This window comes from Hydractinia symbiolongicarpus, chromosome 9 (assembly GCF_029227915.1).
Source record: "Hydractinia symbiolongicarpus strain clone_291-10 chromosome 9, HSymV2.1, whole genome shotgun sequence".
NCBI lineage: Eukaryota > Metazoa > Cnidaria > Hydrozoa > Anthoathecata > Hydractiniidae > Hydractinia > Hydractinia symbiolongicarpus.
Window position 1 is genome coordinate 6358976 of NC_079883.1, and position 144179 is coordinate 6503154.

At 32.5% G+C, this 144179-nt stretch overlaps 8 protein-coding genes and 1 long non-coding RNA gene across 10 annotated transcripts; 8 read left to right on the forward strand and 1 right to left on the reverse strand.

Annotated features, from left to right (window-relative positions):
* Positions 1-18093: 18093 nt before the first annotated feature.
* LOC130656142 (uncharacterized) lies at positions 18094-19779 on the reverse strand. The gene is made up of 2 exons (XR_008984855.1): positions 19140-19779; positions 18094-18381 (listed from the first exon to the last, which is right to left on the reverse strand). It is a non-coding gene; the product is annotated as an uncharacterized LOC130656142 (long non-coding RNA).
* Positions 19780-41332: 21553 nt separating this feature from the next.
* Positions 41333-43550, forward strand: LOC130656242 (uncharacterized). The gene is made up of 3 exons (XM_057459078.1): positions 41333-41568; positions 41935-42326; positions 42498-43550. The coding sequence occupies exons 1-3, from the start codon at positions 41380-41382 to the stop codon at positions 42745-42747; spliced, it is 831 nt and encodes a 276-aa protein (XP_057315061.1). The 5' UTR covers positions 41333-41379; the 3' UTR covers positions 42748-43550.
* A 1883-nt stretch (positions 43551-45433) lies between these two features.
* On the forward strand, positions 45434-47033 carry LOC130656244 (protein jagunal homolog 1-A-like). The gene has a single exon (XM_057459079.1). It carries the CDS (start codon positions 45471-45473, stop codon positions 46005-46007), a length of 537 nt encoding a protein of 178 aa, XP_057315062.1. The 5' UTR covers positions 45434-45470; the 3' UTR covers positions 46008-47033.
* A 202-nt stretch (positions 47034-47235) lies between these two features.
* On the forward strand, positions 47236-60256 carry LOC130656241 (kinesin-like protein KIF27). The gene is made up of 21 exons (XM_057459077.1): positions 47236-47581; positions 48032-48173; positions 48742-48879; positions 48969-49055; positions 49136-49243; positions 49622-49751; positions 50158-50304; positions 50486-50524; positions 51077-51390; positions 51683-51763; positions 52142-52230; positions 52439-52673; positions 53125-53317; positions 54572-55043; positions 55608-56150; positions 56629-56833; positions 57144-57760; positions 58198-58486; positions 58566-58633; positions 58833-58861; positions 59668-60256. Exons 2-21 carry the CDS (start codon positions 48138-48140, stop codon positions 59679-59681), a joined length of 3834 nt encoding a protein of 1277 aa, XP_057315060.1. The 5' UTR covers positions 47236-47581; positions 48032-48137; the 3' UTR covers positions 59682-60256.
* Positions 60257-67117: 6861 nt separating this feature from the next.
* LOC130658015 (beclin-1-like) lies at positions 67118-69181 on the forward strand. The gene has a single exon (XM_057461037.1). The coding sequence runs from the start codon at positions 67154-67156 to the stop codon at positions 68504-68506; it is 1353 nt and encodes a 450-aa protein (XP_057317020.1). The 5' UTR covers positions 67118-67153; the 3' UTR covers positions 68507-69181.
* A 483-nt stretch (positions 69182-69664) lies between these two features.
* LOC130658017 (RING finger and CHY zinc finger domain-containing protein 1-like) lies at positions 69665-70562 on the forward strand. Its single transcript, XM_057461039.1, has one exon. The coding sequence runs from the start codon at positions 69853-69855 to the stop codon at positions 70426-70428; it is 576 nt and encodes a 191-aa protein (XP_057317022.1). The 5' UTR covers positions 69665-69852; the 3' UTR covers positions 70429-70562.
* Positions 70563-70696: 134 nt separating this feature from the next.
* On the forward strand, positions 70697-73042 carry LOC130658016 (leucine carboxyl methyltransferase 1-like). Its single transcript, XM_057461038.1, has one exon. The coding sequence runs from the start codon at positions 71971-71973 to the stop codon at positions 72892-72894; it is 924 nt and encodes a 307-aa protein (XP_057317021.1). The 5' UTR covers positions 70697-71970; the 3' UTR covers positions 72895-73042.
* Positions 73043-73833: 791 nt separating this feature from the next.
* On the forward strand, positions 73834-89151 carry LOC130658014 (apoptosis-resistant E3 ubiquitin protein ligase 1-like). 2 transcript variants are annotated; one of them, XM_057461035.1, is made up of 19 exons: positions 73834-74044; positions 74588-74983; positions 75790-76181; positions 76447-76672; positions 77487-77650; positions 78368-78542; positions 78862-79037; positions 79949-80026; positions 80161-80305; positions 82187-82308; positions 82892-82967; positions 83099-83211; positions 83675-83857; positions 84481-84606; positions 84811-84940; positions 86660-86718; positions 86801-86887; positions 87090-87265; positions 87968-89151. In XM_057461035.1, the coding sequence occupies exons 1-19, from the start codon at positions 73879-73881 to the stop codon at positions 88068-88070; spliced, it is 3093 nt and encodes a 1030-aa protein (XP_057317018.1). In that variant the 5' UTR covers positions 73834-73878; the 3' UTR covers positions 88071-89151. The 2 variants fall into 2 exon arrangements, with proteins under 2 accessions (XP_057317018.1, XP_057317019.1); XM_057461036.1 differs by having other exon boundaries at positions 75889-76181.
* A 34897-nt stretch (positions 89152-124048) lies between these two features.
* On the forward strand, positions 124049-140393 carry LOC130656845 (homeobox protein Meis1-like). The gene is made up of 10 exons (XM_057459787.1): positions 124049-124206; positions 125786-125970; positions 126772-126919; positions 127113-127163; positions 127958-128008; positions 129421-129588; positions 137191-137332; positions 138251-138420; positions 138926-139002; positions 139133-140393. Exons 1-10 carry the CDS (start codon positions 124195-124197, stop codon positions 139680-139682), a joined length of 1554 nt encoding a protein of 517 aa, XP_057315770.1. The 5' UTR covers positions 124049-124194; the 3' UTR covers positions 139683-140393.
* Positions 140394-144179: the final 3786 nt, after the last annotated feature.

Genomic DNA, 144179 nt, shown 5'->3' on the forward strand with positions numbered 1-144179 from the left:
AGCGCTCCGTCTTACCGTGTCGCACAGCTTGCAGTTCTTATTAAGCGCCCCAAGAGGGTTCAACGCCGGATCACACCTTTACTTGTGGCTTGCCCCGGCGTTTCGACGCCGGGTCTATCGGCTAGTATTCTTATATTCTTCTTAATGTACACTCGTGTTTCAAAAATTTGTCTACATTTGTAGACATGTTTTACTGCGCAGTGTACTAAATATTTAATTGTTTCTTGATACTTACTGCGCAGTAAACAGTATTTTACTGCGCAGTAGAGCATTGACTACTGCGCAGTAAAAACTCGTCTACTGCGCAGTTGTCACAGCTGTACTGCGCAATAGAAATCTAATTCTACTGCTCATCTATTCTACTGACATTAAATAGCAGATATGGGCTTCCGTATAGAGGGATAAATGTTCTACCAAAATAGCAACAAATCGATCGTGTTGGTAAAGCAACACCCTGGCTTTAAGAGGGTCTTGGGTTTGAGTCCTATGCCATTCTTCTACTTTGCATATTTAGCTTACTACACGATTATTATTATTATTGTTACTTTTTATATTAGTCATTATTTACGTTAAAGTTAGTTCAATAACCCCCTGATGGAACATAAAGGAAGTATGGAAAAGACGATCAGTGACGTGTCAAAGTGCGGTCTAAGATTACGTGACACCAAATCCATGCAGATAACCAATTATTTTTTGTTATTTTATTGATTAGTACTACATTCTAGCTGGAACTAACGTCCTTGTGCTGAACTAGCAAATTTGATGATACAAAAGAGATACTTCGTATCTTCTTTTCTTAACAATTATCCTTATTACATTTACATGCAGCATGTTTTTATTGTAAAATGTTTAAAAAAGGTTTTTTTTCGAACAGACTGACGCGAATTCTGACTGAGAGTAGGTTTTTTTTAAACCATAACGCATAATGCTTAAAAGTAGGTTAAAGCGCAAAAGTTTACATTTGTTTATACGCTGAAACAAGATGCAATCTTGATTTAAAACCGGTCAGGAACTGTTTTATCACCTGACTGCATCTTATTTGAAAAATAACTTTTGTGTAAACAAATAATTTAAATTCATTTCTTATGTTTTTTTTTCCAAATCACGAAAAAAAACTTGCAATTCAAGATTTTACCAATTTTTAAGCGTCGATTTCGACGTGGTGAACTTTTATTTTTTGGATTATTTAGGTTATCAAGTATGCATATTTTACATATTAGAATAAGGGGCTGTTCATATGGTCAATATTTACTCGGGAACCTGGTAAATGCTTCAGCATGATATCAAGTCGAGATCTCGGGTTGTTAGCAAAAATTTAGTTAGGTTCATATGAGAAAAAATATTTACCCGCCTAGCGAGATCTCAGGTGCGTATGATCGAGACCTCGGTAAGCGAGTAATGCATTTTCCCATATGTACAGAAGTTTCCTCTAGGCCAGATAAATTTATGTCGATTCGGCATGATTTTCAAAAATAAACAATAGATTCTTATCACAATAAACAATAGAAACTTATCACATGGTATTTTCTCACCCGAGGAAAAGTTTCCTCCCCCATGCCATATGAACAGAAATTAAAAATTACATCATGCTGATATATTTCCCCGCTAACCGAGGAAATATTTCCCATATGAACAGCCCCTGAGTATAAATGTTTCAAGCGGTCTCACACAAACCTCTCTCGCAAATTCGGCTAAGGCATCGTACACTTTTATACAGTAGTCTTTCTAATTAGCTGACACGATTGGTGCAAAAAAATGTCTGCTAATTAGTTTCTGCCTTTTGGAAAATTAAGATTTTTTGGTTGATTTCCGCTAAATCGGGTATATTTATATGTCTTTTTCCAGATTTTTTGAGTTACAAAATTGTTCCAGACGAGGAGAAATAGCAATAGTATGAGAAAACAAGTGGAGCGTTGACTTGAAATTCTAGTTCAGTGTCATGTTTAGGATTGTTGGTAAAAAACTAGAAAATCCAGAAAAAAAAACAACAGAAAAAGATAAAATGTTACTTTTTCTAAATGTTTAAAATAGCAACAAAAATAAAAATCCTATTCGAAAACGTTGTTTTTTTTCGTTTGATATTTCTCAACGAAAAACATCTCAAGGAGCAGTTGCATCATATTCTAGAATATGATACAACTGTTCTTAAAACCAGTTCGTGTTTAAAATACGTTGTACTGTTCTTGATTGTTTGTCCGCTTTTTGGAGAGTCTACTATGGGGGCTTTGACTAGAATTCTGCCACTGCTATGAAATCTTCTCTGTTAATCAGAGGTGTCCGTCTTTTGAAGCGTCCGTTAATTAGAAAGGCTGCTTATTGCCCTTGATCCACAATTGATGTAACTTTCTACTTTGTTTATGCTTTTCTATTTGACGTCATGACTACGATATAACTGTCAAAAAGTGAATTAAAAGATGTCGATCACGGGTTTAAATGAGAAGGTTATCGTGTATCTTCACCTCCTCTCCCCCAAAAAACGCTTGTTAACTTTTTGATAAATTATATCTAAGAAGAGTACTTTTACAATCTATGTTATAACATTCGTGGCACGTCTGCCTGTCCTTGGCCAAAATGGTAGCAGCGAGTAATGGTCGTATTTCCGGGAACTTTTGTACAGGCTACTTACTTGTCCATCAACCATAGCTTGCTTCGTCGGATTTTGCCGCCATAACAGCAGTGCCTACTTCTTCTTTGAATCTTTTACAATATCCACACAATTTCACATTAGATTGCTCTTTTGTGGACCATTATCTCAGTTTATTGAAGTATTTGAGTCAGATGGGTATTACTTTTAAAAATACCACGTACACCATTACACTATAGACATTAGTGCGACCACCTTAGCAAAGTAGATGCACAAAAACGAATCCGCTATCATGCGGAATCTGTTTTTAATTTCCGCAAGAAATATTCTCTAGCTATGATTGTGCAAAAACGGTACAAACGCTGCAATGCGATATTTTGTACAAACCTGTGGTGATCAACGCAAAGGCTGTTGGCAAACGACAAGAGGAACGAAGAATTTGATATTAAAGGAACTTTTCTGGAGCTAATCAGCCTTGGTTGTTTTTGAAAAATAAAGCATATTTTCCCGCTTTTTCGCCCAAAGATACTGTGCGCAATTTTTATTATTATATGTTGCCCGCTAATACAGTGCTTTTAAAATTAGTTGAAAAATAAGATAAAAGAAACATATTATATTTAATTTTAAAATCGTAGGACAGTATTCATTCGTTACAACTTAAAAGAATTGAAAATACAACATTATCTAAAAAATTAAAAGAAACCAGAAGAAAGTTTTATCTAAAAATCCAACGGGTATGACTGCACAAAAAAGATGTTAGAAAACTCATGTAACAACTAAATTATATAGAAAAATATGATAAGCTTCAACATAATTTTGTCAATTATAGTATATCGCATAGCCTGGAAGGCTAAGGGGTCCAGTTTGTTTTATTTTAGTGGCCAAGGAATTCAAAGTTTCGCACCCACTAAGAAAAATTCAGAGTGAGTAAGGTTGAGTTTCATTTTAGAATTTTAAATAATAGTCACAAAGTTACTGAGTTGTTGCTTCTGGCACTTTGTCCAAAATCCACACTAATTGTGGAAATCTCTGTTGGAACTCCAAATCTTCCACCAAAGCTTGATAAAGCAGCTTGATACTTCCTACCAAATTCCTCTGAAAACTGAGAAACAACTTGGGATATCTTTGCTCTAAGTAAAAAGCTTCACACCAAGAGCCTTTGACAAAATATCTAAGATTGGTGTATTGAGGGTCCAATTCTTCTTTCATATCATTGTTAAATTTACACGTCTTGGCAATTAGCTAAATTAGCAAGTACATTAAAAATTATTTTGCTGAAGCATAATGGTTGACCTGGGTAGGGTTAAGAAATAAACATTTATGGATGGAAAGTAACGAAATTAAGATTTTATGCTATGCTTCCTGGCTATAGCACTTGGGTTTTAGCAGTTGTCTTATTTAGACGGGAGCATTGGCCGTTACTCGAAACTACCCCTTAAATTTCTATGAAATCGTTATAATTGAGACAAAAGAATTTTCCTCACCACATAAACTCACAACACAAATTTTTTTCTATCAAGGTATTTCCAAATTACGTCGGATTTTATACAAAAATTGGGACAAATCGTATTTTTGGCAAATTATTGTTACTTTTCATGCGGATTGTGGGAGTTAAAACAGGAACATATTTTTCATTTTGCCATCAGAAACATTAAAGAAGAGGAAAACTTCAATGCGGCATGGATGCTGAATAAAAGTTTTTGATTAGTGTTGATTTAAAAGACCAGACTGACTGACTTGGGTGCTGCTCCATGAAATATTCCCCTTATAAATCAATTTCGTTTAATTCAATTTTGGAAAGCCTATCAAAAGAGAGTGCTGTTCATAATATGTTCGAAAAACAACGGACCGAATGAGGTTAAAAAAAGTGAAAAATTGTTGGCATAATCTTTACTTGAGCTCATACAATTGTTTTTTTTATCTCGACATTGTGTGATAAATTACTCAAAAAGGAATGGATACCAAAATCATACATACCGCACGTAGCCTGAGCACGAGATATCTATATCTTTTCAGAATTCTCCTCAATTCATTTCTTTTCTTTATCGCAGCTGCACTTGGAGGCTGTAGATAAACAGAAAAATTATCACGATTTTGTGGGATAATATAGTGAGCATAAGGCAACTTGCAAGCTGATGAATCATGTGCTACAAAGGAAGTAAACCGATAGTATCGGGTCGATCGCAATCGGTAGAGCAACCGCCCTGCAAGTGAGGGGTCGTGGGTTCAAGTCACATGCCAACCCTCTTCTTGGGATACTTTGCTGATTTCATTATTTTATTATCACTATTAGTATCCGTTGTTAAGTTTTTATTATTCTATTAACTAGTCGAAAAATCCACTTAGGCAGGGGAACAATGAAAAAGAGAACCATCACTTGAATTTTGATGACATCTGCAAGGACCTGTCAATACACAAAAAATATTTTTTCGGAAGTTTATTTACCTGTTGCCTCTATTGTGTAGAGCTTGAAACTCTGATCAAAATAATGTATAGAATCATGTGCTTTTGATGAACACAGTTAAGGAGATATAAAGGTTTAAAAATTTTGCTGACGTCAGCAAGGACTGACCAAAATACGAAAATTAATTTTTTAGAAATTTGTATACCCGTTGCCTTTAACGTAATAGATTTTCAAACGCTGATCAAGAAAATGTATAGAATCATGCATCTTTGACAAACGATTGCAGAGATATTGGAGTTTATAGGGTTTTGGATGATGCCATCAACCATTCCGAAACGGATTCGGAAACTCAGGTTATGTAACGTACCCAAATTGGTCTCGGGTGTTTTTCGGCTATATCAAAGGGAAATAAACACATCCACTTTGCCTGTCACAGACAGACGGATACACTCTCTGTATTGTTGCGCCCCGCCGAAGGGGTGCACATTTAGTTGATATATATTGTGTGTGTTGTGTATGGCAGAAAATATTTTTCCGCTCTCTACTTCGCGGGGGACTTCTGCTCGATCTTCCAACCCGGCTCTGATATAACACAACCTATGTGTTTGGTACCACCAAGACAAAAAAACACTCATTGAGCAAATCTTTTTTGTCTCGGTGTCCTTGTTGTCTCTAAAGATTTGAATGCGATAAAAAATGTTAATCAAGATTCTTTTGGTATGGTAGTATGGAGCTTTGTAATACGAGGCTTCGTTTGCCTCGTTTAATGTGCTTAAATGTCGGTGCAGCCCACGTGAATTTATCTTCAAGAATAGATTTGTTTTTGTATGAACCACGTTGTTGGTAAACCTATTAACGGTAAATAACTGGAAGGATTACTTATGTTTTATATGAAATTAAACTTAGGACGATTCCTGGCGTTGATCCAAAGGCCGAAATTTTGGGATGCATCGAAATTTATAACTGGGACGTTTACTTGTGCCGATGATACATTTTTTGAACTTTTTATTAATGCTGTATGTCAATACTTGCCTTCTTGTGAAGAAGGATGTTACATGTTAAGGTTGTTATCTGATATTAAGGTACATTACTATGTCAATTATCTCTAAACATTTCGTGTATATACGGCCATGACTAAAACTGCTTACATTTTGTTGGTCTTGCCTTCCTGATCTGGCTTGTCGTAGTAGCTTTACTGATGTAGATAGGGAGCTAAATACTATTTTTAAGACATTCTGTACCACGTGATGTCCTCATCCTAGTTGATCATTCTACTTTTCATTCCCATCTACTTTATTGTTCTAAAATCTGGGGTCAACCTAGTGCTTCTGCACAACGGATGTTTACACTTTAAATTAGGCTATTCTTTTGTCAATAGATACACATCTGCTATTATTCTCTATGCACATCTTAATATACTTAAATTTTCTGATACTGTACATATGAATAATGCTCGTCTTCTACTCAAGTTGTATCAAAAAATACTTCCTGAACCTATTTGCTCTACATATGTTATTGACTTCACTCACCCCCGCACCACACGAGCACAACCTAATGGTCTTATAAAAAATACCTTCTCACGCACTAATCTATTTGGTACTAACTCAATTCGTCATCAAGCTATTATATCATGGAACTCCCTTCATCTTGTATACTCAAAAGGTTTGAATTTTATTTTCTACAAAGTTTGAGTTAAAAGCAAAGTGAGTACTTATATTGAATAAATTATGGATATTCAATATATGTATTAAATTTTTCCGTCATTTTCAGTTTTATTTAGATGTCTAACATGTTGTAAGTTGTTGTTTTTGTGCTCAGTAATCATAAACGTTTCCACTGCCATTTCCTCTTCTTCGTGTAAGTCACTAAAGTTGAAAACCAACAGCCGTTTGCTGGCCCTTTTAAAGATTATATGGCATGGCGACCAAAGATTTTTAATTTAAGGATTTGTACAGTAGACTCTTTATAACTCCAAACTCACGGGGGGGGGGGGGGGGGGAGGGGGGTTCGTTTGAGTGTTAGATTAATACAGCTCTTGTGTTTTTGCATATGTATGGCTATTTAGCAAGGTTCTTTAATGGCTTCTCACTGCTTTTGGCTTTCCAGCATCAGCTGTCTGAAACAATTGTTTTAAAATGCCTCCGCCACATAGCGTAATGTCAAACCAAAGATAGACAGTATTTACAAAAAATTCACAAACCAGTTGTGCTGTTCAATTGGCATTAGAATCTTTTTAAATTCAAAAAACATGTCTTAATGTTCGAGTTAACAAGAGAAAATACTCTCAAAAATAATTGTTAGAGTTAATGAACCGTGCCGAAAATCTTAAAAGTAGAGGTTCGAGTAATAGAAGTTTGAGTTATAACTAGTCTACTCCATTATAACAGAAATAACGACCTCGTGCAGAAATAGCAAATTTTTATTTTTGTAAACATTCAATACCTGATATCCTGTTTTATCTGTCATCTCATGACCAAGAAATTTCAAGAATTCGTTTAGGAGTAGAGAGTAATCTGCAAGCATCTTTTGAAGCTAAGGCGAAACAAGAAAAGTTCATGAATAAGCACTTGTTTCGACACAAAATCAAACATAAAATGTTTCTTCAATTTGAAATTAAGATTAGTCAAGAAATATTCAGCCTGACTTACTTTCCCCATTCGGTTAAATTTAATGATGTTTTTAACTGTAAACTTGCATACATTTAAAAGGTATCTGGCACTCTTCGGTATCTCTGGTAGTTGTTTCTTAAAATATATAAATGTATGTGTGAGTAGCTGAATACTAGTCGTTACAATATAAGGAAATTCATAATAATTAACCCAACAGTGCTTACAAGTACCCTCTTTGTTTCATAGATACACAACAGGTAGTATAATATCGACTAAAATCGATCCGCAGAAAAATCCAGCGATTTGCTTCAGCGTAAATTAATGAATTTCGGTCTAAGATAAATCCGCGTTTAGCTATTTTGAACACGCAGACATAATGCGATTATTGCCTTAAAGATCCCTAATATGCGAGGTAAAGTCGGTCAGAGACAGAGATCCGATAAGCTATATTACTAGTTAATTCACGTTATTAAGAACGACTGACGCAAATACATTATAATCGCGATAACTTAAACTGTAAACGACAAATGTAAAATGTAATCCGAGATCCATTTTAGAGTAGTAAACATTAAACCTTCTTAGATTGCCGGCGTCAGCAAAAGTTCGGTTAAAATATATACGAACTTGCTTCCTCCAAGAACTGCAAAGCAAAGTTAGAATGTCACGGTGCAACACACACAAATACTATAATTTTGTATATGACTGTCTCGAAATATAAGTAAAATTATTATTCATTTTTTGACAACATCCGAGTTATCAAATGCTTCGGTAACTCAAGCATTCGATGACTCGAATTATAACCATACAGCGTCTACAGCTCCAAGTTGTCGGAAGTATATTTTATTTAGGTCAAAACATAATTACCACCATCTTTCGAAAACTGTCGGCCTTAGCTTCAAAGTTCTCTTTCTTCATTTCTGCTACAGTGATTTTTATTTTCTCTTGAACTTGGGCTGTCATTTTGATATCACAGTAGCCATTTTTCTCTCCATCTAAATGTAATGAGAAAAAAAAATTAGCAAAGTATTTGCTTATTTTCTTATTTATTAAAGTATAATACTTTTCTTCAAATGTCAGAACAGCTTTAAAAATAGATATTTTCTTATACACCCAAAACTAAGTCATGTACCTTTTGTGATATTTTATGTTCGGAGGGTTCACCTAAAAATCAAACTATTTCGCATGGGCCATTTTTTTAAACCTTATTTCTTCCTCTCATCGCTAAATAAAAAACTGAATAGTATTTCCGGATTCATTATTGGTGTTTACGTTTTTGAAAGTCCACCACTTTGAACTAAGAAAAACAAATCGTTCTAAGGTTAATTATTCTTCAACAGTAGCTGATACGAAAATTCTAGGGCAAACATGACGTCAATGCAGAAAAACTAAAATTTTATCGGCAGAATATGTCGACTTCAAAACTGCAATATAAAAATCAGTTCCACCTACATTATACGAGGCGCGTCTACCACAAGAAACTGAAAAAATTTGGCACTCTGCTTTGAGGTTTCTTTCATTGCGTAGTTTCGAGAGTTAAGCAGAAACATTGATTATAATGCAGGAAAAAACCTTAAGAATGACCACAATAGTGGCAATAGTTGTGTTGCTGTTTTCTGTAGTTAACTGAGAAAAATTCCGCAAAAAAAGAATCTTACTTTATCATAAATATCACTTGATACGTCTTTAGATGAATTTAGTGAATGAAAAAACAAGTCATAGACAGTTATAAAAATTGGCTGTATTTTTAAATAAAACCCCTAAATTTAAAGTCAAATTGTCTTCTAATACAAAATGTAAATAGGGCTGTGGTCTGCATAGCACATAAAATGATACCTGTTCCGTTTGTCAAAATAATAATAAAAAGAAAGGTTGGCCCTAGCTCTGAGGTGTTTTTATATTTTTGGTACTTTTACTTAACTAAAATTAACCACATCTTTCGTAATTTTTGCCTTATTTCTCCATATTGTGTTGTTGCGAGTTTTACAGCGAATAATTTTGTGTTCTTTCAGGAAACAGAGATCAGTAAAACTTTGATGCTGTTCTCATTCTTTTCTTATAAAGCCACACCTTCTTAATGTTCCTACAAATATGTTTGTATAAAAAAGGTCTTCAAAATGTCAATACTTACTACAAAATTGTGCCAAAGAAAGAAAACCAAACAAAATTAAAACTTTGTGTGCTTTAAATTCCATCTTTAATTGTTGCACCAATTGGTTATGATCGTAGTATTTAATGTGAGTACATGAATCAAAAAGCATTCTTCCCTTTTGCTAAGGATCAGTTAATTCGTAAACAAACTGTTAACAAGAAGCCCTGGGGGCTCTAAGAATTTCCGCGCGCTACCAAAATATTTGATGAAAACCTGCTAATTCGTTGTGTTATTGTGCCAAACATTCGAAGGGGTTTGGTGCATGAACCTCTGAAGATAAAGCACACCAGTGACATTATATCTTACAACAAACGCAAACAAAACGATTCATGGTTGAAAGTCTTGCGATTGAAACGTTTATGGTCTTAAACGGCATTAGTTGACAAAAAATCAAAATTTTGATGTGACCATCATTTTCAGCATACTTTTTTTATTAACTGTGTCAATTTTTGTCGAAAATAAAGCAGTTTTAATTTTTGGATAAATTTTGGCCTGAAATGACATTTAGGTGACAAAAAATCAAACTTTTGTACCATAATCATTTTCAGCATACTTAATTTGTTAACTGTGCCAGATTTAGCCGAAAATGAAGTGGTTTTAATTTTTGGACCAATTTTGGCCTATAATGGCATTTAGGTGACAAAAATCAAAATTTTGATGTCACCATTATGTTCAGCATACTTTTTTTGTTAACTTTGCCAATTTTTGTTGAAAATGAAGTAGTTTTAATTTTTGGACCAATTTTGGCCTAAAATGACATTTAAGGTGGCAAAAAACCAAAATTTTGATGTCACCATCATGTTCAGCATACTTTATTTGTTAACTGTGCCAAATTTTGTTCAAAATAAAGTAGTTCTAATTTTTGGACCAATTTTGGCCTAAAATGACATTTAGGTGACAAAAAATCAAAATTATTATGTCACCATTATGTTCAGCATACCTTTTTTGTTAACTGTGCCAAATTTGGCGAAAACAAATACCAATTTTAGCCTGAAACGTCAATACGAGACTTCCAGTAGTTAAGGAGCTTGGGTACGAAGTTTACATCTGTAACGGAGCAACGTGAAATCCCAGGGTCGATTTTTTCTCAAAAAATGCTCCGAAAGAAAAAAACGACGGTTTTAAAGAATTTCCTATGCCTTCGGGCGCGGGAATTCAATAACAATTTGCAGAGTATGAGGTAAAAGTGCCTCTAGAAGGAAGTTAACCTTGTGTTTATTCTGTACAATGCGTTAAAAATGATGGCAATCTGGGACAGTGTTGAATCGAATTACTAGGGTGGCAACTTTGTTGTATATTGAGATGGATATTCTTCTCCTATGGTTGAAATTTCTTTGTGAAGTAAACACCAATTATTTTTAGCATAAAATTTTCGACCAAGTTTTCCTTTTTTTTAGTTAATAACTTAACATTTTGTAGCCCCCTGAAAAATTGTTTTTATTATTTTAACCACTCATAAAGTTTTCTAAAAGAACACGTGATTAATTACACGCTTGAGTTAAACACACACAGTGCGCGATAGTATTACGTTGCGTTTAACTTCATGCTACAGTAATTTGATTATAAGCAGCCTGCATCAGCTACTTCCACGCAAGCGCAATAAAGCAGAACGGAAGTGGATTGGTCAATGCCATAGAGCAAGAAATTTCATAAAAAATTTGTACCTTTACATTTTCAAACATAAATTTGTTCAAAAAAAAAAAAAGTTCAACAACTTAAGTTGAGCTGTTAACAAAATTAAATTTGATCAGGTACTGTAAACAAAACACTGAGAGTTGTTACTATCAAACGCATAGTTCCTCAAAATGAATTAAAGTAAAGTGGCTTAACAAAACATATAAGTTAAACCATTCCCGTCCTCAGAGTTCTTTGAGATTAAAACCTTGAAAGTAGCTCTGGACCTGTCTGGTCACGTGATAACAAGTACCTGATGTTGTGCTTGCAAACTAACCGTCTTTAATTATTACAAGCTCGTGAGCTTGTATTAAAACACAAATGTGTCCCACAAGAATGGAAATTTTTGCCTCTCTGAGCAGCGAAACGGGAGTTGTCGTGTGTTCGAATCTCACCTTGGTAATTATATTTACTTTTTTTGTTGCTGTTATATAAGTGTTCAAAAGCATCATTTAACTAACCGGTAAAGTGAAGGTGTTTCCACCAAAGTTGAATGTAGGCAGAATTAAGGTCTCCCAAATATGCCTGGAAAGTAGTCTGCAAAAATTTGCAGACCACTAAAGAAGATCTTACAAATCAATTTTGAAAAATAACTGCATAGTGCGTAACAAATATTATTGCCTATCTGAATAGCAAAATATGTCGTGTCTAACTTCCTAACACATCCCAATCTGACAGACAGCTTTTTGTAAACTTTATTAGCGAGGTTGTTTACGTATATCATACGTCTTGTTGGACTTATTGTGAGAACCTAGTTAGATTCGCAACTTGAGAAATCGCATTTGACAAAATGAAAAGATCTTGAAAATTTTAAAAAACTTTTTAATGTTTAAGCTACATGAAACTTACTTACGTAGCCAGTCTTTGTTGTGTAGTTTAGGGCTAGGTATAGATATAGCTAGCTATAAGTGAAAATCTCACTATACGTAAAAATTTAGCACACTAGCTAGCTAAATATTTATCCATTATATTGCCGTTTTTGTTTTCCATCATGAGCTTATATTTTTATTCATGTGCTTGACCAGCGTGGCTGCTACTACTTTAAAATGTACTTCAGGAAAAATATCCCTAAAAAGTTGTTATCTTTCTGTCTCTGTCTATAGACGTAGTTAGATATTTCTGCGAAAACTGTTTTGTTGAATCAGCGTAGAGCCTGATTATATAAAGTGGCTCACAACATGCTCAATGTAATCAAAATAATCAGCTTGCGTGATAGTATTAAAAATTTCTTTGACAATATATGAAGCAAGTCAACTCTTCAAGGCTAGTTAGCTTATTTCTCAACTCAGGATGAGTTGATTCAGTGGGTTACTTTTATCTTTGTTTTACGCTTTACGACAATTTTTCGTTTATTTTGCTGGTTTATTTACACCTTTGATCTGTTATTTCTCCAAGACAGAGAACAGTATATATAAATCATACTGAGCCAAGCTGCCTTGTACAATCAGGCCCTTAGTATAAATACAAAAGGTCAAAGAAATGCTAGAATTTGCGTTTTGAATTATTTTTTTTTGTAGCCTGAATTTGACATGTCACAAAAACTGTTTATGAACTTATTTCTTGGAATAAAAGGCATGAACACAAATTTTTGTGAAATACTTTTGTAATCCTGATCACAAAACTTTTTGTGAGACACTTAATTATGTTTGTAAAAAAAAATAAAAAAATAATAATGTTTGCGATCAAAAGGCATTTTTATAAAAAAAATACAGTTTTATTTTTTCAAAAGAAATACGATGACAGTAAAACGTTTTCTTTTTATTTATATACTTTTTACACTTATGGAATGTTTATATTTATTACCCGGGTAAAAGGGCGCCATCGATATTTTCGAAGATCGCGCAATGTGATTGGTTAGAACTTACGTCATAGCGGGCAATATTCCACGGTATTGACCGCTACCATAGCAACCGTGTTTAAAGTTTAAATATGGTAGTATTAAGTGCAAATAAACACGGAGAAAAGTAAACAAAACGCGAAACAGAAGTGAAAAAGAAGTGAAACTTACTTTTATTTTTTAAAGAATTGTATGATGTAGCTACATTGTTTTATAGTCTTCTAAGAGGGATTGTTACCATCAATCTTTTTATAGGTATATTACCATGGAAATTAATCTCATTTTGTGAAATAATTATTTGTGCTTTTTATTTTGAAAAAAAATATAATAAATACTTTATATTTCGCTGAACAGTTTCTACTAATTTTATTTTTAAACAAGTTCTTTTACTGCCACAATTTGCGGTTCTAACAATTTTTTTTAATGCAAATGAAATGATGTAAATTGATTCGCAGGAAAAAACTCTTACGAGATTGCTGCAGAATTTTCAAAATAATTAGGACACAAGGTACTTGAAACTTGCAAAAGTTTACTTTAATGGAATAAATTTTCGCGGGGGTTAAATGTCGCGAATTTGTCCCTTCAAAATGTGGAAACAGGCCATCCGTGAGAATTTGGAAAAATTGTTCGACATGCGAAATTTTAAATTTGTGTTTTCCTTTGTTTGAGGCTTTCTACTTGTAGGCCTAATTTTTCAACCGACTACTGAAGATGAAAAGATAAGACAAAAATGACAATAAAGTTGATTTAAGTAGCTCGTTTTAGCAGGTGTTATATTTTCTAATGATGTTATAAATAAAGCAAGTTTAAAAACTACTAATGAAGTACAATAGATATAATTTCTGCTGGTATCGCTTTTTTTTCGACTGTCTTCGCGCGTAGGTCCGGTTCTTGCAGCACCGTTAAAAAACATCGTTCTGATGTCACCATCTCGTTGCGGTTTTTTGGATGGAACAGCAGACGAATCTTTACTCATTTTCTTTTTTGTCGCATTTGGCTGGGAACCCGCATCGCAAGATTTAATCAGAAATGACCCAAGAATCTTTGAGTTTCAACAAAACTCACTACATTAACGCATATAAAGTTTGCAAAAGGATCAAAGAAGTTCTCAAGCCGTGCATAGAAAAAGTTATTAAAGAACAAAAAAAAAAAATTCAATTTACCACTTGATCAAAAAGCTTTAGTCAATATGGATGTCTTTACTGGCCAAATGACAAAAGAAGTTTCGGATCTGTATTAGAAAGAAAATATCGAAACGTGGCATCATCTCAAGGGCATCTTGTATCTTTTCTGACCCCGGGACGGCGATACAAACATGGCCCTGGAGGAGGCCTCGTCACGTGACCCTTCAATACACAGTTTTTCTGTGTGTAATATTTAATGAGATTTGTCTCAGTTAACCAAAGTTTTATATATAACTTTGCAGAGCTAAGCAAGCTCGGCGTTTTACGTCACAGATACGTGCGGCGAGTTTGTTTTGTTTTCCTCATACACACAAACTGCACGAATATTGCCCTTGATTGTTTTCTAAATATATAAATATACAATCATGTTATTTGGGCCGCTGTTTACTTGAAGAAATTCAAGCACTTTAGTTATGTGTAATTTGCTGAATTGGTTGGCTAGAAAGCACTGGGTTGCAAAACTTGTAGCTAGGAGTAACTTGGAAATTGGTAAATGATTTACCCACCTGACCATACCACTTCGTTGGTTCTCTAAGGTGCAAATACGGCTACATATTTTTCAACTGGTCGTGTCATTCTAGGTGCCTGACTTAAAGTAGGTAGCCAGAAATTTAACTTCATATTAACATTTACATTTTTTATTCATTTTGGCGTAAAATTAGAATTCCCATTTACTGTAAGTTCATGACTGTGTCTACATTACTGCTTTTGAGGACCAAGATTTTGCTGTACGAATCCCAAAGTTGATTTTTTATTATTTTTTGCACAAAGTTTATTTAAACAATATTTAACTGAAACTGAATTCGTAAATGGTGGACCCAGTGCTTGCAGTTATATTGTGCGAAAAAGGCTTCAAAAAGTATTTCCTTTAGAAGTCTTTTTTGCCTTTACATTTTGTGGCCTTAACATTTCCAAAAAGCCACCAATTACTTATAAATTCTGCTTTTTCTTTCCCTGATGTCATGTTTATAAAACGCCTTATATATAACGCCTTATAAAACGCTTTTTTATTTTTTATTCAAAAAGCTCACATTTTATTGCACATGACAGATATACAAAAACAAGGTTTTTTTTGTTTAAAACGTAAATAATCCAAAACGTTTATCAGAAGCATTATGCTGGTTTGAAAATTGAAATCGACAAGTCCACATGTGATCTGTTTTGTTGATTCCATGTATCACTGCCTTAATTGTTTAGAAATTGATTGCTGTCAAAAACGGCTTATCGGCGTCTCTAAAAAGGGCTACATTCTGAAACTCAGAAAGTATGATGATAATAGAGCTGTTTTTTAACTCAATTTCATCAAACCAATTTAAAACCATATCATACTAAATCTCAAGTCAATATTTTAATTTTTACTGAAGTTATGGGACGCTATATAAACTAGACACTCGGTTTAGACTTTTTTTTGTTATTATTGTATGTTTACTGCTTTGTAATTAGCATTAAAACTCTTGAGATAATATATCACAGTGTTGAGCTGTTTAATATCTACCACTATCTTCAGTACAACCTGGATTTAGCCACATACTAGATTGAGCGCTTAATCAAAGCGTGACTTAAAATTTAATTGAGTTCGGTTTTCTGAAATTTCTTCATAGCGTGTTAAAAAAGGCCTAGCAAGAATCAGTCTAAGAAAATCTTCCTACCTCTTCTTTTCCAAAAAATGGCTGTGTAATTTTTTATGCCTTATTATTTGCCGTAAAATTACCTTTTATCGGATTGGCCTAAAAGTACTCCATCACAAGTTACAAGTCAATAACTTTACTTTTTTACCGAAGTTATTGCACTTTAAATTTTCTTGAATTAAGCCGGGAAATGTGCAGAATGATAAAATGGCTCCTATGGTTAACTTACTGGCTTTTTAAATCTTTTATTGTAACCAAAGCATATAAAATAATAAAACATGTCTACTAATAACAACCTGATATAACAAGAAGCCCTGGGGGCTCTAAGAATTTCCGCGCGCTACCAAAATATTTGATGAAAACCTGCTAATTTGTTGTGTTATTGTTCCAATCATTCGAAGAATTTTGGTGCATGAACCTCTGAAGATAAAGCACACCAGTGAAATTATATCTTACAACAAACGCAAACAAAACGAAGCGTGTCATTAAACTCACATTTTAAAAGAAATTGCTAACAAAAAATACAGCCGTTTATGGTCTTAAACGGCATTAGTTGACAAAAAATCAAAATTTTGATGTCACCATCATTTTCAGCATACTTTTTTTTATTAACTGTGTCAATTTTTGTCGAAAATAAAGCAGTTTTAATGTTTGGATAAATTTTGGCCTGAAATGACATTTAGGTGACAAAAAATCAAACTTTTGTTCTATCATCATTTTCAGCATACTTTATTTGTTAACTGTGCCAGATTTAGCCGAAAATGAAGTGGTTTTAATTTTTGGACCAATTTTGGCCTAACATGGCATTTAGGTGACAAAAATCAAAATTTTGATGTCACCAATATGTTCAGCATACTTTTTTTGTTAATTGTGCCAAAATTTGTCAAAAATAAAGTAGTTTAAATTTTTGGACCAATTTTGGCCTAAAATGACATTTAGGTAACAAGAAATCAAAATTTTGATGTCACCATTATGTTCAGCATACTTTATTTGTTAACTGTGCCAATATTTGTTGAAAATAAAGTAGTTCTAATTTTTGGACCAATTTTGGCCTAAAATGACATTTAGGTGACAAAAATCAAAATTATTATGTCACCATTATGTTCAGCAGACTTTTTTTGTTAACTGTGCCAATTTTTGTCGAAAAAAAATACCAATTTTGGCCTGAAACGTCAATACGAGACTTCCCAGTAGTTAAGGAGCTTGGGTACGAAGTTTACATCTGTAGCAACGTGAAATCCCAGGGTCGATTTTTTCTCAAAAAATGCTCCGAAAGAAAAAAACGACGGTTTTAAAGAATTTCCTACGCCTTCGGGCGCGGAAATTCAATGATGCATAATTTTGTAAAAAAAAACATTTTCGATATTTTGTGCAAAATTATTTTGTCTATAAAGGGCATGGGCGGCACTAGATCTCCATTATAGGTAACGTCATTCTTTGCATAAAGCTTCAAATTAAACCTGGCCACTTGGAAACATGTTCTTTCTTTCTTTTTTTTATCTTGATTTTGCTATAGCTAGGTATACTGTGGTAGCTAGCTACTTTTCTAGTTTTATTAAACTTTCCTAGCTATTGAAATATTGTCATGTAAGCAGTATTACTTTATGATGTCTTATTTTATACTCTCGTTGCTTAGAAATGCTTTTTATTAAACTTTTCACTTTGAAAACACCTCCGCCATTTTAATACGCACAGCTTCCTCCTGTTCGTCACAGACTCGCCACCTCGCCAAAATGTTTTTGTATGGCGCAATAATTATGTGACATATCCGCGTCAATCAGGTTTCATATCGGACCGGCCTCTTCCAGGACGTATCGCCGTCCTAGGGTCAGAAAAGATACAAGACGCCCTGGGGACGAGGTTGTCTATAAAATATTTTATTTTTAGGCCGAAATTAGGGTTAAGAAAATGCCTACGCCGGCCTAACCCTAGCTCCGCTCCTGCTTGTAGTTCCTAGAGTTGAAATGCCCCTCTATTTCACAGGACTTAACGAGACTTTGACCAACGTTCAATGTAAAACCACATTGTAAATTCACAATTATTATTATTTATCAGTTACAATATTTTAATTCGTCTTCACACTTTTTATTTAACTGTTGCAAACAAGTTTCACTTTATCATCACACATATCCCAACAATTATTTCCACTGTCATCACAAAACTCTTTGCATTCTTCAACAGTCACATGCTTACAACTTGGATCAAAATTTGCTCTTGCTGTTCCATCTGATATACCTGTTAACCCTATAGGAACACTTTCAACCAACACCAGAAGTAACAATACAATACAGATCTGTACCTTCATGTTGGTTCTAAAAATAAATTTTGCAAACAAAGTTTTAAAGAGTTTTCCATTCCTCATTCTTCATTCCTTTTACACTTATTTAAGATAGACTACTTCTTCTTTTTTATTCAAACATCTCCCTAAATGTTAGAATTCTTGTCAACACTCCACTTTATGAGGAGTTTTCTACTTTCAAATGGTTGGGAGTACACCGGTAAGAACTTTAATTAATCTCATAATTTTGAGTCCATATTGTAGCATTTAAAAGGTTACAATGCTGACGTTTACGGATCAATTACAAGAAAACGTCCAACTTAACCTAAATTTCGATGTTTGTGAGTAAGAAATGGTAGCTACGAATTGCAGGAGAAATTCCATGAATTTTACCCGACCTTACAACTAGTTGGTTATACTTTTTACTAAAAGTTTAATTTGTTTTTCAAGTTTGCCCTACTTAAGGAAAAAGCTGGAAAAAAATTATTTGTCTTTTAAAGTTAATTTTTTGTTCCATGTAAATGTTGTTCACCGCTATTAAACTTTTTATATTAGTCAGAAACCATCATAAAATTATGTTGGTTTCGCCTCGTGTAAAGCCAACACATATCTAAAGCCACAATTTTTCCTTCCTTTCTTTTCAGAAAAATAGATCCAATATATACACATGGCTAATCATTCTCTTATACTGTAACCACAGAGCCAATATAAGCAAATTTTAACAATTATCTTTCAAACTTTTTTGAAAAAAAATCTGCTTTACGAAATAAGCAACAAAGGAAAGAAACATACCTTACACAACTTTAGGAAATCCCTCTTTCTGCACAGCTTTATAGCAATATTGTTCGGACTTAACAACGAAAATATTTCGCAAGACATTTTTCTTCAATGTTTTTGTTGTGAAGTATGTCGCCATAGCTAAACTTCTTTATGTTATCTGTAAAAACGGAATCACATCCTAATATTAAACCATAATCAAATCATAAATGGTTTTATCGAAAGGATGCTTGCCGTACGAAAAATAACGAATACGAAATACGAAACTGAAGGTCAAAAGCATTTGACGTTTGTGCACCTTTACCGAGGACTTAAATAATAAAAAGCGATCACTGACCTGTTTTTTTTCTGTGTCTAATTTGGATTATATTACATCCATTAACTGATAGATATTTTCAGGGGGACAGGATTTGAAATCTTGTAACCTCAAGTGTTTGACAAAGCCGTTTCTATATAAGTAAAACGCATTTCAAACATATTAAAGTCCACTGATCAACATTCACAGCGATCTTAGGACTTCGAATTTTAGATTATTTGGTTTGATCCAAAACATTAAAGGGCGCTAGTTTTTGCTGACGCCACCTCATCAAATTTTTACCTCCTTTTCAGAGCTTTCCTCGCCGTGGAGCGGATTGTTCTATAATGCGGACATTGTGGAAAGTGCAGCTAGCGCATTTTCGATATTGGTTACTAGGTCTACACTCCTTTTAAGGTATAACGTTTTCAGCCTAAGTACTGGCCAAGTGTTGCCGTTTGGTCATTTTGAAAAAAAGCAGCCTTTTGCAAAAATACATTGTTCGGATTTGTAGTCACGAAAATAAAAGAAGAAATTGCACATTGTAAAATATTAAAAAAATACATAAAAACAATTTTTGTTTTATCTTTACATAGGATAATTTTGCATTCTTTTAGCTCAATCAAAGTGATTGTGAAGTCGAAAATTTCCAAAAAAAATTTTCCTGCAAAGAAAAAATTAATAAAGAAAATTGAAGGCTATATTCCTGAAATCAACTTTTCTGTTCCTTTGCAAGGAAATAAATGTGTTTTGTGTAGCCGATATCCGTAAAGCCAATTGTTAAAACCTACAACGTAACTATGACAAAATATAAAATACCTCGTCCTAAAGTTTCACAAAAATGATTAACTTTCATTCTAATTACGTAATTAACATGATATAAAATTATCTATAAAAGTACAATGAACAAAAGAAGATTCGTTTTTTGCAAATCTCTTTCAGATACTAAAACGTCTCAACATACTGGAGCGAAATACGTAAAAATCGATAGAAGTAAATAAAAGCTTAAAAGTACATTTCTTCTTCTTTGCAGGTAAACATAAGACATTGCAGTCGCCATTATTACAGAATTCTTCACAAACTTCTCCCATATAGTACGAACACCTAACTCTTACTGTGTCTCTCACAAGAAACGATCTGGTCCTCGATTTCTTGAGTTTTGCTTGATGGGCACATGTTAACAGTAGTATCATGCACAACAGCACACAAACAGTCTTCATGATGAGTTTCCTTGTTTGTACTATCCTATGTTTAAAAATCTTTTTTAAGAAAAAGACTTCAGTAACGCAGCAGTTAAAAGGCGGGCTAATTTTGCCGCTTTTTAGTTGCTCTTGAAATTCACAGCAAACAAGCAATTGAGACTATTTTACTTTTCAACCCGATCGCGTCATCTCAATGCAGACATTATAGGGATAGCCCATATTTGCTATAACATGCATACGTATACGAATTTTTAATGCCGAATTAATCACATTCTCAGCCCATTGGTTTCTACACTATACGGAACTAAGGCTTATGCGGAATTTCTTGCAAGTCATTGCTAGAAATAGAGTTTCGTGGGCATTCTACATGGCACCATTCGAAGATCATGCGTCAACATGGCATCTTAGTATTTGACGCCTGTCTTAACGGATGTAAATTTCACGGATTACTTAAAGTTGTAGATTAACAAGCAGAGCATTTAGTGCAATAATAATGTAGCAATTTTATTCAAGGTATAAACATATCTTTACAACTTTATTATTTCTATGCAAACTCTACATAGATGGAGATACGAAGCTGGCATGCTATAAGAGGACGACACAAAGGATGTTGAAGACAAATAAAACATTTTACAACTAATCACATTAGTGTGGAATAAGCAGTCAATCTACTGATCATCAGAAATACAGTTCTTAATCAATAACATGAAAACACTTAATCATTTTTGTTTTCACAAAATCTTTAGAGCGATTTATTTATCACCACGTCTTGACAGACAACTGTTATAATAAAGCAACATTCTTCTTTACCGCCTTCCACGTGCTTAGTTCATAAAAAAGGGTAATTCCAACAGCACTATTATACCAACGCGTTGTATTTCAAATCTCATTTTAATACACACCTAAACATGCATGGATTTACAGCCAGTCACCTTCGTCTACATATAATTTAGCTTTTGTACGCATGCTTTTACTTTCGTTAGACACAACTAATTGCGTTATAATTGCTTCCTTAATCATTTCGAAAACTATTTTTAAAAGTTCATTTGGATCCAATAATACAAGACAATTAAATTTCGCTAGATGCTCGCACAAAATATAGTGACCTTCTTGGATTTGGCAGAAAATTACACTTCCTTTAACTTCTTTCTTGCTGTTGAATACACAATAAAAAACACATGATGAGTAAAAACATACAATGTATTCGGTGCAGAATGTATTAGTGTACTCAGTGCAGATGCAGATGCAACAAGAGAGTACTCGCTACTATATGTAATTTTACACATTAACATATTTTCTTTCCACAATAAACAAGTCAGATGATGTATGGCTATGGTGATTTTCAATTGAAACCATTTTTGAATAATCATTTCCCTGTGGTCTAAAAACTCTCAGTCTCCATTGCGAAATTGGAGTGTTTTAATAAGCTTTTTTCTCAAGAGAATATCGTAAATGAGATAATGATGCAAAAAAAAACAACTTTTTCCAATAAATGACTTCATTTATCTGGTGAACTTTTTCTCGTTCTTAAAATAGAGAGAAGGAAGTAACATTAGTAAGTTAGTAACAGGAAGTTCCCCCTCCGATTGTAAGATTGAAACAACAAGATAAGATTGAAACAGCTGTTGTCCTGCCATGTATGTTCTCTTCTGAGCCTGCGCAGAAAACCTGTCCCGGCATGGAACCGACAATTTTCCTCTAGAACTAAAAAAGAAAACTACAATTTTAACTATTCTGTGATCGTCGACGCTGTTTCAGGGCAGTTGGTACGGGCATGAAATAATTATTACAATATTTTTTACATTTTAATAATTCTATAGATTTTTTATCAACAAATCTTAGAATCTGAACAAGATTGTACATTCAGAATTATGCTTAAAATTGCTCGTTCCGATCCCTTGAAAGAATGCAACAACTGCAAAACAGAAAACACTAAAAAGAGAATGATTACATTCTTCCCGTACTCTATATATTAACGGTCACGGTTCATTAATCCACGGCTTAGGAATTAACGACGGCTGTATGTTCTATATCCCAAATATCTAAGCTTTACCATGTCTTGATGTGGATTGCTCAGAAGAAAAAAAAGAAACAGAAGTTTTTTAAAAGCAAAGTGAAACTATAAACTGGAATATCCGGGGTTAATGTTACGTCCTTAAAAGTAACATATTTTTTCGGTTTCTACATAGCTAATCCACATAAAGAATGCCAAAAATTACCCGAAAATTCTGTCCACAATTTATGGAATGATGCTGCTTGATAAAGTAAAATTGTGTTGTGAGCTTCAAGTTATAATTATAATCTTAAGAGAATTCTTATATCGTCCCGATTATAAGTATTTTATGGAAATTCAAGGAATAGTTTCGAGTAATAGCCAATATCTAACAACCTGGAAGGTATGGGACCAAAACATTTGGCATGCAGGTGTGTTATAGATGAATATAGAAACTCAGTAAGAGTAAGTTCATATGCAGCGAGCCAGGCCGGCTAACCGAGCCAACCCGCTTCCATATGAACAGCCCCTAAGTATCACAACCTTGCGCCATAAAAAAAAAAACTTATTAAAGAAAATTCGGCAAAAAGAAAATATTGGCAAGAGCGACAAGTGACTTATTTGATCCCTCTTATTTTTAAAATGGATTTTAATTTTAGGAAGATACCGGAGAAGAATTTATTTTACATTTGGCTAATTACGATTTAGGGAATAACTTTCTTTTTTCAAGCCTTAGGAAATATCTTAGATCATAAAATCTTTTGTGTATTCCGTCACAAAAAAGACTAGTACAACCTAATTGGAGTCTGCAGAGATCCTTTCTACTAGAGACAACTTTTACTTTTTCGTTTTATGATAACGCTGCCATTTTAAAAATTACAGGTTTCATTTTCAGGAGAGCTGTTCATCAACATAAATTTAGAAAGATTTTAGAATAATCCATTTACCTTTTCACTAAACAACGCTGCTACCTTTGCTGTTTCGCGTTCTTTGATGTGATGTTTACCATTCGAAAAACATAGCTTAGCTCGCTTCGGTTTCTGGTTTCTTTACACAATGCGCAGCTAATGCTACCATTTTGTAAAAAACATGGTCTTACAGCAGTATTTTCAACGAATTCACCCGTTCTTTATTTACGGCATTTTGGGTATCTCGCTACTACAGTTACCATTTTGCGTGACAGATAGACGTATACGGGTATTATAATATAGACTAATCGTTAACCCGTGAAAATATCCACGGGGCTGCCCATCCTATATACTTTGCATTTCGTGTTTCCGTAGCAGGACGCGGCTTTTGCGAACACACAGACAGACGGAATACGGCTATTATTAAAGAGGTTTTCCGTCAACCTCGTCCCCAGGGCATCTTGTATCTTTTCTGATTCGGGGACGGCGATACGAACATGGCCCTGGAGGAGGCTGGTCCGATATGAAACCTGATTGGCGCGGATATGTCAAATAATTATTGCGTCATACAAAACATTTTGGCGAGGCGGCGAGTCTGTGACCAACAGGAGGAAGCTGTTGGTATTAAAAATGACGGAGGAGGTGTATCAGCAGTGTCAAGTTTTTTTCAAAGTGAAAAATTTAATAACAAGAATTACTAAGCAATGAGAGTATAAAATAGGACATCATAAAGTCATATTGCTTACATGACAATATTTCAATAGCTGGAAATGTTTAATAAAGCTAGAAAAGTAGCTATCTAACACACTATACCTAGCTAACTATCAAGATAAGAACAAAAGAAAGAAACTCAACTTGTTTCCAAGTTGCCAAGTTTAATTTGCAGCTTTTTGCAAAGAATGACGTTGCATAAAATTGCCACCAATGTCCTTTATAGACAAAATAATTTTGCACAAAATATCAAAAATGTTTTTTTTACAAAATATATATACATTACGTTTTAAATTATATCAGGTTGTTATTAGTGGGCATGTTTTATTACCTTATATGCTTTGGTTACTATAAAAGATATAAAAAGCCAGTAGGTTAACCGTCAGAGCCATTTTATCATTGAATGCACATTTACCCGGCCTAATTCAAGAAAATTCAAAGTGCAATAGCTTCAGTAAAAAAATAAAGTTATTGACTTGAAACTTGTTAAGGAGTACTTTTAAACCAATCTGATAAAATATAATTTTACACGAGGCATAAAAAGTTTACAAAGGCATTTTGAGGAAGAGAAAAAGGTAGGAAGATTTTCTTAAACTGATTCTTGCTAGGCCTTTTTTAACACGCTATGAAGAAATTTTAGAAAATCGAACTCAATCAAATTTGATTGAGCGCTCAATCAGGCATATTGTTAAATCCAGGATGTACTGAAGATGGTGGTAGATATTTAACAGCTCACCACTGTGATATATTATCTCAAGAGTTTTAATACAAATTACAAAGCAGTGAACATAAAAAATAACAAAAAAAGTCTAAACCGAGTGTCTAGTTTATATAGCGTCCCATAACTTCAGCAAATATTAAAATATTAACTTGAGATTTGGTATGATATGGTTTTAGATTGGTTTGATGAAATTGAGCGAAAAAATAGTTCTATTATCATCATAATTTCTGAGTTTCAGAATTTAGCCATTTTCAGAGACGCTGATAAGCCGTTTTGACAGCATATCAATTTTGACCAAGATACAGATTCAGAAAATTTTAAAAGCTATTCTAACCTTATAAATAGGTCAGATAAGATTTAACCTAAAATTATGCTAGTAAACAAAAAATTTAGTTGCGAGGAATATCTCTTTGCTGATATCTTTTTCTGAATTAATCTTCACGGTTAGCTAGTTTGGCATTTTAAATATTTTCTAAGCAGAATGATAACAATAAATAGATGTATATATCAATAAAAAATCGATTTTTGAACAGCAGCAGAGTTTTGATGAGCTCTAAAAAGTGCGAATTTATGAAACTAATTTTGGTCCAAAATCACCAAAATAATTTCCTCAAAAAATATTCCCGAAACATTTTTTTCTCAAGGTAGCAATACTTTGCTGTTGGTAAAGTTGTATACCAATTCTTTCTAAAGTATTAAGGAAGTGATACATTAAATCGAGAAAACAGATCACACGTAGAGTTGTCAATTTCAATTTTCAAACCAGCATAATGCTTTTGATAAAATTTTTGGATTATTTATGTTTTAAACAGAAAAAAACTTGTATTTGTATATCTGTGTGTGCAGATTAAATGTGAGCTTGTTGAGTAAAAAATAAAAAAGCTGCAAGGCGTTTTAAAAACATGTCATTAAGAAAAGAAAAAGCAGAATTTATCAGTAATGGGTGGCTTTTTGGAAATGTAAAAGAATAAAATACTTCTGAAGTAAATACTTTTCTGAAGCTTTTTTCACCCAATATAACTGTAAGCAGTGAGTCCACCATATATGAATTCAGTTTCAATCAAGTATTGTTTAAATACAGCAAAATCTTTGTTATCATATAAAAGCAGTAATGCAGACACAGATATGAACTCACGGTAAATGAGAATTCTAAAGTTCAGCCAAAATGAATATAAAATGTAAATGTTAATATGAGGTTAAATTTCTGCCTAGCTACTTTCAGTCAGGCACCTAGAATGATACAAACATTTGAAAATTATGTAGCCATATTTGCACCTTAGAGAACCAACGAAGTGCTATGTTCAGATGGGCAAATCATTTACTAATTTCCAAGTTTCCCCTAGCTACAAGTTTTACTACTCAGTGCTTGCTAGTCAACCAATTCAGTGAAATACACATGACTAAATTGCTTGAATTTCTTCAAGTAAACAGCAGCCTAAATAACATTATTGTATATTTATACGTTTACACAAAACAATCAAGGGCAATATGCGAGAAGTTTGTGTGTTGCGATGACAGGAATCAAAACAAACTCGCCCCACGTATCTGTGACGTAAAACGCCGAACTCGCTTAGCTCTGCAGGGTTATATATAAAACTTTGGTACATTGAGACAAATCTCATTAAATATTACACACAGAAATACTGTGTATTGGAGGGTCACGTGACGAAGCCTCCTCCAGGGCCATGTTCGTATCGCCGTCCCGGGGTCAGAAAAGATACAAGATGCCCTGGGGACGAAGTTGGTTTTCCGTACACAACAGCATTATTTTACACATTCTACACGTCAAAATATATTTTAGTTGTTATAAACACAAGGTTTTACTTTCGTATAATACTTCATCGAAATGATTTTCTGACATCATAATAATAAATAGGCCTCAAATAAAGTATGAGCGTAAAAAACTGATCCTAGCGAAATGCATATTCTGGACCTCGTCAAAAGTTTTAGGTTAAAATTAGGGTTAAGTGAGGCAGAATGAGGAGGAATGAGGAGGAATGAGGAGGAAAAATCAGATAATCATGAAAGAAAAGAGGATATAAGGAGTTTTATTTGTTACATTTTATTTCTTCCTCTGAAAGTTGCTCAATTTTTCCTTAAAATATGTTTTTTGTTGTTGTTTTTGTTGATTTTTGCATTTTTTTTATCCACTACAAAATCAATTAATTTAGTAGAGCTTTCTTAAATGAAAAATAAAATAAAACAATCCCACAAGAAAGTAAATAGAACTAGCTATAGTGACGAGTGATGTATTAATTAAAAGGACAGTTTCTTTACTTCCCTTGCCTTTATTTCAGTTTACCATCACTGAAGCAGAGTTTGGAAGGAAATAGTAAAGTGATCCATATAAACACAGTTTAAGAAGGCATGTCTTTCCGTTGAACAATGATCAGAAGGGGCAAGTGTTTCTTGTTTATATTGTTCTCAACGTGTCAAAAAACAGCGTGAAGGAGAGCATCCAAATACATATTGTTTGTTTAACATAAAACAAGTTAAAATCCCAATCAAATAAACATACAAAACGTCTTACATTAAAGCTCATTAAAAAGATTGTTATATCGAAACAAAAAGTCACTGACACTGCACTAAAAGCTTTTAATTTCGCTTCAGACTTTTTAAGTCGTCACTCATAGCTTAAAAATTCTGATGTGAAAATAAAAGACAACATCAAAGCAAAGAGGTTTGTCAATACTACACACGATGAAGAAGACTTGCGTTTTGTTGTTATTGTTGTTGTTATTTACATTAGTTGACAGAGGATATACATGGACAAGAAATACAACAAGAAGACGATGTAAATATCATATGAAAGAAGTTTGTGAAGAATTTTGTGATTGGAGAGGAAATTGTAACGATTTTTGCTATCCTGTCAGAAAGAAAAAATGCTCCTCCTGATGATGAGTTTCGACACAATTTGTCAAGGATTCTTTTTTTGTTTTTCAACATTTCTATTCGTAGTGGTTTTATCATTTGTGGGGAACTTTAATGACATGGGTTTTTGGTATTTAACGGACTCTCGTTTCTTCGAATTTTTTTTCGTAGCCGACACAAGTTAAAGGTGGAAAATGATTTTTGCCGCAAAACAAAGTTCGATAAAAACATATCAGCATAATCATCGCTGCACGCTGTTGATGGTGTTGGGTTATCGAGACATCACCATTTCTATGTCGAAAGAAAATATGGAAGAAGGTGTTATTTTTATCATTTTGAAGATGTGTTAATGTTTTTTAATGAAAATTAATGAAGATGTGTTAGTAATATTACATCCACACGATCTTTTTTCCAGCAAAGATTTTACTTTGCCTTTTAAAATTTGTGAAAATTCTTGGTTTATGTTGGAGATTGTTTTCAAAACCGACGTTGCAAGAAATAAAAAATATAAAAATGAAACATATACATATATAAAGAACAAAAAATGAAAGCCGTAAACTTTTTGCTTGCTTTTGTATTACTTAACCTGTTTCTTTTGTCAATAAGGACCGTTAACGCAATGACCCTAAACCGTTTTGTAGCTGAATCCTTTTTACTTTAGAATAAATATAAGGACCAATACAACAGAAAAAATTTTAAGCAGGTGGTCTGCCACGCCCGTTTTGAAAATTTTATCTTATATTTCTAGAATATTTTGAAGTTTTTGTGGTTTTCTTCATCAAGTTATGTAAGTGAGTAAGTAAGTAACGGGAAGTTTCAACATCCTTGGGGATTCCATCCTAATGAATGTATCTTCCACCCCTCCAACTGTAACTGTGTTAAATTGCATATGTTACATCAAGTTCCTTCCTTAAATTTGTAGACGCTAAATAGCTAAAACACTTTACGCCCCTTGCTACAGACACCCATTTACGCCCCAGGGCATTAATGTTTAACTAAATGCAAGCCCATTTGCGCGAAAAATCCAATTAGGCTTTTGTGAGTATCGCGCCTTGTGATATTGTCAAGTTAACAAAGTATCCTCTACGGTGAACAATATAAATGTGCATTTCATTAAATGGGCGTATCCAGTTTTTTCGCACTTTTTGTTTAATTAGCGCCTTAATAAGTTTTAATAAGCTTAAAATTTGACTCAAAGTACTAAAATAATGATTAGTTGGATTATCTTTATGTCAAACAATACAAAAACTGAAATTGTAACAAAAAATGATGATGTCAGCTAAAATTATTACTGAAACTCATCATTTAAGGCATTATTTTTAAAGGTCATGTGAAAGTATGATGACTTACAACGTAACACAAGACAAGTTATGGGGTACGACATTTGGCCCCTTCCTCCGGCACACTACACTCGACCCCTATACCTCGATATAAATTAGGTTAAACTGGTTTAAAATTTCACCCAAAATTTAGGAACGTTTTGGGACCAACATATTTTAGGGATTTTGTTACTTGACTTTTATTTTTGGAAAAAAGTCTATGTCCTGACAACCCATCGACGATTTACCGTCAATTGTTGAAAGAAAACGGATAAACCGAATAAAATAAAAGTCTTACTTTGACTACATTAATACTTCAACTACTACGAATTTCAGTCATTTTATGCGTACAAACAGAATTTTTGTGGATTATTTAAATTCTTAAAAGGAAAACAGAGGCAGCGAGAAACAGTGGTAGTTACAGAGGCAGAGACAGCGTTAAAACTGGACACACTGACCTTGTAGGAAGCAGAGGCAGCGTTGAACCTGGACACACTGCGCTTGTAGGAGGCAGAGGCAGTGTTGAACCTGGACACACTGCGCTTGTAGAAAGGCAAAGGCAGCGTTGAACCTGGACACACTGAACTTGCAGGAGGCAGAGGCAGCACCTGGAAACACTGAGCTTGGGTAACCTAAAACTATTTTAGAAGACAAAACGATGCAATAAGAACTAACCTGAATAGATTGGTAGTGAATGTAGCGGCTCGTGAGGCGCGACGTATAGCTCTAATTATGCGTGTCACGCGCTCACATTTTTACTGAAAAAAATATAAACAGATCGTTGAAATCGAATATATCGTGTCAAAAAAGTGAACTATGGTGGAGCACTGGCAGATTTGTTCATGGCATAGCTAAAATTATTAAAACGCGTAGCATTGTTGAGAAGGAAATAGATCTGGCAATGGGGTTAAGCTACACCAAAATTGTGAAATTTAGAATAGTCATACGCAAAAATGAATAACGCATCAATAGCTTCTTTCTAAATTTTCCAAAAAATGTGCTGTCGCAAAACCTAATCTAAAATAACAGCCGTGTTTTGTCTGTGCGCGGAAAAACGTCGTGCTACAGAAACACGAAATGTGATATATAAAGGACGGTCGAATCCGAGGATTTGTTCACAGACTACAGATTAGTCTATCATGATATGAAATTGATCAATACTTACATATAATTCAACATCGTAATCCACTGACAGCAAATGCCGTTGATGCCAGTAAGTGCCACAAATCCACCCTTATCTTCAGGGTCTCTTGGCCACTGACCTGTTTCAAATATATGAAAAGGGTAAAATTCCCTGGAATCCAGGTTGCCGCAAATTAAATGTCGCAACATCGATACCGAGAGCCTTTCACATCAAAATAGTATTGAGGACGAAAACCAGAAAATTTGATATAAGACTGTTTTGTTTTTTGTTCGGTTTTTTATTTCTCTATTTTGTCGTCATCTTTTGACTTATAAGTCTTTTCCTCCAGAAATAACTAAAAGGCTCCAGGAACAAATATGTGAGACACTTTCTCTGGCGTTTACGTTTTTTGTAATTATAACTTCAGACGAGGTGATCAGCGAACTATTAAACTTAGCGCACTACATAAGGAGAGGAAACTGCCAATACTGTGTATTCTCTCTAAAGCGGACACCTCTATATAACATAACGGACACTATTTCTTGGAATGGACCGATTTCAGGTCAAACTCTCACAATAAGACTCTCTCTCTATAAGTCGGACAGTTATAAGACGGACACTTTATAAAACTGACACTTTTTTTCGCACCAATGGTGAGAGATTCCACTGGAATTCAGTTTTTATGAGCAATGCATTAAAACGCAAAATTATCTAGGAAATCTACTCTGCAGCATCAGACAGATGAAACTTTAGCCATAACAATCAAAGACAATAAAAAACAACAAAATTTCACAAAGTACTAGTTGTAAAAATTTACAAAGTTGAGTACAATGCTTATAATGTAAAAACAACTACAATATTACATGAACACAACAAAAAAGGATTTAAAAACTATTTTATACCTATTCAAAGAAATCCCTTGTAAACTGGATTGTATAAATTTTGTTTCAATTTAGATTCTTACGGTTCTTACACTTGACCACACAGCGTTTAAAGAAACCTTTGAACTTTAAATACATTTGACACCTTTTTTAGCAGATTCTCTTTGTCCTGAAGCCGAAACAAAAACCTTTCTCTATTTTCTTTTCCTGGTTATTTTGTGTCGCTAATTTTATGAACTTTGCATCAGTAAGGCGTGCTGCCTCCACGAGCAACACAGCCATCGTTATTACCATGTAAATAACAATTATTCTCATGACTTCAATACGATAACCTAAAACATAAACCATATGCATACTGATAATTTTCGATAAATATTGGGTTATCTTAAAATTCTTTATCTGCTAAAAAGCACAAAATTTTGGAATAAAGGCCAAATAACAAAGAAATTTGTATCAGATGTAAACGAATAAGCTTCAAATACAAGTGTATTCATATTTTGCGACGTGGGTACGCGAGGAATTTGTGCGCGCAAGGATTTGTATGCGCGAAAGTTTGTGCGCGGGAAAAGGCCAAACTGAGAAATGAAGGACAAACAATAACAAAACAAATGAAGGACCATTTGTTTTGTTATTGTTTTAAAATCGTCACTCATCGTCTATGAGGGTTTTTGGGGTATCTTCTCATGTCCCATGTAAATTTGTTTATTGAGAGAGACAGCGCAGCTAGGCTGGATACACGAGGTTGTGATATTTAGGCGTTAGGCTAAAATATTTGCGCGGACCCTGTAATTGTTATTACCTGGAAAGCCAATGTTTTAACAGTTTTTTACATCTATATTATAACTGGAACATATATGTTTTTCCGTAAGCTGAAAATCCAGACCATATTATATTTATAATTTACAACGTCGTTGACACTGCAATTGGCCGAGGCGAATGCCCAGGTGTTAACAAAAATTCTCGATTTAAGTTGGCATGTATTCGCCGACATGGTTTATATTGCAGTTGGATGTGAATTTATATAAGTTTTGTTTTCATTTTCTTATAAATTTCTCTTTAAATGTCACTGTGATTTGTGTATGGGAGCATACAATCACAAACAAAATATAAATTGCCCACATAAAACCGAGTTTTTCAGTTTAGAGCAGGCAAAGGGTAATTCATGTTGGGAGTTTTTGCCAACAAGAAATAAATGAAATTAGAAAGGCTGATGTTTGAACACCTTCATAGACTATATATAAGAACAAAATTATGAGTGTAAAACGCTAAAAAAGCATAAAAAGTAAAAAGTTGTTATAAAAAAACCTGACCTTAGCAGGCTTAAACTTGAAAGAAAATAGGTTTTTTCGTCGTCTGTCTGGTGATATTACACTGAAATTGTGTTTCACCGATGTTGTTAAAGAAAGTATAGTCAAATATTTTCACAATTAATAATAATTTTTGTTTTAGTCCTTCTTACATGTGTTGTGAACACTGTGAATAAAATCATGTATACATACTTTACCTGTCTCGTATATACGTTTTCTGTCCTGATGGTTTTAAAATTGGATGGAGGGATAAATAAGGATAAATATGTTGTGTATGGACAATTATCCAATTGTATTATTGTTCCTCATTTTTTGAATGTTTTTTCTTTTTTAGATTAGCCCTTATCAAAACATCCACTGTCGGCATTTTCAAACTGAGCGAGAGAGTTAGAGTAACGCCTAAATACTGAAACATTCAGAAGTTCAATGTTACATAAAAGAATTTGTATAAATAAAAAAAATGTCGACAATTTTCTAGATCAATTTCAAAGACATCAATTAAAGGTTTTATTTTTTTAAAGAATACTATATGTAAAATATTTTATTTTTTTATTTATATATAGACATTATTTTTTTATAAGAACATGAATATGGTAAAAATCGCTTGCAATGTTTTTAACGTGTTTGAAATGCAGCCTATAAATATTCTTGGGATGTTCTTAATGTACCGTAAATGACAAATAAGCCCCTGGGCAGGGAGCTTATTTAATTTCACCCATTAAAAGGGGCGCTTAATTGGCAAGGCGTGTAATTATGTAGCAGTGTTTATTCAGCAGGGGGCGGTTGTTCTGTATTTTATGGTATTACCCTACTTTGATGATAATTGCTACAAAGTGTAGCACTTGGATCTTTTATATTTTTTTATATTTTTATTAAAAAAAATTGTAGTCAAGCTTCACAAAGCCTTAAAATAATCTTAACATGTTCTTAAATTTTGAGACTTATGTTCTTATATACTTTTTTTTGTCCTCAGAACAAAAGATATTTACGCTGGGCTTACTTTGTTCTTAAACTTGTTAAACGTTGGTGCAGATAACATGCATTGTGTTTTTGTTCTCTGAGGATAATCTCACACTATATGACATATTTTAATCCCATACTTATTATTTCTGCTGATGGCGGAAGTCTTCAAGCCAGCGGGCTTCTTGTTTGAATATAGTATGCAGAGCATCGTTTTATTTAACATCTATCGTAATATAAATTTGCAAACACCTTATGGAACGAGTGATCGCTCTACTACTATACCTTGTGTCGAGCTCAACAAAGGTCTCCAAAATTAAAAAAGTACTTATACAACTTTGAGGTCATACAGCACATTATTTTTAACTCAGTAATCACTGTTTTTGTTTTTTTACGGAATGCCATGGCATAAAGAACAAACACTTCGCTTTTTTCATGATATGGAACGTTTTCCAGCCTTAAAGTTCATGCTTTCTAAAAGGAAGCCACGCGACGGACAATCTAACTTGATGCTGGATCTTCTTTATCCGCGATATTTAACATTTCTTTAGTAACTTTTGTGTTTTATCAACTGTACGAATTTAGAATAGGGAGTTTAAGTCCGCGAAAAAATGACTATTGCGCAGATTTAAATATACTTGTTATATATTTCTGAGACCAAATAAAACATCTTATGAACTTATTTATCAAGGTGCTGACAAATTATATATATATAGCATTTCTCCTTTTTTACGAAGCAAAATAAGAAACAAGATTACTTACTAAAGATTTTTACAGATCCTCACAGACCAAACAACGCTCCTTATAACGTTATTTCTTTGATCTCCTACCTTTGTTGAAGATATTTATAACGATGAGGAGAATTTTCCGTTTTTTCTTGAAAATCATTAAGATCTGATACTAATTGGGGTTGATGAAGAATCATCGCGCTAGTAAATTGACAACAAAGAAACTACATTATTCGCGACGTTTCGGATGTTCACACACCCATTTTCAAGCAATCAAAAACGTACAATGTTCTCCTAAATATATACAAGTTTAACAGCAACCATAGTTACATATTAAATACTAATTGTATAAATACAATGGAGCAGATCTAATGTTGTTATTCAACTGGGGACTATCCCGCATTATGAACAAACTCTCTTTAATCTCTAGCAAATACCGGTTGTTACCCCTAGAGAGTATACTAAAATCGTCAAGAGATGATGTGGTGTGACAAGCTTTAAGATGATCTTTAATTGCCGTGCAATTAGATGAGGTTGATTTCTTACCTGTTAAGGGAGACACTCCGAGGTGCTCGCTTGCCCGAAAAAACTAGATGTTGAAGATTTTTTGTAATTTGATTGTGTTCACAGTGTTTCAATCATCCACAGGTGTGTGTAAGAAACTTTCCTGCATATGAATTTTCGTGCGTTCAGAATACCTAAAATTTAAGTCAATTGAATTTTCGCGACGTACTGCTCTCCAATAAATAGTCTAAAACGACAAATGGTAATGCGACAAAGTTTTTTTGAAAGTGTCATGTTAAGCAAAAAACCTTTTTGAAAGAAACTTTTTTTCCCCGATATTTAAGTTTTTAACATTAATTAGGGTCGACAGTTCAAAATTTATTTCTTAGACTCGCTAACTCAGTTTATGTCATTCTAATTCTTTCCAAAAACTTCTCGCAGTTGCTGTTCTGCAAGGTCGAAGGAATGTCATTGAACAAAACACAAAATAAACTTAAATCTTCTAAATCTCATTAAAAGAAGTTATTTTAGTTTTTTACCGTAAAATAACAATCTTTACTGCTGTCTACAAAGTCATTGCATTTTAGTCTAATTTAGTCTCAAAAGCTGCATCTTTTTGTAGTTTTGAACCTGCAATATTCCAAACAGACTGATCGCCAACAGAATTCTTCACACTCTTTACTTATCGAGACGTTTGGATCACAACGACTTTGAAAATTTACTTTCGACGACGTCTTTATGTCGTCACGTACAGTAAGGTGTCTTCCTTCCACAAGTAGCACAGACATCGTTAGTATCATGTAAATAACAATTATCTTCATGACTTCAATGCGATAACCTAAAACAATCATATAATTGTCAGTGGATGAAGAATAATTGTCGCGTTGTGAAAACACCCTTTCAATGCTTTAAATCAGATTTTACTACTAGAAAAAAAAGGTCAAAAGGTCAAAATGGTCCTGAAAAATCATAATGATCTCAAAGTTAAATTTTTCTGCAACATTGCGTGTGTTTCCTTTCGAGAAAAATGTTCACTTTATGAAAAGACATAAAAGTTGAAAATTAAAATTTTAGGCTGGTTGCCAATATTATAATGGTATAAGAAATTCTATCTAAAACTCAGTTGTGACTCCATGAGTAGACTGGTCTTGCCGTACCATTACCAAATTTTGGTGCTTTTCACGAAATGCTTTAATTGCCACTGTCGTCATTCGCGAAAATATATTTTCACGAATCTTTATCAATTTTTTCATTCGCGAAATTAAATTCTTGCGCAATTCAATTTTTAAAACTATGCTTTTTGAAAATTTTTGGGATAATAAGTCATTGTGTTCATTTTTGACCCTGCCCGGACTTTTTATATATCTCAAGAACAGAAATAATATTTTCCTTTACTGACATTGTGCCAGCTGTAGACGTGAAAATTCATTAGACGGTGACTTCCTAGGCCTGAGAATAACGATTCCCTTGATGAATTTAATAGGGTCATAAACTTTCTTCTTTTTCATTCAGAAACGCAAAAGAGCACAAGTACACAGTAAGTTTGTATCCAGAGCATCCAACTAATGCGCGTATGTGTTTAAGGCTATTGCACATGTTCAAGACATTACTGCGCATGCGTAAGAAGTTATAACGCATGTACGGTTTACACAGCCTCGATATAAACTATATGTAAAAACAAGATAAAATTTCATTGCAGCTTAAAACCTCATTTCGGGTAAATCTCATGTTGGGTCCATATTAAGACTGCCTTAATCTTCTTGCAGCCTTAAGGCTGAAATAAAAGAGTTCTCTGATAAATGTCTTGTTCAGTAACTTTATTTCAATCTATGTTATAATACCCGTATATGTCTGTCTGTCTGTCACGCAAAATGGTAGCTTAGCTGCGCAATAGCGAGAAGCACGCAATGCGGTATAAGAAGGACAGGCGAACCCGTGGATTTCTCACGGGCTAACGACTAGTATCTTCAAAATCTTCTCTGATTAAAACGCTTGTTAGAATTTATAAACAATACCAATACTGAGAATAGTTGCAAATTGCATACTCTGCCTGACAAAGCACATATATTAATATTATTATTTACACACAGTATTTTATATCTTTCCCAGTTTCTAACAACTTTATAGATCAAACACTTGGTCTTTAAAAGATTCGTTGAGGTTATAAAACATCTTTAATTGTATTTTTAAAAAACCACATATCTTTCAATTAATTAAGGTTCCATTTACACGATACGATTTGTTGTACTGTTTGTATTACTTCAATTTTTATACCTGCTCCCACGCGCTTTTGCTTTGCGTGTGCATCCAACCCAACAATAACTTAGCAATTGTGGAAGAATAGTAATTCATCTTCTGTGTTTAAATGTGCATGCAAAAATAACGAACATAATTAATTTTTAGGTTCTTTTTCTGGTTTCCGTGAGTTGTTTTTAAGAAACGTTGATGCTTTTTATTGAAAAATCTATCATCCGCTATTCTACTTTCTTCGTAGCTACGACCAGAACTATCAATTACCTTAAGCAGTATTTTTGGAATCAGAGAGTAGTGATAACGAGTTAAATAAACCATAGTTAATAGTTATTAACAATGATTAAACTTTGCAGGTTAGGTTAAAGTTAAACTTTAATGGTTACAGGATCAGCCCATTTATCAATGTTACCTTTTTTTACTTTCCAGCTAATTTATATTTTGTGCAGTGCTGCAAAATAGTTAAACGTGTCATGAACCAGGTAGCCAGCGTCGAGAATGCGCTGGCGCACTTTCCACAATGTCTGCCCCAAGTCCGCTGTAACAGTGAAAGGTGAACTTTTACAAGTTTGGAGTGCTTGTTACTAACATAAAAGAGCTTTCTCGATTACTTTTAGTTACAAGCCTTGGATTTTCGCCATGCAGATTTGCAATTATTTATAATCGGGATTGTAGTAATACTTGTGCGGTATTTTTTCCTGTTTATTATTAAAAAGTGACTAAAAGAAATGTTATATTGTCTTACAACCTCGTTTCCAGCGCCTGTTATCTCTTTTTTTAAATCGTTGTGCTGAGATGATGAAGATTCAACAGGTGCTGGCAATGAGGTATATTGTCTTCGTTTTTTGCCTAAAATTACTGACATTCTAATTGCTGCATAATAATTGCAATGGTGAGTTAAGTGCAGTTTGATACTGCAAAGTGTGAGGACTTAGGGCTATAGTCATCTCTCACGCTACTCGTGAAGGTAAAACGGGAGCCAGGGTTCTTCTACACCTATGATATTTTGATGCCATTAAGATGTGGGCTCATTAGTGGAAAATGTCATTTAACCCAGACTTTAATAAACAGGCTTCAGAAGTTGTTTTCTCTAAAAAAGAACTCCCAAAATCCAACCCCCACTTCTTTTCAACAATGCCCCTGTTTTAGTTGTACCTTATCAAAAGCACCTTGGTCTAACACTTGAAGGGAAATTAGCCTTTGATCATCATTTAAATGAAAAGATTGCCAAAGCTAATAGAGGTATTGGTCTTATCAAACAACTTTCCCGCAGCCTACCCAGAAGCGCTCTTGTTACCATGTACAGGTCATTTGTGCGCCCTCATCTCGATTATGCGGATGTAATTTATGACCAGCCGCATAATGATACCTTCTGTAGTAAGATCGAATCTGTTCAATATAATGCTGCTCTAGCAATAACAGGTGCTATAAGGGGGACATCAAGGGAGAAAATTTACCAAGAACTAGGTCTAGAAAGTCTCCGTGATAGGCGATGGTATCGTAGGTTATGCTTATTTTATAAAATTGCAAGTGGAGATGCTCCTCAGTATCTCATTGATATTTTGCCTGGTTATGTGTGTTCGCGTAGTGTTTTTCGTAGAAATTTATTTAATCGCACCCCACTACGGAGTAACTACTTTGCAAATTATTTTTCCCGCACTCGATAAATGAATGGAACAAACTCGATGTAGCAATCAGGGAATTAGATTCTTTGCCCTTGTTTAAAAAATCCATTCTCAAGTTTATTCGCCCTAAACCTTCTCCTATTTTTAATATAATGGACTTGGTTTGAAATTGTTAACACTTTTAAGAGTTAGTATGAGTCACCTAAAGGACCGTAAGCATCGGCATAACTTCGCCGATACTCTTGTTCCTTTATGTAATTGTGGACTTTTAGAATCAGAAACCACCTCTCACTTCCTCTTACGCTGTAGTTTTTATGGTAACCAAAAAAAAAATCCTTCTTGGTAGTATTATAGAAATAATTGGTAATATTTCGAAAACCTAGTGCGAGTACTTCTTTATGGCCAAGAAAACACTAATATGGTCGAAAAGGTATCTATACTGAATAACACAATTGTGTTTCCTAAATCGTCAGGAAGATTTGGGGAACCTCTTTTTGAGTTAACAGTCCTTTTCAAACCCTTCTATTAAACTTTTTTCTTGACGATTTCTTAAAGCGTTAAAATATATTGTATATCCCTTATATTTTATTTTTGTTTATTTTGGTAGTTAGGTTTGTCTAACACCTATTTAAATGTCGTACTTTTAGTATTTTTTCATTTTTTTTTTCTGTATCTGTCTTGTAATTTTTTCTAAATCATTATATAAAAAAAATTAAAAAAAAATGATATTTTGATGGGATATTCCGTCCACAATATCATAGCCGTAAAGAACCTTTTAGGACGACGTTAAGAAGAGCAAAAAATTGGGATATATCGTACGTTAAAGAAATATGTTGATTTACCTAAAATCTTGTTTAATGCTTGCTTCGCACAAACTTAGAAAAGCCACGGGGGTTCGCAACTTAGTCTCCATGACTTTTTATATTTAGAGCAAGGCCTTGTTCAAACCGTTCAAATATAAAAAGCCTAAGAAGTCCCAGGAACTTAGAAAAGCCACGGGGGTTCGCAACTTAGTCTCCATGACTTTTTATATTTAGAGCAAGGCCTTGTTCAAACCGTTCAAATATAAAAAGCCTAAGAAGTCCCAGGAACTTGTCAAGTTTTAGTAAAATATTTCGATCCCGTAAAATTTGTATTCTTAGATTCCCAAGATGGTACGCTTGTTGTTGTGTTTGTTGTTGTGTGTCGTGTCTTATACCTTCCTTAACCATCTCAAACATTGTTAACCGTTTTTATTTCACCCGTTTTAACAATATGCTTTATAACTGTCTCTCGCCAGTCTTTCTTTTTTTCAATATACTGAGTATCAAGCTAGCTAGTTAAAGGGATTCCTGCATTGAAAAAAATATTTTTGTATATGTTTTTGTAGGAAAAAGAGGATAAAAAGTTGTTTACTAAGTCTTTTGGAATTTTTTTAAAAAGAAAAGTAGCTAGCTAGCGTATAATCCGCCAACTCCGTGAAAAAAACACATTTAACATCCTTATATCCATAAATATATAAAGGTATAACGTGACCATAATTATAAAACTAAGATAAAAATATATCAAAAATGACCACTGTCGCGCTTTTGACTTGAAAATCACAAAAAGGTATAGCTGGCTGAAATTACCACCAAATTTTTGTCATGTGCAAGTTCCGACACCCCTAAAATGATTAAGTTGTAGTATCAAACCCCCCCCCCCCCCCAATCAAATTCATGCATTAAAAATGGTAGACTTCACTGAGTTGGTGGATCATACGCTAGCTAGAGTGGGTTCGATGTAAATATATATATGTTTTTTTCAATCAGGGTGATTACAGTAGGGGACACCTCATATAGCAGACTTTAAGGTCTCAATTTACAATGTCCCTAAAGCTAATCTCTCTGTAGTGGACATGGTCAACAATTTGTTGTAAACAGAGTTCAATACTGTGGAAAGGTTTGTTAACATCATGTTCGTGTAACGAGCGTGGTGCACACGAATCATGATAAAATCGTGGTTTTTATGTATAATAAACTTTCAAACATTCTTTCGTGGCCACCACGCTAATATTATCATATTATTTTTTACCTTTGTTTTTTGATATAATTGATGAACTAATACGGTCTTTGTTGTTTTACAATAGAAGTTATCTATCGCGGAAGCCACGGTGTAATTTTTAATTTTTGTTTGTGTAGTCTACGAAACATGATTGAGAGGTCCATGATTGTTAAAAAAAGTACACATCATGACCCACCATGGTTCGTGCATAACATGAAATTAACACGAACCACGATGTTAACAAACCTTTTCACGGTAATTGCTGTAAGAAATCCACCTTATTAAATTTCTTCAGCAAAATCTCAAAGTTTTTTGTATTTTTTTTTTACTTTTTTTTTATTTTTCTTGAATACAATTACATTTACAATATATTGTGTTTGGAATCTTTTTTCTCCCAAATAAGCCCTCAACCTCCTTGTTCCCTAAAAGGTCTCTTGGTTTCTGAGCTTAAAGTATGGTCGATTTTACTTGATTCTGACACCCATGGCAGAGGGTATAACTTTTTAAAGCAATATAAGTGAATTTAGGAGGAACGTCAATGTAGTGGACACTTCCCCTTTATAGCGGAATGTGGAATAGATAAATGAATTCCTGTCAGTCAAAGTAGATATTTTGTAGTTTCTGTCAGAGATTAACCAGGATAAACTCTTTGGGATTCAGCTGACATATAGAAAAATCATCAACAGTTAAAAAAGATTTGCCTTTGGTTATGTAAATTTACTGTTACCAGGAAAGGGTTAAGCACTTTATTTTGTTTGTGATGTTCAATTTTTTGCACAGGTAATTGATTTTATTTTTTATTTTTGACAGCACAAGTACACACACACACCAAAAAATGATGTTGAAACAAACATTATTTATCGTTTGTTTCATAACATTCACTTATGCACAGATGCCAAAGAAACCTCCTATACTTCCATTAACTGAAGACTTGCCTTACATAAAATGTGACGTATGTCAAAAAGCTGCCAAATCACTTTTTAAGGCTGTTCGACGTAAACGTGATGAAGTGAAGCCATTAAAGGTGTGTGGTTGAATTCTATACATATACTGAAATGAATACAGTTGTGCTAATAATTGATGACAAGATTAACAAAGCTTTTTTGTTTTGGGCAAAAAAATGAAAATTATGATACTTTTAAATTTATAAGAAAATAATTTTTTTCTGACAAGTACTGATTTTGTTCTATATATACTCACAAAACATGAAGAAAAACAAACATTTTCACTAAGAAAATAATGAAAATGCTTGTTTGCAGAGTTTCAAGTAATGTATTATAAGCCTTATTTTATTTTGTGCCCTTGATTTGATTTGAAAACATACAGTGTCAAGAAAACCTAATTCCACTTACTGTAATATACTTATGAGTATTATTTGTTTGATTCTTAGCTTGGGGAAGAGGAAATATTAGAAATTGTTGAAAAATCATGCAATCCTGACGAAGAGGTCTATGGTGAATGGATTAACAAACTTGACATTCTTGAGGTAAAAGATGGTCTAAAATTGCAGGAACATACAAAAGTGGGCAAATGTCGAGAAGAGTGCAAAACCATTGCGAGATCGTGTGATGAAACAATTGGTGATGTGGACACAGATCTAGGTGAATTACTGTGGAAGAATGATTTAAAATTAGCATCATTTATTAATGAAGTCTGTTACAGTTTGACTAGTGCTTGTAATAAACTTCAGAAAAAGTTTGTCAAAGGAAAAAGAAAGGATTTCAAGTTTGTTGAAATGACAGAAAAAGATATTGAAGCTATGAAGATGATGAGAAATATGAAGTAATGGCTCTGATTTTTTGTTTTTGTATTTGTCAAAAATCGAAACATGATAAATAAGGATGCATTAAAATGATTATGCTGAACATTCTACCTGGTGTTAAGTAGAGTGCCATTTTTTACATTAGCATTAAGAATTTCTTTTTACCTATTTAGTTTATACTTATATTTTAGGGGCAAACCAGGTATGCCTGGTTTAGAAATGTATACACCAGAAGACCTTGAAAATATGAGAGAGCAACTTGGTATAGATCCAGCCGCAGAGTCCAACTTACCGTCAGGCAAGCAAGAAGATGATACACCTCAAGAATTTCATCATACAGCACCAATAGGTTTTGTTGACACTATTAAAGCAGCAGGGTCAGACATCATTCAGAAAGTTAAATCATTTTTCGGTTATAGCACCTCAAAGTCTGAACTTTGAAATTTTTTATCTTTCACCAACATTGAAAACTGAATCTGTGCATACAGTATGGTATAAAGTTTTTGCCAATGTACATCAAACTACTGATGTAAATTTAAATGGAACAAACATTTTATTTACAACAAATCTTTAACTTTTGGTTTTTATTTTATATTTCATTTTTGTTTAATAATATTATAGGTAGAATAATACAACTAACTTTATAGCATGCATACCTAACACTTTTAAGACCAATTTTACTAAATTAGCCTAATTTTAAGCCTTAATGAAATATTTATTTTAGGATTATATTGAAGTTATTTATAACATAGAAATTTTACTGTGACGAACCAATGCATAATTTTTAGTTAGTCTTATATGGGTTACATTTATCATTTTTTCTTGTGTTAGTTTTATATCATCAGTATTTTACTGTAAAAAAGGACCAACAGGTTCTAAAAACGTTATCATCAAGAGTGATCTAGAAACAACTATTTTTTTTTCTATTATGCAAATTGACATATATTATATGCCAATTTGCATATAATGTAGGTGTTATATGGTAGAAAAAAATAATTACGAAGAAGAGCTTTATTAAAATACTGTATAATGATAATGATTTTTAATTTCTTTGTATCCCAACAGTTAACGATGCTTTGAAAGAGTTGTGTTATTTTACTGTGTGTCTTTTACACATTATATTATAATAATTTTAAATGTAGCTTTCTATAGCATTCATATTGGTTATCACTTTAGTTAAGGCATTTGTGAGGTTTGTTATTTTTGTTCTTTCCTAACTAAGCATGAAAATATCAGCTCGAATACGTAAATAATGATTTGTCTGTTATGTGTACAGCATGTTTTCCTATATTATACCACACTGAGGTAATACTAGCACCGACATCAATGATTTGAAACTAAGCAACCAAAACCTTAGTTGTAAAAAGATTTATGCCTATGAAAAAATATTAAAGTCATAAACTTTTTTTTAGATTAAAACAATAGTGTTTCTTATATGGCGAATTATGCTGTAGATGCAGAATTATTCTCTGAACATGCTTTAAAATTGATCAAAAACCAAAATACTGAAGAACTGATTGACATAGTAAAAGAATTGAACATATGTGGCAATGCACAACTTATTAAGCATCAGAAGTTTGCAGAATATTGTTTGAAGGATATAATTCAAATCATTCAAGACAAAACTGTTGAAAAAGATCGATGGCCCTTCACCTGTTTATTGTGGTCTGCACTTAATATTGTATCTGCCACACCAATCGTACGTAAGGTGATATGGAAAGAAAAAACAGTTTTACTCTCTTTGTCAAAATCTATAGAACATTCTTTAAAAAAAGATCTTAAAACATTTCAAAAAGTTGCAGCAAATTTTTTGTCAGTGATGCTTGTTTGTGCCCCGATGTCATTTTTTCAGCAGATGGCAGAGTTTGGGATTATTTCACAGTTGCTTGATATTTTAAAAAATAAAGTTTTTGCTGAGGAGACTTTAAAATCTGTTGTTTGTTGTTTTGGTTTGCTCTGTGATGGTACAGATTTATGTAAACAACAGTTAATTGAGTTAAAAGTTGCAGATGCAGTACTGAAAATGGGTGAAATCCATGCTTTAAATGATGACGATTTCAGTCATCTAGCAGCAATGACCTATGATGATCTTTCTATGTTAAAAGTTGATGGATCTATAGGTAGACAAAAATTCATCAAAACACAGCTGGATGAAACAATGTTTTGTTCTAATCCAACGTGTTCAACTCTTCAAAAAGATGTGAAATTTAAAAAGTGTTCTCTGTGCAAAATGACTTTTTATTGCTCAAAATCTTGTCAAGTACAACACTGGAGAAGCATGCACCATAAAAATTGTCCAGGGAAGTAAAAATATTTATCTCACAGTGTTAAAGGGTAGAACAGTTTTTTGTATATGACATTTTATATATTTATATTAATGCAATTTCTGACCAACCTTATGCTTTCACCATAAAGTGTTCATTCTTCTGAAAACAGCAATAAGAATGCTTAAAGGAAGATAACAATTCTTAACTTTAATGCTTTTTTACTACAACTACTATTTTGCTTTATGTGTATGGTCCATAATAGTTGAATGAAATGGTAGGTCTATAAAGAAACATTTTTTATGTGTTTTGAATCCCAACAGAATTTGCATTTTTGCAGTTGCTATTTCATTTTGTGCTACAAAGAAATATTTTAAATTATATTTTTTATTGTACATAGTTGTCTTAATTTTTATATTTCCTTGAAAATAAACACCATTTTTTATGCCAGAAAGTAGAAGTTTGTTAAACAGTTGCTATCAAGAAATAAAGGCATAATAAATCTTCTAGTCACAAAGCTTTGTAGATGTTAAAATTCACAGTAACATAGTCACTTTATAATTTTTTAAAGCAGAAATTTAAACCACTCAGTACAAATGCTTAAGAGTTTCCTTATAATTTCTACAACCTCGGTAGATTGCTTTTCCCTTCAGAGGACTGAATTTTGCACTTTTTATAAGACATGCACCGTTTTTAAAGTGAATTATATCTTCAGCTAAGTTGTGTTTTTTATAAATCTTTTGTACTGTGTATAGAATATATTTTTTTTATAATGTAGTTAAATTTTTTCTTAATGATTTGTGTTTTAGTTCAGTACAATAAGTATCTATTATCAAAAACAAGTTACATACATGTATTGCCTAATAATCACAACTGATTTTCTCTAGAATAAGATTAAAAATGGCTTCCAGAGCAGGACCAAGAGCAGCAGGGACAGATGGCTCGGACTTCTCTCATCGTGAGAAAATTGTCAATCACTACAAAGTGAGTGCAGACCTGAAAAAAAGTGTTCAGAAATGCTTGATTCCTCACATGCTGATTGCAGTGCTTTATGTAGCAAAACAAGTAGCTGTATTCCTGGGATCAACCTATTTTCAACATTTAGTGTACTGGGAACAGATCTGGCTGATCAGTGGATTTTGTGCATTTATTGCGTTTGGTGGAATGCCAAAAAACGACATGAAGCGACTGTGGGTGTATATCATTGGTAATTTGTTTTTTGGCTTAATACCATTGTTTCTTGGTGCGCTTGAATTAGTTAACCAAGTCCAAATTGATTTTAAAGATGTTAAGAAAGTTCCGGTAACATGGAAAAATTCGCCAATGAAAATGGCAATGATAGCTGTGTGTATTTCTTGGCAAGTTTCAGGTCTAGTTCAAGGGTTTCGACTTCTTAACACATGGAAATCAATGAGTGGCAAAAAGAAGGAGAGTTAAAAGCATATAATTCACAAACCATTATACAAATTTATATGTGAATAGGACAAATATACACTGTTTTGTTGTTGTTGTTTTCTGTTTGACTCTTGGATAAAAAAAATGTGTGATGGAATTTTTATTACATATAACAAAATATTAACGTTATTATTTATTAAAGTCTTTAAAAGTCGAACCTTACAAGATTATTGACTTTATCTTTAGGATCTAGTATTATAAATAGTGCCTTTGCCACCAATTTACTGTTAAGAGTTTGCCACACTATTGTTAAAGAAATCATTACCACAGTAATTAGGGGTTGAAGGGTGGGGGAGGGCATTAGAAATAATTTTGTTTTTGGGAGCTTCTTTAGGTAGTGCCACACAAAATGTTTTGATTTGCTATTATATTCTTTCTTTTTCTCCATGGCAAACTTTCTTCTATGTTGTTTATGTTTAAAATCCAGAGTATCTAGCAAAAAACGGGTTTTTTAACTTTTTTATATATATTTTAAACCCACTTATTCTGGACTTTAAAATTAGATATATCAAATCGGAATGAGAGTCTAAATTAGCATTAAGCTCCTGATAAAAGCGGTTTTGTTAGTTATTTTTGTGGCACTCCCTAATGACACTGGAAACATGTTACATTCATTCAAGAATAAGGTGTAAAATACTTTTCTAATTGTCACTGCAATAAAAGGCAAAGAAAGCACAATTATTTTTGCATAACATTTTGTTATTTTGCTCAACATTTTCTAAAAGTAACATACCATGCAATTTCGAAGCAGTACCAATCGAATTTAATTAAAACCTCTTTAACCAAGTGTATATGCATCATATTACAGATTTCCGAAATGTACTGTTGCTATGAAGTAAAATATAAACGTATTTATATGTTGTATATGTGGAACATTAGATAATTTTATTTGTATTATTAGGGACTAGGTTATTTTGCTGACTCAAGTTATTTGTTTTTAAGATTTCAACAATGTATTGTCCATAGTTCTGTTTTTCTAATTTGAAAAAATGCAAGTAGATCAGCTGATTTCCATATGATCAGTGTGTGTCAATATTGTTAAAAAAATATTTTGACACTTTAATGGTTAATGTGGTGATTTTTTAATTTTGTGTTTTAAAAATTGACTGTGACATTCCTTAACAATGTTAAAAAAAGAGTATGTGCGTAATTTTTCCATTCCTGATTTATTTAATTTTCAATATTCATGGATTTATTGAAGGCTTGTTGGATGTTGATTTTGGGATTAGTTGTAGTTGAAAATAAGGCAACTGACTCATGAAAATCAATTCCCAGAATACTACAACATTATTGCTGAACTACACAATTTTACACAAATACACAATTTTACACACCATGGTGTGTTTGTATGAGCTTTTACCTAATGTTTGTTTGTTTAGGTGTATCTTAGTACCAGTTAATAACTAAAATTAGTTAGGTTTATAATGTTCTGGTATAACTAAATTAGTGTGATTGTAGAAATAAAGAATAATTTATGGCACCAAGAAAAGACACTGCATCGGCTTTGTGACATTGTCATGAAAATACAAAATCACATTAGTGTTTTTGACTTTAAGGTATTTATTATACTTGATATTATTTTTGGCTTGTTTAATTTTTTATTTAATTTGAATGGAAGGGAGATTATATTATTTGAAAAGGAGAGTCTGTCCCATTTACATAAAAATAGTCAAGACTGATTTCCTGGATAAAATAGAGCAGAGGGTAGAACAAAGAATGTGCAGAATTTAGAAGTAGACTTTGTTTGTTACATACTGCTCAGGTTGTAAAAATTAATTTAGTTTGGTAATTTGAGAAGAATAGAACAAAATAAGAAAGTAAATATTTAGATTTGTAAATATTTTATGGAAGCCTAGAAAAGGCATGTGCATGCATCTTAAAGCATAGGTTAGACATTAAACTGAGCATGAATATTTATAAAGAAAACTGCTTTCTAGGAGTTGCACATTTCGTTGTATGTTTTCTGTTAATTTATTGTTATTTTTATTTTATTCTTCTATATACAGATCGACAAATACTGGATTACCTAGTCTGAACTGGAATGTAAACAATGTATTTACAGCTTATGCAACAGCCATCAATATAAGAACTGGGAAACAGAAGTATAAAATCATGTTAACAGAAGTACCGATACAGGTTGCGGTTAGGGTACGTTGTATTTCATTTAATAAAATGTGCTTTTATCTTGTGTTTGTTTATGTTATCTCAACAAAATATTTGATTACTCAACTGTATTTTTATCTTGTCATACTGCTGTGTAGGGGTGTAATCCAGCATTCTCAATAGCCGTTAGACAACTATTTTCCAATTGGAGTTTATCCTAAATTTTTCAATTCATTACGGAAGCTAATATTTACTCCAAAGTTATGGGACTTAGATTTTATGAAGGAAAAGGATTTCATTAATACCTCAAACCATTTTGCTAAAATTCCCATTTGATATTTAATGGCAATTTTTCAATTTTTGGATTTGATTACACCCTGTGTGTCCACAGTGTCATCAAAGTAGTTTTGTGTTAACCTTTATATCAGTGGGCGTCTATCAAATGTTATATTTAAAAGAATAGCTTAATGCAATTACAAGAAATTTGAAATCAACAATGATGCCAAAAATTAACCTGACTTTAAACTTTTAGGAGATTTTTTTAACAAAAGAAGGTTGTCGAAAGGTGAGGACCTACCAAAGCTAAACTAATTATTGTATATTTTACTTTTAGGTCAGGCCATTGGTTGGTGATGAGATACATTTGAATCAAGATGCTTGCCTGTATTGTGATCCTAATAAACCTCAAATCAGCATTGGAAAAGATCGTTGTTTCTCATTTGATTATGTGTTTGAACAGGCTACATCACAGGTAAAATCTTTTTGTTACAGCAGTAGTCTTTAAATAGAACTTGAAATTTTATTTTGGTTGGGATAATCTTAAGTGTGTTCTGTTTTTAGACTGCAGTTTATAGTGATTGCGTCAAAGCTCTTATTTCATCATTTTTTGATGGGTACAACTGCACTGTGTTTGCGTATGGCCAAACAGTATGTCCCAATTATTTGTATAGTTGTTCAATTAAAGTTAAACATGTTTTCATTTTTGTAACCAAACTTTTCTGTTCCAGGGCTCAGGTAAAACGTATACAATGGGAACTGGAAATTGTGTGTATTTAGATGAAGAAGAACGTGGTATTATACCTCGAGCTGTTTCCGATATATTTGAACGTATTAACGTAAGCATAGTTGATATATTTTGTAGTTTTCGAAGACTGAAGTATTCATGTTTTTTGTTTTTATTGTTTTTGACTTATTCACGGTTGAAGAAGCACTTTAGTGAAGAACTTTATACAAGTTGTTATCTACCACAAAATATTCAACTTAATATAGTAAGAAATGATAAAAGTAATTAGATCTTTAGATTTGGCTGATAGGGATTAATGTTGTAAGATACCAAAATGAAGCAATAGAAGCAAGGCTATAACTTTCACTCACAAATCTCGAAGGAGGGCTCAGTAGAAAGGGGATGGGATTAAAACAACGCACAACAGTATTATTCAAAATTTTGCAGGTGTGCTCACAAAGTAGTTTGCTATACCAGGAATTTCTTTTAGGAACTTGAAGGTCGAGTAATATGCAAACTTCGAGTGTGTTTTATTGAAGTCTATCGTGAAGAGACAACAGATTTGTTGGAAAACTCGACGAAGAATCTTCAAATAAGAGATGATGAAGCTGGAAACACAGGTTCTTAGTTTTGCTGTGACGTAATTCATCGTTGTTTCGTTTTATGTTAGCTAGTGTAGAAATCCTCAACTTGTTTCTGCATGATTATGCTGTAGAAGAAGGTTTTAACTGTTTCAACATAGGTAAAGAAAAAAGGATTGATCCAGCTTCAGATATACTACGTATAGGTTAAATGTTTGCTACCATTATTCATATCACTACGTAGCCACATCATTGAGAATAATAAAAACACAGAAATAGATAAAATTTTAAGAGAAATACAAAATGGCGTATAAGATAGTTTTATGAGTCTGGATTTGCTCTTTATCCTGTTTAAAATTGTCATTGTGTTTTTTGTTTTGGAATTATTTACTTGCCATTAATTTTTTTCATGAAACTTCATTACTGCGGATCTTTCATGTTTTAGTTGTTGTTGGTGCTTGTGAAGAATCAGCAGAAAGTATGGAAGACGTCTTGAACTTGTTGGATGCTGGGACTGCAATGCGTCATGTGGGCTCCACAAATATGAACAACGTATCAAGCCGATCACATTGTATTTTTACATTGATACTAGGTATTTAATTTAAGTTATGTTTTATTTTTAGTTTTAACAGACTTTTTAACAGTAAAGCTTGCTATCAAATGTGACCCTAGTTGTGTTAGCGAAAAACTACAACTAAAACTAAAATATTCTCTGATAAATCATTTTCATGGAGTACGCATTGCTTGGATACCATTTTTTATTTACTTTACAGACCAGTATCAAGTGGTTGAAACTGATTCTTCACACAGCGGTAAGTTTATATCAAAGTATCAATGAACTCGAGCAGTTTTAGCTTTGAAAACAGATGGCGCGTGGTCTAGTGGTTATGAAGTGCGCTTCGCAATGACAAGGTCCGTGGTTCGGCATGTTAGTGCTTTTACCCTTACGGGAAAACCCATTCCATGTGAGGGAAACTGGGTAGACAATGCCTGTTAATACCTAATGTATACATTCAGAACACAGGACTCACGTTGATAACAGTGTTTCCAACACTGGAGGTCATGAAGGAATAATGCAATGAATTATGGGTTCAGTGAATTACGTCATCGTTAATATCTCTAAGCAAAACACTGACAGATTGAACACAAAAACTAAATAACCAGTTTGCATGGTAGTAAAACGGTGGAAATATTTCTAGCCACTTCATAAACAGTTGGTCTAATCACAATCATTGAAAAACATGTTTATTATACATTGTTTTCAAATAGTTTTTATAATATATGAATTTAGTTAACTACAACTTTATACTGAGGACGTTGCATTGTGATTTCCTTGTCAATGAAACTTACTAACAATTATATAGGAAACGTGTTATCGTCTCGATTTCATTTTGTTGATCTCGCTGGTTCAGAACGTGCACACCGTACTGGCAATCAAGGCGATAGATTTAAAGAATCCGTCTCGATCAACACCGGTCTGCTTGCACTAGGTAACGTTATAAGTGCACTGTCAGACAACAAGAGAAAAAATCAGCACGTTCCTTACAGACAAAGTAAATTAACTCGACTGCTGAAAGACTCATTAGGAGGTAACAGTAGAACTGTGATGATTACCTGCCTCTCACCTGCATTGGCTGACCTGGATGAGAATATCAACTCCCTTAAATATTCTACCCGCGTAAGTTATATGTTTGTTCCAGTTGGTAGTTTAATGATCACGTGACAAGAGCGATGAGAGTTAAGTAGTACCTAGGCTCGAAAGGATTTATTTTTAAGTTTCATAGTGATGTGATAAGGACTAGGGGGAGAAAAAATGCAACTGATACCTTTGGCCAATGGTCAAATATCCAGCCAATCTATGTTGTAAATGATTTGATTTTAGCTGCATGTAAACAGTAAAAAACAGTTTGTTGAAATTCTTTGTTGTCCTTTCTCTACTTATTCTTGTTTTGTTTTTCTTTAATATCCAGGCTAATTCTATAAGAAACAAACCTGTTGTTAACTGGGATATGGAGTCATCAAAGGTTTCCCGGATGGAAAGCGAAATTCAGGTAAGACAGGGTTCTCCAATTACCCCATACAAAGTTCCGACCCCGATTATATAAAAACAGGACTATAAGTTCACCTTTGCAATGGATCAATGAAGGAACTAGGGTACCTAGAAAAGTAAAAATAAAGCATTTTATGTACAAACGATGTGTTAAAATATTTTAGAAAGTAATGATTGGGAAGGGAATGTAGTATAACAAGAAAGTATATAAATTACGAAACCGAGACAGACATTATAAAAATAGCGTTCATGTATCTTGGAGTATGGACTTTTAATAAAAGTACTTTTCATCTTAGTTTGAATAATATTTAAACTTCCGTTATTATCGGCCACACCTTTCTAATTTAAAACTTATTTGCATGTATAATTTTTATTTTAGGCTCTAAGAGGTCAGTTACAAAGACGTATTTCTGATCAATCGAAATATGGTTTGCAAAGAATAAATGATCTTGAATTGGTGAATGAGAAGTAAGTTAATACTTTTGTTATTTGTATTGCCATGGTGTTCTAGGCGTCATCAATTGTTGATTTTGTCGCCGTCGTCGTTATTGTTTTTTTGGCGTCTTTGTTATTACCCTCGTCGTCGTCATTGTTGTCGTTGTCGTCGTGTTCGTCGTCATTGTTATTTTTTGGCGCTGGTGATGTGTTTGTTAACGTTGCTTCTCTCTTTTATAAGACACGAAGTAGAAGAAAACAAATACCTTCAAAGTCTACATGAAGTTAATACACTATTTCAAATGATCGAGGCCACGTCGACTCTACCACCTCAACTGGTTGCAGATATCAAAACATGGCGATATAAATGGGAAAAACATCAATTTGATCGACCAGTTTCAGCTCCGTCGAGAGCATCAGCTCTGAGGCGACCACAGAATGATATTGTTGAGAATTTAAGAAACGAGTTACAAAAGGTTAAAGAAACCATGTTTTGGTAGATTTGAATTTGACACTGAATCTAAATTTAAATAAATATCTATTTGAGCGCTTGCTGTGCTTTAAATGCATTAGGACACCCTTCGCAGTACTCTCTTGGAAAGCAGTGCCAATAGGAACTGAAGAGGCTATCCTGGTGAATTTTGTAGTTGAATAGAACAGTTTATTTTTCACTCGATTTAATGTCACGGACGGGCAAATCCATAATTTTGTTTTCGGTAGGACAGTATATTGACGGCATTTTAACGTTGCAATGTGTAACACAAACTATTGAGTTGTCGTAGTTGTAATCGTTAGTGTTTTGCGTTTAATTCTCGCGAAAATGTGACCCGTTAAAGTGGATCGAATATTCAGGGTTCAGGAGCTTACAAGATGTCCGTAATTCGTTTTACTTTATTTTTTGCTTTTATTAACTCGAATTTCCTTTAGTGCAAAGAGCAGTTGTGTTTGATGGAGATCAACAACCAAGATGTGGAAGAGTTGCGCCAGGAAGTAATTGCGTTTGGTGAGGAGAATGCAAGGCTAAGGTTGGGTATGGATGTAGCTCAGAACAACGAAAGCGCTCTCACAGAACGGATATTTGAACAGCAGATGATCATACAACAATTAAGAAGGTCTAGAGGTAGGTTTGTCTTGTATATTGTGGGAATCGCATGCCTGTTTTTTATATTAGTGGCGTACACGAAATCCGTCGCGTTCGAAGACGAAAGTGTTATATCGGCGTAACCATACAATCGCCTCATTGAATCTTTAACTAGACTTGACAATATATTAATACATATTGCATTAATAGCGAAAAATTTCGGCATGACAAAATTTCGACCAAAATGATTGCCTAATTTTTTTTTCACCCAAAGTACTAAAATGCCCAAACCTTGTCACACCTAAATTTTTGCCAATGACTATTTTTACATCTACTTTCTTTCACCATATTGTATGAAATTGTATTTCATATAAACTTTTATATAAACTCATTTTTTTTATGCGCCAAACATATTTGTTCCTAAAATCCACGTTTTTAATCATTATCCAAATTATGATGAAGAATGTTAGGTATTTGTGATATTCTAAGAATGTGGGACAGCATACTGATTATGACTGAATAATCTGCCCTTATCTTCTCAGTTTAATTTTTGCCATCATACACGCCATCATGCACGCCATCATACACGCCATCATGCACGCCGAGCCCGAGATTTACGGGAAGTCGCGCGTTTTCGGTTGCCGGCGATTAAACTTCTTTCATTCGGCGTCTCATCAAAAATAAAAACATTTTTGAAAACTACAAGTCTCATGGGTTTTAGTGGTGAAAAACTAATTTTAAAAATCGTTCGGAAAATGAGTTTACTCCCTGGGTACTTTTTTACGCCACTTCGCGATGTTCTAGCAACTTTCGACATTTTTTTTTAGTTATCTTCTATTTAAATTAAAACAAAGGTTTAACTTAACCTAAAAAAGAGCTTCATGTTTCTTTTGTTTTCTCAAAATGGTGTTTCAGAAGCTGCTCATTCTTTTTCTGATGTCCAACATATTTTATCTAAAAGGTGTAGTGCCGAATTTGCGTGCTCTTCGCCAAGAGAGAATGTTTTAATTAATTTTTCTTTTTTAATATTTCATTATCTTTTCATCTCTAAGACGCGTTTATCTTGATGTAAAAAAAGTTCGTTATCTTTGAAAAAAGAATCTTTTTAACGAAAGCGTTATATTATTTAATATCTGTTTTATTTTTCATGTATATAATCTTTTTTTTTCATTTATGATTTTCTTTTATCTTTTTTATTTTTGATGATTTTTTTTCTTCTTCTTTTTACTATCACAGTTTTACCTAGCAAAATTTTCTAAACTAATATTCTATTTTTTTTCCTTCTCAATCTAGGCTCTTCCAGGCAAGCGTTTCTAGACGAAAAGCCTCGCGTTGAAAAATTACCACCGATGACACCTCAAGATCGAGTTCTTCAAAACTTTCGAGTGAAAAGTGAAATGCTCATGTCACAGATCGACGACATGGATGTTGTTGAACATGATGACGACATTAGTTCAGATGAAGATGGGGATGATGACGTCAAAAAAGAAATTCACGCTAAGGAATCTAAATCGCGCCAGAAGAAATTTGTATCACATATACCAATACTAGAACGCACGCGTGCAGACTCAGGGAATCACCCTTTGCGTTCCCGAAAATTCAAATCGCGTCCGAAGTTACCGATGTTGGACTTGAATGGGGTTGAGAGCGATACACTTGCGAAGCTTGAAACAAGTAGAGACACGGCGCGCCATGAAGTGAAAAACGCTGAAATGAATGTGCGAGAATTTACTAATCGGTTGAAAGAGATGGAGAATAATATACAGTAAGAAATTTCGTTGTTTCTTTGTACGTAAGATTTTGGAATGTAGAGCGAAACCTACCTAAAGCGAACAACTGCAGCTCCTTGTCATGTTAGAGATGTTTCTAGAGAAGTTTGGTATAAGATTTGAAACTTTTATCAAATCAGGCCTTAAGGAATACAAATGAGAGGTCTCTTTTGACGGTAAAAGTTCATCAGAAAAAAAATTACGGCAGGAATAAATACTATAAATGTTTTAAAAAAAGACAATAATATAGGTCATAACGTCTTCCTAAAATGTCCTATGGAGATTATTTTGGGCTAAACTGTCAAAACAAGACCTGACAGATTGTCTACTTTATTTGTCTGCTTTGGAAAAAGCTTTATGGAGGTTCCGCTTTACAAGATGCCCTCTTCTAGAAGATTCCACAGAACATTTAATTGTGTCTTTGTTGTTTGAGCCGTTTCGCTTTTTATCGACATTCATTGTTATATCAAAACCTATCGTTATATCGACGTCAATGTTGACGCGTTTATTTTATTCGACTTATCGTTTTGTGTATTGATCTTATCATTTTTTTCAATTAGACAAAAGGAAGGCTTAATCCTTGAGTTGGAAAGAAGTGAACAAGAAGCTCGAGCAACGAACTACACTTATAAAGAAAAGCTCACTAGACTGGAGAAAGAATATGAAAAATCAAAACGTGAACTCGAAGAAGCTCAAGCTAAATTAAACCAAAGCGAGAAGAGCAACAATAAAGACACAACGCAGAAGAGTAAACTCGAAAGTGACTACAAGAAGAAACTTAAAAACATGCAGAAGAGGTATGATGATTTAAAACAAAAGGAGACGATCTCAAACCGGATTTCCTCGTTTCAGCAGAATAACGAGAAGAAAGTGAAAGATCTTGAAGCGTGGATATCCCGCATGAAGAATCAACACAACGAATTAGAACGCAAATTGAGAAGTGAAGGCGACAAGAAGAGCAAGTTCGAACAAGAGTTGCGAAAAAATGAAATTCGAATCAAGGAGTTGGAACATAAGACAGATCAGCAACAGAAATTATTGAAACGCAAAAATGAAGAGGTTGTAGCGGCGCAAAGGAAATTGAGAACCAGTGCTGGGTCAGAGTAAGAACTTTCTTCATGTATCTTCATTGCTTGCAGGATTTAATAGTGTGAAAAGATTAAAATGCACTTTCGGAAAAAAAAACACTTGAAACGAATTTAAAATGTGTGTCTCTTTCCCTGTCGAAATTATATTTTATACGTATTTGTTTAACTGGTTATTGGTCGCGATTACTAATCCCAGGCTTCTAAATTTTGTGTGAACACTCTATGATTTGAAGTCTGCATATCCCACCAAATTAAGAGGGCTGGAACGAACAAATCAGTGCCATAAATGTTTATGCAATTTAATTTATGATATTTTTAATGTGACCTAATTTATGCAGAATCTAATAATTTATGCATAATCTAATAATTTATGCAGAGAATCTTGAAATGCGAATTACATAGCACAATTTTTAAAATGAGAGAGCTCTACAACATATAGTTCAACATCATCTCTTTTGCATCTTTAAGGTATTTTCTTTGTTTTGTTTTACAGCTCAAAGTCGAACGATCACTTAGAAAAGAAGAAACAGTGGATTGATGCGGAGATTGAGAAAATCTTAGCACGGCAAAAAGATATCGATATGTTAGAAGCAGAACTGCGTGAACGTGATCGAAGTTTAAAGAAGAAAGAAGAACTCAAGACAGAGAGAGATCAACTTGAAGTCAAGAAAACCAAATCTAGCATCAGCATATCAAAAGTATAAATTTTAGTATGTTTAAATTTTAGATAGGTAACCCTATTGCCTTGAATGAGCTTGGTGCTCAATAAATTTAAAGATTTCAAAAGGAAAACGGGAAGACTTATTCTTTTTTTTAAGCAATCGTTATCCGTGTTTCTTTACGTTTACTTTCAAATTTTTACATGTATGTGAAATACAGGAGGGGATGTTTTCCTCATTTGATGTTAAATCTAACGATTCTCTCTTTAATCAAATGAGGACTTCGACGGTCATTGAATAACACGCTATAAAAGTTCCGCCATTTTGATTATTTTACTTGTTTATTCAGAGCATCATGAAGCTTTCCGTACAAATGGAAAATGTCGACGAGCAAATACAGCAGCTACAACAAAAAGATAAATTCAGCACAGATTTAAAAAAACTAGAAAAAGTCAAAGAAGACTTGACCGTGCAAAAAACAGAACTTGAAAACACTATCCAAGATGGTGGACTCGCGCCGCACGAACAGAGAAGATTAATCGAGTTGGGAGAGGCCATCGAGGCAGTGGATGAAGCAATTTCATTCAAGAATGATTTAATATCTAATAAACAGTCCTGTTTGGATGAACAGGACATAGATTATCAGAAAAATATAGACCACTTGTTGAACGATATGGGCGAACTTTCAATAGACGAATATAAGCACTTATTGGGAAAGTTGTTTTTGAAAATAATCGAGTTAAAAAAGAGTCATGAGGAAGCCGATGAGCATCGCTACCATTTTGAAGTGAAAGTTTCAGAGCAAGAGAGATCTTTACATGACATGCAACACATGTTACAAGTTGTGGAAGCGAGACACGAAAAACAATTTATAGACCAAAATAGCAAGTATGAACAAGAAATCCAATTTTTGATGTCTCAATTGAGAATGATGGAGAACGAGTTCGCAGCGAGAGAAAGTAACATGTAAGTATGAAGGGTAGGAATAAGCGAAGCAATCAAGTGGAAGAAAGTACGGTCATGTTTTTTATATCTCGGCTGCCGTTAATTTACTTGCAAAGTTTTTATTTCGCTTTTATTAGGTTTCTATCGTCTCAATGTTGGATTGAATAAGCTTTTTTAAATCCAATAAAACAATACAATGTGAACAAGGCATTGGAGAAACATGACTGTCTTTCTAAGAATAAAATTTACCCAATAAATCATTTTTTAAATTCAATAAACCTAAAAAAAGTAGACAATTCAAAATCAGTAATTTTTACGTTGACTCCGGTTCAACGCTGACTATTTTACGCCATATTTTCACTATTTACGACATATTTCTACTTTTTACACCGGTTTGCAAAGAAAATGTTTCAGATAGTATACATGCACGCCTCTATCTTTTATATTTAACCTCTTAGACTCAGCGCATCGGAAAAGAAAGTCATTAATTTGGAAAAAGAACTTTACTACTACAAAATCAAATCACGCAAATACAAAGACCATTTGAGGGATTTTACAACAAACGTTTCAATGGAAACCAATGGTGATCTCGACGGTGGTGAAAGAAAGACAAGTGCGAGTCACAAACGTACGGAAGCTGGTGACGAATTGCGTTTACCACCTGTTAAAAATATATCAAAGCCAGAAAAACAGGAGAAAAGGTATTCGCTTGATCAACAGGCTTTAGATGAACATCGGAGACTGCAGGTAATTTTTTAAGTGGTTGTGCTTACATTTGTAATTTTTCAATTTTATTTTGACAATAAAGATGACTTCCTTTCCACAGGAAATATTTGAGAGCAGACCTTTATCCAGTTCTGACAGAGCGCGATCTTCAAAGAAAAACAAAGAAAGGTAATCACATTAAGGATTTATTATTACTGAGTGTAAAATCAGTAGGGTGTTCAGTGGAAGGGAGATTGTGATTATGTCACGTTGATTCTTCCCATGGGTTCCAATGAAGCGGCTGCAGTTAAATGTATTGAACTTGGAGTGAAACAGTTTAGGAAGACGAAGGTATAATGTATTCTAACTTTTATTTTTTTTCATGTAGGCGAAGACATACAGAAGAAATATACGCCGGTAAGTTATTTATGAAATAAAATAAATGAGAAATGTCTAAATATGAAATGCAGAGAGGCCTGTAAACGTTCACATGAAACAGGGGTGGTTAAGATGACACTAAAAATAAACCATGATTATTACATAAAAAGTGACCCGTGATAAACGATAAATCCGAATCAGTACATAAGAGAGAGGGCAGCGAAATTTTACAAGGAAGAAAGCCTGTGAAATTCACATTAAAGAGAGGCTCGTTAACATCACGTATAAGATAGACCTGTGAAGATATGTTTGCTCACGTTTTAAAATATGTTACAGTTTAAAAGTATATATAACCACAATCTTCAGGGTGCTCGTTCCGTCAGGAGTGTCAAAAATTGTTAGAAAGTTTAAAAATATAGGTAAATTGTCAGAAAAATATGGTCTTTTCCATGAAATGCCAGAAAAATTCGGTCATTTCAATAAATATCAGGGAAAGGTCAGAAATTTTAGGTTTAGATGATCAATCAGAACTTTCTTCATTTACCGAAATATTGACAAAGATTTGGATTTTGGAAATGTTCCAAAAGATTTACCAATCCCTTCTATCAATATTTTTGTTATCAAATTTACATTATTTAAGGTATTCCATTGTCTTTGCTAAACAAATTTTAAGAAACAGCCAATGACGAGCAAGGGGACGCTTTTTAATTTGAAATATTACTGTTTGTTGAATGAAATTGATATTCGTAAAATAACAATGTTTGGTAATGATATGTGCATATATTCTGTGGTGTTTCAATTTGATCGAAATATGTCTATTGATATTCGAATGTATTGATTTCTAGATTCGATCGAATGACGAAACGAACGATGCACGATGAAAAAACTGTTGATAATTTATTTATTTATAAATTTGTGCAAATTATGTCTGCTACTACACTCTCGTACCCAAATCTCAAATCTGTCTTTTATATCATGTTAGAGATTCATGTCTGTGATATGGATGGATGTGACCCTTCTTATGCTCTCCGCCACAATGTTAAAACTGAAACTGCATTTTGAACGAACGTAATGGTAAAATATAGATGATTTTTGTGCTGATAAAAAAAACGAGAAATGTTTCACAATCTCAGGCGAAGGGTTACAACAAACAAACAGCAAAGAAAGATGACTTGCTCTGTGGAAATTAGTTATTTCATTAGGCGTTGTACTGACTTTTAATTTTTATTTTTCTGTTTAATTTTTAAGATGATATACATATGTTTGTTAACATTTTTTTATTACATGAATAACCTGCTTCATGTTCAGGTAGTTTCAGGACGTCAAAGACGTTGTTTTGTATAATTTGTTTGTGAAACAAGCTGTAAAATTCGTATTTTTTAAACATAATATTTATAAAAATATGTTGCCATGAAAAGTAAAGAACGCGATTGATCTGTTTGTCTATCTTCAAACCTCGCTGCCATTGTGATAACCCGAATAACCGCCCAAGCATTCGGCAACAGTGTCAAAGAAGCCACGCAAAGAAGAAAAAACTATAAAAATTCTATTTACGTCTGCGAATTATGTGACATTAAATTTTTTTATTTCTTCTAACCAGAAAAACGTAAGAAACCTATAAAAAACTGCTGGCATTTACTTCTTACAAATGACTTAACGGCCAACCTTGTATCCAGAACTTTCTGTCTTGCCCCCGGCCTTGGCGCTTATTGACATGATATACAAACAGGGCCTGGAATCGAGGTCGTTTTTAGCCTGAAATTCCTGCATGATATTCATGATATTAGAGAATATTTTTAGAAAAAGATAAGCGTACCAGAGAACCAAGGGGTTGGGGGGAGTGAGGGTTAAAAGGATGTATTGTGCCCTTAAGCTTGGTTCCCACTGTGGTTTAACTTGGGTTTAAATATAAAACCTAACAGGTTTTAAATGTGTTTTAAAAATTAAAATAAACCCTGAACATTCCCACTGTGCTTTAAAAGCAAAAACATGTAGCGTTTCTCTCTTGGTACCCTTTGTGTGATTTATCAAAAATCACTGGATATTGGCGAATAAGTACGCTAAGATTCTCTTCCTGTACCAAACTAAGTTTTTTTTCTGCCATTTTTTATTCCCTTTTCTGTGTTAACGTGAAAATGCGCAAATGTGCCCTAAAATCGTTGAAAACTCCTTCGGCATTTATCGGCGCCTTTGAACTTTAAACCACAATATCGAAATTTTTTGATCTAAGGTTTTATTTTATCTGTGGTTTAAACAGGTTTTATGGCAAAAATTTTAAAACACAAACACGTTCACATTATGGTTTAACTTTAAAATCTTATTTAAAACATACTTAAAACACACTTAAACCACAGTGGGAACCGAGCTTAAAGAACATGGTTGCGAGTGTCATAGCAACTTTATACTGGTAAATCAAGCAAAGTGTTTGGCACAGCAAGGCGCGAGAACTGAAAAATAACAATCCTGGTGGGCTATATCTCAGCACTGGACTGGAAGCGGCGACTATCACTATTGTATTTCATATTTACAAGTTATGTTTTCTCAGTATTTCTGTGTCTGAAAATTCACACAGGTTTTGGATTGTCTGTACTTAATTTTCCATTGTCAACTTGCCATTGCCAAATTGTTTATCCAACAGGAAGGGGGAGGGCTATTTTGTTGTTTAGGGAAACCCAACAGAAAGAGGGGAAAGCTTTTTGAGTACAGGGTGCTTTTCTTACTGTGTACTGCAGCTCAAAACATTGTTTCGAGGTTAAAGGGTTGAATGTGTTGACTTCATGACAGTGGCAAAGAGGACTTTATTACTAGCTACATCAAAATGCATTGAGTTGTGTAGCGTACCACCCTAAAATGGCTACTTTTTGAGTTTTATAAAAATGTTAGAACTGCATTAGTTGTTGTGGATTCATAAAGTTCTATCTTTGCAATACATTAAAATGAGTTTTCTGGCTCTTTTAAAATTTAAATACTTTTATTTGGGTTATCTTCTCATCAGTCCCTATAGCGCCTTTTAAAAATTTTTTTTGAGAATACAAATCTACTCCGCATAAAATATAACGTTCTAATTTAAATAATCAAGAGCTCTCAGTTTTAGTATGTCTTGTTTTTAAGTGTCTTCTAAAAGTTGATGCTTCTCGTGTTCCCAAAATTAGACCATCCAATCTTTTTGTTTTCCCTATGATGCATATTAAAAAAATTTAATATGCATCATAAACATGGGAAATCAAAAAGAGCTCTGCAGTGGAGTTGAATCATGAAGTAAGATGCTCTGTGCATTTGTTCTGAAATCAATATAGAAAGTGTTGCGGAGAGGTTGCCAAGGCAAAGGCATTAAGCACGGCAAGGAAAGGGCAAAGGCAGGCAAGGAAATAGGAAGAGGAATCAGGAAGGCAGGGGTAGGAAAGGCATGATGGGAGGCACAGGCAAGGACATAGTAGGCAGGCACCAGAAAAGGCATAGGAAGGGTAGGCAAAGAAAGGCACGGTCAGTGCTGGCAAGGCAATGGAACGGCAAGGCAGGGGTGCATGACTTTAATAGAAAATCTCCACCTTACAACTCAAAGATTGCGTATACTCAATATGTCTAAGTTAAGTATCATATTAGTCCAGGAGTATAGAAAATATTGAGGTGCAAATATTTCAAGTTCAATATCTCAAAAAAAAGTCTCAAATTTATCTCAGGTCAATACACAGTGAATCATAGCAGAATTATGTGCCATTACAAGTATTTAAACAATCGGTCATAACGACATATCATTTTTTGATAAATCTGAGATTAACTTGGTTCCAATGACAACAACATTAAAAAGTCAAGATATAGAAATAATCAGAGAAGTCTTACTCAAAGATTACCTATTATATGAAAACCTGGTTGTTGTAGGTGCAAGATAATTATGTTTTTCCTAGCCCTGTCCAGGATTTGAACCTGGATCTCTCATTTGCATGAGTGTCATAGCCATTAGACCAGCAGGGCATAAACATAAATATATATACAAAACTTTACAGGTGAGTATTATATACACTTAGGAATTTACGCTGGTTAAGCCACAAGCAACTGTGTTACCTGGCTAGATAGAGGATAGCCAGTTTTAATCCTATAGATATTCCTAATCAGGGCAAAATTACCCGACTGAATATAATATGTGTAGTCAAAAGATATGAGCCTGTCAAGAACAATTCTTTTTTTCCAGCTACTTTTATACTAGCCAGCTATATGTTCACTAGCTTTAGTTAGGTAGCTAGTGATGATCTTTTTACATGGCTTTGCATTAGCTAGGTAGCTAGCTAAAGGCTAAAAAGTTGTTCATTACATGTATCAAATAGTATAATTTAATAGAAAATACAGTAAACAACTTCCCTGATAAGACAACAATAGAAAAAGCAAGCTTAATTACGGATTACCAAGGCGTGCATTATAGTTATGTTTTTCCTAGCCCTGTCCAGGATTCGAACCCAGATCTCCCATTTCCATAAATGAGTGTCATAGCCATTAGACCAACAGGGCATAATACATAATATATACATGGCATACAGAATTTTAACAGTTTCACATTATACTCAGAAACTTACTAAGCTTTCTTCTGTACCTTGACTGTTAATATTGTTAGAGTTATTAACAACCAATATCGTCAAATCCATATATACATATATTTAAATATTTTCAGTATAGCTATAGGTGTTGACGATTGCATGATAACCGTTCGTCAGAATTTGCCCTGGTAATAAAAAATGCAGGTGTTGGATGTAAGCATCAGAATTTAAAACGTCTCAAACAAATAACAAATGTATATACATGTTCAAAAAGTTTCCCGATATATATATTTATATTGCAATAATTTCCGTTTCTGTAACTTGAGCCGTACTGGTGTATGCTCACTGGCAGGGTTAAAAAAATTTATTTCCTGACCTGTGTACAATATAGCTACAATCGTCCACAAAAATATGGCTTTCCATTCCCCCTCAATGTTGAAAACTACTGCCCTTTGTGGCTGACCAACGTAAACGATTACACGTGACATACCTTTACATAAACATTGATCATCAGTGGGGACCGAACGTACTATTTGCAGAATATGTGACTATAGCTAGCTATGTTTTTTTGCTGACTTTTCTAAACTTTTTGGTTCTTGGTTTTTCATATATAAAACTGTCAGAGCCAACAAATTTTGTGTTGCTGACTTTTCTAAAATAGTAATGTCGCGCCATAGATTAGTGGTTATAGCTCTCGTACTCTGTGCGGGAGACCGGGGTTCGATTCCTCTTGACGGCGATTCAACATGGGCGAGTGAATGTTACCATACCCCCGGGTTAACCCAAGCCATGTGAGGGAAATTGGGAAGATGGCACACTGTGTGGGCCGTTGGATGTTGCCGGGAGTTGTCTAGTAGAGCGCGGGCCCTAATTGGGTCTGCGTAGCTCAAAATGAGCATTAAATACTCTAGGACTCTCCATCAAGCCATGGCCCCTCCTGGAAATAATAGACAGGGTATATCCCTCGATATTTGTGAGGCTAGTCATGTAAAATATGCACATCTATCTATCTATATCTATCTATCTATCTAAACTTTTTGGTTTTTGATATATAAAATTGTCAGGGCCAACAATTTTGTGCACAATTGTAGCTAGAAACAAGCTATGTGATGGGACAAAATATAATTATTGTGTAGTACATGTATAGCTATATTGGTAGTTTTATCCCAGCTAAGTGGTTAATTTTATGCTAGTCTTTTTGCTAGCTATATAAAGGCACTTGTTGCTCTTTTTATGCTAGCTAGCTATTACTCTTTTAAAGTTAGCTAGCTATACACTATATCCTATCTAAGGCTAAGAAGGGGTTCATTACATGTAAAAAAAAAATAGTGATATACTAGCTAGCTAAACATACCCTTTCTTCGTTTCTTGAAAATGACCTTATATATATATACAATATACAAATTACGCTAGGCCATCTTTAAATAAACAAAAGCACTCCCTCGTTGTGTCAATAAAAAAACACCTTGTCTCGCTTAATTTAGCAATTATATAAGAGAATGACCGGATTAAAGTACTGGGCAACCCAGTCCAAAAAAAAAGTGGCACGAAAATTCAATGATTTTGATGTATAGTGGGGGCGGAAATCCTATACACTCTCCTCCGTCCCTTATATTTGGCTTATTTAATGAGGAAATGGGCTCCGCTACGCTCCGGGCGCTGACGCGCCCTCCGCTTCTCTCCGCAAAAACAGCTATCCATAGATGAAGGGTTGGCATGGATTACACATTTTCTTTGTGGTGGCGATATTTGGATGCTGGTTATAATAAGGCAATATACACTACATAGGGACACAGATATAGCAGCTTTGACCCAATTGGGTAAGTGTTACTTGTTCAAGTACCTAATTGGGTAAGTCAATGCACATGTTACTGCAGTTCTGATAGAATTAAAGATGTTATCCAGATAAGAAGATTGAATTGGCTGGGGCACTTTGAAAGAATGGAGGGGGATAATTGGGTAAGAAAGTGTAGAGACTTGATAGTTCCTGGGGCAAAGCCCAGAGGCAGACCGAGAAAGACTTGGCAGGAGGTTATAAGGACAAACTTGATACAGAGGAAGGTGAGTTTAGATCTAACACAGTCAAGATCAGATTGGAAGAGGGTCATTAATATACCCCGTCCAACCCATGCTAGCATTGAAAACAGACATTAAGCCAAGAATGATGATGATGATGATGATTCAACTCACTACAATATAAATGACGTCATCCAATTGAATATTCATTTTATATATGAAAACATGGGCTCATAGCATTTCCTTTTTTACATGTTGTGAAGTTTGGCATGTTTGTGAAAGGAGTTTTGTATGAAAAAAGAAAGCATAAAGATTATGACCATTATCAATTTAAAGGTTATAATTAATTTAGCTGGTGTGACGAAAAACACAAGCAAAAAGAGTGCATATACTATGCTGGTAACCCAAATCAAACCATCTATCTGGAAAAAGGTTATGGAGCGCGCAACGTGCGTGGACTCCCTTGATACGCAATGTACCGCGCTTATAATAATAAGAAACAATTAAAATAAATTGTTGCGATCTAACGAGAATCTAGTATCGTGACAAAATCAGTTTCGATGTGTTGCGATTGTAGGTGATAATGAGAATAAAGAGAAATTTTTTTAATGAGAATAGAGAGAAAGTTTTTTTTATTTCAAACACATCTCTGCATTTTATTTTAAATACGTGTATATTGTAAGAAAATTTTTAACTTTCGTATTTATTAAAGTAATTCTAGCGCATTACATATTTAAACTTTGAAAATGCGATCTCTAACGAAGCTTTTTTTGTCACCGCTTTTTGTTCTTAAACTTTTAAAATGCGATCTAAAAAAACTTTTCTATTGCCATTCTTCGTTCTAAGTTTTTAAAATGCGATCTAAAACAGCATTTCTATTGCCGCTTATTGTTCTTAAACTTTTAAAATTTGATCTAAAAAAGCATTTCTATCGCCGCATTTCGTTCTTAAACTTTTAAAATGCGATCTAAAAAAGCATTTCTATCATCGCATTTTGTTCTTAAACTTTTAATATGTGATCTTAAAAAACATTTCTATTGCTGCTTTTTGTTTATAGACTTTTAAAATGCGATCTTAAAAAACTTTTCTATCGCCGCATTTTGTTTATAAACTTTTTAACTTAGATCTAAAAAGCATTTCTATTGCCGCATTTCTTTCTTAAACTTTTAAAATGAGATCTAAAAAAACTTTTCTATCGCCGTTCTTCGTTCTTAAATTTTTAAAATGTGATCTAAAAAAGAAAGATTAACACTGGCTGTATACCCTAGATTGTTATGCATAAGTTAAAAAAATATAACACAAAGGAAGTATAATTATAGTATAATTAAACATCCGCGATCATTGTTGAATACACTTTTATTTTTAAAATAGTTCTATTATGAAAAGGTGTTAGAGGCCTTGATAGAACAATGTGGAACATCACATTTTGTACAATTTCTCACTTCTTTTGGTAAGCAAAAGTAAGTTTAAGTATGACCCCGTTTTGAGGTTTTTAACACAGTAATCTTTTCGCTCTCTATAGGGTCTGTTTTGAAGCTGAATCATTATTGCTTAAAAATAATATTTTTTTGATAACAAAGTTGATGTTATTCACTTCAATTCTTATTATTTACTCTATGCTCACATTAATACATGTATATAAAGAAAAGATTAAAAATAGAATAAAGGATTCAAGTTTTTTCAAAAGTAGTTTTGAACTGAAAAAATGTTTTTTATGAAAAACAAAGGCGTGCTAAAGAATAATTTAGGTGCTCTAACATTACATATACATTTATTTTTAGTTAAAATGTCACAATCATTTGACACAATTGATGCATTTGGAAAAGATACTACCCATGTTAGCTTTGTTTGTCAGCGATGTTATCAACCACTAAAGCTTGACAACTCATTGTACTCACTTGACAATGATACACAGCAAGAATTGGAGTCACCGTTTCTGACGGCATACTCCCAATCAAACGAAATGTCTGAGAAAAATGTAAATACTGTAACAGATTTAAAATCACTTAGTTCAGCTGATGTTGTAACTAAAATTGTTTTGCCTGCAAAATTAGCGTCTAATGAAGGAAGTGATTTTACGCTTCTAGGCGAAACTTCAAGTGGAAACAAAACAGATAATTTGAGTCACAGGTTGAAGGTTTCCACTCAGTTGTTTGACATTATGTCAGGCAATGCTGACATTGACCATCCATTATGTGAAGATTGTACAGATAATCTCTTAGACCAACTTGATGACCAGTTGTGCATTACTGAAAAAGAATTGGAGAGCTACAAGGACTTATTGCTGCAGTTAGAATCAAAGAACGTCATGGAGGATACACAGTTGGATGCAGATTTGGATAAACTTAAACTTGAAGAAAAGGCGCTGTTAGAGGAGCTTGCGATGATTGAAATTGAACATAAAAAGACTGTCGAAAAGAAAGAGGAATTAGAAAAAGAAAACGAAGACCTGGGTAAAGAGGAAGAAAAGTATTGGAGAGAATATTGTGAGCATCACAAAAGCTTGCTTGATTTTGAGGATGAGCAAACAAGTGTTTTAAATCAACTTCAGTATGCGCAAAGTCAGCTTGATAAATTGAGAAAGACTAACGTATTTAATAGCACTTTTCATATCTGGCACAAGGGTCATTTTGGAACAATAAATAACTTTCGGTTGGGGAGATTACCAAGTGTGCCTGTGGAGTGGACAGAAATCAATGCTGCATGGGGTCAAACAGTTTTACTTCTGCACTCTTTAGCTAAAAAAATTGGTCTAACTTTCCAGCGTTATCGGCTAGTTCCTTATGGAAATCATTCTTTTATTGAATGTTTAGATGATAAATCGAGAGAACTTCCTCTCTACGGAACTGGTGGTTTCCGGTTCTTTTGGGACACTAAGTTTGATCATGCAATGGTGGCGTTTTTGGATTGTTTACAGCAATTCAAAGAAGAAGTTGAAACTGGTGATTCAAAGTTTTACTTGCCTTACAGAATGGAAAAAGGGAAAATATATGATTCTGCTAGAGCTGGTGCATATTCTGTAAAAATTCAATTTAATTCCGAAGAACATTGGACGAAAGCGTTGAAGTTTATGCTCACAAATTTGAAATGGGGTTTAGCCTGGGTTTCATCACAATTTGCTGAAAAAAACTCAAAATAGCATTATGATTCTTCTGTTTATACAATTTTTGATTTACACATTTTTTAAGTTTAGGACTTGTACCAATGTTTTAAAAAATCTACATTAATAGAATAGATATATCACAACATAATTCTCATATTCCTGGTTACTGATATGTACGTTTTTAAAACTTTTTATTTAATTTTTTTGTGGAAAATTTGCAATGAAACAAATGTGAAATGAAACTTTTAATCTTTTAAAATATTGTGTTATGGCATTAGAATTTCAGAGATTGAAGTGTTGTTATTTTTAGTTTTTCAAGCTTTGCATTCACTTTGTGTTCAACTTTTCTCTGATAAATATTATTATGGATTATTTGGATTATTTTTATGGTGATTTGATTTTTGGAAAATGTATTCAAAGACAAAAGGGAATTTTATAATAAAGTTTGTATTTTTTTCTTTAAGCTTTAAAGTTTTAAAATCTTATAACCTATAGTAACCAGTTCTTTAAAAACCGTATATTTGTGGAAATTCATTTCAAAATAAGAATGATAAACTGCAAATTTTATTGACAATAAAGTATAAATACACACACACAATGTGGTTTTATTTTTATCACAAACGAACCCACAGGGAAATCATTACTTTGAAAAGATACTTTAATGCAACACATTGTGTACAAACTTTTAAGTAAGTGACACATTCAAGGTAATTGGAATTGTAAAAATGAAGTGAAAGAAACCTTTTTTGGCTCTTGTTTAAAAAAAAAACGAATAAGATTTTGGTGAACAAACACAGGTTCAGATTGACTGATTTAAGATAGACAGTGACTTTGTAGTGTTTTTTTGTTTTTTTGAAAAGTGTATGATGTGTATGCATCAAGATGCACATAAAAGTGGCAGTCATTAGTAAATGTAATGGATCCAAATGTTTAAATCGAGTTTACAATTGTTGTCTTGCACAGGAAAATGAAATGATTCGCACATGAAAAAATTAATAAAGTAAATCTTATTTTAACTTTTATGCAACAAAAAAATATTTAGTCATCTATTTGCGAATCACAATTTCTTCATCAAAGTCTCATCTTAAACAGACTTGTATGTTTTTGTCCTCTTTAAAATGATTTTTCGGCATACCAGGCTATTATAAAAAAGTTTTGAGATATGTAGTAAAAGTACCAAGTTTTTTACATTGGTCGAAATTTGTTTTCTTTTTTGTACTTTCTATTTTTAAGTGTCCTATTAACAGCATGCCTAAATCAATTTGCTTGTGTATGGGTGTATGCTGATGCTGATGGCCTGTTTTTTCTAAAAAAATATAGCATTTTTAAATTCTAAAATATATATATTTTGCTTTTTTTTAGATTTAGATAATTGTATAAACATGTCAGTTTGCAGTCATTACATTCGAAGATGTGCTTTGGTTACACCTTGTTGTGAAAAAACATACCCTTGCAGGTTTTGTCATGATAGGGAAGAAAATCATGAGTTAGATCGCAGTTCTGTGGAGTTCATCAAATGTACCCAGTGTTCTACAATACAAGAAGTAAGTCTACACTGCACTGAGTGTGGGATACGCTTTGGTATGTATGCATGTTTGGAGTGTAGATTATTTGATGATCAAGACAAAGAACAATTTCATTGCGACAAATGTGGAGTATGTCGTGTCGGTGGATCGGAAAACTTCTTTCATTGTGATAACTGTGAAATTTGCTTGAAAATATCTTTGATTGATTCACACAAATGTCGTAGTGAAAGTGGTAAAGATCGATGTCCAGTTTGTTTTGAGTATGTACACACCGCTTCAGAGCCATCTTTTGTACCCAGCTGTGGACATTTAATACACTTCAAATGTTATAACTTGATTCAAAGGTTTGGTCATTCCTCATGTCCAATTTGTATGCAAAGTTACAATCCGCCAGCCACAAGAACCGTTGGCAATGTCAATGGAAATACGTAACAGTTTTTTTCTAATTGGCATAAGCACTCAAGTACAACTGTGAAGAATGTAATATTGGTGAATTAACTTTAACCAAAATAACAAAAGTACTTGTACGCTATGTTCAAATTAATAAAAATAAAATATTTAGCTTCCTTGTCAAGGTTATATATTTTATTTATTTAAAGGGAAACTATGCCTGTTTTTTTTTTGTTTTTTTTTTTCAAAAAATGTTAAAGCTATAATATGCGATTATATAAGAGCTAGGGGAAAAATCACTGCGTTTTTTAATGGAAATGTTTGCAAAAATTTTTGTGCTTTATGCAAAACAACAACAACAAAAACTAAAAAGCTGATTCCTCCTAAGAAAACAAAATGGTAGGCACAAGTGGGCTGACCTGAAAGGCTAGCTGCTTCCCTATATCTTCCAGTTTGTAACTACACACACTTGGGTGTCTCTCTGTTCTGCTTGTTCTTTTTGTGCATCATGTCATCATTACTGTTACCATTAGTTCACTTGACTGTAAACATTCTTTAATTTATATCATTACATTTTATCTTTAAGAAATTTATATACCAACAAGTTTTGTAGTGTGTCATTTTTGGTGGTCACTATTTTATTTTCCCACTGACACAGCTCATTGTGGAAACAATTATTTTTTTTCAGGATATTTAATTGTTGTGAGAAATTAAGTTAAAAAGACGTCCCATGTGCTCTTCAAAATTCTATTTTGGAAATAATTTTCCTTTTTATCGTTTTTGAAAAATACAATTCTTGAAAAAAGATGACAAATGCATTTAACGTTACATCGAGTTATAGCATCGTTACCACATTTTTAACTGTCAATATTATTCAAGAGAGAAATTTACAAAATGTAACATGAGTATCCATAACTTCTACAAAGTGTATTTCTTTCTGAATTAAAATACTGGTACTAAAAAGAATAATAATTTGTGTTAAATTATTCAATTTTTGTTTATTTTGTACGATATAATGTATATAAAGAAATCTTTTTTTTTAATTATTTCTACAGTCTTAATGCATTTAAGCCTAAATGGTGATAATTTTAGAATGTGGATACATGTAATGAATGCCTAAAATATTATGTATAAGTTAATAAATTTGTTGATTTTTTACTGAATTTTTAACACATATTTTATTGTATTTATTCTCTAGCTAGGTAGGATCTAACTAAATTACACAGGTAAAAGTTTTTAAAAAAATGAGGCTGAGATTATAACTATACTTTAAACTGATGATAAATTTTAAAATTTCATGTTTATTTATACTTGTCTTTTTGTTGACCAACAAACCCTGTACTAACTATAGCTAAGTCCACCAGTAAAGGAACCTATTATTGTGGTCAAAGCAAATTTTTATTTGTTTGAGATTGTGTTGTATAATAATGATATTGTGCCTCTGGATTTAATAACAGTTCTTTTCTGTAAAGATCAGAAAGTCAATCCAAACATTTTGTCGTTTTTGTTTCCATTCATTTGCTTACCTTACAGCCAATTGCAAAAGTTGTTATTTTTATTTTAACTTAAGATAGAAAAAGTATAATGGGAAATGAAGCTGTAATGTCGACAAATGATGATGCATCTAGTTGCAAAAGATATGCTTCCGAAAAAGGTTATTGGAAGGATAACTTTATTCAGCATTTTGTGAAAACTGTACCTGATCGCAAAACTCCCGAAATTAATCGTGGATATTATATTCGGCATAAAGCTGTGCGTCATTTAGTAAACGAATTTCTAAAAGTGACATCATGTGACTGTCAAATAGTTAATATCGGGGCTGGCTTCGATACATTATATTGGAATTTGCATGAAAGTGACAGCTTACCAAAACATGGAATTTATGAAATTGATATGAAATATAATGTTCAGAAAAAGTGTATGTTGATTAAAACTAAGAGACAGCTAAATTCTATCCTTTCAAATTACAGTATTAATGTAAGAGATGCAGTTATCACATCAGATCAATATCATTTGATGTCCGCTGATGTCACAAACGTACCTGAACTTGAAAAATGTCTTATGCAAGCCGGAATTAAAAAAGAAGTATCAACATTGTTTCTAGCAGAGTGTGTCTTTGTTTACCTTGACCCTACACACACTGAAAACTTGCTAAAATTTATCACAAATGAGTTTTGCAATGTTATGATTGTTGATTATGATGCAGTAAACTTTAATGATCGGTTTGGTGAAGTAATGAAACAGAATTTACGAGGCAGGCAATGTCATTTGTTGGGAGCACAACCAGATATGCAATCCAAATTAAAATGTTACCGCAATTTTTCAAATGTAGAAGCAAAACTTTTGTTTAATGTTTATAATGAAGTAGCTGAAGAGGAAAAACAAAGAATGGAAAAGTTGGAATTTCTTGATGAAATAGATTTGTTATTTGATCTGTTGAAACACTATTGTATATGCTGGGCATACAATGATTCAACAACTATTGGCTTTGACAAAATATTGATATAAGAATTCTGTACTTGGTTAAATGAGCACCCCTGGGTGTCGTAGTTTTTTTAACAATAAAGAGTGCATATTCTTTCAAATGTAGTGTATGATTTTTTTTTTCTTGTTAAATAAAGTTTTGCTAAAAGGTATTAATGCCACAGAGTTTTCCTGTAATGGCTTTTTTGTTGTGTGTTTATATATAAAGTTGCTGTTAATATCAAATTCAAATTTTATGAATTATTTTTACATTAAATGTTTGTTATACATTTTTCAAATAGAAAAGATTACCTACTACTTACTTACTAATGTTTGCGCAAAGGAGTTTGGTAGTGTACAAAGATGCATTAAAAAATGCATTAAAATATACATATTTCATGAAAAATAAGGAACATGTCAGTATTTTAAAACCCTAAATTTTACTTTTTCTAAATTTTTTTTAATGTTTTCTTTGTTGGTTGGAGGAGAATTTGTGACTTGCGCGAAATTTAAAATGAACAACAGACTTTTATACCATTATTGTTATTTTTAAAGTAGTATTGTGCAGATGTCGTGTAACATGACTTGTGTTTTAGTTTTTTAAAATTTTACAGAGATTTTAATTGCACCTGAAGGTATACAAGGTTAAAGAACTTGAAAACTATGTCACTGTTATAACAGTAATTATGAACATTGTTATACCCTTAATATTTTTATATGACCCCTTGTTAAGGGTATCGAAAATGAAGGGTAAGGGCATTTAAGGGTATCAAAAATAAAGTCTATGCAAAGTCTGTATAAAGTCTAATAAGGTCTGTATAGGACTCCTTATGCCAAGTTCTCTATTTTACCTTTTGTATTAATCTTTCAGTATAAAGACGAACTAGGGAAAGGTTTATTTTTTCTTGTTGGACAGCTGAAGGATAACATTTCAAAAATGTAATAAAATTTTTTTGATGCATTTCATGTACTTTCATTTTTTTTGGCTTTCTTCTTTCTAGTTGAAAATAAGAATGACAAAAAATCTTCATGGAAAAAATTTACCAGTTTTTGATTTCACTTGTTATTATTGTTGTTGCATCACCCCTGATCAACTGGTATATTGATCGCAATGAGGCTAAGAAGTTTGAAGAAGTCAAAATCTGGTTGGCCAAGCATAACTTTAAAAAGTATGCAGATGAATTCCAAAAGGCTGGTGAGTGTTTTTATGGTTATAGTTTGAACATGAAAATTACTGTGTTTAGGCACATGTTTTTTGTTTGAATTTATTATTTACACACTGAGTTTTTGACTAAAGTATATGAAGTCCCAGCTGTATGATTTAAATTCTTTTTGGATTTTATTTGTTAAAAACATTTGACTTTCACATAAAATATAAAAAAAGGAGTTTGTAGCCGTCTTACTATTAAACATGAACCGAGCAGAACCCAGCATAAAGTCAACAGAACGAAATGTGAACTCAGCAGTACCAACCAGTAACCCACCAGAACTAATATTGGACCAGCCAATTTGTTTGTTTATTTCTCGTTTGAAAATAATATTTTGTTCCTTTCTGACTTTTCGTTTGTGACTTTTCGTTTAGCACACACAGCTGAACCAGGCTACTTCCATCCCCTTTCTGAAAACGGTTCTAGTTGGTTCTAGTGGGTTGTTTTAGTAAATTACAATCTGTAACTCTGAATAGATATTTATTATAATCACATAAGCTTGATCTTATTAAATAAATATCACTGCGCAGGCTACACATCATTGATCAAAGTGGGGAACCTTACAAAAGATGACATTGAGAATGTAGTGTCAAGTTCGTGGTCATTCTTGCAATCACAGTCATCAAAAGTGGATGATATTTTTAAGTCTACACAGGAACTGAAGTTAAATTTGCAATTTGAATATTGGTTACATGTCAACAGGCTTAAAGATTTTAAGAATACATTTAAAAAAATGAATATTTATACTTTAAAACAAGTGTTAGAAAATACTGAACAATTAAAAAAGATAAAGAAACTATCAGATTCTGGTGTCTTTTCTACGTTGCGTCACAATGATATTGATGGATATCCATTAGGCGAGAGAGAAAGTGTATCATGGTTCTATTTACATTTCTACTGGACATGGACATGGAGTGTAACTGCAGGTATGACTTGTTTTCATTTTCGGTTATCTTATAATCTATATTTTAATAATCATCTTACCTCTTGTTGCTCTTCTAGATCATGTTTTAAAAAAGATAATTAAGAATAGTTAATAAAACAATGGAGCAAATCTTACTAAAATGCTGAAGGTGATTAATTATCTAAAAGTTTGGTCATAAAGACAAAAGTGTACTGTCATTATCATTTTTGAAATTTAGCATAAAGTAATTTTTGAAGAGCAGCCTTTCAAAAAGTGTTGCTATTCAATTGGCAACATTGATATTGTGCTTGCAGACGTTTTATGTTTTATTTATAATGCACCTTATTGTACCATTTTTCTTGTTCTTGTACTTCTCGGAACATTAGATATTGGATATTAACCGGTAGATTTGAAACTAAACTTAAATTTTTGTTATTTATGATTATGGTGAAAACTTACACCAGATCTTCATTTCAAAGATTATAATTGTGCATAATTTTGCCACATGAATCCAATTTTTTATGATTTTTATCAACTTGGGGAAAGTAAATTTTATGCCTATACTCTTTTATTTCGAAAACGGAAAGATATGTTATATTCGAAACACCTAAATAAAACTTTTTTCAGTAATTTTATTGTTTACAATTTGCTGAAAAATCATATTTAAAAATCATGCTCAAAGGGCAATTGTATCCTTAAAATAAGAAATCTGTTCCAAAAAATATATAAGTAAAGAATAATTTGAATTCAAACCAAAAAACAATGTTGAAATATTTTGACAATTTCGTATTTGTATTTCAGCATCACTGATAAAAATTTTCTTTTTAGCTAAATATATTTTACTCTTTGTGGTACTATCAATCTGTGCAACTTCTATTTTCATTGCACTGCTTTTTTACTATGTGGCAAACAACGTTACCCATGAAGCTGTTGCAGCCTTTATTCGGAGAATTTTTACACACACTGGTGGAGGACAAGGGACTCGAAGAACAGCAACAACAACAGCAGCAACAACAACCATTAATTGGTTTATGAACTTGGGAGATCTTTTCAGACGGTCACAACCTATAAACATAAGAAGAAACAGAGATGAAAGTAATGACATTGGAATGTTATCCAGTTTATTTGGAACGTATTTCGATGCCAAAAAAAGTACAATTACCTGGAATATGGCAGACGAGGTAGCAGTAGTTGGAAACGAGGTTGTAATGACAGTTCAGGTACGTTTGAGCTGGTCTGTTTTCCTCCATTGCCCATATTTTTTGTAGATATTAGTGTGAAACTTCTTTGCATTTTCCCAGTAATTAAATAGAACATACAAAATGTTGTAAATTAAGTGTTACATGTACCTAAGTGTTTGTGACTTCTGCTAATTTTAAATCATAAAAATTAGAATTCAATCATCACCTTGTTTCAGGAATAATTGGTTATTATTTTATTATTATAGATGTTCATTTGCCATGCAATAAGCTTTCTTGCTTTTAGTTCTTTAGACACAATGGGTTACAATTTCCTGCATCAGAATTAGAAAGTCTCAAATGTGAAGTGTTAAATGAAGTGACCATGATTCAGTGTCACATCAATAACAAGGAAGATAAAAATACTGTGACTATCCATTTCACCCCCATCAAAGCTGGTCAGTATAATATATCCATTTTAGCAAATGGATCGCATGCTGGTAAATCTCCATACAAGAAAGTATTTAAAGCAGGTATCTATCAATTTTTCTCAAAGTAAAAAAATAAAATGTCTGACCCTTTATTATTGCAGGACAAGAGCATTATATAAAACAAATAAACATGACATTTTAATTTTTTTTAAATTTCTGTTTTTATATTCTTAGCAGCGGGTATGCTAGCTTGCCATTATTTTAGATGACTTTCAAATTATGCTAAATTTAAAGCAAAAAAATTCATTCCGGTGTAGTCCTAAGTCTAAAACTTCTGGCATCTTCTTTTTTTCTACTAGCATTATCAATTTAACAGTGGGGTCAAAAATTGAACTATGTTCAAGTGATTAGTAAATCTCATTAATTATTGACAAAATTAATTTTGGGGCATAATGAATGTCATCTCCAAGTGTTCAGCATGTGTCGCACCCCTAAATAGAGATAAAAAAAAAGGTTAAAAGCAACTTGTTTTTAATTTTTATCCCAATAATTAAGGAAAAATAGTCCACACTAGAGTTCACACTCAAGACGTAACAAATTATAATAAAGTACGAACACCCATATGTGCATTAAGAGGGAATATAAATAATTATGTACAATTAAAAAACTGCACTGTTTGACACAGGGAAAATACATGGTCAACACATTGGGGACTTGATTTTTTTGATACATCCTATTATAAGCTACAGTTTTTTTATAAACTTTATAAAATTGCCAATGTGACAAAAAAAACTTGTCATGCCTGGTAGTCTTGAAGTTATAACCAGTATTATCCCTCAAAATAAACTAAGCTGAAGGGTGCTTGCTTGTGTCTTGTTATCATCATAAAATCAAATGAATATTTTTATCTCTCTAGCTTGTATTGATGCACAAAAAAGCAGTCTTCATTTACCCAGCTCATTGCTTGTTTTGCAGCAATGTGTACAAGAACTTATAATGTTTGATGAGCGAGACAAATATGGTAACATATGTTTATCTAAAGTGGAAGAGTTGTACAAGTATCAATTTTCCATAACTGAGGTAAGTTAGTGTGAAGAAAATTATTTACATTCTTTTGATTGTAAGTTACAGTTCAATGGTAAGTTGTTATTGGTTAAACTTTTTTGACTTAATGTTCTTGTGTTGTTTTGTGAGTGCCTATTTTGCAGTTTGATATTCATCGTCCAGCGAGACAAATGTTTCCTCACTTACTTCCTCTTGAATCTTAATAATTTACTTACTGGTGTAATATGAATCTAGAAAACAGTCAGAGATCCAGAGAGATTAATTATAAGGCATTATGGTATTTGTGTCATTTGGTATGATGACCATAGGGTGCCATTATTTTAGGATCAGTAAAGTCAAGAATATCTAAAATTTCTTTGTCGTGTCAGGGAAATTCTTTTGAGGTGTCTGTCCAGAAAATTAATGTAAACTTTTTTTATTCATTACAATATTGTAGGAAATTGAATTTCAGAGTTGTTCTGTAAAGAATTAGCAATAACATTTTTACGGTTTGATTTGTCATTAAGTTTGTATCACATTTATATTTTTTGACTTAACCAAAGTTAAAATAAGAGAACCTGTGCTGTTCCGAAATAGCAAATTCATTCTAAAAATGTCAGGAAGATCAGGAAATAAAGAGTTAATATTGAGTTGGTACTTTGAAACCATGCTTGCATTGGTTCTTTAAAGCCTTTTTGAAACTTGCTGCTTGCTTGGTCAAATTTTAAATGTCTTTTTTAACATTCTGTGTAGATGAAAGAAAATGGTCAGAAGATTTCACCAATGTTATCATTTATAAGTAATGACGCAAATGCCAACAATAGAAATAAAGCATGGCTGACAATTTCACAACCAGGAGTGTATCTGGCCAATGTGTTTTACGATAACGAGATTTTGAGTGACAACATTGTCTTACTGGTTCTAACAAGTATGTTTTGTAGCTTGTAACAAGTGTAGTCGTATCTCTTCATTTTCTTAAGAAATAAAAGAAATGCATTGTTAAACACAAGTATAACACTTTTTAGTTTCATCATCATGGTGTATATGTTTTACAAATTCCTGTTTTTAAAAATTGTTAGCATCATATAAAACAGCTACATTTATTGTCCAAAGATGTCTGCTCTGTGTGAACATATGAACATTTACACCAATAGATCTTCTGTGCAAATCCTAAGATTGTTGTTTCGTTGACTGCATTGCCTGCATTTATCTTACCTTTAAGTATTTTTCGCATGACCACATTTTAGCTTCAGAGTTCCATGAAGTTTTGAAGAATACTGACACACCGAGTTGGAGCCTTTGGTATGAAGCATACACAAAACAAGACCAAGATGGATCCAAAAACAATGGAAGACAAAATAGTGTATCAAGCCAACTGGGTGATGCAAAACGAAAGAAAGTTTATTGTTTCATTAATTCAAAGGTGTGGTCAGCTCCATCAATATATTTTCTGTGTAATAATAAAAAAATATTCTGCTAAACACTACCGATATTGTAAAGACAAATAGGGTAATCAGAAGGGTATTCAACACTTTGGGTTGGGAGAGAGGATTACAGTTTAGTTCTATATGAATAGAGCATTGACGATAGCCAATTGGATCTCCAAAATCAAATCAAACGTAGAGGCGATCGAATTTTGTTGTAAATTCAATTATTTTAAGTCGAAATTAGATTTTAAAATCAGTAGAAGAAATATGTAGAGCGATAAAGAAAAAAACTTCCATGAAAAGGGTGTAAATTGTTGGGAGGGTTGACGTTTGAAGAAATAATTTTTTATTAGGAGATTAGGGAAGCCCTATCTAACTTGAGAGAATATTTAGAAGGGTGGGTAAACACAAAAGAAAGGGATTTTCTTTCTTGTGTGTGTTTTTATGTTGTTTTTTTTTATTTTGTTTAATGCAAATGGTATATTAAGATAATATAAATATTGGATTAAATATTGGATAATTTTACGAACACCACCTAGAATTTCTCATGCGTTTTTAATGGTTTTTTTTATTTTTGATAAAAGAAAAAGTGAGAAAAAATAGAGAAAAAAATATTTCTACAGTTACCTCTCGAACTTTCATCTTCTCGAACCGTTATCTTGGGTCCCTTGAACTTTCGAAAATTCAATTTACAAGGGACTTGCATGCCTTTTACATCGCCAAGTTTGTACCTTCTCCAGGTAACTGTTTCCCTACCTCTTAAAAAATCGCTTTTCCTCGAAGTATTGCTCATTTTAGAATAAATTCGACTTAACGGGAGCTTCTTAAGTCACACTGTTTTTATTCGGTCCCTTTGAGGTTTGAGTTAGCTGGGAGTTAACTGTAACTTCTCTTTTTCCTTCTGTAGCTTTTGACGATCAAGGAATATTACTGGAAAATATTTCCTAAAAATTTATATACCTTTCGCATCAAACCGTCACTTAAGGTAAATCTTATATCCAGTCATTAGTTATGAAATTCTTTTTGTATGGTATGTGTCGTGGATATTGTCGCTTGTCCATCATTGTAAAAACAGAGTTAAATCAGTGTATAATTTTCTTTTGTTTGTCTTCGGTTTAGATTTCTTTAGCAGACGATACTTGTGATGGAACAGAGCTGAAGGGATTTCGTATTGAAACAAACTGCGAAAAAAATGTGGAATTGTTTTCTAGAAAGAGAAATGTACTGGTGGCTACTTTAGTTAAATTCTTGCTAAAAAATATAGGTAAAAGATTTGTTTGCTTGCTTGCTCGTTCGTTCGTTCGTTCGTTCGTTCGTTCGTTCGTTCGTTTGTTCGTTCGTTCGTTCGTTCGTTCGATCGTTCGATCGTTCGATCGATCGTTCGTTTGTTCGTTCGTTTGTGTTCTTCACTTCGTTTGTGTTCTTCACTTCGTTTGTGTTCATCACTTCGTTTATGTTCTTCACTTCGTTTGTGTTCTTCACTTCGTTTGTGTTCTTCACTTCGTTTGTGTTCTTCACTTCGTTTGTGTTCTTCACTTCGTTTGTGTTCTTCACTTCGTTTGTGTTCTTCACTTCGTTTGTGTTCTTCATTTCGTTTATGTTCTTCACTTCGTTTGTGTTCTTCACTTCGTTTGTGTTCTTCACTTCGTTTGTGTTCTTCACTTCGTTTATGTTCTTCACTTCGTTTGTGTTCTTCAATTCGTTTGTGTTCTTCACTTCGTTGATGTTCTTCACTTTGTTTGTGTTCTTCAATTCGTTTGTGTTCTTCAATTCGTTTGTGTTCTTCACTTCGTTTATGTTCTTCACTTCGTTTGTGTTCTTCACTTCGTTTGTGTTCTTCACTTCGTTTGTGTTCATCACTTCGTTTATGTTCTTCACTTCGTTTGTGTTCTTCACTTCGTTTGTGTTCTTCACTTTGTTTGTGTTTTCTTCACTTCGTTTGTGTTCTTCACTTCGTTTGTGTTCTTCACTTCGTTTGTGTTCTTCACTTCGTTTGTGTTCTTCACTTCGTTTATGTTCTTCACTTCGTTTGTGTTCTTCACTTCGTTTGTGTTCATCACTTCGTTTATGTTCTTCACTTCGTTTGTGTTCTTCACTTCGTTTATGTTCTTCACTTCGTTTGTGTTCTTCACTTCGTTTGTGTTCATCACTTCGTTTATGTTCTTCACTTTGTTTGTGTTTTCTTCACTTCGTTTGTGTTCTTCACTTCGTTTGTGTTCTTCACTTCGTTTGTGTTCTTCACTTCGTTTGTGTTCTTCACTTCGTTTATGTTCTTCACTTCGTTTATGTTCTTCACTTCGTTTGTGTTCTTCACTTCGTTTGTGTTCTTCACTTCGTTTGTGTTCATCACTTCGTTTGTGTTCTTTACTTCGTTTATGTTCTTCCCTTCGTTTGTGTTCTTCACTTCGTTTGTGTTCTTCACTTCGTTTATGTTCTTCACTTCGTTTGTGTTTCACTTCGTTTGTGTTCATCACTTCGTTTGTGTTCTTCACTTCGTTTATGTTCTTCACTTCGTTTGTGTTCTTCACTTCGTTTGTGTTCTTCACTTCGTATGTGTTCTTCACTTCGTTTGTGTTCTTCACTTCGTTTGTGTTCTTCACTTCGTTTGTGTTCTTCACTTCGTTTATGTTCTTCACTTCGTTTGTGTTTTTCACTTCGTTTGTGTTCTTCACTTCGTTTGTGTTCTTTACTTCGTTTGTGTTCATCAATTCGTTTATGTTCTTCACTTCGTTTGTGTTCTTCACTTCGTTTGTGTTCATCACTTCGTTTATGTTCTTCACTTCGTTTGTGTTCTTCACTTCGTTTGTGTTCTTCACTTCGTTTGTGTTCTTCATTTCGTTTGTGTTCTTTACTTCGTTTATGTTCTTCACTTCGTTTGTGTTTTTCACTTCGTTTGTGTTCTTCACTTCGTTTGTGTTCATCACTTCGTTTATGTTCTTCACTTCGTTTGTGTTCTTCACTTTGTTTGTGTTTTCTTCACTTCGTTTGTGTTCTTCACTTCGTTTGTGTTCTTCACTTCGTTTGTGTTCTTCACTTCGTTTGTGTTCTTCACTTCGTTTGTGTTCTTCACTTCGTTTGTGTTCTTCACTTCGTTTGTGTTCTTCACTTCGTTGATGTTCTTCACTTCGTTTATGTTTTTCTCCAGGCGGTTCTGAATGTTTTGAAAACAAGAAAAGTTATTTCTACAAAGAATTGCATGATCTTCATACAGTGAAATCACAGATGAGTGTTGCTATCAAAGTGAAAAGACAGAGTGTCTTGCATGATGTAAGTTATTTTCCTTATTATTTTTTATGCACTCGTTTTTTTCCAAAAAATACCATAAAAAATGCTTCATAAAGCATTGCCTTCTGTGTCAATATCTAGTACTACACAAGAATTATTTAATATTTAGCACAATAATTTTTACAGCTTTGAGATGTAAAAATGATTTCACAGAACTTACAAGCTTACTGTAAGAAAATGAGATTTTACCTTTTGGAAGCTTTTATTGTCTGCTTTTATCGATAAAAAGGCCTTTGGCCTTATCTACCATAAATTATTTTCTTAGTCACAAAATTCTGACATTTTCTTGTTTACTCAAAGAAAATAGCTAACATATAAATATACAACAAATACTATGTAAAACGTTTGTTATAGACCTCTGTTGTGGTTAATAACATATTTTATGGTGCAATGCTAATAACAACCATAAAATAAAATACAAAGTAAATAATATTTGCTACACTGGATATTTTATATTTTAACACAGTCATATCAGGGAGAATAGGCTCACTTCTCAACCCACTATTGTTTGTGTGCAGAGAATCTGTAATAGAATAAGTATAAAATGAGATTTTCTAATATGTAGACTTTTCGCGCCGTCAAATCATTCTCGCGTGGCGATTGGTGGAAAAAACTGAATATTTCATTTGTAGGCGAGCTAGGTATGTTTACTTACCAGTATTTGAATAACATCATCATCATCATCATCATTCTCGGCTTAACGTCCGTTTTCCATGCTAGCATGGGTTGGACGGTTAACACTTTCAGTATTTCTTTAATTATTCTTGGTTAGGACTGGACTATGGCGGGTTAACAAGAGAATGGATTCATGTTTTGATTGGAGAGTTATTTCATGCTGACGGTGCTTTATTTCGAAGGTTCAACAAAGATGACCAACAAGCTTTAGTAATTTATTTGTTTGATTATTAGAATGTCTTATTTTTCTAATATTATTCTTATCATATTTAATTTGTACCCGCCTATTACTATTTATAAGCCAATAGACAGACCCCTTTAAACCAAAAATAAAATTATTGTTTTTGCGAAGTTAACTTGTTGTGCAAGCCTTCAGCGTTTCACAAGGAGCTCTCCTTTCATTGTAGTATTAGGTTTTCTACTGTCACAAGCTTCAAGTAGAAGTTTTAAACTTCATCGTATACAGCCGAACAAATTTACTATCATTCAAAGCTGATTTCTGAGTTCTTTTTGTGGACTCGTATAAAATCTGTTTTTTTTTTTTTTTTTTTTTTTTTCAAGACAGTGAATAGTCCGGACAAGTGCTGAAAGGGGTTTGTGTACAGGTACAGGGTGCGTCATTTGTTTATATCAACAGACCGGTATCAATAAGTATATTTATTTATTTATTTAGATTCACCCAAATCCATTTCGCAAAGAGAAGTATCAGAAAATAAAATTTTTTGAACTAGCAGGTCAAATAGTAGGAAAATGTTTGGTGGAGTGCTCGTGTGGACAAGTCCGTCAACAGTATGTTAAAGCACGGTTCACACGATCGTTTCTTTCGCAATTACTTGGACTGGGCGTGAGTTGGAGGGTAAATATATTTTTTTAATTATTTATTTTATTATTTACTCAGGATAGCCTCTTCAGTTCCTATTGGTACTGCTATCAACAAAGGTCCTGTGAGAGGGGATGCTAATGCAGTTAAAGCTCTCATTTGAGCTACAAAAGTCGTGAACGCACAGCAATCGCTCAAATAGACAATCGCCTAAGATATCAATCCTATTCTTATGCTAGCGCTAAGCAGAAAGGATAGATTCGCAATTTTTTATTTTCTAGCATGACTCAGCCGGGCTTCATTACTTTTTTAGTTTAAGTTTTCCTTGTTATAAATTTTTGTATTTTTTGTTTTGATCCAGCTACGGGAGTTTCTGTCAAATAATTTCAACATTTTCCCTCTCTCTCTATCTCGTGCGTTATTAAGTGCCTGACTAGTTGGGCAAGTCAAACTCTCTTTTTTCGCTTTTCATATTCTCCCATTTTTTTTTTTTTTTTTTTTTTTTTTGATATTTAAGAACAAGATTTGAAAAAGAGAAGAGAAGAAGATTAAAATTTTATTTTTATAAAACATAAAAATATAGGAATAAAGAATAGCTCCGAGTTTCCTAGCTATAGCCTGGTTGAATTAGCAAAATATATTCTTTAATTTACTTCTAGCATTTTGAGACTGACGATAAGGAATACTATAGTGGAAAAATTAAATACATCATTGAGAACGATCCACAATATTTAGACCTTACGTTCACTGAAGATGTGTATGATAATGATAACAAACTTGTTAAGGTAATTATTTTTGTACTTTTGTTTATTTTTTTCATATTCGTTCATTTTCTTCTATTTTTTTATATTTTTTATTTCGTGTGACATTGCAATTAAATTTGCACCTAATTTTTTATCATTCAACTTATGTCCAATATGTTACTATGGTAACTCTTCCAATGTTCGTGTTTTGTTTATTTTCTCAATACTTCGTCTTGTTTTATTTAGACTGTCGATTTGAAACATAATGGTTCCAAGATCGAAGTGACAGAGTCAAACAAAATGGAGTACATACAGCAACTAGCTGAATACAGACTTTATGAAAGTGTTAAAGAAGAGATTACTCTCTTTTTAAAAGGTAATCATAATTCTTAATTCTTAATAATCATAATTTCCCGCCCTAGTCAAGCTTACCACCCTAACAGAACGCCCGTTTTTAGGAACTATTTTAATAAACACGCGAAGATAATTTGTAGCATTACTAGGATGTTTAATCAGTTCTAAAAAGGGTTTCGTCACTTCCTGGTTGTCATTGTAACCACTAGTCTGGCGAAACGAATTAATTTTCGATCCTACGACGCAACGAATGAGCGTGCCGATACAGCCCTGTTTCCATATGTCGAAAAACCGTTTGTAAACATATACCTCATTTAGGAGGCGTATCACTTTCGAAAGCGGCCCGGCCGGAAGCTATCCGATACGTAAATTGATTCTCAGAAAGTGTGACGTCAGCAATTTTTTTGTTTATACTCAAAAACCCTGTATAAATAGAGTTAACATTTTACTGCTATAGTACCCTCAACCTTCCAGTCAAATTTCTTATTTACCGTAGTGTTTCGTAAAACGTCCAGGCGTTTGTTAAACTATTTGTCTGGTGTTTCATAGGAGGATGGGTTTTTTGTTAAATCATCTTTTTAGACCGTGACTATATTAAAAAAGGTTTCAAATTATGTAAAAAGAAGAAAAAGTCTTACCAGTTTCCGACGTTCTGCGTTAAGTCGGGAACGAAGTTTCTTTTCGGATTCTGCACTACAATGTAACCCGACTTTTCGGATTAGGCGCATGCGCATGAGAATAGTATAAATGCACGTGTTGTATCCTCGGCCAAGCCTTGGTCTTTGGTTGCGTGGAAAGCATCGCAAACTTTTAACAGCATGTCGAATCTTGAAGAACTCAATACATGTATCCAACAGCTGGTGGGAGATACACTTCAACGTCACCAAGAGCAAACATTGGCAGCTGCTACCTCTGTTGCTGAAACAATTGCTTCACGTCTCTTAGACAGCCAACAGTCAAAGATTGATAAAGCGTTGGAATCTCAAAGAAATTGGCCAGCGTCAATCTAAAAGACAAAGGAAATCAACACCAATTTAACTTTTGCCAATACGTTATGGAGAAATTCGACAAGGCAGCGGACAGTTTTGCTACCAATATAAAAAGTTACATCAATACTGTTGTTTTTTTGTTCTAATTTATTGTTAGGAAAATGTGAAAAGAAACAAGTACAACAAATATAGTCTTTTTGTCTTATTGTTTGGTTATACCGCATTCTAAAAATGTATTTTTTAATTTTATTTTTATTTTTTTGTGGGACAAAAATAACGAAAAATCCGTCAGGTACAGTAACGAAAATATCGTCCCATCAAATTTTACTGCACAATGTGTATGTAACGTAGTAATAATATATAAAACTAGTCGGTAACCCGTGGATAAATCCACGGGTTCGCCCTTTATTTATTTACCGCATTTCTAGTATCCCGCAACTGCGATTACCATTTTGCGTGACAGATAGATATGTACGGATAATATAGACAAGTCGGTGTCCCGTGGATAAATCAACGGGTTCGCTCGTCCTTTATTTACCGCATTTCGTGCGTTTCGCTACTGCGGTTAGCACTTTGCGTGATAGACGGAATGACAGACAGACGTATACGGGTATTATAATATAGATAATAATTATAATGCGCGATGATTATATGACATTCTTCATAATCTTTTCGGGCTTTAATATTTATTTTTTTATCCCTAGTATTTGAATGACATGCTTTTGATCATTCTGCTATTAAACACGTTTCAGGTTTAAACTCGATCGTACCGGAAGGTTTGCTGTCTATATTCGATGAAAACGAACTCGAGGTACGGTCTTCTTAACACGTCTAAATAAAGCTAATGTTGTGTTGATAACTTAGTAAAAGATTAACTGATCTTTGTTTTTTAGTTATTAATTTGTGGTATGGACGGTATTAGTGTTGCCGACTTAAAAGCCAACTGCGTTCAAGCTGGTTCAAGCAGACAATTTCATATTGTATGTCTTTTTTTGTTTTTTGTTTTGTTTTCTGCAATTTCAAGTTTAAATAAAAAATATGCACGTTGTTTTGTTGTATTTTTGCAATACTACGCTATTCTGACACCAACAATATTTATCAAGTACATAAAAAGTACATATTTTCAGCAAAGTAAATTTTAATTATTTCGTATCCTTTGTCAAGCTTCCATTTATCGTTTAGGTTTGTGAATGGTTTTGGACTGTAATATCTAGTTTCAATCAAGAGGAATTAGCGCGATTACTTCAATTCACAACAGGATGTTCTCAGCTGCCTCCAAACGGATTCGCAGGTTTAGTTCCCACCTTTCAAATCACATCCGCAGGTGGAACGGACACATTGCCAACAGCTCACACGTGGTATGTAATTTGTGTATGGTGTCATTTGTGTATGGTGTCATTCGGGTATGGTGTGATGTATATATTCATCTGAGTTAAACTTTTTTGCTACCTTTTTCAATATGTTTTTGGTATAAGGGATACTAAGGCCTTTTTATTACAGAGTACAAATGTACAAGTTATTTTTACGCACTATCAGAAGAACAAGGTCCTGACAAAACCAATTAAAATTAAACAGTAGGCAAAAACTCGCTACGTTTGTCAAAACATATATACTATTACTCAAAAGGGGTCTGGCTTTCTTTATCAAAGAGAGGACTGGGGTTAATTTAAAAGAGGGGCGCTAAATCAAGAAGGTGCGTTAAATTTAGGATTCGTAAAATTTAACATAGTAATCTGGTTTTTATTTATGACCCCAACAGAAATTATACTGCAATCCGTTTGGGTCGTTTGTGAGTCCTTGGGCTGATCTATATGTCTAAAATGATTTTAACAAAAAAAATAATAACAAAACAGCCAAATGATGAAACCCACCCCTAATAATTTTGGATAATTTAAATCTGATAAAAGAATTTCGTTATAATAAGAAAAATGCTAAACGCAATTAATTTTAGGAGAGAATGACCACGAGGAATTCTCAAAATTCGTTAAATTCGTAATCCATATATGCGTTTGGTTTTTTTAGACAAAATTATATTTAATATTCTGCGTATTTTTATTTAGTTTTAACAATTTGTGTCTGCCTCATTATTCATCCATGGAAGAACTGTGGAAAAAACTCTTATTAGCAATAACAGAAGGTTCTGAAGGATTTGGTATGATGTGAATTTTAATGTGAATGTAGTTAGATATGATAATAAATTTTACGGCTAGTGTGTTTTTCTATGTAAAGAAGTTAAAAAATACAAATGGGTTAATAGAAAGAAATATTCTTCTAGAAAATTTCACTTTTTTGATCGCCTCTCAAAACAGGTTCGTTAAAAGTGCGTAAATAAAATATTTCATAAGATTGGGCTGGAACACACGTCCGCACCTTGAATATCCACCATTCTCCAAAGAAAAAACTTAATATAAATAAAATTCTGTTTAAGTATAAGATACCTGTCGCTTTTAAATATTTCCCTTCCCGTCACTTTGATTACCTGAAGGGAATTTATTTTCGTGAAAAAATGTTTTAAAATTAAAATTTAATTTTTGCGAGAACTAATTTTTGCGAAGTCAGCAAGTCGTTATATTTCACACGAATTAAATTTTGCAGAAAAAGAATTTGATGATATTTGTTTTTCAATGTACACCGTTTTTGAGGACTTAGGATAAAGTAAAGATTGTTGAAGTTGAAATTCACATACAAATTATATGTAATTCTTGGTAAATCAGGAGAAAAAAATAGTATAAATCGTTTTTACACTAATTTTGTAATTAATTTTCGCGAATTTGGCCAATAACGAGTTTTCCAATAATTTTCACGGGAACTAATTTTCGCGAAATGGACGAAAACTCGCGAAATTCTCGAAAAACCCATTCCCGCGACATTAATTCCCTTAAGGTTCAATGTTATTTTAAATCTTATTTACATGCGTCTCAGTTTGTTGTTTCTGCGATTTTTTTATTAATTTTGCGTGAACGTACTTTTGTTAAACTTAAAATAACATCTCTCTGTCCGGATTTTCTCTACAATAACGAGACAACAACTCATTTTAAAACTAGACGCGTTTTAATTTTACAGCAAAAATGCACTTCAGTGTTTTTGTAGTAAATAAGTATGCAGTATGTAACTTTTAAGTAACTTCTGTAGCATTTTTATGTATATTTTATTTATAATTTGTAGAATATATAAAAAGAAATATAGCAATCGATTTATCGAGATGGTTTTCCTAAGAATAAAATAATTGAATTACTCGATTTTATTTTTACCAATATTTTATGAAGAAAAAAGAAAAATGGGTTTGAGAAAGTGGTAATATTTACAAGTTAAGCTTTTTCAAACTAAGTACATATGTACTTGTGTAAAAAAAAAGCTTAACTGGTAAATACTACCACTTTTTCAAACTCTTTTTTCTTTTTTCTTAGTACTATGGGTGTTATTTTTACCATTATTTTATCGTTTATTAATCGCAGCGACTATACGACTCGGACGAATCTTTGAAAAGTGTGAGAGTTTTACATAAGACGATAAAGTAAAATTGGTCGATGTGTTGGTAGGATGTCAATCACATTCAAAAACGAAACTCGAAGGTGATATGTTATCGAATGGTTAGAAAAAGAAACAATTCATTCAACCAACAATGATAGGTCAAATTTTTGCGGTTTATTTTTCTGCTAAATTTAGTCAACGTTGATTTTTGAAATATTTTGCGATTTTTAACTTTCACGAAAAATAAAATGCTAAATTACTGAATCTCTGCAGAGCGTTAAGATCATGCAAGAAAACCATGTAACCAGAAATATCCCTTCTTTTTTTCAATTCTCGCTAAAAAAACGCTTTCAATTGACCAACCTCGTTCTGAAGATTTCGTTAATATGTTGCTTTTTGGGCTTGCGTCGCTTTGGTAAAAGGGAGGGTAGAGGCTTCCAGCAGTCATTTGTCAGTCAAATTATTAAATATTCTGTGTGGTTTATATCTGCGGAAATTTGTCTCCATGGTATACCTTCCTGACCAATGTTTTTTCCTTCAGCGTTACATTGATGTATTACGTCATCAAACAACTTTAATTAACCCAAATAGTGTTGGCGAAAACATAATTAACAAAAATTCCCACTGTCGGCCCACGCAGTTTTTTATGGATTACATATTTTTAAATTCTGTTTTGTCATTGGTGAACTATGCAAAGAAATTCTTGTGGTTTTCACTTCCATCGTGTTCCTAATTACCAGGAGCTCATTAACCAACATATAAGATTATCTGAAGAAAATATCTAAAAGAAAATTAGACTTTCTTGTACTTTTCTTATCCTGTGAAGGTATATAAAATACAGAAATAAATAATGTATTTTAAAACAAATACAAAAATATAGGATCCCTCATTATTTTAATTAGGTACATCAAATTATTTCAATTAGAGGTGTTAAAAATAAACTTGTATCCAAGAAAGTTTATTTAAAGCACTTTTTTAATTGAGGAAATTTATATTACAAAATATTTTCTGAACACTAATACGTCAAGTTATTTATAAATCGCCTCCCGAAACTTAGGCGATCTATGACGCGAACATATTGTTTCTTCATTCACCTAGGATTTCCTATTTTTGTGTTTAATTTTTTGGTCTGGTATTCGGTTATTATTACGAGGAAAGTTTTTCTCAGCAACCTATTACGCGTTCTTTTACTATCCTCATCCCCAGGGCTTTTTACCTTTTTGATATGAGAAAAGACAGCGCCTATTTAATGCGTCATCTCTCATATCAAAAAGGCAAAAAAACCTGGGGACAAGGTAGGGTTTTTTACATAAACAACACAAATTTTGACTGCCATGCAACTTAAGTTTTTATATCTAACAAATTCACGTGTTTTCTTACTCCGTTCAGTGGCGGATTTAAGATTTTTTCTGACTGGTGTAAAAAACCTGGAAGAGGCTTCACCTCCCACCGGGGAGGTAATTTTATAACTGGAGGTTTGTGGGCGTTGTACAATCCTAACCCGGTTAGGTTTGCTTCAATTAAAATCAAACTTCTGTTGTAATCCCGTTTGTAGCCGTATAAAGTTTCATAGTACCTGTTTGCGTTTTGACTTTCCTGCTTATCTATCTGTCTGTTACTTGCCAGTTTGTTCGTTTTTTGAAGGGTTTGAGCTTTGTGTTGCTTATAAGGTGTTGCTTACATAGAAAATAGTGTATGGCCCAAAACACGCACTTTTAAAAAACATCCTCGTCCCCAAGGACGCTTTGCCCTTATCCTGATAAGGGCCGGCCAAATGCTCTGAGTTAAAAAAATTATTCTTTTTTAAGAAAAACGTTTTTAAGCTTATCTAGAACCAGTTGACCGTAAAAAATTCTAGTTAAGCAGATATACATTAAGGAGATATACTTGCATGACATCAAGGACATGTCATACAAATTTCTTTAGTGATCAGTCATACTTTTACTTCTATGACAGAGATGCTAACCGTAATCATGTGTAGAGTCATTACATATCGATGAACAGTTATCGAGAAATCTAAGGTTAAAGATTTGGACGATATTTGAAATCCTTCAGTCCTGACACGGGTACAGTGGCTCTGTTTTAAGATAATTGACCGATCTCAATCCAATGCAGGCTCCACGCTAAAAAAGGAAAAAAAAAAATGAAGTCATTTTGTTTATCTTGATAGAAATACACGGTGCAATGCAATGGCTTTACTAATTTCAATTACGGTATCTACTTCAAATAAATATATTGGCCCTATGACGTCAATTTTGTCGAATGGCAATTGGATTTTTAAGCATTTTCAATTGATTAAGATCTTTTAAGAACTATCTAGATTACATGTATTTTCAAGAAGTTGAATATGGAAGCTAGATCTACAAGTAGTCCTTTAACACCTGCGATAAGAAGAACTCAAGTATTAAACATTTAAAAATACCAAACGGCAGTGGACTCATTACTGGATAAATATTTTGGCATTATGCTAGCAACCGCCGAAACAAGAACTTTTCACACCACTATCATTAATCACGTGGTAAAATTAATTAAGCGTACAAAAGCAGTCTTTGTAATAAGTTGTTTTATTTTTAAATATTTTCGCTATAATTTTATTTGGCTTCACTGACGTCATGGATTAGGCCATTATAATTAGCCCGTGGTTAAACACACTTAAAATATTTATTGGCGACCTTCACCTTTGAACTGTGCTATTTAAGAAAGATTAGCTGTACTTACAAGAATCTTCTTAGAATGCGTGTTTGACCCCATTAAGACATAATCTTCTCAGAAGAACATACGATATTTCTTGTTCCGTCTTCCTTTTCGTCCATAATTTTCCCAGTGACAACATACTTGACTGAGATTCAAACTTAAATCCAATGTAATCGGGAAACAAAGATCACACCCCTTGGCAAAATGGACGATGCTCGAGCCTGCATCAATTTTGCTAGTAAGCACGAATACTGTAGAATTAAAAAATAAGCAAAAATTGTTCTAGCTTCTCAGTAAAAAATAAAAATATAGCATATATTTCGTGTAGATTAGCCAATCAAAGTGCAGGAAAAACTCAGCCACATAATAAATGTATTGTATCGTATTTTGTGGATAAATGTACGTTTGAAAAATAATTTGGCACCATTTCTGTGTAAAAACCACCTCCCACTTTCAAGTTCCATTTTTGGCATGGACGTAAACAACAAAATTTTATTTAAATATTGGAGACGTGCGACCATGGAACGATCGAATTTTCTTATGAAATAACAGTAATATTCAAATACTACACGTTCTCACTGAAAATTCACGGGAATTTGACCGTCGTCATACGCCTTGTGTAGCGCTGTGTGTTTTCGACTTTTGCATTTTCATGCGCAATTTTAAATGCAGAGTACCATGTTTTATGACTTTCAATGTTTCAGAACATTTGAGAAATTAGTAACCACTTAGTCATGGGTATGTGCGTCCCATGGTCCCCTAAAAATTATTTTTTTTAAAAAGTTATTATCCTGTTTAACAATTTCTGTGTTTTTTTGCAGTTCTTATCTTATTTTATTGCACCAAATAATGCAGACAGTTTACCGACGTAAATTGAAAAAAATACAAATATTTTCTCTGGTTATACTCTTCTTTTTTTGTTTACAGTGTGATCTTAAAGCTAACACGCCAAACCATGGAATCCTGCACACGTGTAGAAAACCGCAAAGCTATGTAGAAATTGGTATTAATGTTGAGACAAACAAACATTCTGATTCGTAACGGAAGTACGAAAATCAATAAAAACATTTTTTCCTAATGAATTAAGTGTTACCGCGGAGCATCAGTGATAATTAGTTTATTTGCATTACAATTAAAACATCCCAAAACATCCCGTTTACCATTAATTCCAATTGCTCCATAATGTACAAATGATGGGAAAGTTATTGACTGGTGATTGTGAAAGACAATACATTCAAGTTGGGATTTCATCATGGTACTCTTACCGGAATCTAATCATTTCCTTGACCGTGTGAAGTACGCCGCTTGGCTCATTAACGTAGTACATGTAAACAGCGTGGTAATTGACTCCACATATTTGGTCCCTCTCTCCCTAAACCATACATTAAACTATCTCTTATAAAAAATGTGCTAAAGCTCCTGATTTTCTCCAGGATGAGAAGTTTTCACCGAAGAGGATGAGCTTTCTTATAATATTTCAAATTTGACGAGAAATCTTAAAATTCGTTGCTTTTGGACATCTTATTTTGAAAAAAGAATCAAACCGGATAAAGGTAATATAGCAATCCTAACAGGTCTATGTGACTGTTTAGTATTTCCGGTGTTAATAGCAACCATATACTTGTTTGCGTCAGAGATATTATCACCGAACTCTGAGAAAACTTTGAACATAAAGTACATTTAAATATTGCAGACAATAAAACAAACAGCCATACTTTTTTTTTTTGAAAATTTAGATGCATTAAATTTTTTTGTTACAAATTTTTGCGGCTTTAAAATTTCCCTGTTACGAATTCTTGCGGCTATTAAATTTCATTGTTGCCAGTTTTTGCAGGTATTAAATTTTCATGTTACCAATATTATAGACTATTAAATTTCCCTCTTACCAACTTTTTGCGACCATTAAATTTCCCTATTAACAATTTTTGCGGCTAATAAATTTCCCTGTTAACAATTTTTGCGGCTATTAAATTTCCCTGTTACAAATTTAGCTGTTAATAATTTTTGTGGTCATTAAAATTAAGATTTGGATGCTTTTCAGGACCTGTTTAATAATTATGTTACGATCCAGGGATGAGGACCCACATGGTTGTCATGAGTCTTTATGATCGTAAGCCAGCGGATGAGTGGGTTTAATGGGTGTGCTTAATTTAACCAATTCGTAAAAAACAAAAAGAAAGAGCAAATAGTAGCAAATAGTAGGAACTGTAAAAACGCCAATATTTTCCAATGTATATTTTCCAATATTTCCCAAGACATTTCACAAATTGTAGAAGTTCCATAGAAAAAACTAAAGTTTGATTTTTTAGCGCACAATCCTGAGTAGAGAAAAATGGGAATTTGATCTCTCAAACAATTAATTAAAGTTAAAATTTTGTGTTTATGAAAAAGCATGTTACTTACTTCGTTTAACAAATTTTTGTACTCGCAAAATCGAACGTAAAAGAATAAAAGTGAAAACTGAAATCAGAAACATTTAACATTCGTAACTTATTTTAAAGTACAGGACAGATGACATGACAGGGTGTATGTAACTCTGAAGCGACATTGGGTACTATTTCTGGCAGTTATAACTTCATTATGAGTGATTATATCTTTTCACCATATCAATTTTTAATTTACAAAATGTAAAACACTATGAAAGATCCAGTGGCAATCCTTGTCAAACGTTTGAACTCCTGTTGCCACATGTAATTAGATAGGCTACTTCTATGTTGAATTTACAAATTTTGAATTTGTAAAAGTTCACTTGTCCATGTTCAGAGCGGACGTAAAACATAGTTGATCAGTGGATTAAACCCAAACTCCTTAATGTGTTGATTACTGCTGATGTGGCAATTTTCCCGAATTTAGCAAGGATTTTTTCGTTGTGTGGGTGGGTGTGTTAGAGAATCCCACTAGTAAGTTTGACGCTGTCCACATGGCTTACGCGTTTGCTAAAGTAACAATTTTGCCGCTTGCCTGCTGCAGAGTATAAAAGTCGATTTTGCCTGATTCATCAATACATTCTTATAAGGGGGAGAGTTCAAATGCAATAGAAACCCGCCAATCCGTGTCATATTTTCAATTGAAGTTTGCGAGACAATCCTTGCTCTTTAAAACAAAATCTAACGTGTAAGGTATTCCAAATGAGAATCAAATATTTCATAGTTCGCGATTTTTCAATTAGAACGGCATATTTACTTATCCAATGCCAATTTTGATTCTAAAAATGAGTTACGTTTGGCTAGTTTGCTCTCAGTTAGAACTACATTGAATTCACAAATAATGAAATAAAATACCTGACTCAAGGTTGGTCTTACAACCTTTAGAAATTGTTGATTCTGTGACGTCAAAGAACATTTACTGTCACGCTGTCCAAAAGATTACCTATCAAATTTGTAATTAACGAGGATAGTATACAGGTTTCTGTTTTACTGTCAGTTTTGCTAATAATCGGTCCCTTTGGATAAATAACACAAACAAAAAAGTTCGTTCAGTTAGATTTTATTATTTTCTAAAAAATAAAGAGTTCGATTTTTAACCTTGACAAAAGGGTATTCAGAAAATTTTACCTATGAGAGGTTCCTTTGTCCTATTTAGTGAAAGCTAAGATGTGATGACATTTAAAACATGTCAAATTACTGTATTTTTTTGACTTGTTTTTAGTGGCTGAAGGCTTAATAAGTAAAAACAAGATAACATTTATAACAAACCTTTTAGAAACAGAACATGAGGATTGCGGTTCATTGAATCATCATTACTACAATAGAGATTTTGATGTGTTTCACCAATGAAGATCGAGCAAATCGGAAGCCAGATGTTATTTTCGTAAAATTGTTGTTACAAATGGTTGTTAAACTTATTTTTTTTATAGTTTGGTATATATCTGGTTGCTTTTCTGTCAGTTTTATCATTTATCATACTTTCGTGCTTTTATATTCGAAAAGCAAATTGAGACTCCCCTAAATTTTATTTATAAAATCCACTTTTTAATATTTTATGGTAAAACTTCTGTGTTTTGCAAATTTGTCACTCAATTTGAAAGCAGTGAGTAATTATCGGTAACAGTATTGTAACGAACAAAGCTTATGTCACTACTGTTCGAAGTTCATTTTACATTCGTAACTATTTCGTACACTATTTACTGGTCGTGCAGGCACACATTAGCTATCGCAAAAATTCATTAAACTGACGGACGAGCAATTGGATTTGTCCACAACTTAACGACTAGTCTACTATAGCAATTACGTCTGTCTGTTCTGTGACGTAAAATCGGGTTGTTCTGAAAGACGCGCAAAATGTCTAAGGACGAATAACAAATGTGATAGATATTTCTCAATTTCCGCATGGATTTTCAATGGGTCAACTATTGGTCCTTTGCCTATTTAAATTTTTAAAAAGTTATGACATTTTAGAAAAAATTTTTTAGCGCCACAACGGTACCCGGACAGGATAAAAAAATCAAGTATACATATTCTCTTTTGCCATGCAAATATCATTGTGCAAAGAATAAATTGTCGCGCTATCCTTGTGGAATTATGTTTTCGTCAAATCCTGCTAAATTTATTGTCGTTACCCTGGATTTCAAATCTCGTCGACAACCGAGGTTTAAAAACAATCAGTAAGATATAATTACAAGTTTCAACATGGAGTGCTTGACAATGAGTCATAGAAATTGGTATTGCTGTCTATGAAAGGCAGTATAGGCAGTTAGTAATGGCAAAAGTCAACATATTGACAAACTCATCTCCACTAGGAGAATAAAATGAGGATAGAAAAAGATCTATACAATCCAAGAATGATCTTTGCTTGTTTTCTGAAATAGAAGACAACAAGATTTAGCAATGGTACTTGGATGACAGGCTAATAATTAATCTCACATACTGAATGTACAGTATTGCACAATATTGCAACGTTTATTGCATGTTTTTGTTTTTAAAGCAATCAGAGTATCTTATCTTTCATGTTTTATTAACCAATCAGACATGTTGGTTAATTTTCATTTCTAAATTCAAAATAGAACGGCTACTTACAATTGTTCATATTCAATTTTAATTGGAATTTTAATGGCGTTTAATGAGTTAACTAATTAGTGAAATTAACAAAGCACATCCTGGCGGTACGGTGATTGCTGTTGAACCCATCTAAACTATCCATGGCACCCCTATATCAACCAACATTTGAATTAATGAAGAGATTATATTAATTTCCGAACACTCAACTACACTGGATGCGATTATAGACAGGTCTCCAGTTGCGGTTAACACATAGTTTATCTAACATTAAATCCAATCAGAAATGTCTCTGGTGGAATACGTAGCAACGTAATGTTTTTTTCGCTCACATAGTTCTTTTTCAAATACGTATGCCTCTGTCGTTAAAAGCGTCCTTTTTTGAATTTTTTTGATAAACGCTTTTCAAAAAGTAAATTATAATTTGTGTGGTAATTTCTCCTAATCAAAGAACTCTCTCTCCCTCTTCGTCCCACTTCCCCGGTTTATGTACCATTTCTTTCTGATATGTTTTTCCAAATTTACATTTGTGATATATAGAAAGAAAAAAAAGCTTAAGACTTGAAAGTTTATGGAAGCTCTTCTTCTGAGAAATATCAGAGAGGGTTGTATAAGTCCTGTCCTACATTTGTGTAAGCAAATGGAGTCAAGAATTATTCGCCCATTTATGAGTATTTTTCTTCAACTCCTATTGATACAGTTATCAATAAGAATCTTAAAATCAGTCAACTACACTTTTATCTTTGTTAGGAGTGTACCTTTTTCAATTGTTGATCAATTGATATTACTATAGTTTCTGTTATTTCTTTGCCGAATTTTGAACTGGATATACTTTTTATTTTATTTTATTTTATTTTATTTTATTTTATTTTATTTTATTTTATTTTATTTTATTTTATTTTATTTTATTTTATTTTATTTTATTCTATTTTATTTTATTTTATTTTATTTTATTTTATTTTATTTTATTTTATTTTATTTTATTTTATTTTATTTTATTTTATTTTATTTTATTTTATTTTATTTTATTTTATTTTATTTTATTTTATTTTATTTTATTTTATTTTATTTTATTTTATTTTATTTTATTTTATTTTATTTTATTTCACTTTCCTTCACTTTCCTTCACTTTCCTAATTTTCAATGTATTTACACCTCTCATTGATTTCACCAAAAAAATCATGCCTTGTTTTAACATTTTTATCTAACCAAAATTTTTTTAATTTACCAGGATTTTCATGACAAAATATTTAATAAATTGTTTGGTTCCCTTTACTTAGAACACGGTAAAACACACAGGAATCCTGGAAAATACGACAGCTTGGTGGAAGTTGTAATAAAACAAAAGTAGTAATTATGAAAGTTTGAGAAATCATTCTAAATTTTTAGTAACAAATGCCCATTGGTTAGACAGAAGAACTTGAAGTGAATTACTTCGGCAGAATTATTTTAAGTACCTACAATAATGATATTACATCCTCCTTTTTCACTTCCTGAAGCCTATATTTTAAAGGGAACACGTTGCACAAGAAAAAATTACGAAATTTTCAGTGGACACCAAAGACCAGTTTTACATGGCACGTGGAGAAAATTAGATGACGTATCTTAATTCTTGGTTAGTTATTGGAGTTTAAGATACGTGATTTGAAACTGTTAACGAGATTTTAGTACCAGAAAAACATAAACTGTGGACGTGATGGACAATGTTGACATGCAAATCCAAATACATGTTTTCATTAACAACGGAAACATGTTGAAATTATATGGTAAAAAATAATAAGTTAGCTACGCACTCAAAAAAACATTTATCCTATCACCAGACGGGAAAATAACGACAACAATGTTACCAACGTCAACAAAACCAAGGATACTGACTGATAACAGAAATTGAAGCAACAACAAGAATGATAGTGAAGATACAAACAATAAACAACAATAACAACAAAATCAGTTGTGGAACAAGAATAAGAGAGCAAAAAAAGAGGGTTTCTGGTTTATTCAAAATATCAAATCGAACAACCTGTATGTCCTTTCTTGGTCCCACAATAAGTTTCTTTATGTAAGTGTGAACAATGAATATCAACGGCTAAATTTTTTCCCCGTGTGGAGAAAAAGAAATCTAACTTTTAAAGTAGCTGTTTCGAAAATAAAATGTTTTGTATTTATAGCAATTATAATGTCCAGCTTTGGCCCTTAGGAAAATGTACTGTTGGTGCTTCTTAACTAATTAACTTCGGCGCCCTATATAGAGTCTGCTAACGTGGTGCTTGATTGTGTGAAACGGGTTTAGACTTTGGTTGTAAAATTTTTGTATCTAATTTAGCAATTCATTATCTTGTTTTACCTCGGGTTAAATTGATGAGTACTGAGATGCTGGCTGGACATTGTTCAACACTCACACCTTTATAACATTTAAAGAATGAGTAGCAGTGCATCAACACATCAATTATGTCAGGTGTCAAACCTTTTAAATGTTCTTAATTTGTTCTTAACTGTTGGTACTTAATAACATTTATTGAGGAAAAAAAAGATGTCACTAACGTATATTCAAAAGCTGCATCTAGTCTTTTTGTTTAATTTTTATTCCTCATATTCTAGATAATAGCTACATAAACATTAGCCTTCATTCACTGCACATAAGACATTACCACTACCACTTCACTGCACATAAGACATTACCACTACCACTTTTAACCTAGCTTTGTACTTTAGCACTGCTGTATTTATATCGTTTAGATTCAACGTAACACACTAAATTAAATAGCAACTTTTATTTCCTGATTCTGATATTAACACAAACCACATATTTATAAACACATTATTACCTTTACCCTCTCCCAATGCGTAGGCGGCATAAACACCAACCGTAGCCAACATAGATAGCTACCAAAAGTCATATTTTGCTGCTGTGGGAACGGTAAATGACGCCTAAAATTGCAATTACCCTACCTCTAAATTTATATAACCTTCAATATTAGCATTTAGCCTTAATATGCTAAAGTCCAAAGGAAAGACATTAACTGCTTGTGCGTAAGTTTCGTTAATAAAAGCACAGAGTTACAAGTCTTTATTTGCAAGAGAACAGGAAATTTGGTAGAACCACATTGTAGAACGAATAACAGAGCTTTGCCAATGTAACGTGTGATATTAAAATATAACAATGCTGCGAAACTTAATGTTCTCAAGGTCACGTGCTCGCTACCATTGTTTTTGCTAAAATGTGTTGAAAAGGTTATGATAAAATTAAAACTATTTAAGAGGCTTCCTTTATGCTTATACAAGAGCATATTTATAGCTTAATCTACCTTCAAGATTTGCGAAATTTCGAGAGAGAACGTGACTTATTGTTGGTAGAAAAGTGCATTTTAGTACTCAATCTCATGATATATTACTTTTTCTAGGTACAACTGCGGAAGTACAGGTCAGCAGAGTTGACTCATAAGCACAAGAACTTTACAACTTTTCCTGTGAGCACTTGACATGATATAATGTATGAGTTTGGACCAAATAAATTCCATGCTTTTATCTAACAGACTTCCCCTCTTTTTGTCAAAGATTTCCTCCGCTAGTCTCACGGCCCTCCTAAGAAGCGGCCCTGTAATTAGATTCACATAACAAAAAATGAAATAATTTGTTGTTAATGAAATGTACGAACGACGGTAAAACAAAACGGACACGCATAGCTGTTGTAGGATACACGTCAGCGTGAACCAGAAGTGAAGGAATGGGAAGGAGGTTGGTGATTAGACAAATAGTAGTCAAATTTAGAAACATCTCCAGACTGTCTATAAATAAAAAGAATCGCATATTATGAAATATTATAACCAATGAGGATGCAGTTTCAGAGCAATTTCGACCAATTAAAGTCATTATTAAGGAATAATTACCTTAATTATTCAGGAAATGAATGAAAGTCTGGGTTCTAACTTCGGATCATGCAGGTAGGAACGCCTACATTGTTCTTTACACTCTCAGAAAGAAATGATTTCTTTTTCTGCTTTATTTCATAACATGTTTAGCTCTTGGACTTTATGGTCAAGTTAAAATATATATATCGTATTTTGTTTACTAGAGCTGTACGAAAATCAACTCATAAACAATTTTCTACAAGTTTTTGAAAATCTACACAGTTTATAAGAAAATGAAAACCAAACCCCGAGTAAATCTAGGAAATAGAATCTAACAATGGAAGATTCAAAAGTCACTTGTCATGACTGGCGTTCAAAATCCACCTAAGGATATTCTGCAGCATTTGAAGATCTACTGATTAAAGAAAAATGAGCTACTTCGACTTTCTGTTTATTAGACACCAAACTCCCTGATTGATCTACAAACTTTATAATTTGTACAGTAGAAATTTCCTAACAATGATGCATTTTTCATTCATAATATTATATTTGATCTGCATTCCTCTTTAATTTGACTAAAATCACTCCGTAACCTTAAGGAAACAATATCACCCCCAATGACGTTACTTCAAGCATGATACATTGGACAAAATATTTAGAGGGACAATAGGCAAAACAACGCTATTCTATTTTTATCTAAATTCATTTTTTTCTTTTGTTTTTTATGTAAGAATACATTTCTTAAGCCGACATTTAACCAAACAATTCTGGACACAAATAAGCTCTCTTGCTTAAATTTGTAAGCACTTCAAAAATTATTTTTTGTCGACCTTGTTAACACATTTTTCTCAGAGCTTCTTTCTATATTTAGAAGAACCTGACCTAAGAAAAAGTTCACCTATGTATACAAATTTTGTGACCACATTTTTACTTTGCAAGGTTTGTATGTATTGTTTGAAAAATATAGACGGTAAGCGGGAAAACATTTATAAAACCTTAAGGAGGTCATAAACAAATCCTGATTGATCTGTGTGTGCTTAACAGATATGGAATTATTATAGAAATACCAGTGCAACCTGATCAAAAGTCTGATTTGGAGTTTGAGAAAATGCAGCATGATAATACTCTAATAAATATATGTTTATTTTATCTAAATGAAATCTTAACAACGTTTGAATACACAAAGCGATTAAATTCTTTCAAACCTATGAGATCCCACCCATCTTTTATCTCGAGCTAATCCGTACATATCAACTTCGGAGCAGGGTGATTATAGCTTGTATTATGTGTTAATTTACATGTTTTAATCAGTTTATTGTTTCTTCTATAAACTGTGTTAATTGCTTCTAAATAGAAAATGTAATCAAAAAGAAGAGAGCTTTTGTTCATTCGTGTTCATGAAAACCTCATATGTAATCAAACAAACTCAAATTCTGTTTGTTCGTGAAATCGCTACGGAAACCATGCAAATGATATTTGTCCAGAAAAATTCATAACGAAACACGCATGCAAGCTCAATCATTTGCAGTCTCAGATATTTTAGTTCATTTTTGCTGAAAAAGCCTCAAGGAAGCACAAATCTTGTTCTAAATAATCTTCTTTCAGTATCTCAGTATACAGAAAGCAGATTATCAACGCGTTTGACATAATTAATTTTAATTGTTAATAGACCTCAGCTTTTAACTACAGTATCTCTGACAAATCAAACCATTGATCAGTTTATTAAGCTATTTGCTAAATGAATGCATGTCAGAGGATGACAAATTTGACGTTTTGTAAATTGGGTCAATAACACTAATAGCATGCTGAGAAGAACTAAAGCTATAACACCCCAGGTATATATACATACATATACATCTATTTATTAAATCTAAATAAACTCTAGACATTACATGTTGGATCTATTATTCATCTTGCCACTTAACTTTAAGCAATCTTATTTCCGTACATGATCCTTTTTTTGTTTGTTTTAGTTTTGTTTGCTTATTTGTTTGTTTGTTTATTTGTGTACAATAGCTTGCATGCTTCATTGCGTGGGTATTTCACTCGACACCATGTGTTTTTCGGTTAATTAAAAGTAAAATTATGTCGGATACGTCAACACACATTTATGACGTTTCAAAGGTGGAACCCCTCAAAACTTCCTGAAGTCTCAATACGTGCATTAAATCTACTTAAACTTCTTATACTGCGAGAGATTTCTGTTGTTTTAAAGCTTCTCTCTTTTCGAGTGCACCACTTACCATAGTTAGATTTAATCTAAGAAAATCTTTTTCCAATAATTGCTATTTGATAGGACTATGTCTTCTTTGCTTACTAAGTAAGATCTACCAAGTCTAGCCATGTCTTCTTTATCGACTTTTTCAGAGCGCACAGGGTTTGTCTTTGTGTCAACTCGGTAAGAGAGTCCAAGACTGCATTATCTTGTCCATGTCGTTATATTAAGATTCCTGTTAAATTGAGAATCTATTACAATTTTTATGGAAAGGAGAAAGAAATCACTAAATAACAAAAAAAAAACTAAAAAAAAGAGTTAATCAATGTAAAAACACAAACGAACATCAACCAAACATCAACCAAGGATATAACGAAATCCAAGATGGCGAAATAATTCATTTATAATATTTTTTCCCAACTTCATTTACATCGCAACAATAACTTTTCATTTGTGTTACATTAGAACATCAGACCTTCACTACTCTGTCCGTCCTACATCGAATTAATTTGTGGGATTAATTAAAATTGATATTGTCATCAAGATGTTTGAAAAGAAAATTAATGACAAGGGTAATAAGAAATGTTTGTTTTTCAGGCTGCATCTTGACATATCATGCCTTTAGAAACTTTAACTGTGACGAATTCTACTTTTTGAATCCAAAAAAAGTTGACAAAATCATTACAGAATATTTATTACATTTTTGTTGATTTCTATAAAAGAAAATATGGTGATGTTGGTCACGCCTTTGATAATGAGGATGTTAGTCACAACTTTGTTGAAGACATCGTTTCACTGAAACACGCAAACTAATATTGATAGTTCTTCATATTGAGTACCATAACAATTTATGCTCATCTGAGTTTTTAGTGAAATTCTTTACGAAGAAGTCATTTATGGCTCAACTGTTGATGTGAAGATTTTCACCAAAAACTTTTGATTATCAAAAATTGTTCATAGAATTTTTAGATTTGAGATTCCTTAATTCTTCCTTGTACAGAAAAGTTTGTTAATATCAAAGCCTTAGGCCATTTTTAGCCCAAGGTTTATTATAGACTGATGTCTAATAAAAAGACGTAAAAAAAGAAAAGGAAATTTCAAAATTTTAAAAAAAACCACCACAAGCCTTCCGACGTATTGTAGTGAAACTCTCTTCGCCTAATATGAACGAAAAATAATACAAACAACCCCATAATGAAGTAAAAATGCTAAATTTTCTCTAAAAGATTAAATCGCCCAAAGAATTATAAAAAATTCATAGTACCTCGTTTACTAATGTCTTCGTAAAGCGCTCTGCTCCGTGCTCATTAAAGAAGGCCGTTTAATAATGTCGATCATGTTACCTGGACAATTTTTACGTGTAAGTTGATCCACATGGGTGGGAAATTTTTCTTGCTCGGATAATCAAACATGCCGCAACAAAACTTTTCATTAGTCATCCAATCTTCCCAATATCATTTCCTCGTTTTCGCTTCCGTTTCAGCAAAATTTTAAAAATATTCTAATTTTGAAAAATAAATGAAGCAAAAACAAAAAAAATTTAGCTGTTGTTGTTAAAAATAATTTGAAGTTAATATAACGACTATCGCATTGCGCATGTGCAGTTAGTCAACCTGATCACGTGACCCGCCTAATGTAAACACCACATGCATAAACGCGTTTGCATTCTTTCAACAGAACTGCTACAGAATGGTTAAAATGTTACTACCTCGTCTCGATAACATGGTAAGGACATATATTTATTTGTTTATTTATTTTTGTTTTGATAACTTGACTTTAAAGTTGTTTCAGTTGTAGTAGCTAGCTACCACAACATTTAACAAACTTTGTTTTCAAATTTAATAAAAGACGATTAGAATATTATATACCAGTTAAAAAATTTAGCTGGATTAGTAATCCATGACAACATATTAAATCAACTTAAATAGCAGCTGAATATGAATGAAGCTTTGTTTTCTCTGCTGTCTTTGGACAACAATAAGAATATAGAAGCTCTGAATTAAACTTTTAAAACATATGACATAGTTAAAAGGCATCAAATGTTCTTATACGACATCTTTATAAACATAAAAACCTTTAAGATCCACCATAGAAATCTTTGAGATCCACAGTAAATTTTTCTAACCAATCTCAGTACAAAACATGTAGCACAAAAGGGTTTAACACATCTCGTGGTGCTTCAAAGATTAAAACCTAATCAGCAGAAGCAGGACTTCTCTCTTAAGTGCAACACATGCTCTTTTGTCTCCTCTCAGTCCCTTAGCAATGTACAATTTAAACCTTTAACACCACTTGTTACCCTTTTTCACCTTCTAACAACTCATCTAAATTGTAAAGTCTTTAAAAATAGATGCAGAAATAAAAATAGATAGCTAATAGGCTGGGTCTACGTAGTTTGTCTGGATATGGAGACAGGCGACTTGGCTGCACTGTATACACAGCCTGTGGTTAACCCAGCTTTATACATGCAATTAAGGGATTAGTATACAGTGTTGCTTCTTCTGTTGCCTGTAATAAAATGTGGTTTTTAAGTTATAAATGCTCTGTCTCCTTACAAAACACTTAGACAGACAGGCTATGATATTAAAGTTAAACTTGATGTTACTGTTGTAATAACATCAGATTAACTGGAGACAGAGATATACAAATATAACTTTATGATGAAATAGAAAATAATTTCTAAAATAAGGTTGTGCATAACAAAGAAAAAATAATAGTTGACTGATTTAAAATATACACACCCAAGATCAAGAATAGAAACAACTACAAATACTGTGTAGCTAGGTTGACTTTACTGCGTTGAATCATAAAAAGTGTTCTGAGTCCCACCAATAGAAGAATCGAAGGTAAGATTGTTTGAAGTAGAATTTAACTTAGTATGTTGGTTTAAACAGGAAATATAGATTTTATTATTTTGATATTAACTTTTTTTATCCTCTTTGCTCTATATTCTGTTTCACTGAGAAATATAATTCAAATAAACAAATCAGCATTATTATAATCAGCTCTTTTTCTGGAAAAGTGTTTCTGAAATATTGTTTTTAGCAAAGTTGACCACGCCTTTTCAACCTATTCTAAAAACGTGAGACAACAGATTTTAATTTGGCTGTATTTTCTGTTCTAACGCAAATAACTCAAGTTTTTCGCATTATTTTTCTCTCATGAGAAATAATTACGTAATTTTTTGGATAGTCAGCAAAAAATAAGAAACAACAATATTGGTTTCAAGATGGCGGACAAAGACACTGACTACGTGCATGTATTAAAAATTATACAAGATTTGATAATTTATCAACAAATTTTGTGAAATTTAACAGTAATGAATAAAACTTTCAACCAGTTGACAATATTTATAGATCATTTGACATTTGTGCCTAGAAGTTTTTTGATGTATGGATCGTTTTCTGCCCAATGAATAACAAGAAAATTTTACAAAAGTTACAAAAATCACCTTCAAACATCTCTCTCAAAACCACTTTTTCATGTGCCCGCATAAAACCACTTTCTCATTCAAATTCTTTTTGGATACAGTTTCCTCGATCTCTCGCCTCTAACGTGAAAAACATTTATTAAGAACAATTTTACAACCATATTACTATTTGACTTCGACTTCGCGTGCAATGAAATAAACACCATTGAAATTGTTTTAAGCGTAAGTGTTTTTTTAGCATAAAAGGTATGGAAACGAGTCTTAAAATTTTGTTTTGATAGTTATGCGAATGTTTAAATACCGAAAGTACCTGAAACTGAAATTTAAAATTTGAAGGGCTAATTTTTTTTTAAAAAATGATCAGCTTGAAAAATAGGACACAGAATCCTTCTGTGAATTTTTTTTTGTAATTGAATCGAAGAGGGTCAACCAGCATTACTAAAAAGTTGGGCATTTGAAAATCGATGTAAAATAAAATATGAATAACAAAAAGAAGTGACATTCATCAATTTCCTTGCTTCAACGGATCCTTCCATTTGAACAAAAAAATGACAGTTGTTTATTAACCTGTTTTTCATGGTTCACTTATTTTCATTTAAATTGAGTTTGCGTGAAATGGGTTACTCTGTAAATAAGGAAAGAAGGAGAGGATACATCCTAATCGAAATTGACGTGATCAAAAATTTCCGACATTTTAATGCTTGACGCATTCTTTCCTCCCTAAGCCTGTTTATGTGCCCGCTAAATTTGATTTTATGTCATTTCCTGTTTGCAGATGACCCTATTAACGTACTTTTACACGCTGGTTGTATGAAAAACCCTCGTTATAAAATATGCATGCTCATGCTGACATAATGACTGCTGTCACTGCTCGATTAGTGGGCCTGGGATGAATTTTGCGATTTTTCTTAGCCCAATTATTGCTAGGTCACTACTGACGTAAGACAACTTGTCTTTAGGGTATACGGAAAAACATTTATTTCTTGATCTGTCAAAATTTGATGTTTTTGCTTAAGTAAACAACGCCATTTTACTGACCTTCGGAAAGATGAAAACAGGACCCCATTTACTCAAAATCAACACCGCGTTTTTTTGAACCCTGACCTAATACAATAAATAAAATAAAAGTCCGGGTAAAATAAAACCTTTTTTTATGTAAATGAAACTATCAAAGGGAATGCACCAACATCAAGATATTACAGTAAGTGAAAGGTTTATTATATGACCTTAAGTCTACACTTGAGAAAGGGTTTAGGCTCCTTCTTTAGCCCACCCAACTGCATTTTTACCAAGTGTGAAGCAACGCGATTGCGTGTTGCGACAGAAAGAGACTCCAGTCACACCGCCTTCCATATTAGATATTTTTAGTGTGTATTTATAAAGTAATTTTTTTTGTTTTGTACCTTTAGGGAATATGAACTTTTGTGTGAAACCCAAAGATAATAACATTTGGATTAAATTCTATTGAAGTTTAAGAAGAGAGGAGGGAGAAGGGTTGGAACACACAATCTTTATTTGTCTAACCACCACAGCATCGACTACCATTTTCCCTAATTTGCAGAAACCCAGCCCTTTTTCTTCTTATTTTACACTTGGACTTCAATCTCATGTTGTCAAATTATTTAAATCATGTGAAATATTAAAAGCTTACACTGCTTCACTCTTTTTAGGGGGGAAGGGTATTAAATTCTGGAGGTTTTAGACAGGAGGGGGAGGGGCGGCTTAATAGAAGCGGGGCTAAATAAAGTGAGAGGGCTAAATAATTAATAGAATTTTAACCAAAATATCTATGTTACAAATTAATTCATAATGTTAACTTCATCTGTTTCATCATCATCTTCATCTAACAGAATAAGGACTTGTAGTGCCTGGAACATACACAACCCGTTGTAAAAAGCAAAAAAAACATTGATATTTTGCAAACAAAACTTAGGGAGAAAAAATTAAAACTGTAGCATATGGATATCGTTGCATATGACGTTAAATCAACGAATAATATCGAATTTCTTTGACTCTTATTTTTATTTTATTTTTATTTTTTTTTGAGGTGAGGGGCTAAATAAAGGAAGAGGCTAAAAACATTTTGGGTCGCTGGAGGAGGTGGCTTATTAGAGGGGGGTGGGGGGGGGGGGGGGTGGGGGGGTTAAATAAAGGGAGAGGGCTAAAAAGAGGAGTTACGTAGTTGTTTTTTTATTGTTTTTTTTTTCTCCCATACGTTCCCTAATTTTAGAAATATTAATATAAAATGCCTTAAATTAATTGTTGTTTGATGGTAAAATTGATGGTAACACGCCTAGATTTTAAGAACAAACAAACAAACAACGAACCAGTAATATTTGAACTTACAACTTACAACAAAAAAATATATGCATCAAAAAATTACCAATTTAATTCATCACTGTTTATTTAATAACAGAAAGTTTCGCGCTTTTCGAAAGATTTTTCTCCTACTTTTTCCTCTCTCGAATAAGGACCACCATCTTTCAACTTTTGCAACACTCACCCCCGCTTCTACCCTCTTCTATTCTGAAAGTCTGAATCACTATGAAAATTACGAAAAGTGAGAAGAACACAAGATTGACTTTATGTGAGCATGTTTGTGAAAATGTTGAATGCATCAAATTTTAAGTTTCTTTTTTCTTTGCTGGCGAAAGTTCACGCAAAATGAAGAAAAAAGTTTCTTGCAAAAGTTAAGAAGTTTACACGAAATATTCTGGCCTTAAACTTTGACATGCATCTCGTGCAGCTAACTTAGGCTGCCAATTTTACTTTTTAACCTTTAAAGCCAATTTCACCACAAACTTACTTTCGTAATTATTTCAGCACATAATCATGATATCACAGTGATTCAGCAACCAAACATAAAAATTCCTGCTCAAATAAAACGGTAGTAAAACTCTATTATGTCAAAGTTGAGTTCTTGAGCCAAGATGAGAAGATTAATACATATTTTTAAATAAATAATTTCCCTTGATGCAAACGTTTTTTATTTCAAACAATTTTTTTTGATTTCTTGCTTTGTAAAGTTCCACGTCAGTTTCGAGGTAGCCCGTTCAAACAATTGTCCTTACCCAACTTTATATATACATATACATTAGAACATAGGAATCCTTGTTGATTTATAAAATATAAAATACATGCAAAAAGATTTTTGAAAATTACTTTTTTAATATCAAATTTTCAACTAAAAAGGCAAGGTGGAAATATTCAACCCTTGTATCCTCTTATTTTGAAGTCATTTTAGTTTAAAATGCTCCAAAAGTTAAAGCAAAACATAAATGGAAGAAAAAAAATTAATGAGCAAAATAAAGTCTAAAATAGCTTCTCGGTAAAAAAATCGGTAAAAAATTTTAGACCTTTATAAATATTGATCAACGAGCTAAAAAACTTGATCAATACAACATGTTGTGAGCGATTTACAGAGTTCGCTCCTTCAATCACCATATTGCAATTTTTTAACACTCACTACAAATCCTACAAACCAAGTAATTTTGAGCTCTGTGACAAAATACTTGTTACGTTTCCATGTTTTTCTTATTTTGTTCTGAACCTGCAGAAAAAGGTTATGTCAAAAATGTATTTAATTTACAACGAAAAAGAAAGTAAAATTTTATAGGACTTGTTTTGACATTCCAATTTTTCAAAATATTATTGGTGGGTCCTATATTACGTTTGCGTGTGAGGTTTACACGGAAACAGTGTGACAGATTGTCAGTGAGTTCTGTTAGGTCAAGTCAAATAACAAACTCAAAACAAAAAAAATAAATATGCGAAGTAGTAAACAACAATAAGATGTTTGTGCACGCATAATTTTCTTAATTTATTTATTTACCAGCAGTTTACTAAACCCGTTTATATAATTTCAGCTAATCCTGATTATTGTAGTTTTTCTCTTACAACCTTTTATACATGACAGAGCAAACAGCACCTCATTTGGTTGACTGTTTATTCCTTTGAGTTTGTATGAAAGTTATTTTGCTAATTTAAAGAATTTTAGTCAGAAAAGCAACTAATACAACCGGAAGGACCTTTCTCGGATAGTTATAAAACTATCTGTTTGCAAAAATAAAATAACACTTTAAGTAAATAGTGAAAACAGTTAATAACAAAACACAATTTGCAGCCATGGTTAATCAGTACCAATTGTAAGAACTATACAAGAAAAGAAATATAGGTTTGTATTCAGTGTTTTAAATGTTTTATCCAGGGAGAAAGTTTATACTTTGTACCAAATGCAACTTGTTATTGGTTCATTTAATGTACCTTATTTAAATTACACCCATTATCATTATATATGACGTCAATGGGTTGATTTTCAAACTATTTTATTGCTAAGTGATTCCAAAATTGCTGGCACAGGTCATTATTGCTAAAACAGAAGGCAATTTGCAAAACAAAAGGTTTGAATAAAATCAACAAGTGAAATCAACAAATAAATTGACTCTGAAAGTCTGTATTTCATTGACTTAGTGGTTTTGGTATGATATGAGCATATTAGCGTATGTGTTCCCTTTTTGCATTTTAATATTTCAGTAAATTTCAGTAAACAGGCTTGGGAGGTTATAATTGACATGTTATGTTTCCGGTGAAAACCACATAAAATGAATCCGAAAAAAAGTTCTAATTAATAAATATCCCGGATCAACACTGCTGTACGTTTTTTTCTTAATTATTATATTAATTATATGTAATAGTAATTATAATTTATAAATTTTATTTTATTATATTTCAAGCCCTTAACTTAAAACACACTGCGTACCAAATAATGTCTTTAGATTTAAAAAAGTTCCAAATAAACAGCATCCGAGTAAGCGGATGTAAAAACACTGCGCCAATCTGGTTGTAAAAGAGTTCTCAACATCAAACAACGAAACAACAAAACCAAAAAACAATACCGACGAACCACCTCCGACAAGCATAAGAACAAATTTGTCGTTTGAGAAACCTAACCAACTTTTAATTTGTACAATAACTTTCAAGGTTATGTTAACCAAGCTTATTTATTCTGGCACGAACAGCCACCTCAGCAAAAAAAGTTAAAGGTTTAAACGTAAAACTTAAATAAATAAAATTATGTTGTGATCAAACCTCCTCGATATTGTTTTACAAAACGACGATCTGTACGCCCCCAGTTATGAGAGTCCTTACCATTACCAAGCCTCTCCCTATGTTGAGCTGTTGTTGTTTTCGTTGTTGTGATGTTTTTGTACTTTTAATAAAATGTTTTATAATTAGTTATGAAACTTTTAGTTGTTTGTTTATCTCTATGATAAAAAAGGGAGTGTAGTTTTTTCTTTTGGTAACGGATGATGTGGTCACTTAAAATATACTAAGATAAAATCTAATGCGTTATATTTTAATAACTCAAATATTCTTTTGGTTCCTCTTTGATCAAATAATAAAAAGTCTTAACTATGTTTATGTTAGACTAAATTTTGCAACAGATAATAGAATATTTGTGATTTTTTTCTAATTTTGTTGATATGATGTTAATGGAAAATAGGTCTATAAAAATTACTTCCTCCAAGTTCTTTTCCAATAATTGGAATAACTTAAAAACATTCGAAGCTTTACTTTGGATTTGCATGTTAGAAAGTATTTACAAGTTGCAACAAAAAAATCAGTAGTTACATTGTGCTTCCCTTTATTTTGCTTTCATGTCACTAAACCTAGATCAAGTTGGATAAATGTGCAAATACTATTTCTCTTTAGAATTGGATTGATAATAAACACAAAGTTCCTTCTCAGTCATCATCAACATCACTAACGGATATGACTGTAAGTGCATTGATTCCCTACACAATTTTATATTTCTATAAATACAAAACTAATATTATAAAACATATCCTTGTTGTCTATGTTGTGTGGTCTAGTGGTTAGTAAACTGGCCTCATTAAGTTTCTTTGGGCAATGCACTAATCATGAAGGCAGTGTCTCGGTTCGGTTTTATTTGCAAATATCGTTACCACAGATTGCAGTCGACCCACTTCGTGAGAGAGGGGTTGGGTGAGCATTGCATATATCTAATCTATGCATTGATAACACAGACAACATCACATTGATAACAGTGTTCAAACGCTAAAGTGACTACCCTGTCTAAATATACGAAAAGAAATATAATGTCAAAATACCCTTCCATTTTGAAATTTTAAATAGAATGTATGAATACTTGGTAACACGTGGTACATTTGTGAGATGTGGTAAGCTCTTTCTAAGATGTTCATGTTGTTTACAAGATATACAACGCAATGGAAATCTTGTTTGTTTTCCTTGTTTCTATGGAAACAAATGTCTAAATAGTCAACAATCATTGGTGAAGCAATTACATGACCGTAGGTAGATAAATTAAAAAAAAAGAAAAAGGGAAAAAACAGGAAACTTTCGAATAGTAGTTATTTTTAACATTATAATTGTTGCTAGTTTTTTTTTTGGCTTCGAATTCGCGGGGGTTCAAAAAATATAAAAAATTTCATTATTATTTCAATTATGTTGTTATGATTATAATTAGTTAATTTGTGTGATTATCAAACAAATGCGCAATGAAATTTATTTTGTAGGAAACTAATATTCCAAAATATTTATTTATATCAAAATTGTTTTTTTCAAAGGCATTTTTATAAAGTAATTAAATAAACATGTACTTTAATTTGTAACTTGCTGAGAAACGCATGGAAACCTTCATAAACGTGAGTGTTCTTATCATAATTTTATTAAAATTTTTAAAATAGAAATTTTCTTTTGAACAATTACTTAAAAAGTATCTTGAGGAGGATAAGAAGTTCACCACAGATACACGTGTTGTTGTCCGTTCTAGCTACATTCGTGAACTGCACCATTATTATCATACTGCTTAATATTGTGTATATTTGTTAATTGGTTAACAAAGTGTTTAATTACCTTTCATGGTGTACAAAACACACACACATTTGATTGAAACTAATCAACAGCCAACTACATTAATGCGTGCGAACATTTCTGCTTGATATGAAATATACTTTAGAGATTTCGTAAGTTTTAACTTGGAAGAATAGTTTATAATATGACACAAGGATAGAGAAATAGGGAATGATACTACTTATTATTTACAAATTTTATCGAAATAGGAATATCAGAAAAATATATCAGAATATGCTGACTCACCAATAAAAGGCTGGTATTTGCACAGTCTTAAGATTTACCCTGAGCTTAAATTTTGGAGTTTTTTCCTCTGCTACTCAGTGCTTTTTGGTGCTATCAGATAAATAAGACAAAGAAATTGGAATGTAAGAAACACTTGAAGATTAATCTTTTGTTGATACGTGATTTTCTTCGTTTCATTATAAAGTACTTGGTACCCTTTGTGGTCAAAACAGCCACAGAGCTTGATTTCAAAGAACTCCGCATGCAGTTGTCAGCAGCTAATGACAAATCCCGCATGTGGAAATTAGCTAAATTGTTGAAACATTCATTATTATTACAAAATAATGAATGCAAACCATTTAAAAGTTGCAAAACATAACATGTTTCGTAAAAAGCCAGCACTAAAGTTTAGAACTATTTAGGTTCTTGTATGTGATCTTTTGGTAGTTAAAAATTTTACTTCTTGTTATGGTATCAATGTATAACATCGTCTCAAATGTTTGATAAAAACAGAATTATAGAAAATATAGCTAACTTGCATAGTCTTAGCTTGCCTTCATTTGCAGTACTGAAAACAATACAGAATTTAAATTTAAACTTTTTTAAATCTTTTTAAAATACCGTTAAAAATATATCTATATAAATTTTCTTTTTTTCCACTATATTGCATTTTATTAAAATCTATTTATTATATGGCATCTCATTCGTGATAAACAAAGTTTGCATTTGGAACGACAAATTGTTGTACATCTTTCTTTAATCTTGTTTATATGGTTTAATCGACGTTTTGGCATGAAGAGAGCTTTATAGCAGTTGCAATTAACGAGCCAGGTGTAACTTAGTGATAATGCATTTTTGCAGAAAAAACAGAAGTTGATGTTGGCATTTGTCACAATTGTTGCTTTTGGTTAGGTCATTCTACGCTACAGAAAAATCTTTTTTAGGAATCCTAAAAAATTATTTGAAAATAGCTTTTTACGAAATTGGGTTTAATTTTATAATGCTTCACAAAGAATTGGATCAAGTTAACCTACCGAACTTGAATGATATCTGCGACATTCTAATGAAGATGATAATTGCCTAAAGGGGTGAAAATAAAACAAATTAAAAAGAAGAAATTAATTTTGTTGTTTTTGTGTAAAGAATTATTGTAAGTTGCTGAGGTTCTGCAAATTTAACATATATTCCATTCACTCGGACAATATTCAAAACTTATAAAAAATAAATGGAGCAGGAGATAAAATATAGTCCGCATTAGGAATATTAAAAATGTTCAAATTAATTGAGTATTTTTCAAAAAAATTATTAGTAATGACCCATGGGTATGTAAAACCAGTGCTAGCTAATGAAATTTCGAGTTATCAGGTATATACCTACTGTATAATAAAAACACAATACATATTATTTTTCTTCACACCTCCCTAATGACGGCGGTGTCTTTAATGACACTGTACTTCTTTAATGTTTATTAATTAACAGGCATCCTGTACATAGTTTTATCACCACAAACGATCTCGTTAAATAAATTCAAATTTGTTAAACGTAACGTGTTTAATTTGAGATCTATTTTAATCCTTTCACATCGTCTAAATGGATTCGATATTTCCTGTGGAAAAAAGCTTGCCGCTTAAGAAGATGTGAAAGTATGCTCGTTGTATTTCCGGATAGACTTAGCACTTAATAACTGCACATATCTTAGTTAAAAGCTCTTGCAAAAAAGATTTTACTCTAGAGTTAGGTATTAAAGTCAATCTATTTCCTGTTGTGTGCTTTGCATCAGTTTTCTAACCTTTTTCAGCTCAAAATTTGATTTATAGTAACTTAATAGCAATTGAAAACATCAATCATTTAAATCAGTCATTCAAATCAGTCAATCAATCAAGTCACTAAACAATTTCTTCACCTACTTTAAGTTACTGAACATGGTCACAAAAGTCTAAATACTTGCCCAAAAATAATACAAAATTATGGTGAAGTTTTAAAGCTTTTGCTTGCAATGCAATTACATGAAGTACTTGCATTTTTAAAGGTATTGTTCAGTGTTCAATTACCATATGTCATTGTGGTTCACAAAAACAAATAATGTTGTTCCAACATATTATGAAAGGTTACACATAATTTATCTGTCTAATTATTTCTGTTTTTAATGGCGCAACATGCGTGTGGTAACACATTCACGCTTAGGGTTATTTGCCTGGCGCTAATGACGTCATATGGCATGAGATGGCGCCAAAAACCCATTAATTAGGCAATGAAGTAAAAACGATCGTTTTTTTACGACAAAATGGATTTGTGAAAATGACACCAAAAACTATATAAATCTACCAGGACGAAGCTTTTTTGCTTACATCTGCCACCTGAACAAATGGACAGGACCACTTCTGTTTTGGCCAAAATAAGCTTTTCAATACAAAGCTTTAATTGGCACGGAATGTGGACGGTACATTAGAGTTAATTGTCTCTCAGTCATTACTTGTTATTAGATTGGGTCTAGGTAGGAGATAAACAGTGTTAATAATTTAAGAGATACGCTTTCGTTGTTTGTAAAAATCTAAAGAAATTTAAATCATGGTAATGATGGTGAGAGAATTTTTTTTACTTACTTTTCAAAATGAATATGCTGCCTTTAGCAATAATTCTTTTTCAGTGAAAATTTATTAAAATATTTGTATAAATAATCTATGAACAAGACCTACACGCTTGTATGCATTTTAGATAAGCTTCTACTTCTTATGTTTGTGTAAGTTCTATGATGTTTATTAGCAAATCAATAAATTCTAATGCAAAAATTTTTTGTTTATAACCTTAAATTTTAAATGTGTTAGCAAATTAATTTTGTAGGAATCAAATGTGAAGAGAATATCTTTAAAGTAGTAGATAATTTAATTAAGAAATAACAATTTATTGGCTATAGAAATAATTTAGTCAAATATTTTTGGGACATGATTTGGGAGAGAACTAGTGCGGAATAGCTACTTCTCCTGTAAGTTATCCTGGTATATTTTTAGCTTTGTTTAACATTTTTAGTAGATTAGCTACATTTTTAGTCGTACGTTTAAATCTGGTTTCTGAAACGTGACAAGACGGAATAAAACATGTTTATTTAATTTTATTTAATTTGCTATAATTTCCCTCATTCCAGACAAAAAGCATTTTTCCTTCTTTTGTATTCGGCAGACGCCATGTCCATTGAATGTAATTTATTTCTTTGTTTCTTTGTTGTCACTGTTTTATGTTAGGCACTTGTTATTTCTTCGGTACATAATTTAGCGGGTTTAATTTGTTTTTGATTTTTATGCCAAGACAGCAATGCGTAACTATTTAGAATGAAATGTGCAAGAATATATTGAAATATTATCTTGAGAATAACAATGTAATGCTCTTCTCGAATCCAGTAAAAGTAAGTGATATGAAAAGTTTATAGATTAACTTGGAGAAATACATTATTTGTTTTTAACAAATTTATTTATGGACAGGAAAGTTTTCATGTGTCAATCAAATTTGAAACGTACTTTGACTTCTGCTGATTCTACCAAATCTCTTTATTTTTCAAGTCTACGATATATATCCACGATATAAAACTACACACTATTACAGCAAAACAAGAAATTTTCTAGTAGCCTTTTAAATTTTGATATTTTTATTTATTTATTTCGTTGGGATTTATGTCTTTGATAAATAAAGTATAACAATGTGAATCTGATAAAAAAAATAGTTTTTTAGATGCTCAATTCTTTCGGTAATTTTTAGACTCAATGTTTTTTGTCTAAATTTAAACAGCGTATATTTTCTTGCTTTGTTTTGCAACAGCAAAATAAATATTATTCTAGTGATAAGCTTTTGTTGTGAGATATTGGACTGGGAATGTGTGAGATTGACTGTGAAGTACGTTTGTTTACAAGTAAGGATATTGCTGAAAATTTGATATGTAAAAACGATACACCCATTTTATGAGAATAAATTATACGAATATTACGTTAGGCCTTAAAGGTTTTCTAAAAATAATAGTTGAACAAGGCTGAAAAAAGATATCCAATTTGAGTTCTAATTTTACCGTTTTAATTCTAAACATAGGTAAATGTAGATATAGGTAAAGGGTCTCTCGTAACCAAATAATGGCACCATACAGAATAAGTTATGCGAAAACAACAACAAAAATAAACTAGAGCGTGTTCGTGCGCATGTCTTAAAAAAATGCTGACGGAAATACTCCTACTTGACAATCCTTTTCATCATATTTATTTCCCTTTCATTTTTATTTTACAAACTTCTGTAGGTAAGCAAGGCTGTATTTCTTATATCATGTTGATTTAAAAGAAGTTAGAAATTTTATATAATATAAGAGAAAAGTATCCCTCGAACTATATTCCCTGTTTCCACATGTTCAAAGAAATCAGATACAAATGCAAACGTTGCAAATATGGATTAAGTAGTTTATGATATCCAATAAAATCAATTGCATTCAGTGCACTAAAATAACTAAGAAAATAACATTAGAAATTTTTTTTACAAAATCCAATTCAGATCACATACCCATTGTAAATGGTAGTGATATATCGGACATTTTGCGTTAACAGTGAAAAGAGTATAACTATATGTTAAAAATGAAACTTTAGTTTACATTACTGTATGTGTTAGGAATAGATAAATGAAATATTTTCAATGTCCAAGGTATACAAGGATGAAAAACATTTTGATAATATTTTAGCCTCGTTTACTACGTAGTGTTATCTAAATTAGCTATGCATGGCACTGTTTCTCAATCACTAGCTACACACTCTAACTAGAATATTGGATTCCTTTATTTCAGAATTCCTCTAGACGTTTTTATTCATAACAAAGCCTCCAAAGTATTTAATGTTATTGTACTGCTGAGTTTAATTTCATCATCTCACTTCTCTCAACTTTTAAATTCACAATGTCCAAATACAAACAGTTAAACACTTTACTAAAACATGTGATTGCATTTTAGTGGAAGCAATTAGTTTTTTAACGGTTAAATAATAAATACAAAGCACATTATATGAGGAAAACAATTGGGAAATTTGAATACAGTTTAGAATGCTGTGTTTTTTTTTTGATTTAGCAACTACTATATTTGTCGGGTGTTAACATCTATATAAAATAATTTTTTAAAACATAGTAGCTAATTACAATTAGTGTTATTTTTTTTAACATTGTTTGTTCCTTGTATACAAAACTTGTCATGCATTGAAAGTCATGGTTTGCACAAATATCAAATGAATAATTTTTAAATATAAACAAAGTTTCAAAAAGATTAGGAAAAGTGGTCTTGCTTCCAATCTAGTGGTATTTTGAGAAAGAAACAACAATGTACTTTTCCTGATCAAAATTTATACACTTTTGCTTTGGTGAAAATAATTCTTAGCTATGTCAAATTTGATAAAAAAATGGCACATAGTGTTAATGAAATGTTTTCGGTAGTAAAGATATTTCTCGGTTTCTTTCTGTTTGTTTTTGTTCATCTTTTACAGATGAAAATGTATAATGCTTATGTATAAGAAAACAAACATTTCTTAAACCGAAGATAAATTTATAACTAGAGCAGCGTGTATTCTATTTCCATACTGTCAAAAAATGTGATTAATTATTACAAACCAACTATTAGAAATTTCTACAATTTTAGAAAGATAATCCTTTAAGTGATTAAAAATCAATTTACAGATTGTACGAAAGCAGCTACCACTATTTACACGACCATTAAACTTAGATTGATGAGATCAACCATTACAGCTAAATTATGGTATCAAACGTGTGCTGGCTTTTATGTATGTTCAATGCTCGTGCAATGTGCGAATGAATGTTAACTTTGTAATGGTATGACAACTTATTCTCAATCTGATTGATGTATTTACCTTTCGTTTGTGAGAGGCGGACGAAAATGCGATGGAAATCCTTCTCATCATCTACCATTTGCATGTGCATTCATTTTTAATCTATTTTACTGTTATCATAAGCGAAACTAGTAGAAGGTTAAAGCAAAATAAGCTATTTGAAGCTATTTATGACTCCTCTAATATATTGTTTATGAGTAGTAGAGTAGATTCGAATTCCAATAATGGAATTTGGACTAGTTTTTGAGTACACAACCCCCTCCCTCCCTCCCTTCCTCCTCTTTAATTAACCTTACAATATAACCTTACAAAAAGATTGGAAGAATTTAGGAAGCGTAATATAAACAAATTACATACGCACGTCAGAGGTCTGGGATGACTTGGAAGGTCAGAGACCTTTCTGACTTTCCTAGTCATTTTTTTAATTTAGAAAAGGTTAGCAAACTTTATAACTCAGGAAAAACATGAAGATTTGATGTAACCTTTGTTCACCTTTCTTCCAAAAACATTCATGTGTTTTCCATGTATCGAACCTGATTTTTATTAGCATTGTGCAATCGAAAATATAGTTACACAAGTCTAACAATTTGAACAATCAAAGGAACCAAAAATCAATATCGATCTTTTATTTGAAATGTATTTAATTTGAGATGTAGTTGGTTATAGCATTTGCTCGTAAAACAAGCAGACTGTTTTTTTCAGATGGATATCGTGATGCATGTATATATGTATTTTTTATTTCTAAATTCCTTACATTTTCATTCGTTATAAAACTTTCAGAATGTTTGATATATCATGATTACTAGCTACTACTGGCTAGTTAATTAATAACATTCTTATAAATTCTTTTCTTTTTTTTCTTTTTTTTTAAGTTCTCCTTCTGAAATTTTCAAAATCTTCTCTTATCTAGCAACTTTAAGCAGATCTTTAACTTTTTTGTTTCTGTTACACTGCACATGCCGCATTCGAAATGTAACCTTCAAATTATTAAACTGTTAGCATACTGCGATTTTGAAGTTTTTTTCGACAAATTTGTGATCTCTTCACACTTGGTTTCACTCATTCTAATTAGCTTGTTTGACGCATAAACTCTTTTTATGAATGCTTTCCTCTGCTTTCACTCATTTTTGACATGTTTGAAACGAATTAATTATTCGCATCGTGTGATTGTGTTCGAATGTTAGTGCTCGAATGTACTTACGTTCTTCAATTAATTGTATTAAATTAAAGAATATTTTCTACAAAACTTCTGAAACTCCATCAAAATTCACTGAAGTTCTTTTGTCAGTGCTCTCTCAGCAAACGGTTCACCGCTTACAAAACGGTAACGGAATACAAAAAGGAAATAGCATATAGTACCTATAAATTTGAACATGTTTTTGAACAAAAAACGTGTTGTGAAATGCATTTGAATGCTCAAATTGTAAACATTTGAATTAGTGGATTCTCGAGTTAAGAACGCTTGAGCTAGAGAGTGCTTTAATTGTTGATTCAACTTGAGAATAGATTCTCTATGCATTGCGGAAAAATAGACTGTCAGTGACTTTAGAGAATAATTTTTAACCATTTAAATTATATAATTTAAGCATAACCCCCGTTCCGCTTCATATATTTTGAACATTCGAAAGTCACAAATACTTCATAATAAATGTACTCACCTTCAGAGCGCAGCATAAACAATGTAAATTTTGATTTGAAGTCGGTTGATAAAGAAGACATATCACTGTATCACATCGAAGTATCACTGTATCACATTTTCATTAACATATTGTCAGACAGTAAGTCAGTGTATCATATATCCCTTCATATATTATTTTTGTTTTATTTATTTACTTTTTTGTTCTACACCTTCCAATGAATCAGTGATTGGAGAGTCGCAGCTGTTACTTTGTCTGCATTCTTGCATCTAGACAGTGACAAAATTGTCTTTCAATAGAAATCAGTTCATGTGAAATAAAAATATCATTTTGACACACTTTAAGAGTGATAGACGTAGTATTGATATTTCCTTATTAGCTACTTGGCAACATCCTTCGACAGTTGAGCATGAAGTAAGTAACCTAGCCTAATATACAGTCATGTGAACGTTAGCGTCTGTCTTTTGAAAAAACGTTGTCAAGTTTGTTGACACTCTGGTTGTACAAAAAAATGCTGGTACGAGCACAGAGGATGTGAAAGGATGTGAAAATCATTTTTTCAGTTAAAAGGAGCTCGATTACCGCAAGATTTGTAACAAACTTTGCAAGAGAAACGTCTGCAAAACACTTCACAGTTATTTCTGCGCATTTTTAAACTTCAATTTTATTCATCATCCTTTTTGTTCTTATTGAATAACTTTGTTTTGGTTAAGTTGCTATAGGGATTAACCTTTATCAATTTAAGTGCGTCACGAACGCATAATCTCTCAATACAGTGTAATATTACATACTTGACCACCAAGAACGACCTGAACAGTAGTAAAGAAATGTGTAAGTAGTCTGGAGAGGTGTTAAAAGATACAAAAAAAATTTTTAAAAAAATATGGAATCAAATAATGGTAGTGATAGTTGAGTAATTTTGGTTAAATATTCCATAAAATTTATTTTCTTATTCTAAAGTAATTTTCCATATCGATGCAACTAATTCGACTCTAAAAGTTGAATTTAATAAAACAGTCAAATGACGTCACAAACTACAAATGAAGTCATTTTAAATGCTTTCAACTGCCACTTGAATCTGAGGTATAAGAACCTGCAAAGGAAACTATTGGTCAAATTGTTAAGAAAATTAACATTTTTGACATATTCTTATGCGGAAAAGAAAAGAAAATACTTGAAATTCTGAAGTTTTTTTTACTACATGACAACACTTTGTAACGTCATTCTGAAAACAATATAACCAAATCATACGCGCTGACGTCCTCCAATATGAAACACCATTACACCAAATACCGTAGTTGACACACTAGTAAGCTGAAAATTTTCTTTTTCTTAAACCCACTGCGATAAAATTAGCGCGAGATGGAGAAGCAAAGTGTACAGTCTGATTTTTAGCGTAAGGCATAATATTCGCTGTTTGGATTTGTTTATTATTGTTTGCCATCAAAATATCAAAATTAAAATTTAAGTAAAAATCAAAATGCTCAAGGGACCAAGGAATTTTAATTCGAAGTAAAAAAAGCGTTCATAAAAGAGAAGATTGTGTATCGTTGGGAAGGCAAATATATAGTCAAAATAGAGAGAAAATTGCAGGCAAAAGGGAGAAAAGGGGAATTGCAATCTAGGCGCGACTCACTAACATCGCAACCCACGTATCGTCAGAAAATATCCTTAATGCAAGGTTGATAAAATGGTTCATTTTCAAAACAAGGTAAAAAAAGAGCCCCTTTACCAAAAAATTTGCGAGAAAAAAAAAAGTTCTTACAAGAGTAAAGGAGCTGTGTATTAGAGCTGTGAATTATCCATCATGCATTGCGTAACTACGTGATTATTTATTTACGCATGCTCACACAAACAATAAACATAAGTTTTATATGAAGAGAAAATATTCATTGAAGCGATGCATGCACGTGCCTGCAACCTAATGAGCTCATACCTTATTAAGAACTTTGAACTCAATTTACATATTCATCTTCCGCATATTGAAGCGACTTATTTAAATATTTAGCGCGTTTTTACTTTGAATAAATACTCGCTGGCGCCAGGAACCATTACCTACAACTTTGTTTGACGTTCTTCAAAAGAATCAACATGAAAATGACGCTCCAGGCTTGTTATGAATAGCCTTAATAAAACCTTCTATTAACCTCTTCTTTAAAATAATTTTTCACTGCATGGTTGGGTTTTAATGCATTATTTTGTTATAGTGGTTTATAAAAAACTCGTCTAAAATAATGGAACAAAAAGTATGGACTTAAATCTAAACCATTGCCTAACTTAAGAACGTTACTGGAATCAAACTTTATATAAACTTTTTTAATTTTGGATAATCTTTGTTTATGTCGTGACAAGCTGTAGATCTTTATGTAAATAAGTAGATTAAATAAATAAGCAAATAAAAACAGTGCAATCCTTCGTCTATGTGTTATTCAAAATGGCAGATATGGATCAGAAACAAAGAAGTTAAGTTGAAACCATCAATTTGTAGCGAAATAAGTGATCATTAAAATATGTCTTTTTAAAAACTACACGTCAAAAACCTAAAATAAAACAAATCCAGTAAAATGATACATTAGTAACACTGAGGTTAAAGCCAGCAGTTTAGAGATTAGCGTCTCGGTTTTGTTGTCATAACGACAGTGTGCATATTGCATGACGCCATTTTAGGCGCTTAAAACAATAAAAACATTCGAAGTCTTGACATAGCTAAAACTATTGTAGCAACATATGACGAAATAATAATAATGAATAATAAGTAAGAAAATTAGGATAAGAACATGGTATATTAAGTGTATATTTACATGTAAAATATTAGTAAAAATGTCATGTTTGTTTTGACACTTTTTTTTATGATAGTCTATTTCTCAAAGTATTATTATAAGGCTGCGTGTTGTATGGTGCACTGTTGAATTCTAGTCAAGCATATATGAAATAAAAAATTACGGAGAGCGATTACTGCAGCGCAACATCATGATGGTAGAGTATTTTTGATTACACAAATAAACAATTTTTCGAAGGGACAAAATGGACAGAAGGGTAACGTGTTTGTTTTAAATATATTTTATTTTCTATGTTTTTTTATTTAATTAAATTTGACGTTTCTTTTGATAGCTGTCGATACATAGATTTAGTCTTTCATTATATTTTATCGATAACTTGTCAAATTCTTTGAGATGTTGATTTTTTGTGTTTAGGGAGGGATTTCTGTCACCAAGACTTCAAGAAAACATTTACTGCTGTCAATGTAACACTAATCATGATGATTTCATTTTTTTCAGTCTTTATAAAGCTTAACTATAAAACATAAAAGTCGTAAAACATCACAAATATTTTGTCGTTAAAATATTCGCTTGTTTGGATATGATTGTTTAGAGAGTAAATTCATTTATTGACTTTGGTTATGTTTTTGTCAATTCTTCAAGTTGTTTGTATGTTTGCTTTAGGCTAAAATGATTAGCTCGGACAGATATATATATAACTACAGCTTAAGGATAAATGTGAGAGTTGAGTAGCTTTACTCAAATAAATCCGTAACGAAGGCCTTGTGTATATACGGGATATAACGAGATAATTGATTTTACATATATACATCTTCAAATATAATATGTATATATTATAGTTTATTATATAATTTAATAAAAAAAAGAAAGAAAGAAAAAAGGCCCAAAATGTGAGAGTGAGATTAAATCTTCATTTATTTATCATATCATTAATGATAATAAGACAGGTTTTGCAGCATGGTAAATAGACACTGTTGCATTGATTTAAAAATAATAAAAACAACTATTCAAAATAATATGTCTTCGATTCGCATGCACAAAAATGTTGCGTTCGTATAACTGAGGTCAACTGCTGCTATTTTAGGATTGATTGTGTATTTTTAACATATTATGTTGAAATTTTGGATTCTGTTTCAACTGTGCAAGATTTTTTTTTGTTCTACGGACCACAACACTCGCAATGTTTGTTGTAACTCTACCATTTAAACGTCTTTATTTTATATATAGTATCTTTTCAGGTTAAGGAAGATTTAAACAAAGAAAAATAAAAAAACTTTTGTAGGTCTTGTTATTCACCGGATTGAAGGGTTAAGCACGAGATTTTAAAATGTAAAAATATCTTTTTATACAATTCCATTTGTGTATTTTTTTGAATCTATCCATTCATTTGACTTTTTATATCCTTTCCTTTAAATACTTTTAATGCTATAATACATAATCCTAATACACATGCTAATATTATCTGATGACTGAATTTACGCCATTTTACGACAACATTTTACGCCGTTTTACGACAGGGATTATCTAGAATCACTGTCGAAATCACTCCCATATAAGCTGGTGTAAGAGAATTTTTTGAAATATGTGAAATTCAAAGTTACTTTTTTGTTTACAAATTATTTTAATCGTGTATTTGGACAAAATGGTACTGAATCTTTCGCGTAAGATATGATATAAAAAACTCATATAATTTTTTTTTTATATTTGAAATGATATTTTTTTAAGTTCTTTTGCTATTTTGAAAAAAGAAAAAAATTGAACTCATTAAAAAGCTTATAATTTTATTATTTTTATTTCTATATTCTATATTAAACTTGTTTGCGTTTTTAATTTAGGTGACTAGTGATTTTCCTTCTCCATATGGATTATCAATAGCAGAAGGGCAAAATCCTGATATCCCTCCACCTGAGATCGATGAATGTGCAAATTTATCAGCATTTTCCACCACACATACAGAACGTCCACAAACACAGGAAGAAATCGATTTACAATTAAAAAAAGATAAAGAAAATATTTACAAGTGAGTATAACTGAAAAATAGCTCTCTTTTTCATTAATTTCTTTATTTTTTATTATTATTATCATTATAATTATGCAGAGATGGTGCAGTGGTAGCGCTATTACCTCGTAATCATAAGGTCACAGGTTCGACTCTCCATTCCGGTGCACTTTAAATGTAGCGTTGTCAGCCCATTTGGTCCCACCATTTGGTCCCACCCGACAATTGGCTTGCGTGGTAGGCCAGTAAGTTAAAGCAATGCTATGCGTATATCTAGCGGGTAATGGAACCTTAATTACCATCAGAGGGGAAGAAGAACCAGCCGTTAAGATCGAATCTCTAAGGACGTTAGAGCTTCTTGTTACTTACTTACAAAATGTCAAATTTTTTTTCTAATGATGGAAAGACAACGTCAAATACTTGATATTGTTACATAGTTTATCGCTATGTTTTGGTTGTTATGTACATTGGCAAATTCATTTGAACGCTCATTTTTAGTGTAATTTCAATTTTTATTCAGTCAATTGACGTTTTATTGTGACATAATGTTGACAGGATTTGTCAATGGATTTATGCATGATGTTTTGACATGTTACACTGCTGACGAACAAAAATATAAATGAACGTAAAAGGATAACACAAGATGTATTGGACCATCAAACTTAAGAAAATATTAATGATTAGGAAATAAATAAACGAAAATGCATATGTGATATTTATTGAAATTCAAAAGAAGTTTAGGTTCTGAAGGCGTTTTGTATGATCATTTTTCATTTTTTTGTTTGTTTTTTGTTTTATTTATTTTTATGTCTTTTATTTCAGTCATCCACTATTTCCACTCCTCGTACGCGTATTTGAGAAGTGCGAACGAGCTACTCTTCTCAGTCGTAATCCGGACAAACTGGACAATTCAAATGAAATTTGTACCTCTCAGTCATTTTCTGATGACATAGAAGCTTTTTCAAAACAGGTATGTCCTCATCATTATCACATAGCATTTAAAACGCCCATCGCGCATCACATAACGCCCTAATCTGAATAGGCGCTCATCCTGATTTAAAAATAATTAAGAAATTTCTTTTGAGCTACGCAGAGAATATTTTTTGCATCCTTTTTGTTTGTTTTTTTTACCTATTTTTTACGCGTCATTTTTTTACATTTAGCATCGTGCGGACAAACCAATTTTCACAACAAACACTGAGATGGACAACCTGGTAAGCTTTATTATTTATTATTCTTCATTACAATATTTTATCTTTTATTTTATTTTTTATTTTTTTAATTACCGTTTATTTTTTTCATACAATATTTTTACTTTTTTATTTTTTTTATTTTATTTTATTTATTTATTCATTTTTAGTTATCATTTTCGTTATTTACTTTTTCGGATTTTTCCTCCCTTTATTTTCTTCTCTATTTTTCATAATTACGTTATGTTATATTATTTTAATCTTTTTTTTTAATTTTATCTTTTGCATTATATTTATTATGCATGAATTTTTTGTTTATTATATTTTATATATATAATTTTTATACTTTCTTGCTAAATGTTACTTCTTTCTCGGATTCGAATTTTCTAAAAATATTTTTTATTATTACTATTCTTTATTATTAATTATTTTAATTGTATATATTTATTTTATTATTACTGTTACACACTAAATACATACATCACATAATCATGTTCTTTACTTTGTCCCTTTTTGACCTTGTGCCCAAATGTTTTATTGTTGTATTTAACATCAAAACGAGGCACAGTCTTAATAACGAGTATTCCACACCTTTTTTATCGGGGTTAAAACCTAAAAAAATTATTTAAGCATGACTTGGGAAAAAATTTTTAAGCCCCAATCTATTGAGAATTTGCATTTTGCTTAAAGCTGGACTTTTTTTAAAAAAAGGAAGAAATGAAACCACTCCTTGATGAGGTAAGAATAGGTGCTTTTTGTTTATATCATACTGACATTATGTTTAATTGAGCAACTGATCAGCTATTTGTTTGTTTCAGCTCATTCAAGCAATACAAGTTCTAAGATTTCATTTACTCGAGATTGAAAAGGTAAGATTATTTTGACGAAGTTTTGTTTTTTTTTTAATAATAGCAAGAAGTCTTGTTGAATGGATAATTCCAGGGACGTATTTTTTATCTTGATGTTTTTATTTCCTTACTTTGTATCCTGTTCTGTTTTAACTCTTTTGGGCAAAAACATTAGTATAAAGTTTTGTACAGTACAAAAGTAGCATTTCCACAGCTTTAAAGTTGCATATTCGATAAATTAAACACAAGTTTATTGGTTTGTTAAATAGTTTGGCATAATCATTGCAATAAGTCAGTCCACTTGAACATACTTGTCATTTGCATTAGAAAGGAGTTGACCTCTATGAATCAAAGTTCTCAAACGATGAGCAAAGGAGATACTTGCTGCTTCAAAACTATAGACATACATAATATAATTTGTCAGTAGGCTTGAATAGTATACAATCATAAACGAAACATCAAATAAATATCATCGCATCAAAGTATTGAAATATATGTAATGTATTGAAGCAAAAGTAAACGTTTTTAAAGAAGAAATCTTTCTGTTAGAGTAAACGTTCAGCGAACCGTCAATAAATTTAGATTATTTTGAAGGGATTTTGTCACTAGTTTAGGTGACTGGAGTGTATTGACTGTCAATGAAGATCAGAGTATGTTATTTTGTCTTTTTACATTTTAGCTTGTGTACAAAATTTTTAAAGCCGCGTCCCGATTAACTCTTTTTGAAATAGATTTATGTGTTGGAGCTTAGTTCCAATATCTTGTTGCAGTACCATAATTCACAATTTTCTTCATAATAAAAACAAGTACTCCAACTAAAATAGAATTTCTTCTTTGTTGTAGGATATGGAAATAGCTTAGAATAGAGATAGAAAGGAAGTTTAAGAGGGGTTTTTGTACAAGTAAAATTCCTGAAAAAAAGTTTGGGGCAGATCCAGTGCGTTTTGTTATTTAGCCCTTGTATGCAGGACAGAATTTATTTTTATAGAATGAATGATTTTTAGTTTAAATAATTTTAATGTTATGCCTTGTTCTTTATCACAAAGCATGTTTTGTTGCCCAAATTGGTTTGCCTAAGCACTTTACTTAGTCTGTCAACATGTGGGCAAAACTGAGCTCAACGAGTATGTTTTTTAACAGTAATTGAATAATTTTCAATTAATATCAAATAATTTTTTTTGTAAAAAAATTTGAATTAATATCTATGTGTTTGTTCTTTCAAGAATGTAATACTTCATCGGACCCAAATCATTGTCACATCCTGAAACTGTTCACACTTTCGTCAGGATAAATTTTGGGCTGTTGAAGTATTGTCTTATTCGGTATTTCCAAGATACCAACTTTAAGAAATGAATATTTCCTGTAACTGGAATTTTCTTATTACGGCTCTCTAAATAAACACATCCTGATAACATCCTGTACTTGTGTTATAGGTGCACGAACTTTGCGATAATTTCTGCAAGCGATACATCGATTGCTTGAAAGGAAAAATGCCTCTTGATCTGATCATCGAAGATGGCGAAAAAAGAGATATAAAAATTGAAAAAATGGACGAAAACGAGGATGAAGTGACTACACCAAAATCAATTTCTTCACCAACGGTAAGTTCTTTCAAGGGTAGTATGACGTCATCGGCATTAATTAAATACAATCGTCTCGCTTAGTCAAACCGACTTGTTGATAAATAGCTACCTAAATTATTTGTGAAATTTTTAAATAATTTTATTATTGAGCGGGTAATAATTTTCTTGTGCCAGAAAGTACTGTAGGAGTGATAAATTAAAATGTCTTTCAGAATACCGTTGCGCGAAAACCAACGCAGCGACTTTCAACTTTGTTCCCAATGCTCTTAGATTTTTAATTGGACACTGAACTTACTGCACATTAAGATTTCCCAAAAACTTTTTTAATTTCAAAATTTATGTCTAAATACAAATTAAAGCATGTGGTACATCTTACTAAACCAAGTGACTAATTATAACATAACGCTGATGAGAATTTTACTCCGTAATCATTATCGGCGTTGTTTTAGTTTGAAATGCTGCGCGGAAATAGTCTTTGGGTGTTTGTCTGACTGCACAATGATTAAACTTGCACGAAAAAAAAAAACATGGACGTAACAAAATGTGAAGCCTTCATTTTTACATCAGGAGAAAAGATAATCAGGGATTCGTAGCATGCTGTTTGGCGCACGGAAATGTAACTAAATCCGCGGTAAGAGCCGGATACGTGGGAAGAACAACAAACTTAGTTTGCCCTTGAGGTTTTCGTTTTACTTGTGGGATAAATTTTCATTAAAACATTCAACATTCTTGACATATTGTGGGTTGTTTGAGTTGGGTTCATATCTCAAGTGGTCGTTGCTTTGTATTCTACTTTCCCATCCGGCTGAAATGCCAAAACAAACAAATCTTAGCTATCCAGAAACAAACCCTACTTTTTGTCTATCTTTGTTTGCCTTTTTGTTGGCGCTGTGTTTGTTGCTATGACAACTGGATGAAAAATAAATGGTATACAAATTTTTTCTTCCCTGTGGTGGGTTCATGTTTAAGATATTGAATCATTGGAAGCAAATAAATAAGTATACAATAAATTCAACCTTAAGATCGTGGTTTTACCTAAAAATACCGCAAAAGTTCTTTAAATTCACAACAATGGAAATTTCTCATTGCTAACAATGTTTTAGTACTGTAAGGGAAAATGGATTTATTCATCGGCTGCATTAAATACTGTTTGATTAAAATAGCTGTCATAACTTTTTTTTAAATAAATTACAATTTCATACAAATAAAAATAATTGGATCCCAAATTCAATATTTATTAATTTTTATTTTTTTTATTTTTTATTTTTTTCTTCTAGGAATTACTTATATTTCCTGCGCGTTAGCTCGCCAAAGTGGATAATATGTTTTTATATTTATATTTTTATATTATGTTCCTTAATTTACCATATTTTTTGTGTGAGTAATACTTTTTGTTAAAATATTTCAACCATTTCTTTCTGTTTATCCAGATTCAACACATACTCTTTAATTGAAAACCCTCAAACACAAAGCATCTTTTCTTTTCTGGTATCAAAATGTAATTCATTTTACGAGGCAAACAAAACCACCTCAATATCTAATATTAAAATTATTTTAAACTTCAACAAATTCAAAAACATGTGTCTTCATGAAACACGTTTGCAATGTCAAATCAAGAAAAAAACCTTTACACGACAGCCACGCACAGGTGCTTGATTACGTTGGAAGAATGAAACCCAAGGGCGCTACTGACAGGCGTAGGGCGTGAATGACAGGCACAGGGCGTGCGTGACAGCAGGTTGTCATTTCTTCTTACAAAATTTCCAGTGCTTAATAAGCGTGTATTTGATGCTGCCCTATGCAACCTGTTGTACTGAAAATCGTAATTGAATTTACGCAAATTGTTATATCAAGTTGGTGCCCAGCCCTCTATCATTTCATAAAATTAAAAATAAAACACTTTCTTTGTTTCATGGCCAGAGAAACTGTATCGAAGTTGCATGTTTGATCTTTTATAAGGATTCTCTCGACAAGGATTTCAATTTCATTTCATGTTTGGTCAATCTCAATCGTACATCAGATCTCTTTTTTCTGGATGTAATTTTTTTTGACAAAAGATAAAGTTTTTGTTGTCCCGTGTCGACATCCTTCACTCAAATTGTCAAACCATCCAAGCACAATTTTTATCAGCACTTTTCTGTCAGGATATTTGAGAAGCACACATGAGACAAAGAAAACTGGTTAGTTTTATTTTATTTTTTTAATTCCACTTCAGTTAACTAGTCTTCGATCTTGTTATCACGTGTTTTAGCTAGCTTAAAATTGAATCATGCTTTGAAATGATTTGTGTTAAAAACAGTTGTTGTAAGAAAGTAAAGTTGTTTCCAATTCCTGCAATCTATCACAACACCCCTCACTCTCTTTCCTTTGTGTTCTTTCGAATTCTTTACTTATGTGGAAATTTTACATGCAAGAATTTCATCCAACTTCTATTGCTGAGCAAAAGGAAAGGTAATTTTCTTTCTAACTTTGCGCTTAGAAATTCTCAATGAATATTAATTTCACAAAAAAATATTTAAAGAGATAATTTTCAATTCAGGTATTTTTATTATTTCTAAAATATTTTAAGTTAATATCTGCTCGACGGTTTTGAACGAAATTTACGATAAAGAAATATTTTGCTAATATTTTAGGTAAAAACTGAAAAACTTTTTGACATTTTTTCCTGTGTTTAAAACTTTTTATTTAAAGCTACAGTAAAAGTATACTGCTTTACTATCAAGTTTCTGTTATATAAATCTACAATTGCATGTTTTACATATCTGTGTATGTTTCAGTCAATAAAATTTAGTGGTGATATTCAAATGTTTTAACCTAAACAAAAAAAGTTAATGGAAATTTGCACATGTGAGAAAAGAAGATATGCTTTAGGTGAAATATCAATTCTCAATTTTTTATATTTTTGTCTAACTGCACATTGTTGAAAAAATAACTTGAATAAAAATTCAGTTTAACTATATATAAAATTATGTATATATCATGCAGTTGAACTATAAGAAAAAATATTACTTAAGGAAAGAAATATAAGTAAATTAACAAATAAAAATTACATTTAAAAGTTGAAATTCTCTTCCCTCGTTATCTGATCACAGTACGGACACGAAATCGGTTGAACTTTAATGTCTGATAAACTTACAGATGGCGATAAGACGATTCTTTAAATAAGAATAAATACTTTTCAACAACTCTCATATTTTGTTCTGACGCTCATCTTGCAATGTGATCTATTTTGCATCTGTCAAGTTACAATGTCCACCGATCAGATTAAAAGAATTAAAGAAGTTGATCTATCATGTTTAATGTTTCCATTGGAAAATGTGTAGTTCCTCTATTTTATCGGATTTAATTACTATTTCAGATGGTGTAAAAAATATTTGAACAATATGCACAAATGAGTATATTCAAAGATAACCAAAATTAACGAGTATTTCTTTTGTTTATTTTTATATATAAGATTTTTTTGAATACAAAAGAAATAGTTTTTAAGGATATTCTCCCTCCTAAGTCTCGTTTGACAGCAACAAGGCAAAATAGAGTGACAAAGTCAGAAAACCGTCATGGATAATTCCTCGTCTGCAGAACAATATTCGACCGCGATAGAGTGTCAAACAAGACAACGTCGATTTAACGTCATTACAACACGACGTGTGTTTCATGTAAGGGTTTCTTTTGTGTTATTAACACTTGACGTTATATATCTATATATCTTTATATACTTTCATATTTAACTTGTATCTATTTCCAAGTAACTAACGTACAAAGCACTATTAGTATTTATTAAATACTAAATTAAATATCCAACAACCAGTCATTTTTTGCATAAAAAAATACTTCTTTTTTCTCTTAAAAAGAGCTGAACAGAGAAAGGAAAGGGGCAAGCCACTAAAATGGAGTACTGAACAAACAAATAAATATCATTTAATACTAGTTAAGAAATTTTATTATGAATAAAAACATTTTGCTGGCCATGTTCACCACTACGATAATACACAAACTAACAAAATGCACGCACTACTGCCTAAGGTGATACATGAAGGACTAACATGTTGGGTCAAACATTCTAAGACACAGCAAAATTAGTATAAATTTTACAATTTTTTTTCGTAATTGTAATGCTATTTATCAAGGTTATCTATAAATTATCAACACTAATTTTTGTCGACATTTAGCACAAACTTTTGAATCAATGGTACTACACTCAAGTGTGCAATTCAAAAGCTACTTGAAGCAAAGTGGATTATGAAGAGGCTTTACGAGTGTAGATCATTTCTGCTTTTAGTTTTTATAAGGGGGGTGCAATTAATTGGGAAAGATCATTCAGTAAAACTTTAACCTGCAAAAAAAAAGCTTTTGTTTGTGCAAATAATGCATTGTTAACATTTAAAGTCTAAAAAAATTTAAAAACACATACAAAAACGTCTTTATTCTTCGTTCACCTATTTTTTTGGACTGTAACTTGATATTTTATTACGTGAGCAAGTAGAGTCTTAAATAACAGTTCTTTTCTTTGAGACGTGTTGAAAAAGTAAATTTTGTTCCTATACCAAACAATGCACCCACACTTGTGTATACAGTACACTCTTCTCCACTGTTTATCTTACTATCTAATCGCCAGCTTTTTAAATGAACACTGTTTCTTTCCATTGTTCTTTGAAAAAAATAATACGCCCACCGCCACTGTTAGAAGTGGGCGTTAGATGTTTAAGTTTATTCTTATCTTAACGTGGTTCATTATGTTTTCTGGTGTAAGATTTGCTGACGAAAATTTTTTTTTTCAAGTGACATTTGTTTTTGTTACATTTATTTTTAGCGTAAATAAACAAATGAGTTTTATTTAGAATCGATGACGTAAATTTCGACACTAAACAATTGATTTAATCGCATGGTTTTTGTTACCATGACAATTATTTGTTTGCATTAGGGTGGTATCAGTTTGCGCAGCAATTTTAATAATGACTCGAAAATTTTTACCCTTTATTTCTGGTCATTTTACCTAATTTTTCATTTGATTTACTAATTCTTCAGCATTTATTTTTTCTTTTAACGCACACGGTTTTTAACACTACAGTTTGGAAAACATCCATATTTTTCACATCATGTATCGAGCAACGTAAATAAGATGACGCATTTAATGTTATTTAACTTTTTCAGAACAAAACACGATAGTAACTTGCACACGAATGTAACGATTAGTTGAGTCACGTGACGCAAAAATGAGGCTCTCGTAAAAGTTTACTGTAACCCTAACGTAGAGGGATAAAGGGTATTGCCAAGCGTGTTTTTAATTCATGTAAAAAAAATCCCTTATGGAATATTGAATTCTGTGCTTAGATCAAAATTGCAAACGACCTGCTATTACTTCTAATGATTTGCGTAACGTAAAAACTTAATTTTTCTAGTTTTAAAAAAAAATTTTAGAATTTTGTTTCGTTTTTATAAACACGTTTAGCCATGTGCGAGCACGTGATGGCGTATAGATTTCTCTGTTGTTCGTGTTTCTCACGAGTTCAAATTCAAACATCAATTCAATTTTACATGGAAAAAAAAGCATGCAAAGAAGATATCAGACAGCTTCAAACTGAAACAATTTTTGTAATTTTATTCTGTTTTTTTTTTCGAAAAAGTGAAAATGCACAAACGATTCACCAAAAAATTCAAACTGATTGCTTCATCGAGTCTATGTGTTTTGTTTCCACATATTTAGCCACCCAATTACTACGTGTGCTTTGTTGTTTTATTTTGTTAGATTGAATTACATCTATTAAGATTTGTTGACTTACCTTCTCTAAACTATGCAGAGAGTTGTTTTCTTTCGAAACAAAGACATAATGGAGGTGTTATAAGAATCTTTTTGGTATAACCCACAAGTTTCCGTGACAAACTTATGAAGGAATGAAAAGACTTTTACACGCATTATGAATGACGTGAGTGTATGATAAGACCTCTCATTACCTCTCTCTGTTTCTCTGTGTGAGTGCTTTGCAATATCGTGTGTACAGAACTTCAAAAAGGTGAATGAATGAAAGACCGCATAGCATGACTGTCTTACAGAATCAGGTAGGCTACCAAAAATCACCCCCACATGTATAATTACTCTTTTATATATTTTGTAAAGTCCTCCTGGGTTGGCTACAAAATTCGTTTTCTCCATTCAAATGTTTCGTTACAGTTTACAGACATCTGAATAAATTGAATTAAGTTGAATATCATTAGAATTTTTTTATTCCTATATTTTTCTGCATCTGCTTATCTCAGGTCTGTTTTTTACTTAGCATACCTTATATACACTGGTCTCTTCCTTAATATAAGGAAAAAGTGTCATCAGCCAGCGAAAATCAAAATTCTCTGTGTATAGTATAGTTTCAGATGTGGACTCAAGTCTCACATGGTGAGAGAGTGTTAAACTTAGAAAGCAACAAATGATCTTTGATCACTTTGATCTAATTAGCAACCAATCCTTTCAATAATTCAATTATTACAAAGGGTAAAAAAACGTGACAGTGTTGTTTTGGTTTCATGTAAAAAATCACGAAAGTGTTAAATTATAATAATTGTAAAATACAGTCTCAGTCTTCAGTAAACGAATTGGAAGAAGAAGCACAGAATTTTCTGCACTTTTTTGAGTTTTTGTGATATAGCTAAGCTATACCAAAAATTTGTTAAATATAACTTCACTGCATGTTGTGAATACGTAAACGAATAATATTCGGTGTACCACGAGCACGAATTCGTGAAATAGTTCTTACTATGTTTTAGAACAACACAAACATATTAACAGAGGCAGTAACATTTCCATTAATATCTTTTTTGAATAGTATTAACCGGAGCTTTATTAATTTCAGCCCAAATTTTTGTATTCAACGTTTATTCTCGTTGATCATTTGGTTGGAAAAGGCCCATGCAAGATTAAGAGATTGTAAACTGCTGTTAAATAAAGGCTATACTTTTAAATCACAAGTCGATGAATGCTGGGATTTTGCTGCTTGCAGCACAAAATTCTTACCTCTTTTATCAATCTATGGGATGAGATGTTAAAAGATTTATACCTTCTTTAGTTTTGCCTTATATTTAACTTATATTTTTTAGTGTATTTGAAGTTTTAGTATTATCCTTGCAATTTCGTTTAATTTGCAGATTGGATGAGACATAAACTAGAAATAAAGAATCTAACATTTGGCTATTTCTCAAGTCGTATTTTAGAAATTGAAGCAAAATGTCAGTTTTGAAAATATAGGTCAAATGTTAAGTTGAAAATACTGTTTTAATTTTTGTGTTGCTCTTCTTTACATTTGAAAGCGAGCGATAACATAATCTTTGACTATAAACACATTTTTTAAACTCTATTTTATATAACTATATTTATTTATATTTATGATATTTTTTTATGAGTTTACTTAAATCTATGATAATTTTCTAGGACTTATCATTAACCACAAACACATGTTGTTTTTAATTCTGTCGTTGTTGTTGTCGTCAATGTCGTCGTCGTCGATGTTGCTGTCGTCGGATGTCGCTGTCGTTAATGTTGTTTGTTATGTCTTTACAGTCTTCTTTATTATATATTCCTTACTCAGATACTTTCTTGATAGGGGAATCTTACGTTGTTTCGATTTCTTTTAGCCTCAAGCATCAACATGGTCATCAGTTGAACTATCATCGTGTTCAGTTGGCAACACACCTAAAACTGTCTCTGTTAGTCAAACAACAGCTATATCATCAAATCATCACTCGGAAAGTTCGAGCTGTACTCAATTAGATTCAGGTAAGTTTTAATGTGTTTTAGTTTATTAGAGACTCTAATGTTTTCAACATTTCAGAGAAATGTTCCATAAGATTAAATTATAAAACATCTCGATTGTTTGCTCGATGACTAAAAAATAATGGAATCAAGGGATTTGTTTATTTTATTATTATTATTATTATTTTTATTAAAAATTTGAAATAAATAAATACAAATTACTTTTTATAACTTTTTTGCAACTGATCATCGCAATTATTGTCCAAAATATGTTTGGTTCGAAGAAAAAACAGACAAATTTTGTGCTTTACCAACAAATAGTTTTCAGTATGAACAAGAGGTGTGAATTCTCACTTGCAACAATAGGTGAGAAAACATTTTTGTCATGCATGATAGAAACAAGATTAAGCATTCGAATGTTTTTAAAAAATAGAACACCAATCGATCATGCGCATAATGTTCATAAACTAAAAATATACAACCTGATTTTCTCAACGATAAAAAGTATATGTTAAAACAAAGGAGTTACAAATACTTTACTGTACAACAAAGAAAACATACGTAAACACGTTTCATGCTATCTTCATTGCAAGCAGCTTGATTAAAAGGTAGTTCGATGTATCAATCTATAGACATGTCTGTTTTGTGTTGAGAGTTGATAATTTTTTTAAGTCAGTTTGTTTGTTATTGACATTCGTACATCGCGTAAAGAACTTGATGTCGACCTTTTAAACTTTCTCTGTGGTCTTTACAATGAAAATCGACTATAGCGAAAATAATTTAGAAGATTACTTTCAACAGTGCTTCTTAGCGAGAAGAATAAATCAAGATTAATAATTTTGACTTTTGATGACGTTTTCCATTACGTTTAATTTATTTATTTTTTTTTTTTTGTAACTGTACACAAATACTTACATGGGATGTTTTTTCTTTATCATTTAGGACCTCCTAGCGGAGCTTCTTCAGATAATATGCCAGAATCAGAAAATGATCCTATATTCAAAGATGAAGAAGACGAGAAAGTTAAAACGAAAACTGGAGTTAAGAAAAGAGGTATTTTTCCCAAAATGGCGACAAATATAATGAAAGCTTGGTTATTTCAACATCTCACGGTGAGTTATTTATCGGTCGTAAACGTTCATTTTCTTTTTATCAATTTAATTACAACCAGATTGAAAAATATTCGTATCTGGGTCATGGTGCAAGTTATTTTTTTTTTTCCAGACGGCTTGGTTCAAATAACATTAACAAAGGTTGATATATAATTTATAAGAAGAAATCCACGTCAACAAATAACTTTTTACATGATTTCTAAAAAATAATTCTAAAAACATTTGAATTTATAGTCATTTAAAGTAAACAAAAATCTAACCAAGGCAAAGGAATATTTTATCATTTGGATAATAAATCAGGAAATGGTTCTCATTTTACCATAGAGCTCTTTCTACCGCAATGATCGTACCTTGGAGTACGATTTGATTTTTGGTGTATAATTACAATAGTTTAGAACCTTGACAAAACAAAAATGGCGCCTCAATTATTTTACATTGTAACGAATGGCATAGTAACGAAGTGCGACATTTTTTATTATGGTATTTGTTTTTTTGTTTTTAACAGCATCCTTATCCTTCGGAAGAACAAAAACGGGGATTAGCCAATGAGACTGGACTTACTATCCTTCAAGTCAATAATTGGTAAGAATTCAATAATAGCATACGTTTACTTTGACACTCGCCATTTGACACTCGCTTTTATTTGGAAGTTTTACTAGGAACTTTCCATAGTATTTTCAGAAACAATCAACAACTTATCTAATACTTATAGGTTCATAAATGCAAGGAGAAGAATAGTACAGCCCATGATAGATGCTTCAAATCGAGCTGGAAAATCACCAGTCGTCACAGTGTATAAACGAAAACGTAAAAATTCCGGTTCCGAAAGTATATCACCGGGACCATATACTTATCCACCGATGCCCGGTCACTACACGCCACCTTATATGCCAGAACATTATCAGCCAATGTATCCGCCCTATCACAACGATGTCGCCCTTCCACCGCCACCTCCACCTCAATATAGTCCGTATGGTTGTCGTTCCGACCAACATCCAATGACACAGTTACCATCAACAAGTTGTTCGCAGATGCGCCCCCACCCTACTTATGGCGGGTATCGTCCAGCGCCCTCTCCAACGCCACAATCATATTTCGGACATTCACATACTACGCCAATGATGCCATCACCGGGCTCGAACTTACACGGTTATCATCAATCACATCCTTCGTCACTAACGCCCTACGCCCCACCGGCACCCCACCCTTATCAACCTCACGATAACTTACAACACGGGGTGATGGACATGCATAGTTCTTAAAGTTGTTTTAAACACGTGGTAAATTGTTTTTACGCCATATAATGGTATATACGTGACACTTGAGTGATTCTCTCTCGTTTGTGTGCGACGTACCATTTAACCATGTTATTATTAGAATTTAACAAACCCGTATGTTCTGTATCCAAACAAGACATAAACAAGCTGTGAAATCGCTGTGAAACGCAATTCCTATTTGTTTTACAATAAGCTTTCTCGTTAGAAGTTTCGGCATGTTTACTCAAGTCACGCTCTTTATTCCCATGTCCCAGTTTTAGAATTGAATTTTATACGTCAGTAGAATTTAATTTATTTATTGCTTTATATAACGTGTAGCTCAATGAAAAATTAAATTTCAATTCCTTGGATTCACGTCTGTCATTTTAATGTCACGTGATCTTCGTAGGCTACGTTTTTATTTCAAATTTTAAATGAAATAAAAAGTAAGAAAATGTAGAGCAGTACATTGTATAGAGTTGACGCAGCCTCGTTTTCAAGTTGTATTTGAATTATGTGAGAACGAGGCTCTATTGTAATTTGTTGAAAATGTATATACTAGCTCGTGCATTTATCTGATTGGATAATTGTATTACTTGTTTTTCTCGTACATTTTTTAGGAGATAATTTATTTTTTAACAACGTTTATTGAACTAACCAATAGTAATATTAGTTAATTTGCCGTGACCGAGAGAAATATTTATGACGATGAAAATAAGACGTGTTTATTTTATACCCTGAACCCTAAACTTGTTTATACAATAAAACAATAGAGATATTCAGCGTAGATTTCGAAGTTATATGTTATCTACCTTGCTTTCTAGAAATTTCTAGATATTTCTAATTTTAATTTCGGCTGAAAAATTTTCCTATGTGATAGACTGTTACATATTATATGAAACATTGTTTTATTCCATTATCTCTAGTTAACATCGATCAAGAATTACTAAGATTATAATTATAGTACTTCCTTTTAATTTTGGTCCAAAAAGACAAAATTAATCTGGACTTCCAAAAATAATCTGTTAAAATAATTTAGTAGCAATATGATTACATACATGAGAGAAATACTGTCTGATATTCGTCATTATTAACAAGCTTTCAGCCAACCTTTACAACAGAGGTTTTTCTCTCCTTGTGAAAATATTTCCAAAACGGGGTTAAGCAAAATTACAGACAAGACAAACCAACATGAATATTCAAATGCCTATTTATAAAATACATGTTTGTTGTATAATATAAGAAACCCGTCTATCAGAATTCTAAAAGTTGGAAAATATTAGAAATTTTTTAGGACACCTGGGAAATTAGGAAATTTTGAGAAGTTTCAGATTATGCACTGTCGGTTGGTGTCTTTACCATTGATTGTATTATTATATTTTGTTGGTTACATGTGAACAAAGTTTAACTAAAGAAGATGACACCAACGAAATACTTGATAAAATACCCCTTCATTCTTAAGAAACCTCAACTTTTGGTACTAAAATCACTGCTGAGCGGTTTCTTATAAATTTGTGAGTATCTATCATTGATATAAAAATATAATGGATATCTTGTACCCTAAAAATTTTTTTTTTTTTTCGAAGTCAGTACCTTTGATGAGTCACCTAAACCTCTGGCATTTGCTCACCGGAAACGACTTATTTGGCAGGCAAAAAAGTTAGTACAGCACAAAAGTCATCAAAGAGAAATTTCTTGGTCAAAATTTTCGGCACCCCTTAAAAACTGTCCGATGTCCGAAATGTTTTTGTCTAAATATAATGGAATCTTCAAGGGCGTTGAACATTGAGCTGCATGTTATACCTTGCAATCTGCAGCCATGACGTCATGTGTTGGCGTCATAACTTTTGATTATTTCACACAAGCAGAGTGCTTCGTTAGGAAACACCCATAACAACACAGCACAGTGTAACCTTTCTATAGCAGACACCATCGGGATCTCAAAAACGTTTACGTTATAGGGAGGTGTCCCTTTATAAAGTCCCGTTATATAACAACACAGCACAGAGTAACCTTTCCATCTGCTCTTAGATGTTAGGGTGTAGTAAAAGCGAGCGTAGAGTTTTGTGTCAAAAGGCAGATTTTAAAAGAAGAAAAATCCCCAAGAAAATACATTATTATCTGCTACTAGTAACAGACTCCAAAACTTCACAGAAAGCTTCAAGATTTCGCTTTTGTCTTAGGGAATATGGTTTATTATTTCGGATAAATCAAAGAAAACTAAGGGCACATGTACAAAATATATCGTATAAACAAACTCTGATAAAAAATTGTTTTATATGGCTAATTATTAGGAGTGTCCGCTAGAGAAAGATCTCTTTTAGGAGCTTATGTAAATTGAGATCTCGAAATTAAGCAGAGTCTGCTAAAACGTTTTTGACCGTTATTTTATATGTTCGAAACCATCAAACAAGTTTAGGTGCTGACTAAATTCTAGGACCCCTAGGTATGAGGTTGATCTGTTCCTGGAACAATCCGCATTGTAGAGAGGTATCTATCATAAAGGATTTCTGCAAAGAAAGTTTTCACTACATAAAGAAGACAATTAATGTGGTTATGGACGTAAAAGGCCGTAAAAGAACTGTTTTCAAATTTGGCAGAAACTGTGTTATTGTCAGATTACTTGATGCTCGTCTCTAAATCCAACAGACGTTATAAAAACAAACGCATGCCTCTCTTGCACATCAGAATAATAGTTTTGACAGGGAGTTAGAAAACAAAGTAATTGCAATTGCTCTCGTGTGGCTGACAATTTGACAGCGTACAAGTTTCAAAAGGTAAACAAATTTGACATGTGTAACGTATCACATTCGCTTACCGTTTGACAACTCGAACAATAAGTGAGAACAAACATTAAAACCTGATGCCAGTTATTGTAAGTGATACTTTGCTGCCTTCATCCAAAATGCGTAGGTGAGTAAAATACGCCCTCTGAATAAACAAAGTGGAGATAAACCACAAATAATAACAACCGTTTCCTGAATGTTTAAATTCTTCAAATGTATAGTTTATGTTCTCACGGAAGTAAAGGCTTACTTAGTGATGCTTGGTTGCGTTTTTAAGTACCGATGCAAGCTATACAGCATGGTCACACCATTTTTTATCTAGTGTCCAATATCGTGCAATAAAAACGCATCAATTAAACATGTCAAGTGTGTGTCCAAATATTGAGATTATAATTTTATACTTAACGGAACCTCTTAAAGACGCAGAAACTACTTTGATGGGCGAGACTTTCAAGTTTTTTGTTTTTGGATAAACTTTTGCGAATTACCAGGTCGAGAAAACTTCGCGAGCTTAACTTTCACAAATCGCGAATCTTCAGTTTGAAAACGTTTGTTTACGAGAGGAAACTATCGAGAACTTCTACATGTTACACATCACCAGGGAAAATTGCGAACAAATTTCCACGACTTGTCATTTGAAAACCAGCGTCAGTTATACAACTTACGCAAGACATGTTAAAATTCACGAAGGTTTATCCACGAAGGGTTATCCGCAAAGATTTATTCGCGAAGGTTTATTCGCGAAGGCTTATTCGCGAAGGTTTATCCGCAAAGGTCAAGAAATAAATCTATAACATAGCACTAAAAAAACCTCTTTATTTGATTTTCGTGATGCAATTGAAAGCGCAAACAGCAATAACGATACTTTTTCCTGGTCTGGTAAAAAACTTGGAACAGACTTTATTTTCCAAAACCAATAAATAAATAAGACAGCTACGACATTAACATATTAATTAAACATAAGAATTTGTTTTGATTTGAAGTTAAAGTCCTCAAATGAATCTCTTTCTAAATAAACTTGAATACGTTGTAACACTGCAAGATACACGACATACGAAGAGGGATAATGTTTATGATTCCGTAGAGCTTGTACACGACATACGAGCTCTACAGAATCATAAACATTATTCCTCTTCAATGCAAAATAAAAACGGCTACTTTGCAAGCAGGTTATCCGATAATCGAGTCACTAAATTACGCCATATATAATGAAGTACAGTGAAGCCTCTCTATAACGGACACCCGGGACCTCAAAAAAATGTCCGCTATAGAGAGGTGTCCGCTACATAAAGGTTCCTCCCAAAATTAGCTCAAATTTCTTCAAAAACCCTAGGGTTATAAGAGACTGGTTTTGGGAGAAGAAAGACAGTAAAGACAATATATTGAAGTTAGTTGTCAGAGGATACCATGCTTACATGGATATTTAGAAACCGCTGATTGGTGAGTGTTTGAAATGCGTGAAAGAGCCAACCAACGAAGTGGACACAAATACAGTTGCTGTGGTTCGTACAAATTCTCATTGTACTAAAGAAGTGGTGGTTGGTCATGTGCCTAAAAATATATCAAATGTTTCTATACCTCCCTTATTGCCCTATGCAAATTATAGTGACTGGGAAACGCGTTAACCGCGGAGGTGGATGCGGCCTGGAAATCCCTGCAAATTTTCGTTTTTGTGGCCTTAAAAAAGCCATAAACTGGCTGAAAGATAACATACAAA

What these genes read in the sequence shown, in the direction of transcription:
- LOC130658015 (XM_057461037.1), top strand. Translation starts at nt 67,154, where the DNA reads ATGTCACAATCATTTGACACAATTGATGCATTTGGAAAAGATACTACC.
- LOC130656241 (XM_057459077.1), top strand. Translation starts at nt 48,138, where the DNA reads ATGTTAACAGAAGTACCGATACAGGTTGCGGTTAGG. An exon ending in GAGATGGAGAATAATATACA is followed by an intron (nt 55,044 to 55,607) that starts GTAAGAAATTTC and finishes TTTTTCAATTAG; the next exon opens with ACAAAAGGAAGGCTTAATCC. An exon ending in CTAGCATCAGCATATCAAAA is followed by an intron (nt 56,834 to 57,143) that starts GTATAAATTTTA and finishes TTGTTTATTCAG; the next exon opens with AGCATCATGAAGCTTTCCGT.
- LOC130656845 (XM_057459787.1), top strand. An exon ending in GATAAAGAAAATATTTACAA is followed by an intron (nt 125,971 to 126,771) that starts GTGAGTATAACT and finishes CTTTTATTTCAG; the next exon opens with TCATCCACTATTTCCACTCC. An exon ending in ACACTGAGATGGACAACCTG is followed by an intron (nt 127,164 to 127,957) that starts GTAAGCTTTATT and finishes TGTTTGTTTCAG; the next exon opens with CTCATTCAAGCAATACAAGT.
- LOC130658014 (XM_057461035.1), top strand. Translation starts at nt 73,879, where the DNA reads ATGGAAAAAATTTACCAGTTTTTGATTTCACTTGTTATTATTGTTGTT. An exon ending in GACATGGAGTGTAACTGCAG is followed by an intron (nt 74,984 to 75,789) that starts GTATGACTTGTT and finishes TTTTCTTTTTAG; the next exon opens with CTAAATATATTTTACTCTTT. An exon ending in TTGCCAACAGCTCACACGTG is followed by an intron (nt 87,266 to 87,967) that starts GTATGTAATTTG and finishes ATTTTTATTTAG; the next exon opens with TTTTAACAATTTGTGTCTGC.
- LOC130656242 (XM_057459078.1), top strand. Translation starts at nt 41,380, where the DNA reads ATGATGTTGAAACAAACATTATTTATCGTTTGTTTCATAACATTCACT. An exon ending in ATGAAGTGAAGCCATTAAAG is followed by an intron (nt 41,569 to 41,934) that starts GTGTGTGGTTGA and finishes TTTGATTCTTAG; the next exon opens with CTTGGGGAAGAGGAAATATT. An exon ending in AAGATGATGAGAAATATGAA is followed by an intron (nt 42,327 to 42,497) that starts GTAATGGCTCTG and finishes CTTATATTTTAG; the next exon opens with GGGCAAACCAGGTATGCCTG.
- LOC130658016 (XM_057461038.1), top strand. Translation starts at nt 71,971, where the DNA reads ATGGGAAATGAAGCTGTAATGTCGACAAATGATGATGCATCTAGTTGC.
- LOC130658017 (XM_057461039.1), top strand. Translation starts at nt 69,853, where the DNA reads ATGTCAGTTTGCAGTCATTACATTCGAAGATGTGCTTTGGTTACACCT.
- LOC130656244 (XM_057459079.1), top strand. Translation starts at nt 45,471, where the DNA reads ATGGCTTCCAGAGCAGGACCAAGAGCAGCAGGGACAGATGGCTCGGAC.